At 39.4% G+C, this 120,142-nt stretch overlaps 2 protein-coding genes across 3 annotated transcripts; one reads left to right on the top strand and one right to left on the bottom strand.

The window, feature by feature from the left end:
* Positions 1 to 8,757: 8,757 nt before the first annotated feature.
* Positions 8,758 to 89,286, top strand: MAP3K15 (mitogen-activated protein kinase kinase kinase 15). The gene is made up of 29 exons (XM_066571646.1): positions 8,758 to 9,073; positions 33,462 to 33,601; positions 36,903 to 36,926; positions 46,517 to 46,710; positions 48,778 to 48,946; positions 50,197 to 50,303; positions 58,495 to 58,665; positions 59,518 to 59,630; positions 60,563 to 60,722; positions 61,333 to 61,483; positions 61,888 to 61,995; positions 63,331 to 63,380; positions 66,296 to 66,391; positions 67,819 to 67,906; positions 71,523 to 71,656; positions 72,270 to 72,397; positions 74,103 to 74,233; positions 74,522 to 74,627; positions 76,991 to 77,148; positions 80,294 to 80,477; positions 82,110 to 82,287; positions 82,955 to 83,129; positions 84,822 to 85,007; positions 85,416 to 85,521; positions 86,691 to 86,901; positions 87,734 to 87,846; positions 87,997 to 88,094; positions 88,196 to 88,272; positions 88,784 to 89,286. Exons 1-29 carry the CDS (start codon positions 8,758 to 8,760, stop codon positions 88,896 to 88,898), a joined length of 3,987 nt encoding a protein of 1,328 aa, XP_066427743.1. The 3' UTR covers positions 88,899 to 89,286.
* Positions 89,287 to 89,400: 114 nt separating this feature from the next.
* PDHA1 (pyruvate dehydrogenase E1 subunit alpha 1) lies at positions 89,401 to 101,963 on the bottom strand. Of its 2 annotated transcripts, XM_066545407.1 has the most exons (12): positions 101,786 to 101,963; positions 100,552 to 100,566; positions 99,100 to 99,168; positions 97,619 to 97,792; positions 96,530 to 96,656; positions 94,176 to 94,267; positions 93,713 to 93,805; positions 92,337 to 92,492; positions 92,080 to 92,151; positions 91,378 to 91,445; positions 90,434 to 90,542; positions 89,401 to 89,857 (listed from the first exon to the last, which is right to left on the bottom strand). In XM_066545407.1, exons 1-12 carry the CDS (start codon positions 101,849 to 101,851, stop codon positions 89,693 to 89,695), a joined length of 1,206 nt encoding a protein of 401 aa, XP_066401504.1. In that variant the 5' UTR covers positions 101,852 to 101,963; the 3' UTR covers positions 89,401 to 89,692. The 2 variants fall into 2 exon arrangements, with proteins under 2 accessions (XP_066401504.1, XP_066401505.1); XM_066545408.1 differs by lacking the exon at positions 100,552 to 100,566.
* Positions 101,964 to 120,142: the final 18,179 nt, after the last annotated feature.

Here is a 120,142-nt window from a genome sequence, read left to right as displayed (position 1 = left end):
TGGCTGGAGAAAGCTCACTCACTAATGTTTGGCATGTTTCTTGTGGGAGGTGCAGGTTGTTTGTGCCATGATTTCACAGTTGTGCCTGGTGTGTCACCGATCTCAGGGGAATGGAAAAATGATGTTCTAACCTGAAGAACCTGCTCACCTCAGAAATAAGCTCTGTAACCTCTGCTTGGGGAGCTCTTAACACAAGAAGGATGTCACATTACTGCAATAACTACAGGCTTCGATATTGGACTTGATCTAATTGAGATCTCTTAAATTCAATAAGGCTGACTCAGTCTAAGTGCTGATTCAGAACTCCCAGATGTCACCAGTGCTCTCTCCAGCTGGGTGCAAGTCTGGGGTGAGCCTGAATTCTCCTATCCCCATTTTCACTCACCTTCTGTGTGCTCTGACTCAGGCCTCATACTTCCTCAGCCTTCCCCTGCATAATTATAAAAAGGAGCAATCTCAGACTCTAAATTTCCTCTTGTCCCAAATCTGACACCTTCCTACTCTAGAAATGTCCCAGTACCCCAGTGATACAGAGAAGAGGAACTGCCCACTTAAGGACACGGCCCACAGCCTCTGCCTAAATGAAAGTGCTGATGCTGCTCAGGTAAGCTGGTTGCCTTTTGCAGGCTCTGGCTGGAGTAATTTTTTAGGCTGGACCAAGATGTGCTGGACCAAGATGTTGCTGTGCCTCTTTCTGTTAAATAGAAAGCAAATGTGACTCTCCTCAGGTTGGTTTCATGCTACAGCAGGGTGTGTGTCATAAGGAAATCTGCAACCTGTTGGTCTTTCCATTCAGGGATTTAAGAAAGAGTATCTGATGTTTGTCCTACGGGCCTGTGTGTGCCAAAGTACTAACCTGATTTTCTACTTTGTTGCTCTGTGAATAGCTGAGAACTCTCCAGTGCAATACTGAAATAATTCAGTTTACAACTGGATTTAAACTTCTAGAGGAAAAAAGTCTGCGCAGTAATAAAAAGGATACCTTTTAATACTGCTTCCAGAAATCTTACTGCTATCACCAACTCAGCTCTTTCCCTCAAACAGCCATTACTTGGAATTTCCCAAATAAAAAGAAGAGGTAGGTGCTTCTATTACAAGGTTATTAGCAAAGAATGTATTGGTTCCTACAGAAAGGTCAGGAATGCTCAGTGTTTTCTAGGTGTGTTGGATTAGAACAGGAAGCAGGTTATTATTTAAATTGCTTTTTACTGTGAAGTACAGGAAGAAACTCTTTGGCATTTTGACAGAAATGTGATTTGACACAGAGATGGGCTGAAGGTCTCGCTTATGGCACTATAAAATTTTCTGTAATGATTCCTATCATTCTGGCAGATAGATATCTAAAAAGGGACTGCATTTGAGTGACATTGTGTCTGGCCATTAAATTTTCTAACTGTACAGGAGTGACATGTTATTTGGCAGCAACTTTAATGGTCTCGAGCATGTGACACTGCTCTAGCAAAGAATAAATGTAATGCAAGTTGACAAAGCAGAGAAGTGTCTGGCATCACACAGAGGTCTCACTGAGTAACCAGGAGAGCTTCAGGACCTCACTGCTGACTGTTACACACATTTGGATTCCACCATTAAAAGTATTGAGAACTCCACCTAGCCATGGCCAAATATTAAAGTCCGACCCAATGCTAATGCCTTCACACCTTCAGAACATGAGCATCATGCATGCTGAGAAAATAGTTGCCAGAAATTTCAAGACAGGCTGATGTTGCTGTCTTGCTGGGTGCCTCAGCTGTGCTCCTGCATATAACTGCCTGCTTCTCCCATGACTTTTCACACTGCTACTTCATGAAGGTGAATTACTTAATAGTACTTTTTTAGAAAACAAAACAGCCCCTATTTTGGACATTGGTAAATTTCTCTCTTCACATATCAAGCTCGTATTTAATAATGTTGCAATTTCTTGACTGCCTTAACAAGGAGAAAAGCAGGTGCAACTGAAGAATTCTTACTGAAATTTTACTAAATGCTTAAATAGATGAAACTTTCATTAATACCTATTACAAAAGTGAGTATCAACATAACAGATACGTTTTTTATTTGTCAGTTTAAAGCAGCTCCTCAGGACTCCTTTGCTGTTCACAGTCCCAACTGGTAACCGCAAAACCCTTGTGATTACAAATATTTAAAATATTTTCAAACAGCACTGAGAGCTTTGCTTTTGCCAGGCTTCTAAACTCCATGTATCCTCATTTATCTGGCATCTACAGCAATATAAAAATCACCTAAATGTCAATACAAATGAACCACATATTCTAGTCCTCTCCATTGTTTTTACAATAGGAGTGTAACCAGGTTGTCTTTCCTGACACAATTTTGTTGGGCTTTCATTAATCAGTAGATACAATTGCTCGACTGGAATAAAAATTAATAGTCAGGTAGTTTTTACCATGAATGTTTCTTCAGTGAGAAACAACTTGAGAATGACTAAAAGTGACAATATTTTGTTAAAATGATATGAAAACCACTGAGCCATGGCACATTAAGAAGTCTAGATATTTTGATCAAGCTGAAAACAAGAAAACTTATCAGTCCTGGTAAGAATATTTAATCTTCTGCCCATGCAAAATTTTTAAACCAGACCTTTTGAAGTTGCTGCTTGTAAGCAGCTGCTCCTTTTTCCCTAGGGAAATGTGTATTTCTCACCCCCAGGGCCTGCTGGATTGGAAAGAACTGCAGAGGAGAAAACATCATGCCAAGATGCTGTATGAGTGGAGAAATCTAGGGTTTATATTATTATTTATGAACATCTAGTACTTGAATACAAATATTCAGAATTTTATAGACAGTCAGATGAAGACTCCATCCTCCTAAGTTGAAAGATTTCCTTTTCCCCAGGTTTTCTTGAGGTTTTCTCTAACATTAGTCATCTTAGTAAGGGTTCAGAAATTTCAGGGTCCAAGGGACCCTGAGTAGGGGCCTGTTTGGTTTTCTGCCATCTGAAATATAAAAACTAGAAGTTATTTGAAATGTGTTGTAAACTGGAGATAAGGGGGTTTCGGTTTGATTAATTGGTTAAAAACTGTATTTTAGAGAACTTGAGTTATCTTCTGGCTGTTTGTTCCTCAGTTCATGAACTGAGTAAGAAAGTCCAGAGAGCCATAGATACCTAAATCAGAATAAAGCTTTTAAGCAAATTTTATAAAAGCATGTGGCCAAGTCTTGTGTCATTGATATGATCTAGCTGTCTGATAGAAAGAAATGCCAGCTATCAGGCATACAGAAATTATGAGTTCTGCTTTGACAGAGATTCAGGAAAGGTTGAGTGGGCTTTTATTCCTTCACTTTGCTATGTTATTTAGTGGTGGTCTGTTGGTTTGGTTTATTTTATTATTTCAAATGCAGGCATTCCTCTGTAATTGAAATTCTGGTTTTATGGAAGTTATTGAGAATACCTGTACACTTTTTTCACTGCTACCTTGCATTCCTTAGTCATCCCTGCTCCCAAAGTCTTGACATATAACTAGTCAAAATCCGAAAGCAAGATTTTTTTGATTAGGGTGCCAGATGTACTGAAAAATAAGATTAGGAATTTGGAGTCAAAGCCAATTTTGAATTGATCACACTGCTCTGTGTGCATGTGAGCACACAAGGCATATCTATACAGTTGTTATTCTCCAAGGCAGGAAGAGAGCAAAGAAGGGGAAAGATCTCCCTTTGAGTAACCTTGTCTGTCACACAGGATGTCACTCTGTCCTTCATTTGCAAGGGGTGCTGAGGAGCAGATGCTCTGTGCAACAAATGTGCTTCTCTGTGCAAAAGAGTGGGTCTGAACAGAAAGCTGTGCTAGGGATTATATTCTTACACCCAGCAGTCACTTTCTTTGCCTTCATTCTTTATCAGGCCAAATGAGCTTGTGAGGTGTCACACTGCCCACTGAAGTAAAAGCAAGAGGAATCCCTGAGAACTTTGAATGCAGTTCCAGTGATGATCTGGTGGCCAAGGTGTTTTAACTTCACGTGACTGAGACATCCAAGTTACCCCCTTGCAAAAGAGATGTGCTTTTCTGCAAAGTCAACTTTTAAAGCATTATAGCATTTTTAAGTCATCTTCATTAAGATTTTCTTCAATAATTATACCTGTTGCTTAGATTTCATTTATACAGAGTTAGTATTTTTAATCTGACCTTTGAACAGATCCAAGCAGTTTATTAGGGAGAATTATTCATAGGGAGAATTAAAAAAATTTTTTGAATAGCTAGTAAGGTTTCTACATAATGACTTTGAAAATTAAAACATATTTTCTCTGGATTCATACTTCAGGAAAAAAAAATCCTGTTCAGTAAAGAAATCAATCCTTTTCCTTGTCATCATGTGACAGCAGTATCTGTAGGGTTACCTGGAGATCTGCTCACTGTAAATGAAAATAAATGGAGTAGCACACTAGTAGCAGTAACACCAAAAGATCCATTAACAAAATGTTTGTCTGGAATAGTTTAAACACCACAACTTGCATTATCCTGTGGAAAGTTGGTACAGTGGCTTGCCAGGAAACAATCTGGACATTCAAATATTTTCCCTAATGCCTGATATTCACAATACAGGAAAAAAACCTCACATCTAGGGTGTAGAATTCAGGCTTTTAGGCTGCATGTTCATGCAAGGCAGCTGTCACCCTGATGGAGCTCCTTGGGGAGGCTTGCCCAGGATGCTGCTGCTTGCCTGAGCTGTGGCTCTCTGCCTGGGACACAAGGGCAGGGGAGATGTGCCCATGGCTATGTCTGTGCCCAAAAGTGGGGTGGTCAGTGCCAAGTACCTGTGGGTGGATTCCCAGGCACCTCTGCAGCAGGTGTGATGGATGCCCAGAACACTGTGCTGGTGAGCATCCTTCAGCAAACACTGCCAGGGCGTGGCCAGGTGGCTTTGCACCTCAGCGGAACAGCTCAAATCTGCAGGATCCCCATGGACCCAGATGTCTTCTGGTTTATTTGCTACTTACCTGAGCCAAGAGAGCTTGGCTTTCCCTTACACTCCATAAAATGGGAGGAGCTTCTTTATAGGTGAAAATGTCAGAGAACAATGAAATTGCAGACTAACCTTTATGATTGTTCTAGTCTGTGCTTTCTTTTTTTAAAAAAGGGAGGCTGTAGCTGTATATGCATTAGGGAAAAGGTGGCATATTTGCCTGTGGAGTCAAACTTTATATAAATTTACAGTTTGAAATTTATATACCTTTACAGTTTGAACTGAAAGTTTTTAGCCCTGGAGAAAAAAAAAAGGAAGGAATCACTTCCCTTAGCTCAGTTATGCTACTCAGGGATTTGCAAAATGAAAAAAAAAAAAAAGGTGGTTTCAAGGACATCTATTTTCTTTGCAGAAGTGGTAATTAATATTCTGCACTAAGTGGATTTGACAGGTGCAAAGTGCTGACTGAGAAAATTGTACCATCATCTTTACAGTTCTGTACAAGAGTAAATGTTGACTTCACAAACTGGGCTTGGTTTTTTTAAGCTGGGTTCTATGTAAAGGCAGAAAGTCTTGGAAAGTGATATAGAAGCTGAATATTAACTTTTGCCCTGGCCTTTTAAATAGGCAACTCCAGGGGCAGAGTGGCTCTTTCTATAACCTCATTCTTGCACACTTTTCCAAAAAGAGTGAAAGAGTGACTCAGTTTTTTTTCCTTCTACATTTTACACTTTTTGATTTGCACAGAAACAGTTCAAATACCCCAAAGTCTGATCTCCTATTTATTCTCACTCAGGTGACTTGCAAGATCTGAAGATACTGTTGCTCACTGGAAATGTCAGGCACTGAGCCACAGTTTCTCATGACAGTCACAGCCTGTAAAATGAAGCTTCTTCATTTAAAAATGGTCCTTGTTTCTAGCTTGAAAGAAAGCATACAAACTCTGAACAAGTTGTACCAGGTTAAACTACTGAAAATCAATGATAGATTGTTAGGAAACATGTCCAAGGAATAGTGAGGATATTATTTGAAAGACAAATAAAATTAGGAAAAGGGGGAAATGCCCTTTTCTTATTTATCATCATGTAGAATATCTACTAAGAAACTATCACTCTGTTTCAAGACAAAGAGACAGACCTCTCCACAAGTAATTTAAAGAAGTAACAAATAATAAAAACTGCTAAATGAAACCTGAAGACATGTCTTAGATGTAGAACAACCCAAATTTTTATAACCTCTGGAAGGCACAAAAGGCTTATTTACCATGCCTCAGTGGCATCCCACTAAGCACTCCCAGCCTATTTGTTGAAAATTGACACTAAAACAATTTTCAAGATTACAGAAGCCACCACACCATGCATATATTGTTCTAAACACATTTAATTGCAATTTGGGTTTTTTGCATGTTAGTTGCCAAAAGCCCAAGAATGTTCTTGAAGAAGAGAACAGCTTTCCTGTGCAAATAACCCCTTAACTTTGACAGCACTGTACTTTCCAGTTTCTAATAGCAGCTGTTCAAACAAACTTTTTTATAATTCAAAAAGTACAAAGTAGGATTGGTGTTGGGGAGGATCATAAACTTATGTGCTAGTGCTTTTTATTGATGGAAGGCTCAATGTGCACACTGTCTATCTTCTAAATGCAGACTTCGATTTTTCTCCTGTTATATCAGGTAAGTGGTGCATTACTGGATCAAGGCTAATAGACTTGGTGTGTCATACAATAGCTCACTCCTGCCTAAAGAGGAAAGCTGCCAGGAATGGGGGGGATCTCTGATGGCCATGTCATTCCTCCAAAGTCTCATATTCTGGTGCTTCTGTCAAAAAAGTACATACACATCCCCAACCTGTGGACCAAGTTCAAAGGTTTATTTGCCCCAAACTTTCCAAAATGAGAAATAGGTTTGCCTGTTAAATTATTTATCCACATTGTCTCTAAAATCCTTATAAGCCACTAAGCAAACATGAATACTGTACAGCACTGTGCTATCCTCACGTTGGACTGTTTCTTAGAAATACTGGCTACTTTAATTCTTATTAACAATCCCTGGTGTCACAGAGATCAGACCCTGGGTTTGGGGCAGACTTGGTTTATTTTTGCTTAAGCTGCTGGACAGGGACTCTGAATAAAGAAATCCCCGTGCCTTCACACCCTCACAGTCTGTGCACAAGATCTTCATGTGCCCTATGTATGTCTCTTGATCCAACAAAAATTTATGGTCCAGGATCTTCCAACATCTCACTGGATTCTTTATCCATGTCCACATGGACAGGCCATTAACTGCTCTTATCTTGCAGCTTGGTGCAGCCTTGGGACCCTCCTTTGTGTTACTGGGTACCAAGGTCTCGGCCCTCATCTGGAAGTGTCTGGTCTTTCTCTGTTTCCTCCCCTGCTGAGCCAGCCATGCTGACAAAGGGAGCTCATTTCAAGTTAACCAATAGTGTTTTGTGCAGGGCCTATTCGTGTTAAGTTGTAAGCAAGTTACAATTAAACTTAAGCCTATGCATTTCTCATATTCTCTAAGTAAATCTATTCTAATCCCAAAGTGACAGACACCTTGAGAGGAAATACCATGCTGTAAGCCTTTGATTGTTGCTTTTGTTGTATAACTTCATTGAAAGGATGGTGAGGCATTGTAATAGGCTGCCCAGAGTAGTGGTTGAGTCACCATCCCTGGAGGTGTTCAGGCGTGGGTGTGGCACTTGGGGCTATGGTTAAGTGCTGAACATGGTGGTACTGGGTTAACAGTTGGACTCCATGGTGTTAGAGGTCTTTTCCAACCTCAACAGTTCCCAGTTTCCATGATTATAGCATGGGGTAAAATCATTGTCTCTGACTGCCACATAGTCTTCACACTGCAGCAAAAGGTGAAGACACTCTTTGTCTAAAACCTCATCTGTCACCATGAGAGGAAAATAAAATGAAAAACATTCCAGATAGGTTTACTACTTCAAACACAAATTTGCAGGCGGCCTGTGCTTTTCCACTGTTCCCTTGATCACCAGTTGCTTGTGGTCTCTGTAGGGTGACTTTTGACAGCTGGGGTACAAGGCTGAGATATTAAGTTATCCGGGCACATGCACCAGTGCCTGGACCAGTAGCAGTGCCGAACCCTAGGCTGCCATCACCAGTGCAGCTAATAAGAAAAACGGGTTAGAAAACAAAAAATAATTTTGTTCTTATAAAGAAGCCGGGAATTGCCACAGAGTTACGAGAAGCTGATTTTGTCATGATCGTGGGAGATGATTAAGAAAAGAGAAGGAAGTTAAGGATGAACTATTACCCAAACTTCTGACACAGTCTAAATGTGGTCAAAGTCGTGTAAACAACTGGATGGGGGATTCAGCAGGGGAGAAGTTGCGATGGAGCAGAGGGAAGACAAAGGGGTAGCAGCTGCCTCCGCTCCGCGGGCGGTGCGCGGGGGCGCTGCTGCCGGCGAGGGGCGGGCAGGGCAGGAGATAAACGGGGCGCGATCGCCCCGACGGCGCCGCTCCCTCTCAGAGCCGCCGAGGTCGCGGACGGGAGCGGGCGCATTGTCCCGGGAAGGCACGGCGGGGTGGAGCCGGACTCCGCGCTGGGCTGCCCGGGCTGTCTCGTTCGGGGAGGGCGGTGCCCAGCTGAGCCGAGCCCCGCTCCGTGCCGGCCGCCTTCAACGCGCCTCGTCCCGTCTCCGTGCCCGTCCGCCCGGGAGCGGAGAGAAGCGCGGGCAGAGGGGCCGGAACGAGGAGGGAGGGAGGGAGCCGCCTCGCCGGGGGTTTGCCCGGCTGCTCGCTATGGGACGCGGCCCCGCCTGAGCACCTCCCGGCAGCCCCCGCTCCCCTCAGCCCTCGACGCCGCTATGGAGAGCCCCGTGAGCGGCAGCGCGGCCGCGGAGCCGGCGCCCCCCGGCGCGGAGCCGGAGCTGGCGGCCGGGGGCCCGGCGGAGGCGGAGGCGGCGGAGGTGGGCTCGGCAGCCCCGCGGCCGCGCTGCCTGCGGGCCGTGTACGTGCTGAACGACCCGCCCAAGGCGGGCGCCGGGGCGAGGAGCCCCGAGGCCGGGGCGCGGCAGTGCCTGCTGCGAGCCTGCGAGGCCGAGGGAGCCCAGCTCAGCACCGTCAACTTCGGCGAGCTGGACTTCGGCGAGACGGCGGTGCTGGACGCCTTCTACGATGCGGGTGAGCGGGCTGGGCTGAGGCGGGACGCGGGGCGGGGGCTCAGGCTGGAGCCTGCCCTGCGCCGCCTCCCGGGTCGTGCAGGGACGCGGCCGGCGGGGACGGGAGCGCTCGGTGAAGGTGGTGCCGGGGGACAGGGAGAGCGGGGCTCTTGGGAAGGGGTGTGGGAACAGCGAGATGGGTGCGAAGGGATCCTCATGTAATGCGGCCAGCACAGGGAGCAGGAGAAGGTGAGAAAAAAGTTGAGGCTCTTACAGCAGCTCATTGAATCGCCACGGTGCGTTGTCCCAGCAGGACTGTGGATCCTACAGCACCAACCGAGTCTTAAAGAGTAGCCGAGCTCCTGCTGGGGTGGCTTGCTAAGAACCCTCTTCCAGGTCCCAGCCTGATGGGGAGCTTAGAGTGAGACACAGGACAAAGACACACCAGCCTCTGATCTGGCCTGGCCAGAGGCTTCATGTTCACCACTCTCACTCCAGCCTGGATGGTGAAATTGTCTGTGAGCAAAGTCTATGGCTCTGTATTGCTCTGAACAAGGGCCCTGAGGAAGACTTGTGGGTATTGCCCACCCCGTTCAGGTTCCAGCTGGTGACAGGTGTCTGTCAGTTCTAAAGAAAGCTGGTGTCCCTTCTCTACTCAAAAACACCTGGCTGATTTGGCACTATGGCACAGAACTGTGAGCTTTTTGAGCACACATTGGAAGCTTCTGAACCAATAGGTATTATAAACTAATCAAGGTCAGTATGTGGGCATTTTGCTGGCATGCAGACAAACGTTTTTCTCCTATCTGTATGAGCCAGCATAAGGAAATGCCGGAAATTGACAAACTCCAAAATGGAAAGTACTCTAAGTCCATCTTTCACAGTTCATCTTTCATAAGAACTTTGTTTTCCTCATGAGATGTGTTAAAGAATATTTCCTAAAACTTTAGCTGTATTTTAAATTCTCATGTGATTATGAGTCCATTTCATCTCAATAAGTCACCCAAATATTGAGGAACCTCACATCCTTTTTTGTTAGTGTTTTTCCCCAGTCAGAGTTTTTTTTATGTCTCTGCTAGCAAGGTTGACAAGTATGTACTACATTCTTTGTGCATCTTAGTACACAAACACAACCTAGCAATTTCTTTTATAGCCACTCTGAAGGTAAGAATAATGCACTCATCAACACAAAATTATTCCTCTGTTTCTGCTAATAGTGCTATTAATGTATTAGACAGACACCTGCTCTGTGTTGTACTGAGAGTCTGAAACAGCTATTTAAAAGGGGTTCTTAAATCACTGCATTCTGAAGTGAGTGCTTCTTCTCTAGGAATGTGCCCTAACTTTGCAGACTTTTGATTCAAGTCATCTTGTTGGACCAGGATCATTTTATCACTGATTAATACCACTTTGTAATAGTAAGGCCCCTGTTACTGGATACACCTTCAACACTCTTATATCCAGTTGTTTTTTTTTTTCAATTAAAAAGTAATTGAATAGTCCATAATCTGGAATTGTTCCAAAGGAGACTGTTAAAAATAGACTTTTTGTGGATTTCTTTCCTGTAGCAACAATTTGAGATCAGCCATGGGGACAACTTCTTAGGTTGTTAACTACTTAGTAATGCATGCCTAGGATTGCTGGCATCTCTTCAGTTCTTAAGAACACCGTTAAGAATAGGTGTTCATGTGAACACTCCTATGGCTCACAATGAACTTTGTGTTAGGAAGTTCCCATGTGTTTACTTTAAAAAGAAAACAATCTAAAGAAGTTTTATTGCTGCCTGGGTAAGATATTAAGCAGGTGTTTTCCACACTGAAGATATCTCTTACAGTGTATTTTTACTTAATGTAGCTGAGGGGCGGAACCTTGAAAAGCAATTCCCCCTGCTTTGTATCGAGTGATGGGCTCTCTAAGAGGTGCTGGCCTGTTGTCTTCCCTTGGTTTACTAGTGGAACCTTAACCATCTACTAATACTTAATGACTGAGCAGCAAAGACCAAAAGACCATCTCATTGTGAGTAGTATTGATGGCTGTTTGTTAAAAATGTTATCTATTAGCCTTTTTCCCTGACTGTGCCTGAAATTGTAGCCTGTACTCAGCCATTAGAAAACGCCCTCCAAAGTGGTTTATTGACCTTACTTAGTATGAATCTATAAGTACCTTTTGTGACAAAATCAGCAAACTTTAAGGACAGAGTGCCACAAAAAACTTCAACAGAAACCTCTTTCCTGTCTGCAGGCAGATTTTTTAGTAGATGATTTTTCAGTAGAACACTGAGAAAAGTGTTGCAAACCCACTTAAATTCTATAATCAGAGTATATGTGTTTTTTACCTTGAGTGTAGTCATTACTGACTTCCCATAATTTGAAATTTTATTGTGAATGGAAGCATGGCTTATGCCTTTAGTTAGATATTGCAGACCTGCAGGTAATGCAGGTGACCCTGATCTTAAGAAATCACTCAGCTTTCTAAGGTTTTGTTTTGCTAAAGGAGAACTACAGCACTTGTGAAAGCAAACTTAAAAGTCATGAGTTAAAAACTTGGTAAAAGAAAAAAATAAGATTTCTTTGCTCAGTGTGGGCTAGAAACAAGCTGTCAGCAAAGTAATTTATATTTTCCAAAAATGGGCAATGATACCTACCTAATAGAGGAGCAACAAGGATGCCTGCACACATTGACTGTATCTCTGGGAAGAAAAAAAGGTAATATTTTTAAACTAAAACTGGCAAGTAGTGTGAAGCTTTTTTTGCAGAAAATAAAAGAATAAAAGTAATTTTCCCTAGGAACAGTGAGCCTAGGAGCTAATTGAGAATTTTTAGAATTCTTCAGAATTATGCCATGAAGAAAATCAAACTATAGGCACTGTAGTGCATTCATAAACAACTTGAGAGACACAATGAAAAGGTGAGTGTGACTTGGATATAGTGATGTTACAGCTAGAATGATTAATAGCTGCAAAGGATCTTTCTGTTCTGAATGTACTAAGAAAGCAAACATGATGTCAAAGTCAAATGTCTCACCATCTGGAAGGGTGATGTTAGATAGAAAAAATGTAGCTTTTCCTTATCTACTCAAAACTTTATCAAGTCTTAGTGCCTGAAGTACCAGGCAATAGGGTTAAGCTACAGTGTTAAGGGAAGGAGTGTACTAAGTACAGTTATACAGGTTTTGAGTGTTCCCATTTTGGTTTATGAAATCCTGTCTCTGTAGCTGATCATACTTTTCCCTCATGAGGGATGTGCAGCAATCTGTTTTGAGGCTTGGAATATTTCTTTGACCATTTGGCCACAGCATTTAGAAATTATACAGTCAGCAGGATGAAACTCAGCTGAAAGGAAGACAGGCTAGAGAGTGAGTGGTGTACTGAGAAATAGAACTAAATGCTGATCTGAGTATTCCTCTGACAATCCAGGGAACTCTCAGGTAATTTGTGAATATAGGGGAATATTTTGAAGTCTGTTTCTGCTGTTTTGCTGTATGTGAATTTCTCTAATCGATATCTTGTGTTGTAAGGCAGCCCCAAAATGCATGGTGTGATACCTGTCTCTGCAGACTTGTCTTCATCCACAGCCAAGACTTGGGAGTGAGCCTAAACAGAGACTGAAACATGGGTCCTCCTTCCTTCTATACCATAGTTGAACCACTCTTAACCTGATTTTCTTGTCCCTGAAACCCTTTTTCTTTGTGTTACACTGTGAAAGGGGAAGGAGGAAATAAATTTTCTGGATCCTAATTTTCAGGCTCTGGCACCTGCTGGGGGAATCATTGCCTGTTCCTCAGCTGCCTGCCCTGAAACCCTCTAACCTCAGAAGGCCAGTGTCCCCACTTCAGAATTGGCAGGGATGCTTCAGCTTCTTCAGCCTGAGGGCTGAGTGCATCAGGTGCAGTAAACACTTGTCACTGCTTTAGGATAATATACAGCATGGTAACCCATGTAGCTTAGCTGTTGGCACAGCTTCCCTTGCTGACTCTGCTGCAGGGAGTGCAGTCTCTGACAGGAATGACAGGTGAGGGCAATAACTTCTAAACAAACTTCATCATACCTTCCTGCTGCAGTTTATCTTTGCCCCTGGGTGTGACAGGGAGCAGTGGTGGAGTTAAGGGTTAGTGCTATGATGCTTACTTCAGCAGGCAGGGTTTGCTTTTTCTCTGAGGAACACTTAAAATCTTTTCTTTCCTTTCTTTTTCCACAGAGGTCACTCAATGGCTAGGGGTGTATTTGCTTTCAATCTCAAGAGATATATATACCACAGAACACAAAAGTACCAAGAGAAGCAAACCAGCCATCTTTAGAACAGGAAGGTGGTGGATGAGAGGCTGTGCTGGATACTGTGCTGCTTCAGTAAAACAGCAGAGCTGTTGGGACCTGATCTTTTATCTCTGTGTGGTGCTGCGCACCTAGAGTGACTTCAGGTGTCTCCAGCAAAGCTCTGCATTGTGACATCAAACCAAATATTCTGGTAACAAAACCCTTTAATACACCAGTATTGTAGTCCTTTTATATCCAAGCGTGTGAGGCCGGTTTTAAATGACAGTAACAACCATCAGGTCTACATATTACTGTCATAAAACTGTTTAGGTTGGCAGGGACCTTAAAGGTCATCCAGTTTTAACCCCTCTGACATGGGGTTTCACTAAACTAAACACAGGTTTCACTAAACCTGTCCAGACTGCATTGAACACTTCCAGGGATAGGGTATCCACTCTCTGCATAATATGTTTCAGTGTCTTACTATCCTCACAGTCATCTAAATCAGCCCTCTTTCATCTTGAAGCCGTTCCCCTTGCCCTATCACTACAGGCCTTTGTAAAAGGTCCCTCTCCAATTCTCTTGAAGCCTCCTTTAGGTACTGCAAGGTGCTATGAGGTCTCCTCAGAGCCTTTTCTTCTCCAGGCAAAACAGCCCCAACCCCCTTCCTGGGAGATGTGTTCCAGCCCTCTGATCATCTCTTCACAGTCCTCCTGTTGAACCTCTCAAACAGGTCCCCACCCTTGTTTTGCTGGAAACCCCAGAGCTGGATGCAGCACTCCTGGTGGGGTCTCACAAAAGCAGAGTAGATGGGGAGAATCCCCTCCCTTGACTTGCCATCCATGCTGCTTTTGATGAAGTACAGGACACAATTGGACTGATGGTCTCAGAGGTCTTTTCCAACCTAGTTAATCAATTCTGTGATTGATTGATTCTGTGATTCATGCACCTTCATCTTCCTTAGATGGTTTCAAACCTTATATTCTGCATGATACACAACACAAATGGTGTGTTTGTGGTTTTTTTATAACTTACTCTGCAAGTAATATTTTTCACTGTGTGATTATAAGTCAAATTGAGTCTCACTAAATAGACTTAGAAGCTTTTACACCCATTACAAACATTACAAATTACTTCAAAAATTTGAACATGTAAGATTATTCTGAAAAAAGGAACAACTGCATCTATTGAACTGCCTTAGCTCTGAAGACCAATTATTGTCACATGGCTCTTGAAAACACTGCAGTAAAGTGGGTTTTGGTTGTTTGTTTTTAAGATTGTTTAATTTATTTTTTAAAAAATAAAACTCGCAGCATTTTCTGGAATTCTTCATATCAGTGAATGTTCTTCTGATAGAGTTTTTTTTTTCCTCTGATAGGAGGAAAGAACTGTGCTGGCTATTCATACTAGTCTGCAAATTCTAAAGGTCCTTTTATTTATTTATTTTTTTAAGAAGTATATGCAAACGTATTTTTCATGTAGTTTCTAATTTGCTCTGAAGGAATCTACTGTGCCATTTGACTGTGAGATGCTGACAAGCAGATCTCCAGTTCTGCCTTTTGCATTTCAAGTTGACTTTCAGTGACTCCCAGCCCCTCATATCCTTTGCAGTGATTGCATCCTTCCTCAGTCTTGCTGTGCTGTGTGTAGCATGTTCTTCATAGGTGTGAGAATTGTTTCTCTTAGACCTGCAGTCTCAAAATTAGGTTAAACAAAAATAAAGGAAGTGTTTGCTTATGTGGGTTAATTACATTGCTTTAATTTCCATCCTCCATAAAATAGGCAAACTATGGTAGATATGTGGTAGCTCATATTACATTCTGCAGTCATGCTCTTCCTTTATCAGTGTAATCATACATTGCTTTTTTAATTGTTAAATTAACCTTGCACGTCCTAGTTAAAAGGTAAGTAATTAAACACACTTGCACATGCTAGTTAAAAGGTAGCCTTTACAGGCTAGAAAAGGTAAGTTCCTGGTTTGCCTTGAGATAAAGATCTTCTGACTTGTAAGGACTTGTGCAAAACCTAGTTGAGAACTCAAGATATTTTAGTTTCTTCAAGATGGACTTGTGTCAGAGTAGTCAAGAGCTCTTGGCCAAGAACAAGAAGTAGGATACAATGATTATGTGCATGATTATTATTTATTGCTAATTTAATGTCTAAGTACTGTTGTAATTAGGCTGTAAAGCAATATGTAAATAACTATAATCTATTAAAACAGATAATAGTGCAATAGGGTCATGGTCTCTCCAGTTACAAGCTTCAGTGAGACCCCCTTACTTTCTAAACTCAGAGGAGTTTAGGTGTGGCTGGGTCCACTTAGTCTCAGATTTGGTCAACAGTTTATGTCTAAAGGCTTAAAATATAAGCAGGTTTGGCTGGAAAAGTACAGGTCAACAGTCTTTAGCCTTGGAGAGTTCACCATTCCAAAGCAACAAAGCACCTATGCATCTGCTTTTGGATTTTATCTCCACATGTGACTGGATCTTAGTGGTTTTCACTCACTATCAAAAAGTCAGTGTTTCCCATCTTCAGGCTGCAGGCTTCCATGCTGGGAGGAGGCTCCACCTGGAAGCTGCTTGCAGCACCAGGAGACCAGCTGGACCAGTCTCTGCCAGCATTTGATACCCTTCTGCAGGCCAGCGTGCACCAAAGGCATATCTTGAATATCTGAATATCTTGGCTCCCCCATCTCTGGAGTGCATTAATTATGCATTCAGACAGTTCCTCCTGCAATCCTCACCTGGTGTTCCAGTCCTAGGAACAAGCCTCATTGCCATCAGGGACTGCAGAAAGGGGACGGTGTGGGGCTGTGTGTGGAGGTCTCATGCAATGGCCCAACTATCTTCTGTCAGCATCACAAGCCTCAGATTCAAACTCTGACTGCAAACCTGTGTTCTGGAGATACTCAGGGCATGCTAGTGCTTCCATGCATGTCGAGGAGCAAGGGTGTTATGTGGCTAACATTAGACAGCTGAGGTGTGTGTGGGGTCTTTCTTAGGAGGGCTTCAATGTGGTTTGCCACTTGCAGGTGAACTCTGTGAACACAGTAGGCTCTGGTTGCCATGCACTTCAGGAGGGCTGTGAATTGCTTTAGCCTCAGGCTACCTTTGAACAGTAGCAAGGGTGCCTGAGGCTGAGCCAAGAGAGGCCTTGCAGCTGTTGCTTTGTCCTGCCCCCTGGCACAGGCTGGATATAAACAGCGTAGCTCCTGTGTCAGCTGAGGTAAGGGGCATTCAATGAGCAGCCAATGTGTCCAACGTGTCTCAAAGTGTGATTTCACCCCACCTGTCTTCCTTTATAAGTGCTGCACGTATCTTCACCTTTTCCTTGGAGGTTGGGCTGGTTAGAGAAATGTGCCAGGAGCAAAAATTGCATCACTGTTCTCTGCAAAGAGAAGACATGAATTCTGACACAAGTACTGGATCACTGTGTCATGGGAAGCCACTCATGCTTTTTTTATCCTTCGTAGTACTCAGCCTGATGAGGTCAATGATTCTGCTGTGTGTTTAAGGTGGTGGATTTGAAACTTCTCAGCTATTCTTTGGTAATATTTCAGAGCATTTAAAGTTTTGTCTAAGTCAGTAGTTCAACAGCTGTTATGTCTTGGAGTGCAAAGCCCAATGGGATTCACGACTTTAAAACGTGTACCCCAGCTTTTATTACATTGAAGGTAAATGATCCCAGCCTTGGTTAGCACAGTCTTTCTTTAACTGCAGTGGGCTCTGATGACAGGCAGAAATCTGAAATGTAATGAAACAGTAATGACACTGTTAGGACTACATCCCTAGCCTTTTGCTGATGTGGGATGGTACAGCTAAATCCAGCAGTAAGGGAAGTACTTCAGTTGATCACAGCATAACTTTTAGCTGTATCTATTCTAATATATACTGCTTTTATGCTTAAATTGTGTTTTAAAAATCTGCAATATCTCTTTAAAGCAAAACACAAGGAGAAGAATCTTGAAGTGCTTTTTTAACCCTGCTTCAGTATAATCTTATTTTATTTTGCATCATGTTATGGAGGGAGATGTGTCTGGATTCTTTGCATTTTGTGGGCTTTTATTCTGTTCAGTAAAACAACCCTTCATGCACAGAACTGTAGCTCAACCACAGGTGGTCGAGGGCCTCTCAACAATTTGCAAAGTGTTTATCATATGATAGATGTTTACCACATGATTTCTGAACCTTTTGAAGTGTATGCCAAAAATACACTAGTTCTGGAAAACAAACTTCCATCTAAATCAGCATGATAATGAGCTTTCTCTAAAATTCTTCACTTTTCTACTGGTGCTGGCAGTGCTTTCCATGAATAGTAGTACTTTGATGCCTCCAAGCAAGTCAAAAGCAGTGGTAGATTCTGTGAAACTGATTGCAGGGAAAATAACAGGGAAGTTACTTTTTTAAACTTGGGGTAGCGAATTATTTGCCACTTGATTGCTGTCCTTTCTCTCTCCTTCCCTTTAGAATTTTTACAACTATTTAGTAGGCTAGATCAGCCACAAGAAGTTGTGCTGAATCAAGTGTCTTTGCTTTAGTCAGAGAAAAGCTGCAGGATTTTTCTATTGCAGAAAAATATCTGCCCATAATAATTTCACTCAGCTGAAGATAGCTGCATTAACTCCACTGTTGCTGCCTTTCACTCAGAAGCTGAAGAAAGAAATTTCTTTCTGCTAATTTGTGTGTTGAGGGAGACATTCGTTGTTAGTTTTGCCTTTGCTTGGAGAGTGGCAAGGTGAAACTGAGGTTGGGAACTGGTAAATGAAAACAGTACAAGGCTGTATTCTGTCTGTGTGTTGCTTTCTAACAGTCATTGCTGTTGTGCTAATCTTAGTAGATAATAAAAATTTGCAGGAGAAAAGCTAATGTTTACAATTGTGTTACTGTTTGGTTCTGGGCTGCCTCACTTAGCAGAGCTTCTGTGTGCACAATCCTGTTTCACACAGTAACTGTCAGCTTTTATCAGCATCACCTCAGCCTTCTCTGGAACTGAGATATGTGTTTCAGTTATTTTCTTTGCCAATGGATGTTTGGTATGCTTCAGTCTTTTTAAGCCCAGTTTGAAAAGAGGACATGATTACCAAGCTCAAAGCCAGGCACTGTGCTTGTTTTTACTACTGCTTTTTATGGGGCTTAAGATAACTGACAAGTTTTGGGGTGTTGTCAGCTGGAGAAAGTATTCAAATCAGAATGAAGTCTGAAAATGGTTGAGATGGATTTCTTGATTTCATGATAATTAAATTGTGGAACTGATAAACTTAGCTTTTTGCTTATTATAGTAACAAACCCAGGTAAGTCTTCATGTTGTTTTGGAAAAACCAGAAACTGTCTTGACTTTCTGGCTTGTGATCAAGTCAAAAAATAATGGCTGGTTATTTTAAATTTTTTTTTAACCTTTAATGCCTCTTCAGATTCCTAGTTTTGCAGTAGTGACTCTGTGATGATATAGTACAAATTCAGAGGAGAATAACACATTAATTTCCATAAGCTTGGGTATTTTGGACAATTTTAAAGATGAATATTCAAAATTTTGCATCTTAAATCTAAACTTTCTTGCATCCTCTTACCATGACAAGGTACAGGTTAGCCTGGAGATGTTAGTGGATGAGAAACTTGACGTGGCCCAGCCCCCCAGAGAGCCAGCTGCATTCTGGGGTGCATGCAAAGTGGTGGGGCCAGCAGGGAAAGGAGGGAATTCTCTCCCTCTGCTATGATGAGAATCCCTGCAGCTCTGGGGGACCCAGCATAGGAGGGATGTGGACCTGTTGAAAAGAGTCCAGAGGAGGCTGTGAAGATGATCAGAGGGCTGGAGCACCTCTCCCATGAAGACAGACTGAGAGGGTTGGGGCTGTTTAGCCTGGAGAAGAGAGGGTTCTGGGGAGACCTTCTGGCACCTTGCAGTGCCTAAAGAGGGCTGCAAGAGAGCTGGAGAGGGACCTTTTACAGGCTTGTAGTTAGGCCAAGAGGGAATGGCTTCAACCTAAAATGGGGCAGGTTTAGATTTGATATAAGTAAGAAATTCTTTACTGTGAGGGTGGCAAGGCCCTGGCACAGGCTGCCCAGAGAAGATGTGGGTGCCCCATCCCTGGAAGTATTCAGGGCCAGGTTGGATGGAGCCTTGAGAAAGCAGGACTAGTGGAGGTGTCTCTGCCCATGCCAGAGGGGTTGAAACTGGATGACCTTTAAGGTCCCTTCCAGCCTAAACCATTCCATGTTTTTGAGGTGGAAAATGCTGGAGACCATGTTTGGAGGTGTGTTGCAAAGTCACAATTTCATGTGGAAGTACTAATATTTGGAAGTACTAATATTCCTCTGATTCTATAGAGATCTTAGGGAATAGGTTCATCTGCTTAATATTCTCTGTCTACATGCTGGAATTTATAGAATTATGTATGTGCTGTATTTATAGAATACTTAAAGACTAAGTAGATAATGGCTATGACTCTAGAAAGACCAGCTTCTACTAAAATTCTAGATTTTATTGATCTCTACATACTGTCTTGAAATTGATTTCTCTCATTTTTTTAATGGAAGCTTCCAATTTTTTAAATTACAGCATTGAGTGGTACATCAGGACTTTTTCAGTAGCACATGCAGTCTTTTAGACTGGCACGTAAAGCTTGTACTGTTTACAGGAAAGATAAAAATAGCAGAGAGGATCCACATCTGCCCAGCATCCGGAGTGTTATATCAAGGACTCAGTATCTGTATGTGAGTGCAAGTCTCTTGGCTCACAGATGATGCCCTGGCTTTATGCAAACTTTATCTGCATTTGCACTTTAATAATACTGCCTTTCCTCAATTAACTTTTTTTCTGTGCATAACTTACTGTGCTTTATGTGGGTCCTAAATGACAGTATGGGAGTCCATCAACATAAAGAAGAAATCTATGATATAGTTATGAGGTGGAATATCTCCCTTTGGTACGTAAAAATTCCCAGTGCTAATGATGGAGACATCTCTTGATATTTGTTTTTAAGAAACATGTTTGGGAAAAATAAGAGACTCAGACTAAGAAAGTTTCACTTTTTTAATTTGCTATATATTTAAATAAAGAAAGGAATGAGGTCTTAGTTTAACCCAGACTTATGAGCTTTAGTGTACTGAAACTTTTTTCTATTTGAGTTCCTTCTATTTTGTTTACTTTTCTTCTTATTATATTTCTTTGATAATAAGATAAAGATCAGCATAATTTTACTTCTCCATTTTTTTTAATATATGTTGTTGGCCAGTGTGTGACCTGTGGGAGATGTGCAGATTTAGCAGGTTTTTTATGTTCCCTAGCCAAGGTATTCAACATTAAATGATGAGTGATTCTCAAATGGTTTAGTTTGGATAAATGTCTGAAAGGTTGAAGCTTATCTAACCTGCTTGGCCTAAAAATTGATTTGACTGCAGCTGGGGAGAAAGGGACAATGTTCATTGTTGAATTTCATACTCCCTTTAATTTCACTTAGGCCAGGTTATCCAGTTATGTAACCGTTTTGTTTTCCTGTACTTCATTCCCTTTGATGACCCAGTGTAGGAAGTGCAGAGGCGCAGGAGAAGTTAAATAAAGTTCACCTTTCTCATTCCACATACCCACCTCCCCTCCAATTGCAGGCAAGGTTCAAATGAGGTTCAGGCTTGGGGTGTTTTTTCTGTGTGCTCTCTGGGGCTGCGTGGCTCCAGTCTAGAGCACTGCAGTGGAAATGGTTTCGTGTGAGCCTTGGCACACTGCTAGTGCGGCAGGCAAGTGTGAACTGCCTGCTTTTAATTTACTCTGCTGTTTCTTTTCTTCTCTGATACTAAATAGGGCAGAAAAATGTCCTGTAGAATTAGTAGGTTCTTTGGCTTGTGGAAAAAAAATTAGGAAAAAGTTATTCTTAATGACTTGGCATAGTGAAAAGTATGCATGATGTGAGACAGTTACTCATTATGTCAGTCTGACATCTATATCAAAATTTCTAATATACTGAGAGTATATAAACAGGGAGAATTATTGAACAGGTGTTTTCAGATCATCTGTGACTGATAAGTGTTTTTTTCAGTGTTCTGGATACACAGATTTAAAGCAAGAAATGAGCAACCTCTGGAATCTTCATTTGTCTTCATCCGTGAACAGAAAACTAAGGAGACAAATGTGGATTATTCAAATACTCTTTGAGAAGTTTAAAATGCCGCTTCTTTACTATTCATTTGTGTATAAAGGTTGAATGAAAAATGGAAATACCTGTCTTTTTGAGGTGTGAACCAGGCATACTGATTGTTCTGTAGATGCTTAGCTATTTTGCAGGTGGAAGACTGCAGATGTTGAATCAGAGACTATTCAAGTTCTAAGTCATACCAAGGTACAGTAGGATGATAGAAGTGAATTGCTTAGGTAAACTATTAGAAATTTTCTTCTCTCTGAAGGCATTTGGTTTGTTACCAAGTACATTTAAAATGAGGGCTCTGTTTTTCAAAATCACTGTTTCTGTTTCAGTGGGGTATTTTTTTTTCCTTCAAAAACTCAGAATCTTAATAAGTGCATGGTCAACAAGCCCCTCTCTGAAATCCCAGTTTAGGTGACTGGGCTAGCATCACACAGCAGCTGTGGGGTAGGAAGAAGCAGGTGTGGAATTCAGTTTCACAGGCAAGCATTCAGCTGCTTAAGCCATGGTAATGCCCTTTTTATTCCTGCAATGTTGTCAGCCTCTCTCATGGTGTTATTGCTTAAGTCAGCAGCCAGTGAGGCTGATGGGAACTGCTCTGTTCCTCACGTACCCTGCAGTCACTGGTGTGCCCTGAGCTTTTCTCATGGAGTAATCCCAGCAGGAGCTAAACACCACTCACTCAGCCACTTCCTCACCAGCAGGCTTGGAGAGAGAACTGGAAGAGTAAAAATGAAACAACTCGTGGGTTGAGAAAAGGACAGAAAAAGCAAAAGTTGCTTGTGTTGTGTTATTGGCACCAAGGCCAGTTCAAGCTGGGTCACTGCTGCACTTGCACTGCTTCTTGTAAGGCTTCTCCTCCAGTGGTTCCTGCTGTTGTAAGCATTTTTTATGACATGCAACTCATGGTTCCAGCCATGTAAAGATATGTCTATTAAAATCTGCACCCCTGTGGACCAGACCATAGGGTTTAAAATGGTGATGAAAAAAAGAAAAAGAAAATTTACTCTATCTCACCCAAGATCAGCACAGCTGTGTTTAAAGAAGTTTATTAGAATTTTAAGATTCTTCAGTGTATTTTAACAATAGTTAGGTAGCCAGCATCACTATCAGTCTGCAATAGAGTACTTCACAGTATATATAAAGGAAGGATTGTTTATCCTGAAACTTGTAGTGATTAATAGCTTTTGCTTTTCACACTATACATGGTCAAGTGATTGATGTCAACCTGAAATAGCAAATTGCTTTAATTTGTTTTTTTCCCATTTTACTTGTGATGGGTGCATGTTTACGAGGTTTAAATAACAGTAATTTTTAAATGTAAATACTTCATTTTGGCACTCATGAAATATGATTATAATTCAGTAGGAATGATTCTAAAAGATGTATACCATCTCAACCTAGAGAGACTATTTACAGAACTGGATTTTTAAGTTACAGATGCAAATGTCTTTTGTTACACAATATATAAAAAGTGAGTTGTCCTGAAATTAAGTGTTTGGCTGCTATTTCTTTCAATTGTTGTTAGTTTGCCAGTTTCTTCAAGTACTTTACCAGGACAATACTGTGAAGCTGGTAGCTGATACCACTCACAGGACTGATTAGCTACAGTGACAGAACTTCTGTCTGCTACTCAGTGCTAGCACTGAGTTAGCCAGAAATTTCCAAGTTAAAGATAGGTTGATGGATAAGAGGAGAACAGGACAATGAGAGAGAGACTCAGAGACAGTGGATCATGTGAAGGAGGTAGGAGTTGCAGGTAGCCATAAGCATTCATCTCTCTGAGCTACAAAGCCACTGAAAAGGCTGATGCAAGCAATGAGATCTCTCTCAGTTCCTAACCTGGGATCTTGAACAGTGTAGTTTTACAAGAAATGGTATAAATATTGATCTCTTGAGCATGTCACAACTCCTATAATGTATTTTTTACCAATTTGTAGATCTTGGCAGCATCCACCTGATATGATTGTGGTTTGTAACTAAAGATCTGTGACTGTGGTCCCAGAATGGGTACATTTCTGCAATCCTTCCTCCAGGAAGCGAGGCTGTGTAAGGAGGTCTGTGCTGTGAGTTTCCAGAGAGTGTGTGTGGACATTATCTTTTTGACTTCAACCTCTCACACTACTGTGAGTTAACTCCCTCAGACTTGAGGCTGTGTTGTTCCTGGGACCTCACAAGCTATGGTATGAAAGGAAAAAAAATTAAATAAATAGAAGGTTAAGTCTATTACTAGCTTTCATATTAATGACTTTGCCTTGCAGGCAAATGCAATGCTTATATTTGGCTTGAAGGTATTTTTGCTGAAAATTTAACTCATTTGTAAACTTCATCCACAGGCAGGGAGGTTATAGTCAATGCTTCAATGTAATTAAACAGGTTCTATGAGTAAGAGAAAGGACTCTGGGCTGAGATAGTACATGCACAAACACCTCTTAAAGAACAGTCATCCCCACAGTTGTATGACAGTGAGTGCCAAAACAAACAACATTGTAAACTGGGACTCACAAATGAGCTTCCAATTTATGGAAAACTCGAGGAAGAGTTAGGTGTTTGAGAGATCCCTGGAAATCTTAGGTGAGGATTTGAATAGTCACAGTCCTTCCTCTCTCACAGGTAGAGAGAGTGTGAGTAAGGTACTGATGAGAAAGATCTATAATCCTTCTCCACTGGCCATTTTGTTGGTTGACTGGTGGGAACACATCCAGGGGAGCATCTGCTAAGATGATATAATTCTTGTCTGGAATGCCTTAGTGGTTAATGAAATCCTTCAAAGCAGAGCTGTGAGGCTCTGTGGAAGGGGCAGTGAACACCTTCAGTGTGGGTGTCTGCAGTTGCTTGGCCTCCCCTCGTGGGCAGTGGAGAGAAACTGGCACTTCTGGGCTGCACTTCATCTCCTGAAGCTGGCTTCTGACAGATCAGGGGAATGGGGCTGGAAAAGTGCTTTTGCTCTCTCTGCGCTGACAATGGAGGCAGTGACAACAGGCTCATCTGAGACCAAACATCTCCCTTGTGACTCTGAGCAGAACTGCCCAGAACTTCGCTTTGGAACAAGCAGCATTTCATGAGGCTAAGAGGAGGTACTTCAAACAGCTTCACCCCTCTGACAAATTTCTGATTTGGTGTTTGAAGACTGCTTAATTTGGCATGAGAAGATGTTTAACAGTGGCCAGAAAAATAAGTTCTCCGATGCAGTCTCAAAATGACACGAGTTGGTTTTAATTAAATCTCTTAAAAGAAAAAAGAAAGAAACAAAACCCAACAACCTGAAGCAAAGACTGGTAAAGTTAAAAAGGACTGAAAGCCAAGCTTTGTCATGGAAAATATTAAGCAATTTGTAAGTCTAGGCATGTACTGTTTACAGTGAATTATATATTTCCTAACTTCTGAAATTCAACATTTCAAGAAGAGTTCTTTGAGGATTAGGTCTTTGTTTCCTTCTTTGCCTAAACTGCCAACTGTAAAAAACAAAGACCAAAAATTTCATAAGTTATGCTATCATCTGAGAGAGGTTATTTTCAGGTGTTTCCAATCATACAATATTTTTCTTCTTCATACTTTTGCAAAGCATTAAAAACACATTCTGAGCTTGGATGCCTCTGTATTACATTAACTGCATTACTTTTCTTCCCATGTCAGTTCTTGTGGGTGCTGGTTGTATTCTGATTTGGCAGAGTCTGAAAGACTCTCCCTGAAGATCTGTTAAAGAAATAATAAGCATAAGCATTCTGTTGGCACGATTTTTACTTTTCTGGATCAGTAGAATTGCCCTGTTCTTTTAATGCAGTGTCTTGCCCTGTTTGAAACTTAGTTTTGCTGTGAATTTATTAGTATTTAAGAAGTATCAAAAATGTTAAAGCTTTTGCTGTCAAAGGTTTTTGGAACAGTCCTTGTTTCCATGTAACAGAATAGTTCCTAAAATGCAATTTCAGGGCAAAAATTTGAAAAGCTTTAGATAATGTATCTAATGAATAAGAAAACCCCAAATCATAAAAATAAATGAGAGCTTGGGCTACAGATCAATTCCTAGAACTGGCAGTGTTGCTCACCTGCTGTAATTTGTTCTGTTCCTCTCAACTAAAGTGTAGTCTCTTGGGTGATGTAATTTTTGGAACCGACATTTAGCTATTAGGGAATGTGTATTAATTATAAATATGGCACAAATACTTTGTTGTGTTTTAGAAAAATGAGTTGTTTTAGATACTAGTTTCCCTGAGTTACAATAAATGCCACTGAAGCATGAGAAATATGTTCTAATTCTATTTTTAGTGTGTGTTCCGTGTACCAGAGGACAGATGAAAGATGCAGTATCTGTAAAGTAACACCACAGCACTAACATGATTTCTGGCTGCAATGTTCAGGTCTGAATGTAACCCTATTGTGGAGTTGTTTGTATGAAAGGGGGGTTTTGTACAGAATTACAAAAGCCAGAGACAAGCATTGGCCCCTCAGTCTTAGCTGTTCTGTTGTTTTGCATGGTTGTCTGATTTTCACAGTATCATCTGAGGGTTGATTTTGCTGGATAGGAATTGCCAGTGAATGTTATAATGTACATACTAAGATAGCCTAAGACTAAAATTTTCAAATGTTGCCAAAGCTAGAATTTGAAATCAAAAGGACAGAAGATTACAGGTGAGAACTGATCTCAAGGACAAGAAGTTTCTCTCCTAGTTATGATTCCACTAAATATTTAGTATAAATATAGGTTTTGTCTTCTTTATCTACATTAAAGTGCTGTCAGGCTCTGTGTACATGGTGCTGTACTGATTGAATTCATCACTAGTTTTGCTCCATGTGCTACATATGCCTCTGTTTTTGATAAACTGTATTATTCTGTTTTTTGCTTCTTTGCACTTCACATTTCACCACCTGCAGCACAGCTGTCCAAAAAGTATTTTTGGAGTACTGTGGAGTATTGTGCCATTTCAGGCCACTGGGGGTTCTTCCAGGGCTTTCACTGGAAGCTGAATGAGGCACTCCTGTTATCTGTACAGAAAAAGTGTTCCAGCTTTCTTACCTCCACTTTCAGACTGTTGGCACTACAGCTTTTCTTGGTAAGTTTTAACCATTCTGGTGCTTTAAAACCTGCATTATTTCAGCTTTTTGTGCCGGGAGTTGAGAGGATTGAGTTTGAGTATTCCAAAGTTTTCATGTGCACAGGCAGGAGGAGCTGCCTTGCTGGGCCACATGAAAGGACTTTCTAGCATCACACAAATGCTATGGTTAGAAGCACATTCAGTTGTCAGCTGTTTCTCCTCCTCCTCTTCCTCCTCCTCTACACGGATGTGTCTGCTTTCCACACAAAGCCCAGCTGGCCCACTTTGCTTACCACAGCTGTTCCCAGAATTGTCTCTGGAGGTGGGATGTTGCCAGTGTTGATGTGTTGTGTGTTAAGTGGAGCAAAGCAATCATTTGAATTGCTACAGTTAGTAATGCTTCTGGGTGGTGGAAAGGCTCATGTGAAAAATTTCAAGTTTTTTTTGTTTCCTAGTAATAGCAGAGCTCAGGATTTGCCTGGTCCTTTCAGGAAAGTTATTTAACAGCAGACTTTCCTTAGTCAAGAATGCTGCTGCTCAGCTAATATGTAGTTCATCTTCAGCACTCTGCATTCCCATTCATTGAGCAGAGCAGTTTCCCAGGGAAGGATGTGAAACTGGCTTCCAGAGCAAGATTTGACACATAAAAAGAGGAAATGCAAAGGAGAGGTATGACTTTCCCCTCTGTGCTTGTGGTTCTAAGACTGCTGGCTTTTATAATTGTTAGGTACTACATGGTTGCCTTCCATATTGCTTGGTGGGAGGAGAAGTGACACATTTTGGGATGTGCTGGCCTTTCTCTTTAGTAAATCACTTTATAACATAAAGCCTGTTGCAGATGTAATGCCACAAATAAGTAAAAATCAAATGACAGTCTCAGTCTGGGAACAAAAATTAGAGGTGTTGCTCTATTTTTTTAAAACAGCACAAGTCTGAAATTACCACTTTACAACACTTCTTGTGTTTTCCTGAGCAACCAGACAAACCATGGAAAAGCACCTTTCAGAAATTTTGCCCCTTGATGCCCAGGTTTTCAGAATTCCCAAAACACTTGACAAATCCATTAAAGCTGTGAAAAGTAAGATATAACTTTAAATTTAGATTTTGTTTCATTTTATAGTGTATGGATAATGTACTAGAACTGGAATTCTCTGTGTTATCTTCTCAAGATAACAATAAATTTAAAATAGTGAATTAAAAATTATTTGGCCAGTATTTAAGTTTTTTTTCCTCCAATTTGTGGTTGGTGTCATTAATAAAACCTGATAATGTCGCTTTTTTCCAGTGCTTACTATATGTGAACAGAAAGAAAACTTTTTTCCCACACTAATATGAGGAATCATACCTAATTTAATTCTTATTTTTCCTGTCCTTTGAAGCACTTCCTTTTGCCTGTGAACTAAACACCCTTTCAAAGGAAGTGCCCTCTGTGCATCAAAAGGTTTCAGACATCCAGTGTGCATGCTTGTGTTTCCTGTGCTAAGGTAGCAGTAGGCTGGAATTTGCAGTCAGGGCTCCAGCCACTCCAGGACTCTTTTGCAAAAGTTGCAGCTTATAAAACAATTTTCTTTTTAAAGGTGCTTTCTAAGCAATTTCTGAACTATTACAGTTAATTTTAATTTTAATTAATTAATTAATTAAAATTAAATTTAATTTTTTTTTGTTTTAATCTACAAGAAGCTAAGTGTAGCCTGAAATATATGAAGTTGTTTTTAAAATGCTGTTTAATGTGATTATAACATACACAAATCTATATTGCAGGACAAATCATTACTGATTTGTTGGTTTTTGTTTTTATTACCAATTCTGGCCCTGTAGCAAACCAGTAATGTTAGTAAAGTTCATGCTATAATATTGCAAACTTGAAAAGTTGAATTGAAATACCAGAAGTTCCTAAATTTAAAAATAGAGCTTTGTCTCCTGAGTCTTTCAGCTTCTAAGGCAATATCTGGGTTTTATTTGGTGCTGTAGATTGTAATTGGAACAATATTTTCTCTGAGAAAATTAAGCAAATTTTTACAGGATACCATGATTATAAAGCAGTAAGATTTAAATGAAACTTGATTCATTATGAGAGCCATAATATCATCAGAAATGTTGACAGTATTTTTACACTTACTTTGGCTTGTGCCTAGAATCTAATGGAGGGCACTGACACTTTGCTGGTACAACAAACTGTGCTGAAAAATCACCCCAACAGTTCTGTTAGTAGTTGCTACAAATGTGCTTTATTACCTTGAGCTTCCCAGTTTCTTCCCAGTTAATAGGGGGTATATTAAAGTTAGGAGTGGTGTGCATTTTGTTTTAGCTGAAGGGGAAGCTGCAAAGGGTTCATGGTTTTCAGATACACCAAGTTTTACAATAATTATTTCCCTGTGAAAACTTTGGTATTGTCTTCTTTAAAGAGCTGTGCAGAAATCAAAATCAATGGGTATCCTGAATTATGGATTTTAATTTCTTTTTCTTTAGGAGTATTGCTGTTCTTCTGAAGAATTTGGCAGTTTTCTTCACTGGTTTTCAAGGAATTACATAATTTTTTATTTATTAACTATGATGCAAGTAGCCAATCAACTGAAGCAATAATAATGTAAAGGTTCATAATTTGCAGGATGCTAGTGAATAGCAAAGGGCTGAATTCTGCATTTCCCTCCAATAAGATTTCTATTATCACATTGTTTGGGGGTGTATTTGAAATCTGTTATGTATAGAAAGGTTCCAAATGCTGAAAAATAATGAATCCAAAATAATGGAGTAAGGTTCTTGCTCTGCACATTGATAAGGCTGGATGGAGGTGAGTCTTAGATTAGAAGTTGAAAGCAGTGCAGACTTTTTCTTCTCTTAGGCTTCCCAGATTCTATTTAACTATCAGCATATTGCAGGCTATTTCTTCATTTTCTTCTGTTTATTACTTTTTAACTTACAGATCCCAAAATCTGACACCAAAATTGTCCTTTTGGTTTTGCTAACAACTCCATAAATCATAAAAAAGCCATGTGAAGACTTGTGATTTATTTAGATCATTAATTGTATGATGTCTTCGGGTGGATTTCCAAATAGAGAAATAAGTCCCCTGGTCTTAATCTGTTTAATAATGTTTTCCATGTTGAATTATTTATTAGTTTCATAGTCTCCTATTTTACCACAGTTAATGATCTCTAATCTTCATTTCAGTTGTCACAGTTATTTGTCTCTTCTCTGCTCTGGCAAGACACAATGAAGTATGTGCCATCTGCTGCAACAATGCAGAGATCTGATCAAGACTGTATAAGCAATAGTTCTGAATTACCTTAATGCTCTACAAATACATGCCATAATCATTTTACAGTGGAAACAAAAGCCTAGACAATTGAAATGCAATCACATAATAAATTGAGACCAGTTTTTGGGTTCATGACAAAAATTGACTACTTTCAGGATGAAAATAATTTCATGGGCAACTACTAGAGGATAAAATGAGTTGAAAATATATGCTATGCTTAAGAAGAAATGAGGGAGAACACATTTTTATGGGTATGCTCTTTTGAACACGAGTTGCTAATGCAGAAAAGAAGCCATAAGTTTAAATATTCTATTCCAGAATAATTTGAAATTGGTCATATGCAACATTAAGCACATCCCCACACCTCTACTGCATCTGTTACAGATTTTCACTTGGAAGCCTTCTGTCCTTCTAGAGAGGCTGTACCTTCTTCCCCTGCTCTCTTTCCTTCTGAGCATAGGAAACCCTCTCCATTGGTGGTTTAGACCTGTGTGAAATATTTCATTATCACATAACATTTCTCATGCGTGATAAGATTTGATAAAAATTGCCATTGGCTTTTGCTTCACCCATGTCTGTAATAGAGGTTGAACCTAAATTTGTCAAGGGAAGTCCAGAAGTACATTTGGCTGACCAGGCTCTTTTTTTATGGAGAATGGGTTGAGAATGAGCTCTTATTGACTTATGTTTCTATTCATAAATCAAGATTTGCAAAGTACATACTAGTGTTGAAGTTATTTCTTTTAATGTGTCTCTGGAAGTTTAAGGAAATTCTTATCTGTCTTATCAGCCATTCTAAATGCACGGTTAAAGTGCAGGGCCCCATGTCTTGTTTTTAAAGAACTGTAAATGAAGAATTTTAGTGTAAATCATGAGAAAAATGTAAGATAACTGAAACAGAAATATTTGTGGTGTCACATACTAGCTTTGTTCATTACATGATTCACAAAACTGCCTTACTCCAAGAGGAGATATGTACCCCTGAGAACAGTAGTTCTGGGGAATGTGCTTAACCCAGCCATAAGTGACACTGAGCTCTGCACTCTCAGCACCCCATGCACTGGGTGCATCCCAGGGATCCACTGCTTTTATAAGTCTTTACTGTGGGTCATATTTTCTCCACCCAAATTTGCATTAATTTCATGGGCCCTCTGTGCTCGTGCTGCATTTCACTAGCACATTAGTAAAACTGCTTTGCAAATAGATCTTTTTCCTCCCTGCTCCAAGGCTGCTGCTGTTACTCCTGGAGGAGGACTTGGAGAGCTCCAAAAGATTGCAGCTTCTCGTGTCTGCTCTAGCCCACAGCCAGGAGCACGTCAGATGCTCTGTCTCTGTCTGCTGTCATTGACTTCTGTGTCATTCCTTGACTCCCATGCTCAAACTGAATCCATTCAGGTATCTTCCTGAAGCTTTTTCTTAACTTGCATGCATATTTTTGTGATACATCTTCATCTCTGCTACTCTTCACTTTGATTTATTTTTATTTTATCTTACTCACACCTATGTTAGTGAGGTGTGAATAAGCAAGGAAAACCTGTTCTTATAAATCTTTTTATCATGTGTGAATTAATATCTAAGGGATGAATAACTACCCTTTTAAACTTATTTCTGTTCTTATGACCATTTCATGTATTTTTGATTCCACTTACATGGCTATGGAGCAGCAATCAACAGGAGACAAATTTGAGTTGTAGACCAGATGTGGCAATGAGCTATGTGCAGCCCTGTTTCAATGAACTCTGTTACAAATCATTGCTCACATAAATTGTAAAATGCAATGTCTGTACACTATAAAACTGCATTATCTGAGTTCCCTTACCAGGGTGATGATTTTTATTTCACAGTATGCTGATTCCCCAGAAACACTCTTGTGCAAGCAATAAAAACCATCCAAGCTCCTAATTTTTTTTCCTGGATGGTATTTGATTCTCAGTCTGCTTGTTAGTTTCTCTTAAATTTGTTCTGTAGATAATTTATGTTTTCCAAAAGGATTTGGAAATATGGGGGTAATCTTGATTCTGTTGAGTTTGTGGAGCTGGGGTTTATTTTTCAAGCTCTCTCAGTTTACATAACACTACAGTGTGCAATACACACTGTAGAATTTTATTCATGCTTCAGACAGCTGGCTAAACATTGGAACTGGAAAGATCATCTGTAGATGATGCAGGATTTGAGTTTTATATGAATAAGAGGATTTTCTTATGCCATGATTTTGTGCTGGGGTTTTGTTTTTTTGGTGGGGGAGGGAGGTGCATTTGGATTTTTTTGTGAGTTTTGTTGGGGTTTGGGATATTTTGGGGCTTGGGTTTTTTTATGTTTGCTTGGTTTTGCTCCTGAACAGTGATGTTTTGGTCTTAAAGCAGGTATTCAGACTCAAAATGTTCCTTGTGCTTTAACAGGAGTCTCATAGTAATCCAAGGGACTGGCTGACCTCTGTGTGGTGTGTCAGAATAGGCTGATGGAATTGTACAGGAGCATATATTCATGGCAGGTTTTTCCAAGAAACTGCCTACTAAGTATGGAGTATTCATTCTTGTGATGTGTAACCTTGGTGCAACCAAGGTTAACTGGCTGCTGCATTTGGGTCTCAGCCATCAGACCTGCTTTTAGATTTCTTGTTTACTGGTAGCTCACCCTTCTGTCTTTCCCTGTACATACCAGGCACTGTCTGTTACCCCTTCAGAGACACAGAATTTACTGCCCAGCTGCACTGAGTCTCTGGAATCTGTTCTGAACCTCAGACACCCCTGTGGTTTCAATGCTAAGGCTCTATTCTTATGAATACTTTGGATTTCAGTTCATCTATGTATCCCAAAGTGGTGAAAGCAGACAGACATATAGATAAAGACCTCTAAAAAACTTTAAAGCAAAATTTGCTTAGGCATATATCGGATATAAGGATCAAGAAATAAAAACTCACCAGTAAATGTCCTGTGTTCCAGTTACCCCTTCTTCCTGCACTGCTGTTTAGGTCTATATGAGAACAAAATGGTGAACTCAGAATCTTTTGTCTGTATCTCAGCTGTTCTGCATAGTATGGGATATTTCTCATTTACTCTCTGCATAGCTCTACTTGCACAGATGTAAATATTCTTACTTGTGTTTCTGACTTTCATTTCTGACTGGAACACTAAAGAAGAGCAGTGAAGTCTTGCTCTGGCTACTTGTGATTGAATTCCGTCATAGCTGTGTGCCCCATCTTGAAAATCTTGCCTGTAGCTTTTTAGAGTCAATTTTCAGAGTAATTTCTTTTTCTACTCTTTAGGAATTTCCCATTCTTCAAAGCTCAGCCTCTTAAAATAAACTTGGTCTCACAGTTTTCCCCGTTTTTCTAATTTACATTATTATTTTTAGTTGTTCCATCCTGAATATTTGAAACTTCTGTCCTATGGGTATTCATGCTGTCAGGCCTCAGGGAGCAAGTGCGAAATTGCTTTTTTTACCCAAGGCATTCCTGATGCTGTGATTTCAGAACCTTAAGCAAGATTGTCAACTCAGCCTCCCAGTTAATGTAACACTGTGATAATTTCATGAGTGGCTCTTTTATATGAAGGGTAAAATCTACTTCTCTCATAAGAAAATGATCCTTATTTGATCCAAAATGTTGACTTTGTCTGTCCAGTGTGTGTGGGATTTATTTCAGGATTTATTTTAAATTCCATGTAAGATTAAAATTGGTTTTAAGATTATTACTTTTTTAGCATTCTCTCTTCTTTTCCACTTCTCTCATTTCAGATGTTGCAGTTGTGGACATGAGTGATATTTCCAAGCAACCATCACTGTTCTACCACCTTGGTGTGCGTGAAAGCTTTGACATGGCCAATAATGTTATTCTTTACCATGACACTGATGCTGACACTGCTCAGTCTCTCAAAGTAAGGTTCTCACTTCACAATCTCCTTCATTGCAGAAATATCTTTATACCTGATCCTACAGATGTTTGTGGTTTTTTGAAACTTATATTTAATTTAATTCCTGATAGCTGCATAATTAAATCCTGCTAAGAAAAAGCAACTATTAGTAAAAACAGTAATAATAGAATGAATAAACGCTTTTTTTTGTAAGAAAAGAACCATAGTGTGGTACTGATTTTGCTTCAGGTAGTTAGACTTGGAATTGAGGGTACAGGTCTGATTTTTTTCCTTCCTTTCCCTTTTTTAATTAGAGTACATGTAAGAAAAAGTTATGTCCTGTATAATAATAACTTGAACAAGGGCTGTATTGCAGCCTGCTCCTATGTAAGCACTTCTGTCAGATGAGGTTTGTATTCCCTAGGTGCTGACTAGCTAAGACTACTAGAATCTCCTTTTTATTGCTGTTTGAAGATAGGAAAAGACATCCTCACCAAATCTTTTTGGAGGGCTGTTGTTCATTTTTATACTAGGATAATACATGCTATACATTTAAGTCCTGAAATTGCTGTTCTGGATGCAAGTCATATGTTTTGGATGTTTCTGCCTTTTTCAGTGCAGGTTCTCTTTATATTACATCACATTTAGACTTTTGTCCTCGGTATCATCTGTTGCTGCTTTTAATATAATCAATTTTCTTCTTATCTTCACTGAGAAAAGCATTGTTCATGCTTTGTTATTATTTCCTTATTTTGAGTTATTGCCCCTTGCTACTTTGCTTTTTTCCACACCATTAGTGTCCAAAAATCCTTTTTGGAGTTCTGCAACTTCTCTTGATTCTGTAAGAATTTTAAGTCTCCTTTTTTCTGAGAAAAGCTCTGTTCTGTCACAGCTTCTCATTTCTCTTCTCTGCTCTCAATGTCTTTGATTTTGTTCTCATGTGTCTATAACCCATACTTCCTTTCTTCATGTGGTGGTCCACATACACATTCCCATTCCAAGTGCCCTGGAGTCCCAAGAACTCAGAGCTGGAGCCTGTCACCCTTTGCTCAATGATATTATTTGTATGGATACACACTCAGGTATTACTGGCATGCCCTCCTTTCCTCCATCTAATCAGGGTGGGCAGGCATACAGCTTTTCATCCACTGTTGGTAATATACCTGACTGCCATGAAATACTTAATTTTTATTTTTCATTAATGCATTTTATCTTTCTCTATGCTGTCACTCAGATGTTCTGATCAACTTGGTTCTCCCAAGGATGTGCCCAAGTCTGGGAAGCACAACTAGTTGTTTTCTGTCTGTTGCTGCCCAATGAGGATATTGGTTTTGATTTCTGCACTTTGTGCCAAAGATCACACTCAAGCCCTGCTCCATAACTGGAGTGTTGAAGAATCTCCAGGATTGCATCCATCTGTGGTTAGATGTTCAGACTGGTTGTTGCCAGACCTTGCAAGTCTTTGCACTGTCAGTTCCTAAGCCTTTTTTTCTAATAGTGTAATTCTCAAGTCTAGGGACTGGGGAGCACCAGAATGTGACTAGGTCACTTAAGGCTAGAAAAACTATTATCTGCCTTCACCTTTCTTCTTCTAGAAGCTCTGTCAGTGGCACTGATATCTTACTCGTCCCTCAGTTGCTTGCATAACCCCCTCGGCCCATAGCATATCTTAGATGGGATCATAAAACTTGATTTAAGTTCCTGGAACCAGCTAGGAGAGATCCTGTGTATCAAATGGTTTAAACTGAACACTGAGACAGGGTTCAGTGTTCCTCTTGCTGTTTGTGTCTCTTCAGCAATCAAGCCCCAGGTGTCGGTGCTGGATAGCATTCAAATATGCTAATACACCTTTTTAAGGAGTACCTCAGAAGAGAGGCAGGGACTGTTCATGGGGTGTTTCAGCAAAGAACAGTTTGTGACACATTTCACGTCATAGATACTGGATGATTTCAGAATAGTTAATTTCTCCCTATTGAGAACTGCAGTAGATAAAGCTCTGTTGGAGATACTTGCTTAGCTAGATAGACATTAATTTCCAGATATGTAGTATTTCAGCTGTCTAAGCCTTCCATCACGTTTGTTATGAAGTATTTTATTTGGCTTAAGGAGTTTAGGCTAATTAGAAATTCCATTTAGGTTTTAGTACCTTTTTGACCCTCTGATGATGTTTCTTTATTCTGAAGTTTATGAGTAATTTGGTCAGGGTTTGTTCACTTCTACTCAGAATTGTATTACTTTACTTGGACCTTTTGTGCACACTCTTAAAAGTGGTGCCTTCTGCTGAAGATCTGTGAAGTTCTGGCAACCTAACTTTATACTATTTATCTTAGGAGCCATCCTGAAATTGTCCCAAGAGTTGTCTCTTCAGTTTCACCAACATTCTTTCAAAACAACCTAGTTCTATGTAACCTAGAATTACATATTCTCTCAAATTGAGAATATGTAATCTCATTTTCAAGAGGGTTGTATCTATAGAGCTGAACCTCTTAAATGCCCCCTGATATTTTTGCCTGTTGTTGAGGAAGTGGGTGCATGGTCATAATAATTTCTGTGCAGTAGTTGCCCAAGTGGATGTGAGATTTGAAGTTGCTCAAGCAGAATCATTTCAGGTTGTCAGAGCACATTTAATTCTATTATATTGAAAACTTTGATTAGAAACAAGTCTATGTCTAATATTTGTAGCATGGATTACCTGGAGACCTCTTTAGTTTGACTAAGCAGTGTTCATTGAACATGTAATCCATCACCCAAGAGAAGAGGTCACTTACCAGCAACTAGATGTTTCTGAGGTCTGGTTTGCATGCCTATTAGTTTATCATCTGCTTCATTGTTTCAGTCTGTCCTTAGATTTTGAAGTGGGAAGATTTAGGGTGTAGAAGGAATGTGTTGGTGTGTACCAATCTGGGTAATGAAGGGGCTTAGGTATGTGAAGGATACTCTTTCAGGGAGAAAAACCATCCAGCTTTGAATGCTTTTGTCTCACAAGTGCTCACTGTGACTGGGTGTGCCCAGTCCAAGAAACTCCAGTTACTGCTAAGTACAACTTTCTTTTTTTTCTGAATACTTTTTAAAGTAGGTTTCTTCACTGAATTGTTATTTTTTCCTAACCTGAGCTGCTGAGACTCTTCTTGATGTTGTTCTGTCCCTTTACTGAGAATTTACTGTGGCAGGAAATCTGGATTATGCTGTGAAGAACACATTTTTGTGTGTGTGTTTGTGTACATATTTATATACATATATGTATGTATAGCAGTGGTTTTTATTGGAAATAATAATTCCCAGTAAAAACAAATAAACATTTCTATTATCTTTTTTTCCCTCACAGGATATGGTATCTCAGAAAAACACAGTAAGTATTAAATCCACATTCATTTTTAAACACAAAATGAAGATCCTACATTTGAAGCAACTTAAATACCAAAGCTCCCAAGCATACATATGCTCTGTATGATTAAAAGCAGTTATTTTACCCATCTATAATTCAAAATTTTGGAAAACTTGCTGACACTCCGAACTAACACTAGATTTTAAAGCTACTTTTCCTTCTAAGTTCCTTTCTAAGCTGTAGAAAAGTGCCAGTACATATAAGTTTTATTTGTAGTTGACAGATCCAAATATAAACTCAGAAATTCAAAGTCTCTTTTTCCTTCTACCACTATCACCCAATTGTGCAAATGTAGATGTGATGCCTTAATAGGGTTTGCTTTTGTATCTCAAGCAGCTTTGGCTTCTGTATACCTGTCCCCTAACTTAAAAATTCACAGATTTACTTAGAAATGCTTATTTCTTAGAAAAGCTTATTTCCCAAAGTAAAAATATTTTTACATTTAATGCAAATAAAGCCAAACAGATAAGTTTGAAGCAAGATAAAATGTAGGAATTAAGGCTTTTTGAAATATGCCACAATATCATATATAGTTGTATATTTTGCCATAGTTCACACCATGTCAGTGTTTCATTAAATCCTCCACAGTTTTATTTTGATAATGACTAAATTTTCAAACCTCTTCCATTTATTCTTTCTGTTTCCTCCCATTCACCATATACTTTTATTTTCTTCTAAACAGTATTGAGCAGGATTAAAATAATAAAGTTGTATTAGAGTTTGATAGTAATTTTAAAGAGAACTGGAAAAAAAATGCATTAGTCATAGCAATTTATTTTGAGCTGCTGTTATGACTTGGCCACAGTGCTCCACATAGGCTAAAGATAGATCAGGTTTAGCACATGCAAATGCAGGTCATCCTTCCTGGCTGTCTCAGGCATCTTTGAACCAATTTGACCTGTGTGGTGGGAACTCCATTTACTGCTCTGTGGCTCTCTGAAGGGGGACTCAGAATGTGGCAGATTTGCTTGTGAATGCTACTATCCATCAACTGGTGGATGACCAAAATTTCAGGAGCATGAGTTCTCCCTTCCAGAGCAAGAGAGAGAATTGTGAATGAGCTGTATGGTGGTAAAACAGGCATGGAGTAAACAACAAAGGGGTGGGTGGCAAATTTTACCTAGTGCAATGAGATTAGCAGCCTACAGTCTTCTCTTTTGGCAGAATCTTTCTCCAGAAAGGGGGAGTATTTCCCTTCACACTGAAGAGGAGATTGAATTACAGAATATGCTGAGTTGGAAGGGACCCACCAGGATCATTGAGTCCAACTCCTGGCCCTGCACAGGACATTCCTAAGTCACACCATGTGCTGAGAACATTGTCCAAACACTTCTTGAGCTCTGTTAGGCTGTTGCTGTGACCACTTCCCTGGGGTGTCTGTTCCAGTGCCCAACCACCCTGTTGAACCTTTCCCTGATATCCAACCCAAACCTTTCCTGACTCAGCTCCATACCTTTGGTTCCAGTTACATGGCTTCTATGGTGGGGTCTGGTATTGGACCTGTAAACACCTTGTGGCTTGCAAAGGGGCAGGGAGACATTCCTAAGCTAGGATCCTGATTCCTCCTTTAAAAAGGAGGGATTGTCTAACCCACTTTCTTCAAGTGCTTAAATTATGAAAAAAATTGTGAGTAAAATACAGTGAGGTAAAAAATGAATGACTTTAAATACCAAGTATGGATTCTTCTTTCTGTTATTTGAAGTTGTTCATACATTCATTAGGTAAATGTGCTCCAATATTTCATTCTTTTATCAGTATTTTTTATTCAGAAATTAGAACAAACTCATGAGCAAGCTAAATAATTCACAGGTAAAACTATGGTTTTTTTAAGTCAAAGTTGACTTCAAATAACCAGTCGCCTTCCCCTCCTTTCAAATCCAGTGAGTTGTGATGAGAGGTTTGCAGTTTACCACTGATCCAATGTGGAGCCACTGCTTCATTGCTTGATTAAATATTTTACGATTGTATGGCAATGTCTTGTTTGAAGTGAATTGCTAATCAGGGTTGCTGTGCTTGTTAAGTAGGTACATAATTGGCATGAATTTGTTATATCCAGTCAAATATATAGTTAGATAACCATTTCAGTTTAATTGCTGAATATTAGATGCAATAATTAATTCCCCTATAGTAGAGCTTTGTGTTTTCTTTTCACTTGTCCTGAGTGAAAAACGTGGGTATGCCTCTGCTGTAACTGTGGAATAGCAGAGCTTAAATATGCTCTTTATCAGGGGCTGGAGGCAGGCTGGAAAGAGGAGAGATATCTCCTAAGCCTTCCTGCAGCCCAGTGGTAGCTACAGGAGTATAATTGCAGGAGAAGTCCTCTCCCTGTTTTACAGGCTCTGTGGCCATGCATCTGCAGGATATGTAAGGAAAGGGGAACAACTCAGATTGTTGCCAGGCGCAGCACACCTTTGTTCCAGCAGCAAGAGTGAAACTTTCTGGGCTGGATGTTGTAGCTTAGAGCTTTCTCTGAGGTTTCCCTGCTCTCACCTTTCCTATTTATCCTACAAATCTCACATCATCTACAAAGGTGCAGAAAAATCTTAGCAGAGAGCTATGGAGCCATGTTGAAGTTGCAGAGAAGGTGAATGTCTGGTGTGTCATCAGGATGATTTGGTTTGTGTATCACAAGAAAGCCTTGAAGAGAATGAATATTTTCCTTGTAGAGAAAGCATTATTCTAATTCAGCGTTGAGGAGGGGAGACAAGAGCAAGCAAACTGGACATGAAGCTGAAAACAATGTAAAGAAAAAAAGTCAGCAATTCAACTGAGAGTTGGCCTGAGTATAGCTGATCTAACAGTGCAATTATACAGCAGACAGCTGCAGTGGTGGGAGCCTGAGAGATCTAATAGTTTACTGTCTGGAAAAGGAGTGTGATTAGGAGAATTTCCTTCCTTCCTTCCACCATCCAGGAATGCAGATAAGAATGAAGAATGTGATTCAGTTCTACTTGACTTCCCCAAACAAGCAGCTAAAATTGTGTATTGGTAATTTATTGCATACTTGAATGTGAAAGGAAAGAATTATTACCTATGGGAGTTCAGTTCCCAAGGAAGAATTGCCCTGGCATGAAATGCAAGATCAAGATTCTGTGTCCCATCAGTTGGATTTCCTTCTGTAGAGCTCCTCTGAGCTTTAAGGACATTTCTGTTAGTTTTAATAAAGATTGCACAGCTTCCTAGTTTCTGTCAAAATTATAATCAATAAAATAAATTGCAAATATGCAGTCTTGCAGAGCAGGTGCCACTGTGGAATAATGGACTGAAGGAAAGAGGAAAAAAAATTACTTACGGAAGATGCTTGTGCTTTGGAGTTTCTTTAGATGTCAGCTAAACATCAGTTTACTGGAGAAGTGAAATTTCAAGGATTTTCAAAAGCAAAAAATGCTTTAAAAAAATAATCTTTCCCCAAACCAATGTAATAGACAAAATCCATTGGGAACTTTTTCTATTTTGTTTCAAAATTTTTTACCATCCTTGGCTTTTTTTTTTTTAAGAAAGGAAATTTCATCTGCTGCTATAGGATCTTAAGAAATTATGAATAAAAAAAGTTCAAGATTAAGTGAAGAAAAGAGTGAACAAGGTGCTTTAGAAAACTGCTGGAGTCAGGAAGCAAAATGTGCAATCCTTTGGGTGGTAGTCTAGGATTGGTTGCACATAGTTTGAGATGCATACTTTGATCCAGTTTTTTGAATGAGGCATTGAAAATACAAATTAGAACTTTTCACTATGGAAAAATTATTATACCAAGAACAGAACATAAGGAGAAAGACTAGTTATTTGTTCTTTAGTTTATAATATGCCCGAAGAAATTTTAATAACCCTGTTAATTGCATTCAGGGAAGGTGTTTAAAGGAAGGTGGGCTGACTATTAAACCAAAAGGTTTATATCATTGTATACTTAGGCCTGTGGGCCTGGTGAAGTATTTTTAGATATTTAAATGGTTATTTTTCATGACATCCTGTAGCAGCTCTTATATTAAGCAGTGAATAATGTCTGGGCCACGGAGGAGTCATTAGCAAAAACTCTTCTTGATCCAAAGGGAACTGGATTGCAATTTATCCCTGCCACAAGGAATTTTTATGTTGAAAAATCTTTTTTTATTGTAATTGGCAGAAAGTTTCTTCAGAGGTTTCAGTAGCTATTTAAATTAGACTGTATGTACTGTTTAAAGGCAATAAACATTTAAGAAAACTAAAAAGAAAGATTTTGGCACTTGGACTCATATTCTCCAGTTAAGTAGCCCCCATGGATTGTATTGAGAGCCAAGACTCTGAAATATGATTACATTATATGAATTTAATTGTCTAAAGAAATATTATTGCAGAGTTGTTCTCTATTTTTTATTTTCTGATTATTTTTACAATGTATAAAAGTTTATATGATCCAGTCTTTTAATGATATATTTCTAAAAAGGCCTGAGGTAGCAGAAGTGTCAAAAGGGATTGTAAAAGGGCACAGAATCAAAGAGCAGGACCTTCTTAAATTCAGTAATTTTTCTTTTTGAGTGGAAAATAGTACAAAGGCAATGGGTAACCACATAAATGCTACTTTTAATGCTTTTAATAATGAAATATGCCACTGTTACTTTAGATAATGTAAACGAGGGCTTTTAAAATTTTTGTGTGAAAGTCAATTTTTATGGAAATATTACCATCTCAAGCAATATGTAGTGGTTGGATTACAGTTAACTAATCAGATAATGAGTCTGACAGGTTCATCAAAATAAGACCTGAAAACATCTTAATGGTGACACAGGAGATGTATAGACATAAATCATATAAATAAGAGAAACCCAAAAGATAAGATAGGTAAGAGAAATTCCAACTGTTTGAACTGTTTTCTTTGCCTTGTAAATATAGTCCTGCTGCAAATATCTATATTCATTTTCTGTTGTTTCTTTCTTTAATTATTTCTTTTTTCATGTGTCATGTGTGTCTTTTTGTTTCTTATGGTGTTTTGTGGTGGTGTTTTCCTCTTTGTTGTTTTATTTCAATTTGGAGTAGGTTGCCAACCTCAAAGCTTTTCTTCGTGTTCAAGTACCTCCTGAATACCACAGTGGTAATCTAATAGGCAAAGTATGTATCACTTTAAATCTGCTTTCTGTTGAATAGATATGCCTTTCTTTCACTGTGTTTCTAGACATGTAAACATAGTAAGGATGATTTAAGAATAGTGCTTGGCAGGGTCTTTTCTTCAAGGTGATTGGAGTACTTGCTCCTTGCAAGCTAGATCCCAGAAATTTAAAGTGTTTGTCTTGTGATAATCTCTCTTCCCAGTCTTTACATAAAAAACACTGCATTTATTCAGATTTAGAAGAGGAAGTATTTTTTGGAAGTTTATAATATCTTAGTCTGTGTAGTGTGTTGACCATGGCCAGATGCCAGGCACCCACCAGAGCTACTCTCTCACTCCCCTCTGCAGCCAGACAGGAGAGAGAAAATAGAACAAAGGGTTCATGAGTTAAAGACTGGGAGAGGTCACTCACCAAATACAATTATGGGCAAATCAGGCTTGAATTAGAGATATTAATTGAATTTATTAGTAATAAAATCAGGGCAGGATAATAAGGAGTAAAATAAGACTTTAAAACACCTTACCCCCCCACTCTCTCCTTCCAAGCTCTACTTCCTATCCCAGCAATGCAGGGAGACGGGGAATGGGGGTTATGGTCAGTTGATCACAGGTTGTTTCTCCCACTGCTCAGGGAGAGGAGTCATTTCCCTGCTCCAGTGTGGGGTCCCTCCCACAGGAGGCAGTTCTCCATGAGCTTCACAGATGTGAGTCCTTCCCTCAAGCAGCAGTTCTCCACAAACTGCTGCAACGTGGCTCATTCTTCCATGGGTGCAGTCCTTCAGGCACAGCCTGCTCCAGTGTGAGTCCCTCATGGGGTCACAAGTCCTACCAGGAAACCTGCTCCAGTCTGGACTCCTCTCCCTACAGGTCTGCAGGTCCCTGCCAGGAGCCCACACCAGCCCAGGATTCAAATGGGGTCACAGCCTCCTCTTCCACATCCACCTGCTCTGATGTGGGGCTCCTCCCTGGCCTGCAGGTGGATCTCTGCATCCCTGTGATCCTCCATGGGCTGCAGAGGCACAGCTGCTTCACCATGGGCTGCACCATGGGCTGCAGGGGAATCTCAGCTCCAGCATCTGGGCATCTCCTGCCCCTCCTTCTCCACTGCCCTTGGTGTCTGCAGTGTTGTTCCTCTCATATAGTCTCACTCCACTCTTCTGTGACTGCAGCTACATCTGTGCAATAACTTTTTTCCTTCTTCTCAAATCTGTTATCGCAGAGGAGTTCCCATCATTTCTAGTTGGCCCAGCCTTGGCCAGCAGCACATCTGTCTTGGAGCTGGCTGGTATTGGCTCTGCTGGACATGGAGGAAGTTGCCAGCAGCTTCCCACAGAAGCCCCTCCTGTAGCCCCCAAGACCCTCCCGCTACCCAAACCTGGCCATGCAATCCAATACATGCCCATAGGGCAGGATGGATAGAAATGTGATGTCACAGAAAACCCTAACACTTGAGACAACAGTGAGTTAAACTCCCTGAACACTCAGGAGTTTGTGATCTCTTGGAGTCAATGCAGTTCCTTTTCTATTACTTTCTGTATTTTCCTTCTAACTGCTTAGTGAGGGGGAGTAGTTGAGTGAGTGACAAAATTAATAGCATGGCTCAAGTAAAATAATTGTGTTGTGCACCCTGTATTCTGCAGCTATTTTTGTTTTGTATGTATTTCTGGAAAACCCTCACAGAGACTGAGTTTTCTGGGTTTTAATTTTCCTAATGTCTGGAGCATGAAGTAGCACCGAGGGCCTCAGGTTTGTTTCCCCATAGCTTGGCAGGAATAATTCCCTCCCTGAAAGTGCAGATATTTTTACTCAATGTTACTTATCTGGGAGAAAACCTACCTTTAGTTCAAGTGTATCATCTCTGTCACAAAGTGACAGTTGCACCAGAATAACTTTACCGGTAAAATCTAAAAAACCTGCTTATATTAAGATCAAAAGTTTACTTTTAACAGCATTAAAAAAATATTTGGAAAATATTTTAAGACAAAACCACTCTACATTTGGCCTGGCTTGCCTAGAGCCTAAAAATGGCTTCTGTAGGCCTCACTCTTTCAGCCTCTCAGCAAAGGCATGGCTTTCTGCTTAATTCCTTTAACTATTTCACCTGAAGAACAGGTCCCTTTCTCAACTTATTTGCAATTATTTTCTAGTTTTTGGGGTTTTTTTCAGGTTCTTAAATTTGTGGTTTGTTCTGTGATTTTAAAATGTTGTGATTAAATACAAAACTTTCAGTGCTGGCATGCATTATATACTGGAAGATGAGCTGTTTGGAGTTTTGAGGATTTTTTCAGTCTGCTTGGCTGTAATTTTTAAGTTAAAATTTTGCAAAATCAGACAGTTAAAATATCCTAGCTTCTAATCCTGAAATTAACCAACTCATCATATAGTCTTGATAAGCTATGAAGTTGTAATTCTATTATAGTTAGATAAGTAATAGCTTATAGACTATATATGTATGTGTATACATATGCCGGTAGGGTTGCTGCATACATTACTTTACATATGCCTAAGCCATTTATTAATTATCTTTAAAAAGCAATAGTTGGTGTATGACAAGGCAGTAATTTTCAAAATTATTAGCTTTTGGTATCAAGAGACCAGCATCCTGAACAGAAGGTCGGAAGAAGCAAGGGTGATATATTCAGCCATCTCTAATTCTTGTTAGCAGAAGTAGATGGACTGTTTTTTACATTATAAAGATAGGAAAGACTTTCCTAGGCCACACAGTCTATATGAAAGGGTTTTATAATTTATTATATGTAAATATGGTACAGAAGAAGCTGGAAGACGGGAGCATTTAATTGCATAGATTTCACTATGCAAAAGGAGACAAGAAATCTAAGTCAAATAGATGATATGTTGGCTGGATAACAGTGCAGTGTTTGAGGATAAGATTAATACAGTATTTCCCATGTGTAAATAATTTTTTTTCTGAAAATTTCATTGCTTTTTCAATAGATAACTGCAGCTCTTTGCATCTCAAGATTCATTACCCTTTCAAATTGGATGGGCTTTTTTCATTGCAGGAATTGCTAATTTGCTGTTAAAGATTTAAGAATAGACTTAATAGACAAGCAGCTTTTGTGTTGCAGAGAACTTATTTATTTGAGTAAACCTGAGAAAAAAGTTTGCTAGCATATTGGTGGCTTGGGTTGCAGTTTATCTGAGTATTTTGTTGGGAAGTAAAGATAACAATCCAACAGATAACTATATTGTTACAACAGGGATAATTTAACTTAGGGTTTGTAAGGAAGGAATATGACTTGATCTTTATCTGCTAGAAATAATTTAAAATTCTAAATCCTCACTCAGATCAGCAAGAGGATGTACTGATACAGGTTTTTTTTATCTGTAATTTTAGTAACTGCATGCCCTACATTTTTAAGTTCCTGTGAAAAATCTGTTTCTCCTGTCTAGTTTACTAATACATTCAAAAATGTGCCATCTTCATATCCATTCTTTTCATGATCTCAGCATTCTCCCATTGTTCAAGGTGACTAAAAATGGCTGTGGCTTTTCTACATTTTTGGAGTATGTGAAAAAAGGACAGCTGTGATTTTGCTGTGCATGTTCAGTGCTATGATATCTCCAACACAGTGGTAGTTGATCATGGCAGGTGAATCATGTTGACCTCTGCCTCAGTGCTCCCATATAGTTACTCTCAAATATAAAGCTTACCTTCCTTTTAAACACTAAAGAATTGTCATAGCTGGAATAGGATACAGGTGCTTCTCCCAGCTGTTGAAACCTTCACAGTGGTCTGATTTCTGGGGTCTTGCTCAGAGGCTGAAAACTCTGAACTTGCTGGTTTTGGGCTCTGAAGGGCCATTTCTTGTGTCCTCACCCATTTCAGCACCTTGTTGAATTTACATATTTTATGTGGCATATTAAGTTTTTTTGGGTTTTACTTCTAGAATTTTATGTTGCGAGTCCTACAAAGTCTGTTACAAAACATTTCAAAGTTTGGGGTTTGGCTGGGTAAGCTTTTGATGGTAGCATGCAGCAGATGCTTTGTAGGCTCCTCTGGATTAAACATCCCTATAAAGTCCTTCCAGTGTCTATATTTCTGTATTTCTCTCATTGTGGGGAGCTCTGCATCATATCTTTCCTAGCACAGGGTGAGCTTAGAGGATGCAAGTACATCTCTGAAGCCAAAAATTTGGGAGCAGAACATCAGCTGTTAACTGTCAGACCCTACTAGGGTCCATGCATTACATTAAAAGGAAAAACTGAACAGTTTCTTTCTATTGTCACTTAATAGACCTGGACCCTTATTCATCAGCTTTGTTAATATTTGTAACTTTTCCACATAAATTTCCTTGAATTTAATGCTTGCAAATCTTGTGTTAAACAGTGCACTAAAACTTCTTACACACCAACACTACTCTAGCTGTTTTTTCTGTCAGCAGGATATTCTGTGTATACTCAAGTATATTTCCACTTCCATTTGTTTTCTAAACTCTTGCTGTTTTTATTTTAGGCTTCAAGTGGCAATTATTATTTTATTCCATACATTGTCACACCTTGTGCTGACTACTTTTGCTGTGAAAGTGATGCCCAACGAAGAGCCTCTGAGTACATGCAGCCCAGCTGGGACAATATCCTGGGGCCATTTTGTGTTCCACTGGTGGACAAGTTCCTCAGCCTTCTGAAGGATGTCCATGTTACATCATGGTAATGTTACAACACATACAGTTCCAGAACCTTTGATAGTCTCTTTTTTATATTATGAAAAAAGAAGGTACAGAATTTCTAGTTGAATTGATTATGAATTCTTTTCTTTTTTACTGCACTTAATATAGTGTTAAAAGAGGCTGCCAATTTTACTGCTTTTTGTATTCCTGGCCTGCAGTTGCAGTTATGCAGATTCTTCATAGAGTCCAAAGCCAAAAACTGTCCTTTTCTGTCATCAGATAAAATGTGTACATTGTAGCATGGGCATTCTGTTGTAATTCTCATTATTTGTTTTTGTTTATAAATATTAACCTTCTGGTACCACTTAATCAACATGATACTGATTAGCTATTTCTACAAGGGACTGTTGGAGTTTGGAGAATTGGGGCTGGAGAAGGAGGTCTTTCTTTCTCAGTTGCTCACCCTGTATTCTGCAGCTATTTCTGTTTTGTATGTATTTCTGGAAAACCCTCACAGAGACTGAGTTTCTGGTTTTTAATTTTCCTAATGTCTGAAGCATGAGGTAGCACCGAGGGCCCTGAGGCTTGTTTCCCCATTGCCATCCCACCCAAGTGAAAGGCTTGTCTAAAAAACTACTGTTCTTTTGTGGTCCTATCCTTGCAATCCCATGGATGACCCTCCTGTGACATCCTCCCCTGAAGGGCAAGGGAGCACCCAAGATTCCTAGATGCTTGTGGTTTAAAGGAATGACAAAAATCAGAGAGTCTGGAGAAGTTTGCAAAGTTTTATTAGTAACCTTCACAGTTGGCATGGAAATTGGTGTTTTAGTCTTTTGACCTCCTAGTGTAAGTTACAGCAGAGGGTTTTGGATGAAGAGTGTAGGGTGAAAGGGAAGAGAGAAAGAGAGAGATAAATTAAAGAGGGGCAGAGAGGAGGAAAGAAAGACAGATCACCCATCCTGGCTCCAGTGTCAGTCCAGCTGGGGTTTCCATGGTCTTGGGATGCATATGCAAGGCAAGCACCCTGGAATTTTTTTGGAATTTTTCTTTTTTTATAAATAAGTTTTCCCCACACTGGAGATCAGTTTCTCACTGTGTATGCAAATTAATTACGTGCAGTCTGTTCTTGGAGATCTTTCTGGAAATGGGTTTGAAGCCTTTGGGGGTTATTGGGTGGTCCTGATCCCACCTTGCAGTCCACGCCTGCTCTCAGCCTTGTTTCTGTGCTTGCACAGAAATGTATGAGGCTGTGCTTGCCAGTAGTGCTTGCTGTGGCCTTGTTGTTTTGCTTATAATGTGTATGAGACAGAACACTTAATTTTCTTTGCTTATGCTAAACCAGGTTTAATACTTTGAAAGACTCATTTGTAAACAAGAATGGACCTGTATGCACTGGAGTATCTGTCAGGTGGCATGTGCTAAGTTCCAAACTAGAGACTCCATAACCTGCTCCAGGATAAATTTACCCCTAAGTATCTGGTTGAGACCATTCATAATTATCATGCTGGCAATATATATATTATTTTTCAATTTACAAAAGAGCTGATGTTGGATTGTGCACTGGTATTAGTGTAAATAAGATGCACTTACTGGAGGCTTTTACAGAGATCCTGCCCACATTATCTATTATGTTCATCAAAGAGATTGCAACTAAATCAGCTTTTGTTGGCTTGTTTTTGTTTTAGTTTCTGTGTTGGAAAGTCTCCTTCCAACCTTCATGATAAAATAATATACCACCTCTTTACATCACACTGGTGTTTCTTCTCTGTGTCACTTTATTATCTCAGATGCAGCCTTTATAATACAAAGTGCCACATCTGTCAGGGTCAGTAATGGGGCAAAGAAATGCTCCAGTTTTCCTGTGTTGGTAAAATTGCCTCAGGATCCTGGTTGTAAGCCTATTGATACATAGCCCTACAGTCCGAGGTAGGGCAAGGTGGAATATTTGTAAGTAGTTATTGAAAAATACGGAAATATTTGATGTGAACCTCACTCTGAGAAGATTATACTTTTTATTAGAAATTATACTTTTTATTAGAAGCATAGCCATGTTTCATAAGAAATGTTTAACAGTTTTCTTTCCCTATGTCTAATTTCTATTTCTTAGTGCCTATTATAAAGAAACACTGCTAAATGACATCAGAAAAGCTAGAGAGAAGTACCAAGGAGATGAACTGGCTAAGGAGCTGGCCAGGATTAAACTGCGTATGGATAATACTGAAGTGCTGACTTCTGACATTGTCATAAACCTGCTTCTTTCCTACAGAGACATTCAGGTATGTGCTTAAAGACTAAGATGGATTATTTTACTGTGCAATTCTGGCTCTTGTTTGTTCTCCTGTGCTTCTTTGTTTGTTAAGTAGTGATGGGAGCAATTGTTACATTGTTTAAATTTGGATTGTCTTTTGGGCAGTTCAAGGGGATAGAGACTCTTACTTATTTTGCCTGTGAACAAGAGACTCAGATTAGGTGACTTCCCGAGGTCTCTCCCTTTGCTTTTAGTAATCTTTCACTTCCTTAAAAAAGCAAAAAACCCTACTGAATAAAGATGGTTGCCTTGCTCTCCTCTGCTCTACCTTTCCTCCCTCCCCCCATAAAATATATTAAATATATTTAGAAATTAGGAAAACACATTTGTTATGACCATTGTATTGGATAGAGATGCCCACATTGAGAACTATAATTCAATGAAACATTAATTTGCTTTTAAAATCTAACTGCACCCTTTTTTCTTGTTTTAGTTTTTTTAAAATAAATTCTGCTTTTGCTAAAGCAGCTGTTTTTCCAAATTGAGAGTCTGTGTGTTTAACATCCATTCTCAAATATAATTTCAACCATTCTATAGATTTTTTTTCTCATCAGCAACTAAGTTGGCTATTTCTTGTGTATAAATGGGTTGTGAGAGCAGTGGGTGACCGCATCATCCTTCATTACCAAATCTTCTAATCTGGAATGCATGTTTTCCTTACAGCACTTTGTCCAACTTCATTTGGACTGGCTCTGGTTCCCTTGAGAAATGTACTCATCTCAAAACATGTTTTGAACAAAAAGATTCAGTAACACAAGGCCCTTTGAAATGTCAGTAAACTGGCCTCTTCAGCACTGTAGATGTGGGTTACCCCTGAGAAACCCAAGTGAGTGCACAAGTGACTGATGTACTTCAGAGACAGCTGTGGTTGAGTCCACGGTGACCTGGTGAGGTGTCATTCACCAGAAGATCTTAATAAGACCTGAAAAAGCCAGACTTGTCATCTCTTTACTGGTGCTGGGAGAGTAATTGATCACACTGGCTATGGGGATTCAGTAGTTTGGGGATCATGGTGAAGAAGAGGCAAGCACTGACATGGGCAGACAAAATCCCTGTGTGTTCCCACTCAGCCTTCCTGGCTGTTTCTCTTAGGAGCAGTCCCCTGAGAAGCTGTGATACCATACATGTGATCATGATATGTTTTAGCTTAGTGATGCTTCCCTCCTTTCAGTTTATTGTACTTCAATCCTTTTTATTGTTTTTTTAATTTCATCCCAGGACTATGATGCTATGGTGAAGCTGGTAGAAACACTGGAAATGCTTCCTACCTGTGACCTGGCTGATCAACACAACATCAAGTTTCATTATGCTTTTGCATTGAATCGGTGAGGGTGATTGATTGAAGTTGTTTCACTTTAGTGCTGTTCCATAGGGGCTTATATGTAAATTTATAGTGCAGATAATATCAAATTCCCTTCCCTTTCTGCACACATGCATCACAGTCATCTCTCCTTAATACCATACTTACTGTGCACCAGGACAGTGTGTAACTTCTGAAATTGTCATTTTCCAACAACCATTGTTTTGTCAACAACTCGGAGACAGTGGATCTGTTCCAAAACCCACCTGACTAATTGCAGAAGACTCCAGTGATACCAAGGGGTTCTTGGTCAGTCTGAGATTGTTTAATCTAAGTTGCTGGTTGTTCTGAATGTCATCAAATGTTTAGGGTGATAGAGTTATGAATGATTTATTAAAGTAATAGGTAAAAAGCACTGCTTGATCCATGAATACACATTCATGATAAAGTTTCCTTGGAAGACTGGATGGTCATCAGGACCTGCAGGCATATAATTTCTTTAGGAAACACTGAAATATTATTGAACTCTTCTAGTTAGGTACAGACTTTTGTAGTACCTGTGTATAATAATTACTCCTTTTCTAAAGAATTTACATTAAGATTGTCAGAGAAAATAGATCTTATGCAAATGAAATCCCATGTAATAATAAAAGTAACTGGCTAGATGGAATCCACATACTAATTAAGGATTGGTACCTAGCTAACTAAAGCTAAACTAAATTAGCCTGCTGATTGTGAATTAGCTAACTAAAAATCAGCATTGGACAACATCAGGATGGCATAAATCAAAGAGATTAAGAACTTAATAATAGATCTGGAAATGCAGTTCCTATGGCATTTTCTGGAAAATAGTAATAAATTTGGTCCTATCTGACAGTTTAATCAGACACAAGAGAAAACACTAAACTGTTGCTCATAAAAATACTGCATATGGATTTAGCCCTATTTTTCAGAACTTTTAAAAATTATTTCAGCAATTTGACTCAAAATGTTTAAATTTGCCTGTAAGAATAATGCTAGAATCATGCTTTGTCCTTAGGAAATGTCCTAATATAATCAGTTTTTAAAACTTTTTCATTTAGATGTGCATAACAAAATTGGCAAGCTCCTTTACTGTCCTGGTCTTCAAATTCTTTGTATTTTGAGCAGCATGTGAAATCCCTGCCATTAAATCTTCTGTTTTGACAATGCCAATAGCACCCTGGTAAGACAAGATAAAATTAATTGCTCATGAACTTGCTTTGCCTGTCAACAGCTTTCATTGAAATGATTATTAGCCCCATCCAGCATGACGCTCCTTGTTTTCTTTTGGGAACTATTGAAGCATTTCTATAGAAAAGGTTTTTCAGAAATAAATGACTGGTTTTTCATTGGTAAGAATGCAGAATTTAGCTTCTACAGATGTTTTTGACTTCTTCAAACAAAATAATGGACAAAACTCAAAAGCTGAGACTTAAACATTTTTAACAAGTCCACTTAGTTCAAAATGACCCCTAAAATGTTGCATTTAGCATCTTACTTGCATGAAAATTTTGAATCCCTAATTTTGTCTGTTTTAAAAACAAATTATTTTTAGTGATTTCATCAGAAGCTACCTTTAAAATAAAGAACTGTATTTTCAGTTCATATTCTATTAATTTCAACACACAGAACACTATTAATGTTGATAAGTACAGCTGATTGAGCCCACCAGGAAAACAATACATCATATGCAGTACAGAATTAGCAGCTGTAAGAATATGTGACCCTGCAGAATGTTAATGTGTGCTTAATTTCATAAAAAAGTGTACTAGAACTGTGATCCAGAGAGAGTAATTAGTTTATTTCCTCTTGGACTCTCTAACTGAGTTCTCCTGGCCATTAGTGTCACTTGCATTGTCAAGTCAGAGTTACTCTGGTGCTGCACAGATCCAGCACCATGGCAGGAGGGGCTGCAGGGCTGGTTCTGGGCCCCCCAGTGCTCTGCTGCTTCAGCAGCTGGGCACAAGCCCAGCCTGAAGCCCAGCTGTGTGTAGCTCCAGGTTAACAAGTAGTGCTCAGGCAAGGGACAGCCATGTTTCACTTTAGGTTCTGTGCCATTCCAGCCTAGCTGCATGTCCTTTGCCCAGAGCCAGCCTGTGTCTGACTTGTCTTGGATCATAGCAAAGCAAGCCTGGGCCTCACTGATGGGTACTGAGCAGACAGGTACTGTCATCTGTAGGGCAGGCAGACACTTCCATGCTGATTTCTGGAGCCCTGATTCATGTAGCAGGTGTTTAAGCACAGCCCCTCTCCTAGATTGCTGTCTTCCTCTCTGGCTGCCTGAGAGCATCTTGGATTTGCCATCTCTCATGTCTGTTATCAGAGGCTAACAATGGCTGTTTGCAGTGGCAGGCTTGTGCTTGTTTCCAAGCCTGGGCAATCTGAATATATCACCATCCCTGGGTGATGGAGCAAAGGGCTATTGCTTCTCCAGTGTCTTAAGGTAAATAATTTGGATGTAACATAGGAACAGAGCAGACTCTGCTCCCTTCTGTACAGACACAGGCTGGTTTAAGACATTGTTCCTTGTTGCCTCCTAGCTGAGATGTAAGTCTAATTGTATCTTAATTTAGACCTCTTTAGATATAAGTTCAGTCCAAATGTGCAACATGAGTATTTTCAATATTTGTATTCACAGCTGGGGTATGAAGTAAGATGCTGTGCAATTGAGGGCTGGGTGTTCCAGATGTGGATGGCTGTTTGTTTCAGTCCATGGTACACCTTGCCTGGGAGGCAAGCACTGTGTAAGGAGTACTTAAGACCAATTAAATTTTCTAATTGGTCTTACTTACCAGAGCTGGAGTTATAATGTCCTGGAAACTTGCAAAGAGTCCCAAGGGTATGCCAAAATCTGTTCAAAACAGAGTAGACTTCAAAACCAAACCCAGTCTGGCATGAGGCCAGAACTGTGAAAATTTTAGTCTCTTTCCAGAGCACTTCTATCTTCCTTTATATTAAAGATGAGGACAGCTGCAGTCACTATTATTTAACTCAGCATGCTGTGTTTTAACGAGCAACATATTCCAGTACCATAATAAAAGAGGGCAATTAACAAGTGAAGGATGTAATAGGGTGCAAGTAGAAAATCACTAGTAATTGTGAATAATACTAGTAATTGTGAATAATAGTAGCCACTGAAAATTGTTCCCATTGTTAAGCACTAGGGTATTTAAAATGTTCTGTTCTGTGATTACTCAAATTTAGTAAAAAAACATGTTCTGGGCCTCCTCCTTTTACATGCCTGGCTTTCATGAAGTACCTGGGGTGTATATGAGGGAGGGAAAAAAGCTAGTTTTTTTCTTTGTCATATCTGTTTGGAGGCTTGCAAATTTAGTTCTTGTCAAAGCCTAATTTGGGGTCTTGTTTTCCTCATTCACTGTTTCAAATATTGAAGATTCTACAAGCAAATTACATCCTCAGTGAAATGTATCTTAACTCAAAAAATTAGTTTCTGGTTTTAAATGAGAATGCAAGTGTACTAACTCTTTAAAGTGAGTTCTCATACTTCTTAATAATTAAGATTTTTTTAAAAGTTTTTGCTGTCATTAAGACATGGAATGAAAAGGAAAGCAAATGTTTATTCCTTTGAGAAAATACTTTCCATTAATACAAGAGTTTTTTGTCATATATAGTCTTCTCCATCTAGCTAGATTGAAATAAACCATACAGGGGAAGATGTGAACACAAAGCTGAGAAAAATAATTACACTACCTGTTACCAACAGAGTGAGCTAATTCTTGTCCCAGTGAAAAACACACTGTTCCTGTTGACTTTTTTGGGCAAAGGCCTGGTTCACTGAGTGTATTTCTGGCTCTGTAACCATGCCAATTCTTTAAAGCTGGTAAAACCAGTTTCTGAAGCAGGAAGATTTTTTTTTTTTGGTTTAGGAGTATTTAAAACTAGGTCTCCTTATAAAGACTAGAGTGTAGAGAAAGATTCACCGTCAAGAAGATGGATTTGGAGAGCAAGAAAGGAGCTATGATATCAAAGAGAAAGGAAAAAACCTACCCTTTTTTATTTTTTTTAACTGTGTGTTCCAGGTGAGATGCTGTGATAGGAGTTTGTTGCCCTACAGAATAATTCAGGGAGGTAAAGGAGGAGTAGATAGTTGGATAAGACAGGGAGACAGATGCAAGAGGCTTGTGTAGACCAGGGAGGTGAGAAGATTGCTTCTGTTATTGAAGAAGCATGGTAGGGTCTGCAGACAGATGAACCACGAGGCAGAACTGCAGTGAGCAAGCTGGCAAACTGGCAAGTGCATCAGCCAGCAGTTTCTGGAGGATTTGGTTTTGCTGTCAGACAAAACCAAACTGGCAGCAGAACACTGACACGAATTCTGAGGAAGTGATTAGAGGCTATAAAGGTACCCAGCAGGACAGCTTTTGTTTTAAGAAAAAAAATTCCTATGTAGGAATTTTTCTGTCAGAAAAACCTTAGTTTGTTGAAGATTCAGAAACAATTCTGTATCATTTCTTCATGCAGAAACAATTCTGTATCATTGATCATTCCCTCAATTTGAATTTTTTCCCCTAATCCTAATAGTTCAGTTTCCTTTTTAAATAAAGCTTAAAACTGTGCACAGTACTGACAATTAATGTGCTGGGTATTTGTAAAAGACATCATGATTTTTTGTTTTTAATTTTTATTCCTTGATCATTTCCTTTTAATTCCTAGCATTGTGCTTGGGGAGACTTGGCAGTGTTTTATTGAGCACTAGGATATTTTCATAATTGCCCTAGTTTTTGGAAGTAACTTGCAGATCTCTTTCTTAACTGGCTGCAATTTCTGCTGCTGTCATGTTCAGATAATGTAGATTCATTTTCTCTGGTTTCTCTGCAAGTTCTCACAAGGTAACAATTGCAGTAAGAGGATTAAAATGTGCTAACAAAGAAACCAGTAAGAAAAAAAAAGGAGTTGTATGAAACACTTCCCAAGACCTGTGGGGTTTTTTAATATAGTTTCTCAATAAATTGTAGTAGTACTCCTTTTTCTTACCTCATTGACCATTAAAACTATATTTTGAAAGAATTTTCAGATTGTGAGTAGTGATTCTAAAAACTATGCCCCCTAAAACCCTAAAAATATGAAAAGTAGCCTATATTTTCACTGAGTATGTATGCAGATTTCTTTAAGGTAGGACATATCTTCTTCCAGATGTGAAGAGTTTAACAGATTGTGTGTTGAAGAGCACCATTGAAAAATGCCAATTTCAAAATTCTATTTCATTCCTAAAGTTGACTTGTTTGTGTGATACCATGAGGGACATTTGTGTTTCAGTGCAAGATGGCCTGGAAGCACCAAGGAGCAGTAAAATGACCTGGTAGGGTCATTTTTGTAGCTGCCTACTAAGATTCTCCTCTGGCTTATAAAACTTCATATTCAGGGGATGTACTTTGCAAGTCTTACCTGGTGTACCAAGTTAATCCATAAAGAGAACATTTTCTGCCTTCCTTCTCATGCCTGTGCATCATCATACACAGTATTTTGGCTTTCCCTGTTCAGAGGGGCTGTGGCATCTCCATCCTTGGAGGTTTAATAGATTTAGCTTTTCAGACACAGCCAGGCCTGCCATGATCTAGTGCTGGGCCATGGACCTGCTGAGAGAGGAGGATTCTATTAGATGACCTCCAGCAGTCCTTTATGACATGTTTTTTTGTGATTTTTTCTAGTGTGGCTTTAAATGGGGTGTGGGGAGCATGGGGAAGCTAACATAGTTGAGATTGGTTTAAAAAAAATAGAAGTCAGTGCTAAGCCTTAATGGCTTAAGGTAATCTCTTCTACTCTATTGATAACACCACAGATCTCTGTCAAGGCAACTTGAAACAAATTATGAGCTGTCAGGCATGCAGACCTGACAAAGTGTGGGGTCTGAAATAAGAAATGAAAACCTATCTTGGTCAAGCATAACAGTTTCTGCATATTATCCAATAGAATATTTTCATACTGACTTCAGAAAACTTGCTTGGAGCTTATGTGATCTTTCAGGTTGTTTGGGTGTTTTTCTTTGTTTTCCCCCTCTTTTTGGGGATTTAGAAGCTGATAACTTCCTAAATTTGTAAATTATTATAATTGGTGTATGGGTTTTGTATTATCCAATGGGCATTGAATTCTGCTGCAGTGAAAAACAGGGTCTAATATAAAGATACCTAAACTGATTATTATTTAATTATATCCTGTTAGATGAGTGCATACTTGTCATGTGCTAAATTTTGTTGTGTTTAATTATTTTTAACAATATTTTTTTCTGTATAAGAGAGAGAGATCTTTCATTTTAAGGTCTTTAGTACAGTGTTTATTTAGAGCTTGGTCCTTTGTAACAATCTCCTAGTATTGTATTTGGTGTGTACAGTTTCATCCTTTGATGACCAGGGATGTTAATCTGCACAATGTCCCATTTTAAGCAGTGTCTTGCTTTGTTCATTGTATTTCTTCTTTGATTATGCTTTTCTTAAATAGTACCTAACACCTCTTTATATCAACATTAATAAATAACCTATTTCACAGAAGGCAGACTTGAGAAAGCAGTGATTTTTAGATTTTCTGTTTCCATACTGAAGGGGAACGTAAGGTTTTAGTTGTGCATTTCTTGTGTTTTCAGGAAGAGCACAGAACACATGCCAACTTTTGTGATCACTATATACAAGACCAGGGAACTACTGGACTTTAATATCAGGGCTTAATTTTGTTCTAAGCTCTGTTTACTCAATTTTCTGTGCTTTAGTGTTAACAACAGTGAAACTTGGGTACTCCTAGTGAAAGAATCTGGTTTGTCCAGAAGAGGTTTGGTTAGAGCATGCTGACCTGGGCAATGGATTTACAGTTTTTACCTCCTGTTTATTTCTTGTAAAACTGAAGAAAGAGACCAAATTTCTCCTTGTGTGCTTATTAGAGAAGACCAATATTTATTTCAGAGCAGTTAATCTGAAGAAAAAATGCTTTAAAAATATTCAAGTACTTGCTGTGAAAATTTATGCTCTGCGAGTGACTTCAAAGGCAGGATAAAGCCTTAACAACCAGCTACAAAGCTGTTTAATCTTATTAGATGTTCTCCATCACCTAACATGCACAGAAGCCTGAATTTTGCTACAGATGTGCTGTTACTGGTCTTATTGCATCAGCTGGTTACCTAAGGAACAGAGCCCCTTTACAATAAATATTAATCATTTTGGGGCATGCAAGTAATACATTTACCAGAAACCATTATCTGCTACTGGTATTGCTGACAAAGTACTGATAGTCCTTGTAGGCCTGTTCATGGATACCTAGGTGGGGATTGGAAAATTGTAAACAGTTCTAAAAAGGGGTTGGTAAATATTTTAACTCTCTCTGGTGATGGAAAAAAGTGTTGAAAAGGCTATTAAACTCTTCAGCTGTGTTTGCATTACTCTTGCAAATAGACATTGTTGTTTGTTCTAAGTGACTTTTTGCAGTGAATATTGAGTTCTGAACTTAGAAAAACAGCAAGGTAAATGGAGGCCAAAATTCTGACTGTTTAATAATAATAAGGAATGGAAATGTTATTTAATCACTATTTTCTTATTAACACAGTTCTTAAATGTTTGTCAAAACATGCTGTATCACAGCTGTTTGTTTTCCAAATCCTTTTGCAATCTGAAGAATTTTAATTAAGAAATACAGTTCAATTTCACCCTTCTATTCTTGTTGGAGTTCAAAGGCTCCATATTGAGCTCTCTCATTCTCTTGGATAAGATTGGATTGGCCTGGCTTCTCCTGCAATTAGTTGGTATTTGCTGGTATTGTTTCTGGATTCTCTGGATTCAAGATTACAAATCTTGGACATAGCTGAATGATCTGTCACACTGAATGCTGAAAATGGCCATTTTTGTTAAGTGTTGTCAGGAATGAGCGCTAAACAGGCACTTTCACTTTTTTCTAATTGCAGGATGTTCAGGGTGTGCTTGTGTACACAGGAAGGAATCAAATTAGATGGCAGATTTTTGTCAAAGAGGAGTTCTGGGTTTGCTTCAGTTCTTATGTGAGCTACACATAGAGACCAATGACAGGAGAGTGAATTTGGATTTTCAGTCAACCAACAATCATGCATCAGTCTAAATAAAGTCAAGTGTGTGTATGATGGATGGATTGTGGGATAGATGAGGGATACTGTTCTCCCATCTTGCAGGTACTGTTTCAGGTCTGAACTCATTTATATTATTCTCTGTATTTGATTTCAGAAGAAATAATGCAGGTGACAGAGAGAAGGCCCTACAAGTTATGCTTCAAGTCCTGCAGACGTGTGACCACCCTGCTCCAGACATGTTTTGCTTATGTGGGAGGATCTACAAGGATATGTTTCTTGATTCTGACTGTAAAGATACCAACAGTCGAGATCATTCCATTGAATGGTAACAGAAAAAAACAAAAAACAAAAACACCAAAAAAATCTGTTTAAAAGCATTTTTAGACCTTTAACTTCTGGATATGAAAAGCAGGGCTGTAATAATTAGAAGATCAGTTTTTCTACTTATCTCTGTTTTTCAGGGTCCTGTTTGAATTAGTGGTTTACTGAGCATCAGATCTTTGTATATGTATTTCCTTGCTTCTCTTTATAAACAATCCTGGAAATTGAATGATGCACCTTATTGGGAGGGATGTTGACTAACCTGTGTCTTTATTGAGGAAATATATAATTGATGTGTCTTAAGGCCAAAATGAAGTACAAATGAGATCATGGGGTTATGTTAGTCCTCTGTGCAAGGATGGTTTCCATACTGGATCCCCAGGAAATGCAATGGTCTACTGGTGATAAACAGTGTTATAAATTTTCTTAAGACATTAATGCATGCATATGCACGCAGGCTCTCACTGACATACTGTTCATATAGGTGTGTTTGTATAATCATACTGCTGAGTACAATAATAATTTAGCAATGTGGGTTTGAACTGTAATTGTGCAATATTCTCTCCCACCCCCTCTTTTCCCCACCATGCAACATGGGTGGGGAGCAGTGAACTTGCAAGCTTCAGGTGGATCTCTTGATCCTGCACCAGCTACTGGCAGGCACTCAGCCTGTGTCAGCTGTGTCTCAGTTACCTTTAATGAATATGAAGCTTTAAAACAAAGGGTTTGGGGCCATTGGTGCCAGCTAGCCATATAATCCTTACAGTAAATCAATACCTTAAAATACCTGCCAAAACTTTGCAATATTTCAGTTCTTCTAAACAATGAGATTTGAGTTCTTGACTCTTCTCTGCAGGTATCGCAAAGGATTTGAACTCCAGCCAACTCTCTATTCTGGAATTAACCTTGCAGTTTTGCTGCTTGTTGCAGGACAACAGTTTGAAAGCTCAATGGAACTGAGAAAAATAGGTAAATAGCCACACAGTGCCACAGACAGGTTTTCAGCCTCTCTCCCTATGAAGAAAACAAAGTACTTACAGTGATGGGTTGCATAGACACGAGGGTGGTTCAGGCTTTTTTGTGGAGGGTCCTGGATGGCAGCCTTAAAGCACAGGGATCTCAAAAGCACATTTTCCTTCTGGCTGCCTTGGAGCAGCTTTCTGGTATCATGGCCCATCTAAAGGGACCCAGAGATTGGAGAACAACAAAGAACCAACTTCAGCACCATCTGTAAACTGCCTTTACTGCACCACAGAGATTATCCCATTGCAAAACCAACAGGGCACAAAAACAGGAAGAGACAGTGTGGCCCAGTTCTCCTCAGGAATGCCAGGACAGGGTTTCTGTTGTCACTGAGTTGAGAGATCCACAAGAATTATTGCCTGGAAGGACCTACCAGGAGAGTTACTTGTCTACCTAGAGATATGCAGATCTTCCTAGGGAGATGATAGCTGAACATTATATTTGGAATCTGGTCTTGCCTGAAATGCATATTTGAGCCTTAAATGTTGAGTGCAAACGTGGCTTTAAGTTATTTCTCTGACCCTGCTCTGGGGTGGACTTGTGTGAACCTCTAGCCATGGATCTCTTGCAGTAAATGCAGATGAGGACACAGATTTGTGCATCTTACACTGAGAATCAAGAGGCAGATAGCCCAGACAGGAGGTAAAAGAGGTTTTTCAGCCCTGTGTCATGGGGGTTCTTCACTGGAGGTGTGATTTGCAGATCCTTCCTCTGTATTGTGCAATGTTATTTTCTGGGGAAAACTTACTCCTCTTTATTTTCATCAGTAATGCTTAATCAAGTCTTGAATTAGTCTTTTACTGATCAACTTACCAGTAAAAAACACAAAAGAGTGTTTTAGTGATAGAAAATTGTGGTTTCCAATTGAAATTTTACAGGTGTACGGTTAAACAGTTTATTGGGAAGAAAAGGAAGCCTAGAAAAAATGAACAATTACTGGGATGTGGGACAGTTCTTCAGCGTGAGCATGCTGGCAAATGATGTTGGTAAAGCAGTACAAGCAGCAGAGAAGCTTTTTAAGCTGAAACCTCCAGTGTGGTATGTGGTAGAAGGCTGTTGCTCAAGCACTTAACTATGGGGAAATACACAAATTTAAAAAATCTTGCAGTCACATGGATAACTTGACTGGATTTTTCCATCTTAGATTGTTTGCAACTCTTAGTTTATGCTATGTTCTTTTATTATGAGAAGGAAGGGGGAAGGTGAAAAATTAGGTTATCCAACATTGTCAGTTATATCCCATTGAAGCATGTATTTTATAAGAAAGCACTTGGCTATTAGTAATGACTCCTTGTGAAGTAATTGTGAAAAATTGTGAAACCATTGTTTTCAGAGTTAAGATAGCTGCTGCTTCCCTCCACCATCTTCTAGTTCATCATATCCTGTCTAATCCCCATGTAACTACTTGTGTAACCATACCCATTTGCAAAAAGCTATTGTTCATGAACATTCATGTGAGCTTGTGACTCAAGGCTTTGTCTAAACTTGCTATTCTTTCCAGAAATCTGTAAAAATCCTACACTACCATTTCCATTGTGGTAACTTTTAAAACACATTTCATTTTGGATGTCTAAGTCAGTGAAGTGGTTTTAGAATCTGGTTGAATTTTGTTTTCTCTCTGTTAACTCACTAATTCAATACATTCTAGGTACTTGAAATCATTAGTTCAGAATCTGATGTTAATTCAGCGTTTCAAGAAACTCACCATAGAACATTCTCCTAAACAAGAAAGGTTGACTTTCTGGCTAGATATAATTTTTGAGGCAACGAAAGAAACAACTAATGGACTGAGATTTCCAGTAAGATGTTATGTCCAAACAAGTTTTGTATGTTTTATGTTTCTGGATAGGATATTACAAGAATTGGAAGACTCTAAACATAATACTTAAAAATGTAACTGCCTGTTGTTTCACTGCATGAACCAAACCCCTGTACTTTCTTAATATTTATGCTATAAAAAATTAACCCAGCAACCTAAAAGCATTCTAAGAAATACTTGTAAGTCTCCTATAACAAATTGTGATACTGCTATTCTGTTTTTCATAAGAACACAGAGTATTCCTGCCTTGCCTTGGCCTCCTGTCTCCCTTGAAAATTTTTTAGGTCTTACTTCAAAATTACCTTTTGTCTATATCTGAGCATCTGAAGATACTGTAGTGTATTAGCTACTGGTTTCTTAAGGAAAAATGCTCTCTGTCTTCAGGTTTTGGTGATAGAACCAACTAAAGTCTACCAGCCTGCCTATGTTTCAATCAACAGTGAAGCAGATGAGAGCTCTCTGTCTTTGTGGCATGTCTCTCCCCCTGAAATGGTAAAAGTGTCAGCAAGTTTGTTAAATGTACTGATTAATTTTACATAAAGTAGTTGTTTACATGTAGACTTTGGAGCACTTTACAATAATTTAAAATTTGCTACATTTCCGTGAAGCCCAAGCCTCAGCATCTCTTGTGCAGATACAAAAGTTGACATTTTACAGAGAAAATAAAAGGAGTGACTATGATTAGAAATCAAATGGTTCTGATGTCACTCAGATTTAACTTTTCTTGACCATGTCTCTTAGAAGTGTTATTTGGTCTGCTCATAATATTTCTCATTCGAATTCTGTGAGTTTAGTTAAAATGCAGGTCAAAGATTAAAAGTAAAGATAAAGCCCAGAATTGTGTTCAATGTTTTAGGCATTTTAAACTTTTACAACTGTAATATTTGAAACTAGAAAAAATGGCCTGTGACAAGTAAGTCTCAAGAAATAAAATATTTGGTGTCTTGGATTATTGGATAGGGCACAGGGGATTAAGAAAGGAGTAGGCACAGTTATGGACAGTGTCAGCTCTTAAAATGAGAAATAATTTGAGTTTCACATTGAAAGACTTGAAATCTGCAATGTATTTTGCTACACTTTGTTCGTATTAGAGCAACATAGATGGAGAATAGACCAAAAGCATAGAGACAAAGTGTGGAAAAGAAGCATGTTGGAGCAGGACAAGACCACATAATTACCTGGATCTCTGAACAGTTTTTCCTGTATATTTTTCTACTTCACTGTTTCAGGTGAATGTGTCTGACACAACTTTGCTTTGTGGAACAAATTTCTGGTGTATATCTGACATTGCTAAACAAAATCCAGCTCATAGCTATAATTAGATTTATGGAGGGCTGCAGTCCTAGAGACAGGCTGTCCTTCCTCTGTTTTGCCTCCAGTGTGTTCCCTGGGCCAAAGCTGTTGGCTCAAAACCTCTTAGGGAGACTGGTGAATTTGCCTTTCCTTGGAGTCTAGATAAGAGTGGCACATAGTCTGCTCCATGTTTAATGTGAAATGTAGATGTATTGCATCAAAACATAATGTTTGGTAAATTGTGCTGCGCAACTTATTCTTCAGGTTGAATTTACATGAGGAAATGTGGCCTTTGCTTCTACCCTGTGCCATTTATATTCATTTTTTCCTCAAAATGAAGTAAAATAGCAATGTATTTACCCAGGTATTAATCTTATTGCAAAATACGGGAGCGAGGGGGAAAAAAGAAAGAGAGAGAAAGAAGGAAAGAGAGAGACATGTTGGAAAACCTTTATTTTCCTTACCGTGCTGTGACTTTGTTTTCAGTATTAAGTCATTAAACTGTGGTTGATTTTATCTATTTGTTCTTTACAGAAACAGATTCATGAATGGAATTTTACAGCTTCTTCCATTAGGGGAATAAGGTTGGTACGTTAGTAAACAGTTCAGTGTCTTTTTGTGTGTCTTTTATATTTCCCATAAGTGCAAAATCTGGATTCTACCTTAAATCTCTCTCTTTCAATGGCCTGTTATAAAAGCTTGTTCTGTCCAGCCTGCCTTGAAATGTCACAGAGGAGTTTTCCTTTCCATGCATGGGCAGATCTGTACATTTCTCATAGGAACACTCAAATCTGAGAGGGTTATTGGGTGTCTGTATTCTCTGGTAGACTTTCGTTTTCCATTTTGTAACTGATTTTTGTAGATTTTTCTAAATGTTTCACTGAAGTTATTGCCATCTCTGCATTTAAAAACATGGAGGGCAGAAGGAAAGAAGAGCCCTTAGTGCTTCTTGCTTCCTTCCATAAGTGAAAGAAGACTTTGTTTTCCTTTAAGTAAATGAACCCATAGTATCTGTTTTCTGTTTGGAATTCAGAAATGCTGCTGATATGGCTTTATTTAAATACCTGCTAGCTAAAACTTGAATTATTAGAGAACTAATAAATGAGGCATAGATGTAGTTTTTGCTAAGGACAGAAAATAATTCTTAAGCTGTAAGTAGACTACTAGGGGAGTTTCTCAAGGACTTAGAGCAATGAAAACACTAGTCATAAGTAAATGGGTCAAAACATTAGTTCCAAAAAAGAACAGAATATTATATAGAAAGAACAGGATTGTTCTGAAAACTGAAAGGATAGAAAATATTCACATTTGGTGTTAATAATTGCAAAATGCAAGACTACATTTAGAAAGTAGATTATGTATGTTAAGTTGGGCTGCTTTGCTGCCGAAAGGGTGAGACAGAACACCAGGAGAGGAAAAAAAATTAAACCTATCTCTTCTCTGAATTATGCAGACTGCAGCTAAGAACCAGAGAAACTGGTAGTTCAGGGAACAGTACAGGGAACACCAGGTGGGCTTTTGCCTTCTCTCTGAGCTCCTGAGTCTCTACACTGTGGATCTGGCCTTTCTAGGGACATCAATGGCTGTTGTCTGGGGCCACTTGTGTGACTGCATAAGCTTGAGTGACAAACCTTCTGATTCAAGAACAAGAAGAAATTCAGATACCTAGTGAGTTTTGTAGTTTTGAAAGGAGAGGACTTCTTTGGTCTTGACTAAGAGTGCCTCAAGTTTTAGGTCCCAGGTTTGCCTTCCCTGAACTTGCATAATTTGCCTAAGCAAGTAAGCTCAGTGAAGAAGTATTTCTCTGAGTAATATGAGAGGTGGTTGAAAACCTAAAACTGTGAATTTGAACATAAATTCTATCACAACTTCAGTCTTTTCTTCTAAAGAAAAAAAGAGCAGGCTTTGGTTTAAATGCATTTTACATGGTATTTTATTCTGTTACTCCAATGCAATGTGAATTACTGAAGTCTGTGGAACTGATTGAGAATAATTCAGCATAAAGTTTCTGTACCACATTAATTACCTTCAGTCAACACAATGCACAGAAATTAATCTTTAAGAAAGATAACTTTAATCAAAAGGAAGCAAGCAATTAATTTCATTTGCTTTGATTTTTATTCACTGCAGAGTGATTAAAAATTCACTGTATTACAAAGCTCAAAGAGGCAATCTTTTTTAAATTTATTAGAGTTATATGTTTGCTTTGTATGTGACAACTTCAAATTACTATACTTTTGAAATTGTGTTCCTTAAAAAAAATTGTGGTCTCAGTTAAAATACACTCGATCAAAACTCTTAAACTGTATTCATACTAACCAGTTCATCTTATATACCCCATACATGACAATGTTTATAATGCAGTATTGTTACTTAGATACTGCCTTGGCTGTCCTATATTTGCCCCTGGAAGAGTCACCTTGCTTTGCAAGTCTGATATGTGCTTGTCTGACTTGTTAGACTGGAAATTGCTATATTAAATGAAACTGAAGAATGGCATAGTTATTACTTTCACATATTTCTAGAAAAGTTTTCAGGCAAAATTCGGATTTTTTTGAACATTTTTGAGGTAGCCCTTAATGGTGCTTCAACAGGCAACATCAATTGGTCATGTAACATGGGGCAACTTTGCTGTGTGCTGTCATGTATTTTAAGTAACTGGCTCAGCAGAAGATATGCAAAATAGAAGAGTTTGATTGAACAGATCAGGCAAGAATCTAAGAAATTTTGTTAACTTAATGCACAAAAATACCTTAAGAAGCCTAACAACTTGGGATTATGTAGCAAAATACTTCAGTGCAAATGGTTAGTGTAAGAGGTTAATTCTTAGATTTATTTTCATATTGTTACTGTGTTTTATGGCATTTCACTTTGTGCTTCAGTGCATTTATATGGGATATATATGACACTGACATAACACAATATGCAATAAATAATCCCTTTTTCAGAATTATTACTGCAATTTGGAGTAAATACTGGTCATCCCAAAACTAGTTTATCAGTTTTAAGGCCATAAAAAGCATAGACTGAGAAGGATCTGTTACACTGTTAGTATTTCCCAGTTCAGTTTTTTTGTAGAAGCAATGGAATTATAAAAATACTTTTCAATCTTTAAGGAAAGGTTATCTTTTAAAAGCTAAATTAGTGTCAGAACAATTCACTTTCCATTGAGGTGTCATCAAGTACCAAGGAATCTGATGGAATTGTGCAAAAGCAGAAGTGGAGATGAACAACAAACCAACCTCAACACAAGTCAGTATTTTACCAAAGTAAGCAGCAGCTTATTTATCACAATGAAGGTAGGATTATAGAATCTATAAATAAGCTGAAAACCACTAGTTATAAGGAGAATATATATAATTTCATACTGCTTCTCTGAGGTAATTAACTGTGAAAATATATTTCTTAAGTGTTCATCATTAAAAAAAAACCTCCTCATTGCTCTATTTCTTACAATAGTTATATTCAAAATAATGTTTTCCTAATGTGAATTTTACAGCATTTCCAAGTTCGATGAACGATGCTGTTTTCTTTATGTCCATGATAACTATGATGACTTTCAAATCTACTTTTCTACAGAAAACCAATGTAGTAGGTAAGTTCAGTTTGTGTGGGTGTTGCATGCCTCATCTGTATCCTCAATAAAATCGATTTCGTAAAGATTGAAAACCAATATTTTTGCTTGAGAAACAGATGGTTTATGTCTTCATTTATTTTTTCTTGATGAAGAAGCAATGTAAACTCAGTGATGCTTAAGGTGATTAGAGCACTCATTATACTTCCTGTATGATTCTGGTTAGTTTATCTCCAAATCATTATGTCTGAAAAAGGCTTAACCAGTTTAATCTAAATTACAGCTATTATCTTATTTTTCCTTATCTTGGCCATGTCATGTAAAGTGTTCCATTGTTTCTTATTCCTTTTTGTGTCTGTTCAGTTTGATTTAAATAAGAATATCTAAGTGTAACAAGAAATTCTAACTTACACTGTGTCCGAGATCCGTGTTACCGATTGTACCTGTAGTTAAATGTTTTCTGATGATCTGTTGTCTCTAAGAAGTAAGCAGGCTAACTGAATTTTAGGCCTAAATCTTTACAGACTAAATTCTACCTTAGGACTGGTAGTTGCAAATACACCTTCTGAATGGTGTAGGAGGGAGTTGTTAATACACTTAGGTTTTGGAGCATAATGGTACATTCACTATTTCTTGCAATAATTACTACTTATGTATTACATGGAATAAACTCAGGTTAAAAAAAATTACTAGCTTTGCAATGTGCATTGCATAAAAGGTAGGAAATACTAAAATTAATGTTACCTCCTCAGCCCTAATTTGGCAGTGCAGTTTGTGTCTCATGAAACATGGCCACATTTTTCATGCCAGATTCAGTGTGCTACAGGAGTCAGATCAGGAGATGTCTCTGTTATTTAATGAATTAGATGTATGAAATGAAATTATTAATATTTTTTAAAAAATTAAGTAATTGTTAACAATTTCTTATAGAATTTGGAAAAAAATGAGTGGCTCAGGCAGGGAACTACAGGAAAAAATATTATTGGATTTAAGTATCTCCACCCCAGAGAACTAGAAATTAGTTAAAACTCTGTTCTTCTAGCTACATTACTACTTTTATACTTTTGGCTTTCTGAATGCCTGACAAAAAGCTACAACATCTGATTTTCTGAAACTGAGTAATCACACTTGCAGCCAAACATGTACTGAAAAAGTATTTGAGTTGAATCTACCAAGATTTTACTATGCAATTGCAAAAACAAGCAACTGTCAGGTTCTGCTACAGCAAACATAATAATTTTATAAATAATGAGGCTTTTCAGTTGTGTTTGATGTTCTTCATCATTTAAAATGGGGTAAATATGGAGAAAGTCAGTAATGAAAGCAAGCTGTGAACATGCTAGTCAGTTTATTAGCTTGAAAGCAATGCCCAGCTTGCAAGAATCTGTTTAATCTGCTTCCAAAAGGGTATTCTTCTTTGATCCTGTCCTTTGTATTTCTTTTTTTAGATTCTGTGGTTTAGTGAAAGAAATTTTGTCTGATGCAGTTGGTAGTACTTTGGAACTAGAAGGAGAAATAGATGGAGACACGTTAGAGGTATGTCAAGGATAAAAGATCTGAGAACTCTGAAACTTTTTCTCAGTCTTCCCTGCACTTTCATATTGGTAAAATAGAAAGATAAACAGCATTTTAACTCCTTAATTGTATATGCCATTTAAATTCTTTCAAAATTATTTGTACATGAGATTTGCGTTCATTTGAAAAAACACTTTTTTTATGAAGTGGTTCTGTTACTACTGTAAACTGCATAAATCCTTAATGAAATACGTTACTGTGCTTGTATTCTCTTGTAAACAATGTATAGATAAGACTCAACTGTTATCAGCTGGCTCAAGTGGATAAAAAAGATAAAATATTAAATAAATGATAAAAAAAGCCATTACAAAGGTACTTTAGTTTTTCTGCCTGGTACTTGATACCATTACTACTCCAAGTAATTTTATTTGACAGACTTCTGTCCCAGAGATATTGCAGGTATTTAGGATCAGGTTAATACACTGTACTTTTTTCTTATCACTGTAACATCCACGTCAGGAATCCAGTAGCTGTAGACTTTCTTTCTAATTAGTACAGAGAGGAAAAAAGGAAAAGCAACTAACTTGGAAAGGGTTATTCACATGTCATGTGGCCTCAGGTTGGGATAGGTGAATCCATGTCTTCATAAGAGAAAGTGACTCATAGCAGATGTCCACATTAAATACATAACCCTGTATTTAATATTCTCCTTTTTATTTGTTTTGAAATTTGAAAAGCCACCGTAGAAGGTAGGTTGTAAGTTTTATTTGTGGAGAAGCAAATTTAATCAATCAATTAATGAGCATGGAAACCCTCCTGTGGCTTGTTTGAGCTGGGCATCTTTCTGATTGTGTCTCATTCCAGCAATTCTCTTAGACCAACCATTCAGAGCAGCTGTTCATGGTAGTGAGCTTTGTAGGACTTGAGACTTCAGGGGACAAAAAAGAAAATATAGAACTCTCTGCTGTACTTGCTAAATATAGTTTCATAAAGTGGGAAAGATGAGTTTTTGCACTGGGGTTTGTTTGGCCACAGAATTCTTTCCTCGAGCGGAAAGGACAAATCTGCACATCTGTTAAGCCCAGTTTAATACATCCATCTGTGGTCCTGACACAGCTTCAGGGCTCTGCCTTGGTACAGACAGGGTATTAACCATAGCTGCAGATCTTTATATTACATAATTATGCACTCAGCTAATAGCAGGGCTATCTCCATACAACACAGTCTGTTCAGCTGTGTAACAGTCTCTCAGAGGATGTGAGCTCATCATGGCTTGAGCCTTTTAAAAACTAAACTGAAAAAATCACTTGACAATGCATAGCAGGAAGCAATCCTGCATGAATGAATGACACATGGAGATGTGACTACAGAAATTAATTTTAAATCTTTATATCATACTACCTATCTTGAAGTTTTGACAGTTGTCACCTTGTACTTATTGTCTTAGTTTATGACAGTGAAACAGAAATCAAGACTTCTGAAGGGGAGAAATAATTAGTTTAGTGTGTAAATGAAGAAAGACACTTAATGCCTTTCTGCAGCTTGAGATTTTGCATTTAAGAAGTGACAATGATGAGAATGCAGCTTTATGTGGTCTTGATGGGCTCTACTAATACAGAGAAAACAGTTCTTACTGTTAATAAAAATTGTTTATATCTGGGGAAGAGGAAGAAATAACCTCCTGCAAAGTCTGGGGCAAGAAAATCTAATTTCAGTCAGAATCCTTAAGAGCATGTTGTCTTTAGGAGTTGTATATTTTATGTATAAACTGCAGTCTAATTTTACAGCTAGCAAGTATTTTGAAGGAGTGTGAATGTTGCAGTTCCTTCAGCCTTGGGGTATTCACTTCCATATATTGATAAGAAGTTCCTATCACTTTAAGAATACCTGCTCTACCCCAGTTGGATAATCTAGAGAACACTCTGCCTTACAGAAGGTCAGATATGAACACTTGTTTACTTGTACCTACTGGTTGGATTTCACAGCCAGTGGATCACTTATTCACATTTTTGGCAACCAACAGTGGTTTATTCAATATTTGTAGCTGTTGGGATGAGAAGAGGCAAATGTAAAGTGACATCAAGTATATACAAGTCTATTAAACTGTCTACTAACTAGCACTGAACTCTAAATACCAACAATTTTCATGTATCATGGGAGCCAGACTGGAGAACATAGATTTCTCCACGGTAATTAAAGGGTTGGCTTAGGACCAGTATGTTGCAGATGGGGTTGCTGTCAATCCTAAATTCTGCAATGTGACTGCTGTCTTTTTTTTTGCACAGTTTTATGTCATATGATAGCTGTGAAAGCTGGATGTGCTCCTACCAAAGAACCTGGCAACTTTTGCATATGGCGTTTTGGGTCAGTTATGCCTATCGTGTAACGAGATTATGTTGTGAACCGTGAAGTGCTGAAATGTGGTAAATGGAGCTGTGCTAAAGCTGTGCTTGCTCCACTTTAGTTCCACTGAGCAGAATATGCTGTTAGGATAAGTGACAGACGAGTTTCCTTTAGCACATTCCATACAGCAGCATGAAACTTGCCATCTTTGCCGAGGTGAAGAGGGGGAGTGTGGATACTGCGGCAGCAGAGCTGAGACGTGAACTGGGAAGGCACATCAAAGAAATTCTCCAAGGCTGCATTCTGTGTCAGAGAGTTACATTGGACAATGCAGAAAAAGTAGTCATTGACAGAAAAGTCAGTAGTTATGGCCATTGTAAAAAGTTTTGCTGTTTGTTTTTTTAACAGGGAAATCACATAAGGCCACAGAGAATAGCCTGCAGTTTTCCCATATGGGACATCCTCTTGGATGTGGGAAGATTCTAGGGGAGATCTGTGTACTCCTGACAATATCTGAGACTATGAAATTGTCTAGTTCTTTTCATCCTTTATAAGTTCCCTGATTTGAATCATGGATGTGCTGTTGAACCCAGCTTCCATAAGAAATTTGGTTTTACATAGTGTCTGGGGTACACTTCCATTAAGCATCATTCACTCCTTTAGAGTAGGAGAGTTCTGTCACAAGGCACTATATGATGTGGTGTAAATTAGTATAACTTTACTGAAGTCAGTAAACCAGCATTGAGTTGTTCAGCTGGAAATATGACCCAGCACATTTCAGCAGCAGTGGAAACCACCATTATATTTAATAATTTGTTGACAAGATGAACATTTTTTCTGCCCTTTGGAAAAATCTCATTGTGAGAGGGGATGTCCTGGGGTGACTATATGGTTCAGTTACTTTTATCGATTTATTAAACCACTGGTTTCAAAATTTTATATTTTGTTCCATATATTTAGATGTTCTGAAGGCTCTGTCAGCAGTTCTTAGAGACAATACATGAATGGGTTCTTTTGACAGCAATGTTTCATTGAATTTGTTTTATTGGTATGTTCCCTGTTTGGATGAATGCATCTTTCTCAAAGCTGGTTAGGGAAGATTGTATTACAAAGCAAGTAAGGTGGAAATTTTACAAGTTGTGTAAAGCACAGGGCTGGTGGGTAACCTGCTGTCCTCCAGCTGCACTGCAGCAACACCTTTGTGCTGTGCTAAACTGGCATTAAGGCTCTCTGTAATGTCAAATGTTAGTGATAACAATTTCTGTGCTGCTTTGTTTATCTTTTCTGCTTGCAGTATGAATATGATTATGATGAGAATGGTGAAAGGGTAGTTCTAGGGAAAGGTACTTATGGAATAGTTTATGCTGGAAGAGACCTTAGCAACCAGGTCCGAATAGCCATCAAAGAAATACCTGAGAGAGACAGCAGGTAAGACCTAGTTCATTGTTATATACACGCTGTGAACAAAAATGCAGTTGTTTTTTGAAAATTTGGCTCTTCTTGGCATGTATTTCTGTGTGGTTAGTTTATAAAATGCCAGTATACTGAAATTCAATTAATATTTACTCCTACTGTCCAAAAGTACCTTTTTGAGAGTAAAGATATTGTATTTTTGGGGAAAATATATGATACATATCATAAATATGACAGTTTAATAATCTGTATGTGTATCTTACATTCCAGGAGACATTGGTTTTAGGTTGCAGTTGTATGTCATTTGTATTCTTTTTGGGGAGGGTGAAAAGCATGAGAGGAGCTCTGGAGTCAAAGACAGTGCTATGTATTGATACAGAAAATACACATATAAATTCTTGGGGGGCATGTTTCTTCACCAGAGTTCCTTTGAGGTCTGTCTCTGTACCTTTTTGGGATAGGCAGTGAATGATGCTGCATTTTAAAATTGTGGACAAAATGTTTGCTGAGAATTGGAGTGGTATCCCTAAGATCCATTCTGTTGTCAAACTAGCATTTAAGCATAGCCTAGAACTTTTCCTGCATGATGAAATAATCCTTGGTTTTGGTGTTTTTTTTTTTTTAATAGGTATTCTCAACCTCTTCATGAAGAGATAGCATTGCACAAATATTTAAAACATCGTAACATTGTCCAGTATCTTGGATCTGTTTCAGAAAATGGGTACATTAAGATTTTTATGGAGCAGGTGCCAGGAGGTTTGTATCATGCTGAGTTTGGCCTGCCAAAGTAAAAGCATTTGGTACTCCAAGCCTACTGAAAGTCAATAGATAAGCACTTAATGTGTTTGTGCACTCTGTATGGCTTTTCTGTTGGGACGTTAACTGGATAAGTCCTTTTTCTCATAGAAAGAGTAAATTTGAAGAGTACAGGTCCTAGTACCCTCTCCCCTTTCTATAATGATGCTAAACCCAGAGAGAAGTGATTAAAAGTATTTGGTTTCAAATACTCATGTGTTAAAAAATAGTGGAGTTAGAGCTGTATAGTCCATTGGGCTCAAGTGTCTGAATGATGACTGGAGCTTTCAGTTTCTCTTTGAGCAGTAGCACTGATAGAACAATTAAGTACTGTTTGTTAACTGCTGTGTACAAAGGACTGCTATTCCCTAGGTAGATTAGAGATTAAAGTGAGATGTGTTCCTTGCTCATAATTTCCAGTTTCACTCCTCGAGCCTTCTCTGCTGGAGGAAGAGGATGTGAAATCTCTTTGTAACCTCTGTACCTTGTTTCCATCTCCATTTTGCCATTTACTCTTCAGTGTCAAGGATATGTCAGAATAAGTGTTAGATTTTGCATTATTTTAATTTGCAAAGTAAAAACAGAAATAAGAAAAATGGGGGGAAAGGTTCAGATTTTCTAAGAAAGGTCCAGACAAACATTCAAAGTGTAATTAAATGCATCCAAGGCATTTAGGGATGTAGGAAAACTACTTCGTTTTTGAATGTTTGTGACCTTCTCACCTAACAGCTGAGACACTTTGACCTGCGTGACTCATGCAGATGTGATGAAATTATACCAACACTTCCACTTGTTTTCCCACACTTGTTCACAGTGTCAGCTGGTGTTGTTTCCTGTTCATATATGCACAGTAAAGTGGGCTGTGATTAGTTGCTAATGGCAAGATATTACTGAACCAATTTAGATATTTTAAACTCTGTAGCCAGTCTTAAAAAGGAACCAGCTATTCAGATTATATGAGATACTTTGAGGAAACTTTACTTTAGAAAGCCAGAATTTTTCTGGCCTTAAGTAGACCTACTGTACTTAGTTTATTTTATGCTGAATAAGTAAAACTGTTCTTTATTTTGCCCCATGATTTAAATATTTGTGTTCTTTAAAGATTAGTTTTATTAGAATTGGGGATGTGTAGATGGCCCATCTCCTACTCTGAATATCCATTCAGGGTTTTTTTCAGGAGCTTTCTTTCCTGTCTCTGAATATTGCCAGAAGTTGATGCCATATTTGTAAAGAGGAGGCTCTCTCTGATATAGATTCTACCCTCCCTTCCTCAGGAAAATCAGCTTGTCTTTGCCCATACCTGTGGTTCATGAATGTAGAACATGGTAGAGTGTTACCTTTAGTCCTTGTTTCATTATGGGCTACATGGCTGCTAGTTGTAGTCTCATCATTTGTTACAGTGAAGTGAGGGGGATGGATCCAGCTCTGTCAGAACATTTATTCTTGTTGTGGGAGTAGAGTCTGACCTGGCAAATAAACAATAATCAGTCCAGAGCAGCAGCAAATTATTTGCTATGAGTGATCTAGCAAGAATTTGGCTTAATCATGGGTACTGCTTTTCCTTTATTATTAGGATGTTGAGCAAAGGCCTTGTCCAGACTTACATGTTTCATGTTCATTTGGGGAATTTGCTATCTTGATACACTTTCTTCTTAAACTCCTGTAGGCAGCCTCTCTGCTCTCTTAAGATCTAAGTGGGGCCCAATGAAAGAACCTACAATTAAATTTTACACCAAGCAGATTCTGGAAGGCCTCAAGTATCTCCATGAGAACCAGATTGTACACAGAGATATAAAGGTAACTTTTTCTTTTGTGTGTCTTGTTTGATTTGCTTTTTATCTTCAGTTAGTTTTGCTTTAATCTGAAGTAGGATTTTTACTTAGGATTTCATGGAAGCTGAAAACAAAAGGAAGGCATAAACCACGTCCTTCTCCTGGTGCTCTGGGGATATTGCTTTGTAGAAAGGTGTATCACAAAGATAAGTGCAAACTTGAAGGAGTATTGAGATTAAGAATCTGTACTTTTGTCTCCCCCTCCCTGTTTGCTGCCTCCCTCTCCTCCTTCCCTCTCCTACCCAAACCATAGGGGGACAATGTTCTGGTGAACACCTACAGTGGCGTGGTGAAGATATCAGATTTTGGTACTTCCAAACGGCTGGCAGGAATCAATCCATGCACTGAAACCTTTACAGGTAAGATTAATTTGGCAGGGTGTATAAGGGTTTTCATGACAGCTTTAGCATTCGAGCCAAGAGGCTCTTTGGCTTAGTGAAGAAAACGCTGTTGGGTCTCTGTTTGCAGAGCAGAGTAAATGAGAGTGTGATCACCATAAACATAGGCTTGATAGCTTTATTGATTTTTTTTTTTAAATTTAACTCTATTCCATTTTACTTTTTGGGGGTAAAAGTTTTTCTTTAAGGTGTTCCTTAAGTAGCAATTGATTGTTGTAATTAGATCTGGAAACACTTGAATTTAGCAACTTTTTAATCTAATAATCTTGGTATTAGTAACTTAAACTTGCACGCTTTCTAGATGTAGGTTTAAAAGTGCAGAAAACCAAACTCAAACTTATGAACACTTTCAGTTTTGAGGTATTAATTATAAAACCCAACCAACTGGCTAACAATAAAAAGAAGTTTACAGGAAAATTTTAGGCTGATGTGTTACAGAACAGCTTTCAATACAACAACATTTTAAAGACTTGTAATATTCAGGGAAAACAAAAATTGCTGAGCAAGAGGGGAAACTCCACATTAAAAAAAGAATACGTGGTCACATAGTTTCTGTGATCAGTGGATGTGGGTAACGTGGTTTGGCTTGTTATATGGCCTTATCCAAAGGCTGATAGCACAAGCCTCTTACTTGCCTGCAGTTTAAGTAAATGGTACACAGACAAAGCCACTGGTCATGGACAGCTTCAGAGTGGAAGACAAGAGATAACAAACTTCACTTAAGTGAAAATCAAGACTTCCCTTTACCTCTCTGATGGTATGTCTGCAACTCCTCCAGCTTTCTTACAAAGCAAGCCGTGCAAATAAAATTAAGGTTCTGAACTAACTTACCTTTCTCAGTTATTTTTACTTATTATCTCATTATTACTCATTATCATTCTCTTTGCCTGTATTTTGCATGCTCCTCAGTGACTTTTTTAGCAACTGATTGTCAGTAGGGATGATATATGGAGAAATGATATCTTAAGAAAAGTCACCATACTGTAATAAAAGGAGGTAGCTCTTTCCTTGTGCCCTTCTTCTTTCTTCTCTTGCAAATTTTCAGCCCTGTTTGTGCCTTTGAGATGTAATTTGCCGTATGAATAAATGCTTAAAGTTATCATTTTGGATTTAAATCAGTAAGCAAGTAGCTATACCCCAGTGGACCTTAAAAGGTCTCAAGAAATTTGTTTTGTTCTGTAATGCAGTACATAAACCCTAGATTTTAGGCATTATGTAATAAAATCACGTGGTTTGAAGATCAAGATTTCTGATGGTTTAAACATGACATCCCTCCATTCAGTGCACACAGCCTGAGGGCAAAGCTGTGGCTTGAACTTCCATTCTGCAGCAGTCACATTCAATGAGCATATGATACCCTTGTATCTTCACCATATGTCCATTACTTGATGGTTCACAGCTCTATGGCAGTATAGTTTTATTGCATTCCTAAGAAGAAAAATAATTCAATTTAAAGATGTTACAAAAGAGCTGATAGAAATTCAGGTGGAGAAAGAACTGTGGTGTTCAAAACAGTCTGAGCTTACAGAGGTTTCTGCTGGTGGTGGTGTGGACTCTTCTAAAGACCTCATTAGTTGTGTTAGGGAATGGTTCAATAACAGTGATACCAAATTGACCATATTTTATTTAATTTTTCAATGTACTGTTCTTTATCAGTATTATTACTTGTATTACACTCAGGTTGTCTACAAGCAGGATCTTATTTTGCCAATCTGTATAACTTCAGAAATTCTAACCAGTTGGTTTGTTGGGTTGGATTTTTGTTTAGTTGGTTTTTTGAGTTTTTTTGTTTTTTTTTTTTTTTTTTGCTAACCTAAGATAATCCCAAGCGCATCCAAGGCATCCTGGAATTCTAGACTAAATATGATGAGTTGCTTTAGTTATATCCCTGTATTTGCAAAACTAGACTTTTTTCAAACTGTTTGAAATTCCCTGTCACTAGTGTTCTCATTATTGGGGTAAAATATGGAGAATTATTCCCATGAAGGCTGTCACTTCTCAGATTTTGCCATCTCTTACATGCATAATGTTTAAAAGTTGGTGTCTGCAAAAATTTCATATAATTTTATTTTCTGGGGAAGCTATTGGATTATGTGGTGTATAGACTTTCAGCATTTGAAACCTTGTGTTAGAAAGGACGGGCAAAAAGAGAGTTTTTTAAAAAGATGCTATAACATAAGTTTTTTTTAGTTTTCAGTGCTGATATGGGAGATAAGGTATTTGGCTATACAGGTTGCATTTCACAATTTTTGGCTTGCTGAGTGTTAATCCTCCTTAATAAGAATGAAGAATGTACACTTGACAGCTCTTTTTGTCCTGACCAGGAACCTTGCAGTACATGGCTCCAGAAATCATTGATAAAGGACCACGAGGATATGGTGCTCCTGCTGACATCTGGTCCCTGGGCTGTACCATTATTGAGATGGCAACAGGCAAACCTCCTTTTCATGAACTAGGGGAGCCTCAAGCTGCAATGTTTAAAGTAAATACAGCTTTTTTGCTTTGGAGTTGATGAATTGTCAATTATAGCTTAATTTCATAATATTAATTGATAATAACATTGTCTTACATGGGTTGTTTTGCACAAAGCCATAGTCTGACCTGTGTTTTTAACTCTTGCTGAGAGATCCTTCCCTTCTCTAAGCTGTGTTGCTCTAGGGGGTGATCAGTTATTTTTGTGCTGGAAATAGGTCATGACTCAGAGCAGCAATCTGAAAAATGAGTGAAGGCTTATGAAAACTAATATCCCCTGTGTTACTTTTTTCATCTCCTGCTCTTGGCTTATGATTTCCTTCTTGTAACCAGTCTCCCCAATAATGACAAACAAGTTATTTCTGCTTCTTTAGGTAATTTTTGTAAGCCTCCTTCCCAAAGGAAAATGTTTTAAAGGCCCAGTCTCTGCAACAGGGATGCAGGAAGATGTGGTGGAAAAGGGCAGGGGATTAGCTCTCCCACATGTATTAAAGGAGTAAATTACTCTGTATTTTGCATTCCAAGTCCTTCAGGTCATAGCTTCCTCCTCAGTTAGCTGTTTTCTCTGTTACATTGTTTCCCTGTGTATCTGTTTTCAAATGCAAAAATTAACACTTGAGAATCCTTCAGATAGTTTTGATAATAAAAGTTTTTTAAAAGTTACTTGTTCTATCTCTGTAACTAACTGGAGTGTAACAACTATGATGTTTCAAATAAGTAGACTGAAAATTTTTGGTTCTTCCATTGGCTTGCAGTAGATCTTTCGTAAAGCACTAAATTTTTCAGTTATGCTTGAGAATTCTCATTCTTATAGTGGGGAAAATATCCCATCCATAATTCAGCAAACTGCTTTAAATTACCAATGCTGTAATTTTTTCATGTATCTTGTTGAAAGCCACTATGTGAGCTTAGTATCATCATTAATGCAACCATGGTGGCAGAATCAAGTCTTTATCAATAGGTACAGAAAGCTGGGCTGCAGTTCAGCATGACATGTCATGTCACACATCCTACTAGGCCTATGAGTTGTCCCATGAACCACTGCTAAAAGGCACAAAAGGGATGATTATGGGATTTCATACACTTATTTTAGTGGTATAATAGGTCACCTTGGAGCTGTCAACTTGTGGCATACCTCAAAAGAAGCTGCCTGGTGAACATGATTTGGTGCACTAAGGGAGCCATGGAAAGAGACTGTTTTCCACATCACTGTAAATGTCAGATACAATTCTGTTGGCAGATGCCTTTTAATCTTACATACCTGGCATGTAGTTGTGACTGCTCAGTGAGTTGCACATCTTATTTTCAGCACTGTTCAATGGAAGTTTTTAGCATTCTTACTGCAGACTGCATTAATGTACTACAGGCAGACATTTGGTTTTGTTTCCTGTTTCTTGCCTCTGCTGGGACCTGTTTGAAATTGTGTCTTGCTAGGCACCATAGGTTACAAACCATGTTTTCTTTTTCTGTGTAATGCAAGTAAGCAAGCTGGAAACTGGATTTGAAACAGGCTGGCTGGGCAAACATGTAAAAAGAAGTCTGGAAAACTTGGAATATTGAACTTTTGAGGTCCCCACCTCCACACATGAATGCTCTGTTGTGCTTAGGGCAGGTGAGGAGAGGGAAGGTTTAAGTCTCCCTGTGTAGTCACTTTAAAAATTGCAAATGACCAAAGAGTTGGGCAAAGTAGAGAAAAGGGGCTAGTAAACCAAGAACTGGCTATGTCCTGGCTGGGTGTGCACTGTGAGGTATTTATTCTGTGAGCACAGAATGTGTGCATCTGTGTCTGTGTGAAAAGAGTGCAAACAAATGGCATTCAGTGGAGACCAAGTACACTAGTGTTACCATAGAATTTGCAGGTGGTTGTGACAAAACTTAGTCCCCCTGAGCAACAGAGATTAAGACAAGATCAGAGACTTGCTTTCAGACTTCTTGGCCCTGGTTTAAAATTTTCCTCGATTTTTTCTTAGTGCACAAGAGTGAAACCTGGCACCAGAGTGCTGCCAGTTTGTGACGCTGAGTCTTGAATGTGCTCAGGTCATGGTCTGGAAGGCCTTAAAGCCCTGTGAGCATTTTATTACTGCACTGTCATTCAAACAGGAGCAGGACTGCTCAGCATTTTTCCCTTCAGCTTGTATTCAAGCTGAACCAGTATTGTGAGCACTTAATAGTGCCACAGTTAATGCAGCTCTGTAATGAGATTATGTGAAAGCAGATGGCACTTCACTGCTGGGCTGCTGTGTCCCTTGTGGACACTACCTTTGTGCTTGTTCTCCAGGATGTGTTTTGTGTAAAGATGCTGAGACTACAAACCATAATCTCTCCAGACATGTGCATTCAGTGCACAAAGGTTATACAGCTCTGGCTTCCAAACAGTTCTGCCAGATTGACATTAAAGAATAAAAAGGCAGCAAGGAGCTGGAAAAATCACTGGGGAGCAACCTGTAGAAGCACATTTTTCATTACTTAAAGACAGAGTCTTGAAAGAGACTCATTTAAGTAATGACTTAAAATAAGAGTCATTACTTAAAGAATGGATTAACAAGGATCTTGCTAAAGCTTTGGACATCATGTGAATTTTAATTAAATAACACTGAAAGACTTGGGAAGACATCTGGCCTGGGAGGGGGGATGGTGACAAGGTCTGGCAAGGTCAGCGGGCTTATTTGTGCAAGGAAATTTGTCAATGGCAGGAGCAGAAAAGGTGTAACTCCAAGCTGTTGGTGATAGAGGAGGAAATTATTGCTGTTCTTGGGCATGAATGTGCTAGAGGAGTCAGCAACTGAGGGACACAGCTCTGAGCAGGGGTGATGGGAAACCTGTGCAATAGCTGGAGGGGTTAGTGGCTGATCAGAGGAGGAGTATTTGAAGCACTTGGTGTCAATAATGCCCAGATACCAAGATTGCCTGAAAGCAATCTTGGTTATATACATCCATAGCTTGACATTTATGTAATATCACATGGATATTTACACTATGTTTGGCCATGAAATAAAACAGGATTAGAACCTTGTTGTCACTCCACTGCTTTACGTGGGCCCTGGATCACTCCAAGAGTCAGGAGAAGTGTGAGCAACTGTATTATAAGAGCTTTGGCCCGTGGTCTGCTTGAAGTTGTTTCATAAAAATAATTAGTATTTGTGTTTTACTTGCAGGTTGGGATGTTTAAGATTCATCCTGAAATTCCAGAATCAGTGTCTGCTGAAACAAAGGCCTTCATTTTGCTCTGTTTTGAACCTGATCCTAGTAAACGTGTTACAGCATCTGATTTGCTCAGAGATTCTTTCCTGAAGCAAGTGAACAAGGGCAAGAAAAGCAAAATTGCATTCAAGCCTTCAGGTAAGGAATTATCAGCCAAATCCAAGTCAACATCATCATTAAGTGTTATATAAAAGATTGGAATCATTAAGAACTTTCTTTGGCAAAGGACATTTATTGTGCCAGGAAACAGCAGGAACTCAGCTATTAAAAATGTCCGTGATTTTTGATTATACATATTTAAATTTAATAATTCCCAGAAAATGAAGGGCCTTGCTTATTTTGTATTTTGCTTGCTAAAACCTCCCAAGGTAATTTTTCCTCTCCTCAGAAATAAATGCCTCATTTGTAGTAAATTAAAATTAGAAGAGTGACATTTGACAAAGACTTTCCAAACCAGTTCTGCATTTTAGATTTGCAATTATATACACTTCAGAGATCTGAATTTCATAGAGTTTGACACCTGAAAATGTAGGTCTATAAGGTGTTTGGGTCAGCATTCTCAAATTTGATATATAACATTGAAATTTGGCACAAAGGTGCTGAAGTAGCTGTCTAATGGGTTGTTTTGTTTTATCTGCATTGCATGATTCTTCTTCCCTCCCCCCCAAATATATCAGCCATTTCTCAGTGATAAGATAAGGAAGCTTAATATAGACCTGCCAAATAAATCATATGAAGGAACTGTCTGTTTCAAAACAGGGAAAGCCATTGGTCTTGCTGCTTCTTTCACCTATCTGCACACACACACGCAATCCCAATGCAAATTGAAGTTCTTCCTATTTTTCAGCCCTTTCTCTTGGGACAGCAGCTCTCAATTTTCTGTCCTACTGAGATGCCTTGCACCAGGTTTCATGAGGTGACATGCATTGTTTCATTTCTGTGACTGTTTAACCTCAGCCATCTGAACACCAGTCATGTGCCATGGAGTATTTCAGAACTTTCTGAACAACTTTCAACTTCTAGCTCTCTTCCTTCCCTCACCTCCAAGAATTTGTAGTGACAAGCATCAAAAGCTTTTGTCATGTTTTAGCTCCATGGGTATGTTCACCTTGGGTTGAGAGAGCTTCTTTACCTTTTCTGCCATACAGCTGCAAACTGGCAATCAGGATTACAGTAAACTCTCAACCTCTGGGTTGGTTTGGTTTTTTGTTTCGTTTTGTTTTTAATTTTTCTTACTTTTAAGATTATTTGGAAAAGGAGAGGAGATTTCCTTCAAGCCAGTGCTGAGAGGGAGGGTCCTTGCTAAGGGCAGGGGCACGTGTGTGTGAGGCAGATATCTCAGGTATGGAGAGGGCAATTTGATGCCCATTAAAGGTGAGGAGGGCACGTAATAGAGTGGTCTCTGCTTAGAGAGACATGGCTGTGGTGGAGCCAATTCAGGCTCTTCAAACTGCTCCTATCTATTTGAGCCACTTTGTGGGGCCAGCACCAAGGGGGGTTGTGTGTATGTGTGAGAGACATAACAAAACAGCATTTCCTGTGAGTATCTGTGCTGTCTTTGGGTTTAGCAGTTAACTTGTTAAAACCTTTTATTGCTTGTTCATGCAATGATTTTGAATTGTGTTTCTGCTTTTTATCAACAAGGTTACTTCTCCCTCAGCCATTCTGCAGAATGAGGTCTTGAAGTCAGTGAAGATGATCACAGCTGTTTAAAGCATGTTGCCCTTTTTGGCCTAGTTCTGTCACCCATTTTACCATGTCTGTTCCTAGATTATACTCGGAACACATCCCTGCCACTGCCCATCCATGGGGAGCAGGCTGGCAGTAGCAGCAGTGAGCACGGCTCTGTTTCACCAGACTCTGATGTACAGCATGAGGTGTTTTTTGAAAGGCCAAAGAGATCCATTTCAGAGATTCAGACAAAGCATCCCATTTCTCATTTACTAAGGTAAAATATTTGCTTCTCACTTGACACCCTTGAGGGATTCTGTGGATATAATTCACATTTTATTTTATCTGATGGCAATTTTTTCACATAATGGTTAGGTAAACACATGTTAATCAGGAAGTTTAGATAGATAGATTACCAGTTAATGTAAATATTGTCTATGTTTAATAATGAACAATCATTCCTCTCCTTTAAGGTTTCCATGTACTTTTACACTTTTCTTCCTCCAGTGAGTAAATGTCAGTGGTGTTATTGATTGAGTTGATACAGATTTAGGAGTTAAATGAGGATTTGACCCTTCCATGTACTCATGACAAAATGGGAAGCAGAAATGCAGTTCTCCTTCTCCCAAAGTACAAAGCAATACTTTCAAATGAGTGTGTTACAGTATGGGTCCAGAAAAAAATGAGTAGTTTCAGCTTTCCTCCCCAAAGCTGACATTAATGCCAGCTTCTTAGCAGGGGGAAATCAGCCACGTGGGTTTTGAGTCAGCAGAGGATCTGAACCGTCTTCTGTCTCAAAATTAGCATTTACCAGTCTGATCAATCTGCTGCTGTAGTTTGAACTGAGTTTTCAACCCCAGAAGTGTCCTTGCTCCCTTCTGGCAGTCCTGGTGCTTTGCTAATGCTGAGGTCTCTCTTGTGCCTGTGCTGGGTGGCTGCCACAGCGTCCCTGACGAGGGCTCGGCCTCGGAGGACAGGAGCGCCTCGCCCTCCGTGGAGGACAAGGATTCCGGGCTGTTCCTGCTGCGCAAGGACAGCGAGCGCCGAGCAATCCTCTATAAAATCCTTAAGGAAGAGCAGGACAAAGTTGCTTCCAATTTGCAGGAGTGTATTGCACAGGTAATTTCACTTCAGCTCACCTCTTCCCGTGTCAAAGGGAAAATAATGAGCCAAGTCATATTATTCCTTTTCTGAAAATGAACAAATGAAGGTGTTTGGATTGTTCCTTCTGGGTATCTTTAATCTCTGAGACCTGTAACTGTGTGAACTGTTTGCTGTTGTGTGAATGGGTAGCAAACACCACCTTTTGGCTGCTGATGGGCTCTTGGGGTTATATGAGGGAGAGGTTTGGGTATTTGATGTGGGATTGTGGAGAGCTGAGGTTGGTGGGTTGGGTGGTTTTCATGTTGTCTTTTCTTTGGGCTTTTAAGGACATGGAGCTAAAACACCACATGGTGTTAGGTATGTTCTGCTTTAAAGGTAGAGACCTGATTAACAATTTTTAAGAAAATGTTTGTTAACTAGGTGCCAGGATCACAGTATGTGAATCTTAAAAAAGCTAAGGTAGATTTTCTGAAGAGCGGAAGGTGGGGTGGGAAGGTTTAGTTACTGTGAAGAGGAGCAAGAAAAAAAATCATAGAATGGTTAATGCACACCCAGGCATTGCCACACACCTGTAACAGCCTTTCCTTCTTAATGTCTGCTTGTGATGAGCCTCTCTGGTGAATCTGACTTTTGCTCATACCCTTGTCAGTGATTTTTGGGCAATCTCCAGCACACTTGTTCGTGACACTGTCCCATATTTATTTTTACTAAAGCTCTGTTTTTTCACCTGGACCCATAAAGGGGAGTGTGCTGACTCTCGGTGTGGTGTCCCCAGCCAGCTGTTGACATTTGTGGCTCAGCTGTCAAGCCCTGCTGCTCCAAGGTCAGCTCTGCACAGCCCAGGGTTTGCTCCTTCCTGTGCTCCCTTCCACAGCAAACTGCACCACAGGGGCTCCTGTAGGGCTCTACAGACCACAAACTCAGGCTGGGGAAGCAACTGGGATACATTTCTGCTCTAAGCTTAAACTGCAAAACAGCTGATAGCCTTACAAACAATTAAAATTCAGAGTCAGAAATAATCAGGGCTCCCAGCATTTTCCACAATGAAGGATTATTTAGTAGCAGCAAGTGCTGGTTCGGTCTCCAGCTGTTTTGTAGCACTGCTGTAATAATCTCTTTTCCATAATTTATGTACTAGTCCCTCTACCTTTTAATTACAGAGGTTGTTCTTACAGACATTTGGATGGCTTTAACTGTAGGGGTTATGGACTGAAAATCATAAAATAAACACTGGTGAATCACTGTGTCATTTTAGACCTTTTTTTGACTTGAGATAAATGCATATATAAGCATACTTTTATTCCTAAAGAAATCAAATATCTGCATGATTAGAGAGAAATCCAGATTGAGAAAGGATAGTATCTAAAAAAATCGGGTATCTTAGTGACTCATTTTGCTGTTTTTATGGAGGAGAGCTGCCCTCTGCAGTACATTACAGGAATGCCTAGATATCATTTGGAACCTCTTCCCTTTATGACAACCACAGTAGCAGTAGGTTTACAAGGGTTTTTTGAAAACAGAAATTACTTTTTTTTTTTAAAGAAATGATAAAAACTAGAGACTTTGCAGAAAAAAAAATTCTATGATTCAGTTCATCAATGTGAAATATACAGAAGAACTATGTAACCCTAAGAATATTAATGCTACTAAATAGATGTTTAATGACTCTGGGATTCATTTGATATACATTCATTATCTTTTCTCCAGAGTTCTGAAGTACTGCAACTTTCAGTGGACCACATCAAGCAGATTATTGGGATTTTAAGGGACTTCATACACTCTCCTGAGCAGAGAGTGATGGCTTCTACAATATCCAAGTTGAAAATGGATTTGGACTTTGACAGCACTTCCATCAATCAGATTCATCTGGTGCTGTTTGGATTCCAGGATGCGGTGAGTTCCTTTTCTGGTGTAGGGGCAGAGGAATTCTTTGAGGTATCACAGAATGCTTTAGGTTGGAAGAAATCTTAAAGATCATCTATTTCCAACCCCCCTTCCATGGGCAGAGGCACTTTCCACTACATCAGGTTGCTCCTGAACAAAGCTCATGCCAGGGGTTTGCAGCTTCTCCACCGTTCCTCTCCCTCCTTGTACTGTAGAAGAGTTTGAATGTCACAGTCTGGTTTGAAATGGTTTGAAAGCTGTAGCCTAAAACTGTCAAATCTGTTGATTAGACTTGAAAGGTGGGAGGTTTTTAGTGCTGCATGCAGTTTTTACCTTATAAAGCTTATTATGACTACTGGAAAATAAGATTCTCTTTCCTAAGGTGTGAGCAAATGGTGTTTGCTGCTACTTTTTCAGGTGAACAAAGTGTTAAGAAATCACTTAATAAGGCCCCATTGGATGTTTGCAATGGATAACATCATCCGCCGTGCAGTCCAAGCAGCAGTCACTATTCTTATTCCAGGTAAATCAAAGCAGCTGAAAAGAATCCTTTTATTAAAAAAAAGATGTTCTGCATATCAAAGAGCTGTAGCAAATGGAGCAGTTCAGATGTTTACTCTTTCAGCATGCATTAACTGCACCCCATGTGCTACTCATCAAAAGACATGGGGTCAGAGTGTTGCAGAGAAAGAAGTGTTGATCTGGAGGATTAATGCTGTACTTGCAGTACAAAAGCACATAATGGGGAAATAACCAGTAGTTCTGCACCCCAGTGTGGTCCAAACATGACCAAAAAAAGGCAAATTAAATTCAGTCCAAGCTGGAGATTTTCTAGTAAGAAAGAAAATTATTCTGTATACATTAATGACATCCAGCATGGTTAAGACTGCACAAGTCTGGTTATGTGTTCTGAAAAATTATTAATGAGCTTAAAAATTATTAATGGAGCAGATGTGTAGAAGGGAGTGCATCAGTATGAGGAAGAGGATGATTCTGGCCCATAGATGGACAATAGGGAAAACCACCAGGAAGATAAATGTCTAAGTACTGTCTAGGAATGAGTTAAGTTGGAAATACTTAAGTAGTTTTGTAACTGTTTAAAATGCTGAGCACCCCGTCCAGTATAGGAATGTTCTGAGTGACTTAGTAACAGTGAGCCCTTTCAGTCCAAAGTTGCCATGGCTTTTAAAGCCAAATTGGCCAAATTTTTTAGGACTTTGTACAAGAAAAATCACAGCTGTTCTTTGGTAATAAGGGTGGCCACCTGCAGCAAGTTCTGAGAAGTGGGGCTAGAAATTCTCCCTGGAGAAGAGGAATGCTTCCTCTTTGGCCCAGGGCATTAGGGAAAATTACTATTTTTTTTTTCTCTTACTATTTAGGAAAAATGGAAGCTTTCAGGGGTTTCTCCTTAACATATTTTACTGACTGTTTTATTACTCATCTCATGATATTTGTCCCCACTACGACTATGACCTACAGCTCTACCTTTGCTGGTGCATTGCTCATTCCAGAACCAATGCCAGAGAACCTGTGCTCCAGCTCACAAAGGCTTCACTACCCCCCTGCTCAGTGCTGCAATAAAGCACATTATGCAAAGTCTTCCCCACCCACAGTAGTGAAGAAAAAACTGCACAACCTCTGAAGACACAATTACCAAAAGAACCTTGTTCTTCCCCTCATTCTTTTTACCAGAGCTTCACACTCACTTTGAGCCAGCATCAGAAACTGAAGGTGGGGACAAGGACACTGATGAAGTGGAGCAGAGTTTCCAGCCCTCTGAACAGAACGGGGCTGAGGACGCTGCCATCACATCGGGGGTCAGCAGCCTCAGTTCTGAGGTGTCACACAAGGCTCAGCAGCAGCTCAGCCAGGAGCTGGGCAGACTTAAACATGACACCTTAAGGTAAATCTCCTCTAAAGACTCTGGATGTAGTTTCAGGCAGTCTTTGAAAAGCTACACTGATGGGTACATATTTACCCATAGTACTGCTCACCTATTGCCTTGCAATAAAGCCTTCCAGGAACACAGGTGGATTTGGAATACAGTGGCAGTACAGTATTGCAACTGAACATCATTCAGTACAGCTTTTCTTTCTGTGTAATTATTCTGTTAATTGCAGAATGTCACATTGGATTTCTACAGGGAAGTAATTAGATTTGTGTAACTGTGCCCATTTCCTTCCTGCTCCTTGGATGCCCCCTGACTTGGTGTCAGTGCCTCAAAGCTGTTCCTGCAAGGAAAGGCCACAGCAGCTCTGTCCTGGCTCACGGGACAGGCTGGCCACTCATTAGCACCAGCAGAGCTCAGCAGAGCCCTGCCCTGTTTCTCATGGGTTACATGTGTAGGGTGCTGCCAGCATGTTAACAGCTGAACTTCCCATTCTTCTTCATGCATGTGATGTAAATCTGTGATCAGAAAGTCCCTGGTAAAACGTCAGTGTTACATTGTTCAGTAGTAAATTACAGTATAAAGGCAGCAACTCTGCCCAGGGAGGCTGCAAAACAGTAGGAACAGAATTTATGAGCTATTTACTAAATTCTGCAGGTGAAAGCCTTCAAGTGGCACCCCTGAGTCTCAGACAACCAAAATGAAATCTCTAAGCCATTAGAGATGTTATTTATGACAGTACCCCTCACAAATGCCTCTGTCCTGTGGTACTCATTAAAAATGATCTTTTTTTCCATTAGTTTTATACTCAGTGTGGTTGCATTTAATCTTTCTTATATTCTACAAGGCTTTTGGAAAATCTCATTCAGAAGGAGAAAGAGTATCAGACCCTCTTACGACAATCTTTGGAGCAGAAGACTCAGGAATTACAATTGCTTCAATTAAAACTTAAACCCAAAGGTATGAGGAGACATTGCAGTTACACAAAAACATATGAAATCATGTGTTTGTTGAAAGGATGCAAAACCATACAGCTTAAGCTTCAGTTACCTGAAAACAATCACTTTTGCCCTAGTTGTGAGGTGTATTAACCTTTGTTTTCTGTTAAAGATTCCCAGCGGTCTGCAGCAACTTTCAGAGAGAATGCAGACCCTGAGCTCATGAACTGGCTGAAACAACAAGGAGCAGACTTGGATACCATTAAGAGGGTAAAAATAAATCACATTAAAAAAACCTCATCATTTTAGTCATAATTAGCAGTTTGATTTCAAATAAGGAGTATTTATTTATGAATAAATTTGCCTTTTAGTTTGCTGAAGAAGATTACACATTAAGTGCTGTCCTTAATGATATCACCAAAGATGACTTGTGGTATCTTCAGCTGCGGTAAGAAAATACTCTTTTGTTTACTGTTAAGAGCTTAATTAATGTATTTTGTTAAAAACCTTTTAAAGTTTGGTTATTTAAATAGGTCAGTGACAGTTCAGGGGCAACTGCCATCAGTTTCCTCTCAGATTTTCTGATAAAAGTTTTTACAACTGACACAACTACACCAAGGATACTTTGAGCCATCTGCTTTGGCATTTCTCCAGGTTGGGACCTTTTTTTGCACCCTTCACAATGAAATAATATGAAAATAATTAATATGTAATCATGTGAAAAACAGGCATAAAGAATTTATTTTTTCTACCCATTGATTCAGGTCCTTTTCTCATCATTCTGTTAACGCCTGGCTGACCTGAAAGAAGTTTTAGCTATAACCTTAACAGTGTAGTTTGTTATGTACTGTCATAACCAGTCTATCCTGGGGATTTCTCTGGTTTACTTCTTGCTCAGTTTAAGGCAGTGGAGATGAGGGAGCTCTCCCTAACTGATCTCTCCATTTCCCTTCATGCAGGGGGGGTCTTCGCTGCAGAATCTGGAATGCAATCCTGAACCACCGACAAGCATCCGGCAAGACCTCAGTGCAGGTCAATGCTTTGGAAGAACACAAAAAGGGAATAAGCAAATGAAATACATTCCCAGCACTTAAACTGTTAGGTGTATATATTTGTATGTACAGTGGCCTTGCAGGTTTTGCACAGTTATGTAGCTTGTTTGACCATCAGTGTAATGCACAGTGAACAGTAACAGCTTTTTAGACAGTGTCAGTGCATGTAAGTTATTTATGACAAGACTAAAGCATACGATGCCTGTAGGTGGAATACAAGACATTAGGAGAGAAAAAAACCCACCTGAATTGGCTTCAGCACTGTGAAAACTGTGAACTTTAAAATGTGTTACTTCTGCTGGCTGATGGTTTGAGCAGGGGGGGGGATATGCTAGAGCATGCCACCTCATTGTAGATGGATTTATACAGCTTTTTGTATTAAAGCTACTCTCACTGAACTACTGAGAAAAGCCTGGTGTGATGTTTTCAATTAGTGACTTTTCTGCAGCACAACCAGAGCATGTAAATTGTATTTTTGGTGGGGTTTCTGGGAAAGAGTTCATGAAACAAAACAGACCGTTAGATAAAGGTTGGTAAAGTTCAATTTTTATTTTTCTTTTTACACTGTACTTAACACATACAGCGATCCAAAGAAAGTCAGTAAAGCAAATATATAGCACTTTAAATAAACCACTTTCTCTCGACTTAGCTTCTTCTGAAACATTCAGCACGTTTAAGAAATTCCATACGCAGATGGATTTCCTTACACATTTCCTCTTTTGAAAGAGCTCTTAAATAAGCTTAAGAGTTGTTTATTATAGTTCCTGTAAATGCATTCACTTATTCATAAGAATAAGTTACACCAATAAAAAGCCTTTAGCTGACAGACTTGTACTTTATCCACTGGTTTGGGCCACGCACTTCAAAGGGTGGCTCATTGAAGTAGATGTGGTGACCCAGTTCTTCCAGGGGAGGCTCTGGGTCAGTGGTAGCAAACTGAGCAGCTTCCTCTATCTCCTTCCTTACTGCCACATCAATTTCCTAAACCAGAAATGCATGCTTATTAGACGACAGCTCAGAAAAAGCATCATGATTTTGAATGTAAAGGCCATGATAACGTATCAGTCAGAATCAGTTAACAATTACTAGAACTATAAAATCAAAAACGTTTTAAAACTCCTTCCCTACTAAACTGCATAATTTTGGGTAGTACTGGTACCTTACTGACCAAGGAACATGACCCCACTGAGCCTAGGGGGCTCCTCAGGGTTAGAGAGTTCCTCACTCCTTCACTAGGATTCTTCACATTTGGTCATTTCCCTTTCCAAGACTCACCCCCTTCCTGGGGAGTCAAGAAAGCCCAGGTAATTTTGATTTCTATCTGTTAGCAAATTACACCCTCCAGCCTTACTTAGCACCCAAAAGCAAAAGGCCTTTCCAGCAGAACACAACTTCAGGAGCTGGTCTGCAACAAAACTTCACCTATAAAAGTTATGTTAAAGCAAACCTTAAAGAGCTTTAAAGAAAAGCATGGCATACTGCCCAGTGCTCTGCTTTCTGGAGATCATCAGTGTGTGACTGCTCAAGAGCTTCCTTACATAGCAACTCAAACCATACCTTTAGTTCTTCAACACTAGCAAGGTTGTTGTTGACCATTCTGTCCTTCAGCAAAGTAATGGGATCACTTTTGCTTCTCACTTCTTGAATTTCTTCTCTAGTACGATAGCTAAGAACGAGACAGGCAAAGACATGAGTGCTGGAGCAGAGTGAGGTCTGGACACAGCTCACTTCTAGAAAAAGAGTCCAAAGAGGTGGCAGGGATGCAGTGACAACACAGAACATTCATCACCCAAAGGATGGCGCAGCAAGAGCCAGAGGTCTCCAGAGAGAGATCTGTAAATACCAATTGAGCAGAAGTAGCTCCAGACTCAAGGAAAAGGGGAGCAAACCCAGCCTGAAACAGTTATCCTGAAGGGCCTTATTTCCTCCTAACCCTTCCCCCCTATGGAGGGGGCTGCATGACATGCACAGGCTGCCAAGTCACTGCAAGTTTCCAGTGAAGAGCTGGGATACACCTCTACTTCATGCAGACACATGCAGCTTGATCAGTTAGAGCAATGCCCAAATCTCTCTAGCACCTGGATGTTTGTACTTTTAGGATGTGTTCTACTTGTCTGGGCAGTCCAAACTGTTCCTGTAATTTGACCTTACAGGATTTTAATCTTTTTAAAACCCCAGAAAAGCATGATGCTATTCAACCAAACCTTCATTAGGACACAGTGTAAGCAGAATTCATTAATAGAGAGCACAGAAGTTTTACTGACTTTGTGCTTGTTCTAAACCCACATCTTTTAATTCTGCATTAAAACGTGTGTTACATGGCTACGGATTATCAGCTGAGCAATGAGATGAGTGAGCAGGCTACTCATAGCAATTTCATTCTAACCTTTAAATGCATCTGACATCTGATTTAAACACTGAATTTCACAGTTTAATCTCTTAGAATTTGACCATCAGTACTTATTTTCAGTGAAAAGAAAGAAGAAAGAATGTGACAGTACCTTATTCCAGGGTCACTCATACTGTGGCCATGGTAACGATACGTCTGTAACTCCATCACAAGAGGACCCTTGAAATCAATAGAAATACTGAGTGTTGCCACCACGAGTGACCAACTTGTTACAGCAGCAACTATTTGCTTGAGCTGAATTGCACCAGTGATCAATTAGTTTTATTCAACAGGTTTTTCTCAGTTTAATTTACATTAGCACATCTAGTTTCACAGAGTAAAATGAAACCTAATTCTTCTTAAATGGAAAGCATGTGCTGATATTGTAAGCATTTATTTTCATGTTCTCATTGAGCAGCTTTACAATTTCCTTCCTTCCACCATTACTCAAAATATTTTAAATTACCTCACAGAACCTTCATTACTTCAAGTATTGAAAGTTTTCAAAACCAGTGTTACTGTACTTGGGTAACAGACACTAACATCGACTCACAAAACCTTTATTTCACTTTCCATTTCTTGTAAATATAGAATAATTATTACCTTCCTTGATGCTTCCCCTAACTAAACACAGAAATCACAACTGCCTGACAGTCATAACACCTTTCACAACAGAAAGTAATTGTGGTAGAAATGGGAAAAAATGACAGTATAAATAATAAGTGTTTGGTTAATACAAATTGAGGAACTACTTATGCAGGAATAGCTTGCAAGAATTCTACCCATGGGGAAAGAATGCCAATTACAGACTTACCTTTCCAGATCTGCAGTACTCAGCTGCAAACTTTACTGCTTCTCGGACACAGAGCACATCCATGCCATCCACCTGGTAATGAGAAAAGACACATTAAGGCAAAAAGATCCCAGCCTCCAAACTTCCACTCTCAGTACTTCCACAAGTGGAACAGAATTCAGCTTCAAGTAAATATATATAGAAATAAAAGAAATACCTCTGTCTGTGTTGTGTAGGTATGTGCACACACATTCCCCCTCAAAAAAAGCTGTACTCACCCTGAGACCTGGAATGAAGTATCCTCTTTTGTAGTAGTCAGTGCTGGCTGCAGCTCTTTCAACTGATGTTCCCATTCCATACCGATTGTTCTCACAGACAAAAATACAAGGCAACTTCCATAAGGCAGCCATGTTGTATGTTTCAAATATCTGGCCCTGAAAGAAAATTAAGTTACATCTCATCAGGGAGCTCAGCCTTCAAGCATTAGGCTCTACTGAAAATCCTTCAGTTGCAGAGGTCTAGAAATTGTAATACTAAAAGTGATCTGAAACCAGCCATTTGCTACAGGTAAGAAGGAATAAAAAAGAAGCTACATTATATAAGGCAATTTTCAACTCAACCAGTAGTTTACAGAAGTTAATTTTTAAGCCTGAATCAGTATCTGTGTTAGGGTACCACAAAACCTTCCACTTTAACTTAACTCAGGTATTTCAGCAACAGTCATAAAAATACTTGACAATTGATTTACCTGGCAGGATGCTGCTACAGCAAAGTTAAGTTTGACTGCAGTCAACTTTGATTGCTCTGAGTCAAATTCAGGGAAAACCATGAACTGACATCTCCACCTTTTGAAAGTGTGAAACTATCAGTGGTACACACAAATCACCAACTGCTTATCTGGCTTATTGTCTCAGCTGATAACATGAAGAGTCTGGCTGGAATATCTTGGCTGGAATATCAATAGTAACTGGCTCTGCCAGAATGCTCTGTCCTCTTCTCAGTCTTCAGAAACATGATTTACACATCTCTCTCTCCCTATCCAGCAGCACTGTCATCTTCACTGCCATCCTTCAGAGCTCTCCTTACAGCACAGACAGTTCAGGGTGCCACACTTAGGTGAGCTGTGCACAACTGGAAAGAGGGTAAAGAGTAACTGGAAATCCCTCCTCTCAAGACTCGAGTACCATTCACATAATTAACCATTAGCCTCATTCACTCTCTGTGTTCCAGAACAGAAGGAGCCAAAAACCTTTCCCTCCACTACAGCTACAAGGGCCAAACTCAAAACAGGGGTGGGGAAGGACAGATGTTTACACAGATCCAAAAAATGATAAAACACTGCAGGCACATGGAACATTCCTGATATATAAAGAGTACCTAGCAATTAACTTCTAAACTGTTCACCTGAATCACCCCTCTGAGGACTCCAAAGTTGTTGGAACACATCCCTGCTCAAACACCTAAGACAACTCAAATAAGAGGTGGCCATGTCCAAAATCTGCAACATGCCTGGCCACCTCCACGGAGTTCATCAACGCTGCCTGGGTTGCAGGTACACAGGGAGGGCAAAATGTGCTCTTCCACCCCTTGGAGTAAAGGCAGAGCTCACAGAGCACAGAAGGAAAATGGATTCCCCCCAGCCACGCTGCTTTACCTGATTGGCTGCACCATCCCCATACAAGGCCACGCAGATTTCATTTTTAGCAAAGTATTTACAGGCCAGAGCAATCCCAGCTCCAAGAGGAACCTGCCACAGAGTACAGGACAAAACATTTTAGACCAACATTTAAAAGAGTTGAAGATAGGCAGCCTGAGATCTTGAAGGAGACATTTAGGCTGTTAGAGACCTGCTCAACAAACAAGCTGTTACCCACCCGCTTCCCTTTGTTACAAATGTTATTGCAGCCAAAATATAAACATGAGCGGTATTCTCAATTTGAATTATTTTTGCTACAGTTTACAAAACAGTGAGAACACCAGAATAAGACATACCAGCCACAGAGCAATGGTATCTGCATACAAGCTCACAGAGCACAAAAACTGAGAGGAAACACTGAGAGGCAACAGGACACGAGCTAAATTGAGCTTGTGCTTTAAAACAGAAGTAATGTACATACCTGAGCACCAACAATACCATTGCCACCGTAGAAGTTTTTGGTATACATATGCATTGAACCTCCTTTTCCCTTTGCACATCCTCCTTTTCGACCTGAAACATGAATAACAAGCATCTTCTGTTTTGGAGGAAAAATACTGTAAAAATGGAAACATCTAATTCAGTTCCCAAAGGTAATAACACTAAGACCATGATCTGTGTGGAGTTAGGACATGATGGCCGCTCTCATGTTTAAGTTTACACTTAAACATCTCAGAAAACAAATAAGGGGGGAAAAGAGAACAATAACAAAAGCATAATTCTGGAAATATGGATGAGATTACAGTATTTCAAAACCAACCAAAAGTTTCAGTGTCCTACTATACAAAAGCACTTTCAGATAAATATGAGGTGTTTTTTTATAGACAACAAGTATATAATTACTTTTGGCTTCTGCAAGAAAAGTAAGAATAATGTTCCAAATTAGTTGCAATAATTTAGACTTGTTCTCCCTTTGACAATAACCACATGTAAAAATTACCAACAGGACACTAAAAAAAACCCCAACCACTACCAGCTCCCCATTCCACCCCAATACAAACATTAGTCACCCAACCCAGCTTTATTCAAGGTGTAGTTTGAAGACAACAAGTGATCCATGAAGCATTACAACAAACCCTATTTAAATGAGCCCATCTAAGAACACAGAATTTCTCATCAGCCCATTCCATTTCCTACTCTTTTCTGTCTTGTTACTATTCATAGAAGATTTTATTTTATTTCTAATACGCACAGCTTGTCTGGTTGGTTTTCTTACATTAGCCTTCGTGTTTATTTTAGAAGTGAGTCTCTTTCTGAAATTTGTACTTCTCTTTCTTACTTTGTAGTGGATCATTTTTATTATTGATATTTCTCATACCTTTCCTATGTTTATGGATTGGTTAATTGGCTTTGTGGGAGCTGTTACAGATTTTGCCAGCTAGGACCAAAGGAAAAAAAGTCTAATTCTAAGAAAAATAGTTTTACGAATAAGTGTAACTTACCTTTATCAAGCTCCCTCCACTTTTTGTACACTCCCTTCTTGCATGTTAGAATGTATTTAAAAATTCCTGATTAGCCAATGTTACTTTTTGCTACATTTTCTACTTTTCTTAGAACACAAACTCATTTCTCATGTAATTGTCAATTCTCCTGAAAAGTCCTTTTCTATAGCTTGTTGCCCCTAGGATCTTATCTACTGGTTTTATTTTGGGTCACTCTGCTTCCTTCTCCTTCAAAGATCTTTTAATTCTGTCATTGTAACTCATGCTGTCTTATAGTTTGGCATTTGTAGTTAAGATCCTTTTTTGCAAGAATGGGCTCTAGCAGCGGCTCTAAGAATTTTCCCCAAGTGTCATTTTCTGGAATAACTGTCTCTTTACCACAGCCACTCCTTCCCAACTGAAAGAGCCCCAGTAAAGTCAAGTATAATGTTAAAGAAAGCTATGTGTCATGAAATGTAAAAAAATCCCACTACATTATGACTCATATTTGTAGTTTCGGGGTCCATAGTTGGCTTCAGTCATGACAATCTTCCCATTTACTTTTTGACTTACCGGTATCCAGTGACACTTGGCAAATCAGTCACCACTGGATTCTGCAGATTGTGCACATTACAGATATGCATTCTTAGCACACACAGTTCTTAGTTTACAAAATCATACCACTTATCTAAGCCCCAAACAGGCTTTCCTATACTAACATGTCAAGCATGCAGATTCTTAGATCAAGTCTTTATTATACCAGTGATGCAAAAAGGCCTTCAAGCTCCTTGCATCCATTCACAGATCTCATAAGAGTTCATCAGGCTGATCTTCTCTTCCCTGCTCCAACCTCAACCCTATTCTTTTGCATCTCTCCTTTCTGAAAAATCTCTGCCTTGATTATTGCTTAATATACTTGTTACAGTCAAATTTTGCCAAATCATTCAGTTTATCATTACAGGCAAAGTTTACCAGTCTTCCTAAGACTTCATCAGCATAATTCTGAAAATCCAGGTCTTTCTCCTAGGAAGGATAGTGCCCTGTCCCACTGAGAGCAGATGCCTACCATCAGCAAGTTCAAACCTGCTGCAGCACAAAGAATCCAGCATATGGTATCCAGAAAAATCTTATGAATTTGTTCTTTAGAAGTACCAGCACTTAAATATTCCTGATTAGCTAATTTTCACAGTAAAAATCACTGATTCATAAAACTGAAACAACTGATCCATTCTGCTATGTCACTAAACTGCTTCTGAAGGCCCAGTAGACTTTGTGCATTGACATCACTTTGAATTTGAGAGAAGAATTCTGACACAAGCACAGTAGATGTGACCTCACTCTGCTGAGCACAAACCTGTAAGTTCTGCGAGAATCTCCCGGACAGGCACTCCCCGGGTGTAGGTGAAGCCGTGGGCTCTGTATGCTGTTATCACATGGTCTGTGGGCTTTATGGCAGCCTCAATCCCCACACAGCAGGCCTCCTGTTACACAGGACAGGCAAGGTTAGCAAGGAAGAAAAACACAGCTCCCACAGTCAGCACTGTGGCACACTGCTGATCCCACACACACCAAATGGTGGCAGGTCACAGGAGGAGCACAGATACAGGAGACTGACTTAAATCCCAAGGGTTGGTAACAGGCCTGGAGCTACAACAGCCTTCGGCTCTAAATTCCAACCTGACTGACTAGCAAAGGCACATGGGAGAGGAACCAGAATCTGCAAATATCTGAAGAATTTCCCCCCCCAATGAAGTATCTCAACAATCACAATTCAAAAACATCAGGGGATAATGGACAGACAGCAAAGTTTCAGTAAGTCCATGAAGGACTAGCAGAGGGGAGGAGATTTGGTCAATGGATGTTCAGGGGGTTAGGCCTTTGTTTGGGCAGTATGTTGGTGTAAGTCATTGGAGGCTGATGGTGGCGATTAGTAGGCTGTATAGTGTAATGTTAGCTCATAGGTGTTTGTGTGAGGAGAGGAGGGTTAAGGGGAGGAGTACTGCAGTTGGGGGGATAATTTTTAGCATTGTAGGAGGTTGAAGTTGTGTGGGTGGTCAGGGCCATGGGTTTGGGTGGAGGTTACTTGTAGGGCTGGCTAGCCCTGTGCCTGCTTTGCAGATGGAGAATCTTAGCATGAGGATAGCTTCTCCTGGCTGTTGCTTTTTAGTGGGCACATGATCCATGAGATACCAAAACAAAAGCCATCAATGAAACTTGGGGGGGGAAATGCAGGCCTTCAAGTGTGCTCATTCCTCACATTCAGCTGATCTTCAGCTGCACTGTGCCCTTCCCTGTCTTAGTGTCTCTCCTCCTCCCTCCTCTCATCCCTCTCCTTCTCTCACAATGGATACAGATAAACCAGTTCTACATTCTCCACTGTATTAAAAACCCTACATTAAATAAGCTAAGACAATATAAAAACCTCCTGGCCAAGAGTTCCTACCTGACCATCATATAAGTGGCAGAAGCCACGAATGATCTTCTGCTTGTAGAGCTGGTCAGACTTGAGCTCCATGCGGCGGATGGTCTGCATGGTCTTGTAGTACTGGAGCCCCTCCTCCCGAGTCATCACCGCCGTGGTGCCCGGCCCCTCCTCCAGCCGGTGGAGGTCACATTGCTGCACGTTAAACAAGTCATCATGTCCTCAAAATCATTCATCCTACTTAGGAATATTACTTAATTTTTTAATGATCTGCCATTTTAAAATTCAGAGTGTAAGAGGTCAGGACAACTGCGCACTGTTTCAAAACTCAGGGAAATAAAACCCTTACTTTTAATAAAGACAGATTTCTTCTCAGAAAATAAAGCCTCATTATTCCTAGAAGCAGAAGATGAACTAAAGTCCTCCAGCAATATGGCAAAAAGCACATTTCCATGGTTGTTGCACACTAAATACTAGGTAAGAGCTACAGAGGCTTAGTGAAAAGATAAGAAAGATCAAGAGTTTCCTCTGTTAAACAGTTTGTAAGATCTGGCCCTAAGAATGGCCATCACCTCTGCTACCTCTGCGATAAACAGTAAGTTCAGTGGAAGAGACTAAACAAATTACTGTGTCAATGCAGATTAAATGGCCAAAATACTTATATATAGGTTAAAGACAGTTTCTATCAAATCAAAAATCACTCCAGAGCAAATCCACTGACACCCAGATGAACTGGATATAACACCTGGGCACACTACTCAAGACAGCTCTGCTTCAAAGTTCACAGAACAACAGAAACTCTGGAGTCTTGTTATCAACACAGGATCAAATATTAAACCTTGTATCTACTCAAAAAAGAATTTTCATATAAACATATATTCCTTCCCTTCCACCTGAAAAAATGTTCATGCTTCACAGGCACAGCCAAACAGGGAGAGGGTGGAAAACAACACAAGTTATTTCCTTCAGATTTTCCTTCATCGATTCCTGAATGAAACACCAGCCCAGAAGCTACTGCCAATAGAAACATCACTTTTTCCTGAGACTCAGCCAGAGTGGAAAGCTGACAGAATATAACACACATTTTCTGAGCAGCACCAAGTCAAACATTGAAAAGATGCCATATTTTTTCCTCAAAAACCCACACAGACTTCAACCAGCTGCATCTTTGGGATAGACTGCAAACAACTAATTGTTTGAAAAGCATTAAGGAAACAGAAAGGTTCTTTAGCTCCTTTCTAACTCTGTTCTCACAGCTGCATTGTAATATAACAGCTGCAAAAAATCACAACCTCACATTCTTAAGAAACAAGTAACATTACCACACACTGCCAACACTGTACTTCCAGCTGCACTTAGTAACAGGTCAGATAGTGAGGGGTTTGGTTCTGGAAATTCAAACCATATTTTCTAACTGAAAAGAGATTTGGGGACCAGTCCATCAGGTTAAGATCTCTAACAAATGCTTACAAAGAATGCCAGTATTAAGTGTTCTTCTTCACCTTAATCTCAAATGTAGCTTCACTTGCGAAGTCTCCATAGTTACGGGATGCTACCATCACTCGAGAGGCCTTAAAAAAAGACAAAACCAAAGCATGAGCAGTGTTTAATGTAATTATCAAGTAAAAGTATGTGACTTTTCAGGTAATTTCTAAGAGTACTCCCAAACTGAGATAACTTATAAATTTATAAGACACAGCAGTTGCATATCCCATAAGACCTGGGAACTTTTATTCTGTATGCCAAAGTCTTTTAAAACCCATTATTTAAAATTAGGATTAGAAAAAGAGAATTTAAGATGGTAGCACCCTTGATTATCTAAAATAAACCCAGTAAGTTTCAAAACTTTTGACAATGAAGAGCATCAAAACCATAAAAATAATTGTTTATCCCTTCACATGCCAGGCCGATAATATAAGGAGAGACAGCCAATGCAGACTTTGATTGCTGACTCTCTGTGCTGATTGGAATTTTGATTAGATAGAACAAAAAAAACCAATCCAAAACCAACCAAACAAAAGGAATCCAGCAGATATCTGAAATATAAACTACTCACACTTTTTCTTTTTAATAGGAAGAGAAACTGGGGGAATTCAAAGCCATAACAATGGAGAGAGAGAGAATCATTTTAGTAACAGCATGGCCACTACTGTGGCCACTCTAAAAATGTGGAAACACAGAAGGTGCCTGAGGACACAAGAAACACAGAACAATAGAAAGGGTGGCACGGTAGGGGAGAGATAGGAAAGATGTTTAAGAATACATTACTGGTCCCTCTTAAAGAAGGAGCACAGGGTATTGACCAGTGAATGGTGGTGATTTTAGATGAGGAGCAAGTTTCTGTGCAGCATCAGACAGGATGGGCCCATGTCCATGCATGCACTGCGGCCACAGCGTAAGGAGCACTACATCTTTCATGGCAAGACTGTGCTGCTAATTAAGTTACACAAAAACTTCAGCAGCTCCTTCAGCCAGGGAATCCACATACATTTAGATGAAGGTAGATTCCACCAAAATTTTGAGAATGTTCAGGTCACCATCTCCAAAGAAGTTCTGACTGACATGTGTGAAGCTTGGGAGAAAATTCTCAACCCATGCTGGTTACCTCCTCTGTTGCATATCGATCAGATTTATCAGTAACACTGTTCCCATTCACCCTGCCCTGTTATCAGATTAAATATTTAGAAGTTTTAATTTAAACCCAGTTTCTAAACTATTTACCACAATGCATCAGTATTATCAGTGAAGAAAAGCTGTTTTACTCCTAGAGCTGGAAGTAAATCCACAGTTTGGATTCACAGTATCACAGAATGGCCAGGGTTGGGAAGGATCTCTTTAGCCCACCTGGTTAAACTCCCTGCTCTGTTCAGATTGAGGAGTCTGGACAAAAGTCCTGATATGTGGGCAGTACACCTATCAAAAGTAAACCTAGACCAGACTGACTGAGGCCTTACCTCGCTAACAGCTCCCTAGGTTAGCAGCGTTTGGAAGGAAAAAAAAATGAAGAAGAGTTAAGTAGCTGTATCAAATAATGAGGGGAGGAGAAGTCAGCAAATTATTATCCAGCTAGAACAGAACACTGCAAGTGGTAGTTTCTATACATGGAAATCCATCTGTACACTCTGGAGAATGCTCAAAGCACGTATGAGATACTGCTTTATGGATTAAGTCTACCTCTATTTATTTGGTAATTTATGCCTTCACTACAGAGACATAGGAACAATTAAAGACAAATATTTACATATTTGGTAAGCAGTTATTGAAATATCTGAACCAGATTTACTTTGGCATTCCAGTAGAACACAGCATCTCCAGAGCAGGCCAAGTACCTGTAGTAAGGGACAAATTTTAGGCACCCATATCTGCAGAATTTAATCTAGAGATTCTATTTGTGAAGTAGGAAATACTCCTAGATATGCAGCCCAAAGACAGATAGCAAGAGCTTCCAGTAAATTTTCTGCCCTGTGTTTTTCTGACGGATCCAGTCATCCACAAGCAGTGAATGCCTGGGTGAGAGATCTGCCTCAGAATGGGGGTGCAGCAGCACATCTGCTCTCCATAGCAAAAAGGCACCTGATTTCCAGTTACCTAAAAGTACCTTTTAACTCTGGTCTTGCCAACAAGTTTTCTTCAGCAGGGTTAATTTTTCTCATGGCCACAGTCATTACAGCGGAATAAGCAGCATGAAGTGGTAAAAGCACGATTTTTCACACAGTAAAGGTAAAATACAACAAATGACTCACACTAGTAACAAAAAAAATAACAAACTTTGAAACAAAATTCATGCAGAAGTTGAAAGGGGCTAAGCCAAGGGAGGTCGAGCAGTTCAGTCAGACGCTGAACTCCACTCGGGCCGAGCAGATGCCTCAGAGGGACCTGTGCAGTCCAAGTGTGTAGGAACAAGATCGATCAAAGCCCTGCGCCATAAAGGGCTTAAAAAGCGAGACGACCATTTTACTGTCACTTGGGATCGTCACGCAGAGTGGGGGAAGGAAAAACCAAGGTGGTGTTGTTTTTTTTTTTCTTCAATTTTTCATCAGTTTTTCTCCTTTGCAGCCGGAGCCACATTCCCAGGCAGCTCCCGCCGTCCCTCCCGGGCTGTTCCTGGAGCTGCGCCCCGCGCGCCCCTCCTACCCCGCACCACTCCCGGCCGGGCCGGCACCGGCCGCGCTCGGCGGCCGCACTCACCGTCCTCCCGGCGGCCGCCGGGCCCTGCAGCAATCGGGAGAGCGCGGCCAGCAGCATCTTGCGCATGGAGCGGGAAGGGAGGGCAGCGCCTGCCGCGGGGCCCGTCCGCGGCTCTCCTTCAGCCGCTGCCGCTGCCGCCGCCTCGGCCGCGACCGCCGCCTGTCCTGCGTCCCCGCGCCCTGCGCATGCGCGGGCCTGCGCTGCGGCGGCCCGGGCAGCGCCCCCTGCTGGGCGCCAGAGCCGAAATGTCATTAAAGGTCATTAAAGGTCAGCCATGAGGAACAGCTCGGATTGCCCCTCAGAGCGCGCAGGGCGGCCAGCAAGCACGGGCCCCTGCGTTAGGAAGAATTTTGGATCCTCTGAGGAATTTCTTCTCAGAAGAGGCGTGTTTCTTCTCAGAATTCTGAAAAGAATTTCTTTTCAGAAAGCGCGGTTAGGCACTGAAATGGGCTGCCCTGGGGGCTGGTGGGGTCACCGTCCCTGGAGGTGTTTAAGGAAAGAGTGGACGTGGCACTCAGTGCCGTGGTCCGGCTGACGTGGTGGGGTCGGGCCATGGGCTGGGCTCGATGGTATCAGAGGTCCTTTCCAGCCTCATTGATTCTGTGCTCAGGTTTGAGTGCTTAATGTGCTGCTCTGTGTGAGCACATTCCCTGGTTTTTAAATGCACTAAGTGTTGAAATGTTTTCCCTTTAAACGTCACAGGCATCCCTCCCTTGGGAAATACGCAGCAAAGTTAAGATTTAACTTCATGCCGCAGGGCCCTCCCACCGTGTGACACCTGCTGATCTCTCCAGCCAACCTCCTTTCTCCTGCCGCTGGCTCCAGGGCACACGAGGGGGGACAGCGGGACACGGGACAGACACGGCTGATGGGCTCTGCACTGCTCCCCTGTTCCTCCCCAAAAAACCCAGAGAGTAAATCTTGTTCGCCTGTTGGCAGCACAGGTGCTTGTGTCTGCTGAGTCCTGCAGGTTGCAAAAGCTCGAGTGATTGTTAAAGGCATAATTTCCAGTGAAAATGCGTCTCTCAAACTACACCTCACCTCCATCAGAGAGGACTGAAGGTGCCATCTGTTTCCAAAATACAGCCTCATCTGGATCCCCACTGTACTGTCCACCTTCTTCCTTGGCTTCCCCCATTCCATTAATAAGGACACTCGAGGCTAATGTGATTTTTCCCTCACTTTGTCGGTAGCACAGAGTAGGAAGGGAGCTAGCCATCTCTCATCTCATAAAGATGCTGTGAAGAAGCCTAACTTTTCATATATTTGGTTAGTTCTTACTCAGAAAAACAAACACAGGGTTGGTATCAGCTTGCTGGAGGACTGAAAATTAACCAAACTTTCTTCAGCTTCAAGAGCTGGTGACAGTGCAGGGCACTGGCAGTGCTCAGCATCTACCTTTGTGCTGCTGCCCTGCATGTTCCTTGACATATGCTTTGCCTTTAGATAGGCTGGGATGTATAAAAGAAGCAAAATAATACTACTGGTTTTCACATCTTAAAAAAAAGTCTGAAAATATTATCACTTTTGCAATTATAAAATCCGTCTGGGAGTAGCTGGATAGTGCTGTTTCCAGTGTCCCAAGGGATAAAGCAGTTCTTGCTAACACATTGGTAAAAGGCAAGTCTCTACTTGGAGCCTATTGTGGAATATTTATTGGCACGTAACATGTTGGAAATTTGAATTTTGCAAGTCATTTCTACACTACTAAGCAGATTTAGGCTTCCTTCATGAGGCAACAACATCAGCAACAGCAACTGACCTCCAGGAAAATAAAGGGCAAAATGAAAATATTGATCAGTTGTTTCAAAAGGCATTTTTCCTAGGGTGCCTTTAGTCTGTAGCAGTTTAGTGCTTGGAAAGCAAGTACTTGTCAGTCTCCAGCAGACTTGCTGGAGATGTTGTTCTGCAGGCAGGCAGTGGCTCTGCTGCTAAAGACAACATTATCCTGAAGGACTGTGTGTGATTCTCCCTGGGGCTTCCAAGGTGCTGTGACACCCCCAGAGGTTCCAGGACACTTTTGAATAGTGTAGACATCTGTCTGGAAATGTGCAGCCTGCATTTTTATCAGTCAGCCTGCACATTCCTGGAGAGATTGCTGATGGATTCATGCACATCAATGCTGTTCATACGCACACCAGTTACATCTGAGAGGCTCATGAAGCAGGCATAAGACTGTCCTGCCCAACTCAGGTTTATAGCAAGGCCAAGGAGCACCTGGGCTGGGCTGACTTGCTCATGGGAGGATGCTGAGGCTGTCAGAATTTCCTGGAGTGCATGGCAAAACAAGGATTCACCTTCTGCTTTTAATAGTTTTCACATTCTCCAAATGAGGTTCATCAAAAGAATGAAGTGTACTGGCATCTGTATATGACATAGGAAGCTTCTGGTAAACTCACATGCCAACTTCACCAAGCAACAGTATGAAATAATGGATTCAAGAGACCACTGAACAATTGTTAACTGGACAATTGCTCCCGCTCAAAAGAAAATTATTATTATTACTATTATTATTATTACAAAATAATCCATTCAATTCAATTTCAAGTTCAGTGTCATTACCTGTTCCTTCTCCTAATGAAAGAAAAAAAAGCAGAGCAATTTTTATAGTTACACAATTATAGACAGATGTTATCAACACTTCTAATGGTCATTGGAAATAGTTATTTATATAGAAAATGATACATTTTTGTCTTCGCTGGAAATACAGCAAAGCATTGGTTTATATCACCTCTGCCAATTTTTTACTTTTCATGGTATTTTATTAATATTCTTTTTTTTTCTTCATTAAAAGCTCTTAAAACATCCTGAAATTATTAAATTGTCCCACAGAAAACTAATGCAGAAAGCTAATTCATGAATGAGGTAAACATGAAGAGGAAAACAAAATAAAATCATAAGCAGAGAATGACACTAGAAAATAATTTCATGAAAGATGATTATGTAAGATTTCATAATGGAGTACCTTGCCATGTGTGACTTTAGTATTACATCAAGGGTGTGTTGTGTGGCTGTTGGCCAAAATTCATCATGTTCTATTGTTCTGGGTGTGATCCTAAAATGTTATTTTTCGGGTTGCAGCTGCTGTTACAAATGTCTGCCCTGGGATTGAAAGCAGAGGGGAGCATCCAGGACTCCCCGCAGCTCTCTGTCTGCATCCAGGTGAAAGCAATCCCCACCTCATTCCAGGAGCCAGAAGTTTGCTGCATGATTTTTCTTGCTCCTGTGCCACCATAGCTCGAAGTCAGCAGGGAGCCAGGGTGGCTGCCAGGGGACAACTGGTGGCCACATTGCTTCAGCCTCATTTCCTCCGTGGGAGGATCCATGCTGGGACACACTTCCCCAGGTCCCCTGGGTGGCACCATATGGTGGCCCCTTAAATTGTAATCTCTGTTCTTAATGTTCATTTAATTCAAAATGTTTGAAATAAAGTGAGGGCTGGTAGCAGCCCTTCTGAGTGGCATTGGAATGGCAGTACAGGGGGACTCTGCTGCGTGCTCAGTGGTGTGAGAATCGCTGTGGTGGATGCTGAGCTGCCTCTGTTCATTTTGGAGGACAGGCTGGGGAGGATGGTGCCTTACTCCTATCTGTGCTGGTCACACAGCAGCCTCCAGGGCCCTGCTCTGACTTCTTCCTTATGGGAACCAGTCAATTAACTCCCAGTGAGAGCACACAAGTGGATGAACATACTCAGATGTCAATGACAAGGGACCAGATCCTGGGACTGGGCTGAAGAAATTAAGTTATCTGTTAGAAAGTCTATTTTCCCAGCCCGCCGCTTATAGAAGGAGTCAGAGCTCTTCAGTTCTTGGTCTCAAGGTTGTTTATTGTTCTTTATCTATAAAATTTTTTCTCCTGTCCAGCTGAGGTCCATTCAGCAAGACAGTCCAGGCACTCTGCCTGCCCCTGGGGTGGTGTTATATCTTTATACTAAAAACTACATATACAATGTTTACAATTACTTTCCAATACCTATCACCTATGTTAGACAGTGAGCTTCTACTCTAAACCAGTCAAAAAGTGCCAACATCACAGCAGAAGATGGAGGCCATGAAGAAGAAGGAGAAAGGCTGGACATGCCCAGATCCCTCCATCTTGCCACCTGAACCTCCATTCTAAAATACCCCAACATCTACTTTTTCACCCCATGATAAATTCACTATTACTTATTCTACTTAACTGTTGTGGCCTGAAGATCTTCATCTAAGGTTGGTAATTTGCTCCACGGGTCATAATCAAAACCTTTTGGGCTCTGTGCCAGGGTCTCTGATCCCCCTGGCAGGGGTCTTGGCTGCTCAGGACAGACAGAGGGATGTCCTGGGTTCCGACAGTTATCAAATAGAACAGAAGTAGTCTTAGTTCCTTTTTCATATTTAAAATCTAAACCACCAGCTTCACTCCAGATGCATCCTCCCATTCTAAATACTAATAAATACACTATACTCTGTTTTAAACTCATCAGCAGGAACAATTTTTTCTCTCATTATTCTTTGTTTTGCGTTTCCATTTATTTATCTTCTCCCATTTTTCCTCCTGTACTCCCACTCTCATTCTATTTTCTTATCCAAGCATTTTTAATCAGTATTCCTCTCTTCCTTTTCTCAGGTCCACATTGCTCCTCTGCATTTCTCACTGAAAATGTCTCTATTTTCATCTATGTCTCCCATCCCTTCTGACTACTTCCCATTCAGTTCTAGTAGTTTCAGCTTGAGACAGCAACATAGATGGGGGAATTAGAAACTTAATTGTACTGTCAAAATCCTTCAGATGATTTGTTTTCTTTGGAGTCACTGGAGCTTGGAAGAGAGGCAGTTTTCTAGGATCTTCCAGATGTTTTGCTTCTAGTAGGGATAGCAAATGGATTAAGAAATTGTATTTTCTGTTCTTCATTCTGATTGCTTTTCAGCATTATTATTTGGGAAACACCAATATCTTGAAGGAGAAGGATAATAATGAAGTTATAATGTAATTTTTCATGCTTGAATTTTTTATCCTTTTATGCCTCTGTGCTTCTCATTATGTTAACTGTCTTGGGTTTTTAGTCCCAGGAACAATTAGAATTACAACATACAGACATGCTGTAGAAAAGGTTCTACCCATTTACATACTAAAGTCCATGGAAAAGAGATGCTACTTTACTCTTCTGTGTAAGCTCAGCTACTGTAGAGTTATTTGAATGTAACATTGATCAGCTTGTAAACTGAGAGCAAAAGAAATCAGACATATTTTCTGTTGTTGCTGGATCTCACTGAATAGTTATGTTTGAGGCTCAGTTCAGTCCTTCTGGATGTTGATATTTTCATATATGTCTTTCAGGTATATACAAATGTATAGTTTTATTCAAAATTGAGATCTTAGGCTTTGTATCTAGAAGGTTCAGGCAAATGCTTAAAACAAACATTTGTGAAACCCAAAGTCATGGAAAGCTTTGTAAAGAAACCAACTGTTTCTACTTAATCTTTTTTACACAGGCATCCTTCTTCTGCTGTGTTGTATTTCCCAGCACCTTAGAGATAACATTTCTGTTGATAAAGCTCTATGTAACACCCTCCTTTTCACAGTGCCAGAATATTTTTGAACACTCCCTTATGAGCCACCATAGTGCAAATTCCTTCCTGCAGGATTTTTGTCAGCTCCATTGCTCACTGCCTGCCTTTTCTTTGCTGGGTTCTGCTCTCTGCTGCTAGCTGTAAACCACTGATTTACATCCTGGCTTTCAGACCACAATTTTACAAATAACTGAGTTCTGGTCCTCTGCCCCTTGTGGTTTGTGTCTCTCCAGAACTAAAAGGGAGATTCTGTGCTTCCGTATTTCTCCTAAAAATACAATTGAATAGAACAGGCACAATTTTTCAGAATGGTGTTACCAGCATTATCATAGATTTGATTATGCCCTTGTTGGTGTTTTAGAGGGTGGAATGAGAGCTGTGTGCAGAAGTGCCGTGTGGCGGCAGTGTAGCCCAGGCATGGAAGTGCATCCGTGCTTTTCTCCTGGGGTGGAAGCGCCTGTGCACTTTCCCCTGCAGTCAGTAGCAAACCATTTCAGCAGGGGGCCACTGGAGCTTGCCTCGTTACTTGGAAAAGTTATGTTAGGATAACATTAAGGGAACAAACTGAAAATAAACTGGTTACTCCAGAATGGGTGTGACCACTTGGTATTGCTTCTCCAGTTGTGTCTGTGGTGTTTATTTCCTTTCCCTGAGCACAAGGAAGGGGATGTCTCAGTACCTGATCTGTTGCTATTGCCTTCAGTACCCTTGCTCCCTCAGGGGCAGGAATGCCTAGTTTAGATTTGTCCTTTCATAATTTCAATGTTTATCTGATTTGAATGAAGCTCATACATCTGAGTGCAATCAAATCTACACCACCCTCCTCCCTGCACCAGAGAAACACAGCAGCCCTGGTTGCAGAGTTTTTTTTTAACCTCTGCAAAATCCAAGCCAGTGCTAAGGTGTACAGAAAGGGTCTTGTACCACAAGACTCCCACCCTGAGGGATGTGTCATGGCCATTCTATACCAAACTCTTACAATATAAAGCCATTTTGCACTAAGCTGCATTGATCCTGACAGCCCTTAGCGGATTGTGATTCACCCCTGCCTTCCTCTAGTTTGGGATGACATGATGCTGCTTGCTTTAGCATGTGTGCATCTGGATCCATGTGCAGAAACCCTGCAAATAATTATAGGAGAGAACACTTATGAAAGCAGATCAATCAAATTACAGAATCGAGGACATTCTTTAATTTGGCTTCCTGAGCTTTGATAATAAAATATTTTCTTACCCCTTTGTGGAAGACTGTGGATTAAGACTTATCTCTCTAATCTCACACTTTCAGAAATTCTTTTCTTCCATGTGATTAAGGGTGTTCAAAATTATCTTTAATTATGCAACTAAGACTGCTCTAAATGCATTCAAATAGAATGGGGAATAGAATTTTTTTAAAAAAACCAACCTTCAGAGAGTGAAGAGTTGTCCCCTCAGCCTGACAGCCTTCCATCCAGGTTTTTTCTTTTCTTGAGGAAAGTGGAAAAATGTTTAAATATAAATATTTGTTAAGGAAACAGCAGCAGCAACCAGCAGGACTTTCCAGGGATCTTTCCAGGCAACATAAGCAGTAGGGCCATCATAATTTTAAAAAATAAAATAAAATAATTTTAAAAATCAATCAAGTCTGTTTTCTGTTTGAGGCAAACCCCAGCTTTGCCCGTGGTTCTGGCTGACCCTGCCCAGAGATGATTTTTATTCCAGCTGTCTATCTCCTTGATGTGTTTATCTTGCCTGCAAAACCTGGGAGTCTTTACTCTGGGCCAAGGTGTGCTGCGAACATAGAGGTGCTTGCAAAAATATTTGCAGAAGAGTAATTCACTGTAAAGCCACAGGAGAGGGAAGAAGAGAGGAATGTCTCTCCAGAAAGCAGCTGGGGGAGGCTAGGAAGGATGTTCTGTGTAATCTACCATCTTGATGAGAACAAGATTTAGCATCCTGGTTTTCAGATCACTGATCTTCTCCAGACTCAATCAAAATCAATCAGAAGTTTTCTATTGCTTCTGTATGTTTACAGTCAACCCCACTGTTTATTAGCTTTCAAATATATCAATATATGAATATTTGCAGTCAAAAATACAAGCCTATAATACTTAGAAAGAAAACAGAAAAATCATTAAAATATCTGAAGATTGTGTATCCTATGTTCAGAATTTGGAAACATGATTAACTTCAGCTGCATTTAAACAATGAGTAAGCGTGAGGGAAAGTTCATGTTTGGAACTATTTTTAAGTGTTCATTAATTTTAGTCTCTGCCAAATAAGGCAGAATTTATTTACTTTTGTCTGACTAACTTCAACTGCTTTAGAGTCCCATGAACTTCATACAACAATTATGACTTGGATCTTTTTACTCTGTGATACCACCTCCCTTTGCTCTCTTTTAATCATCTCTCTCCTGTTTCATATGACAAGCAGTGTTCTCCCAATCCCTCACCAGCTAGAATCCAGTATTCTCTAGATGATGCTATATAATGCAATTAACAGCAAATTTTCTTTTCCATTACAAACCTCAAGAGTCAAAACTCAAGTTCTGTTTTTTTGGGATGTTTCCTTTTGTTTTTGTAGGTGGCTATTTTTTTTTTTGATCTTCAAACAAAGCTGATACATCAAGTCAACTATTTCAATGTATATATTAGGCAATTAAAGCAAACCAGTAAAATTCTGCCTGCCCATTTACCTGAAGCAAGTACATTTTGCTGAGGAAAGGCACGGTGTAAGTTGGATGTAATGGGTACAGATAAGGAAAATTCATGTGCTAAATTTTTATACTGCCATTTAACAGTAATTTTCAGCAAGATTCATAGCAATTTGTTTTAGTTTCCTGTGAAGTGTGTTCTCTTTTTGCATTAATTTTTCATTTTTTCAGTAGACACCCAGACTGAGTACCTGGCTTCCACAAAGGCTTGAATAGACATTTTTAAGATTGCAGGATGGCTGGATAGATTTTACTTGTTTTTTATATATAACTTATATGGATTTTTCTTCTTCAGAATTTAACTCCTAAAGGATTTTAAGCCATTCTAATTGCAACATATAGTGAGCTATTAAGATATCCAGCTTGATCAATGCTTTAAAGAACCTGAAGATCTATGCTGGAAAAAAGAATTAGGGAAGCCCATTTCAGAACCATTATGACTGCACATCAATTTCCAGTACTAATATTTATCCAGAGAGAATTTTAAGAGGGAAACTCAGTGATGGTAGTCATGGGACTTGTGAGGAGTAGACAGCCATGAAACCAAGGGATGCACAATATTAGAATCTTATTTTTACCTTTTTTCACTTGGACAGCAGAAGAAAAGGCCTGGAAAGATGGACAAACAGAATTTGTGAGAGAACATTTCTCAATGGCTGGAAAAGTGTTTGAGACAAGTGACCCAGCTGGCTGACCCAAAGTGGTATGAATGTTGTAGATTTCCAGAGTGGATTTTTTTATAGCTCTTCTAGGAGAAGTTTAGTGGAAGGAACACATCAGAAAATAGAAGCAAATGAAATTTGAGCCAGTGTGAGTTTTCCTGTTATTTTTCCAAACTTTTTTGAACACGTACATTCAGTCAGCTAAAGAACTCCCTCATTTGCCCTGCACATTTCTTTCCACTTCTTCCACAGCAGAGGAAAGGCCAGAGTTTGAAATATAAAATGGTGGTGCTTCAGGCAGCTGAATTCAACTGATTTTCTTTCTGTTTTACTTTAATATGGTGCTGATTTTAGTAACTAGATTATGCACTCAGCCTACCCATAACTGAAATATTTATAAAGTCTTATGTAGTCTGAAGCCTTTTGTTAGCTATATGTTAAAGAATGTTCAAGAGCATAAATGGAAAGAAATGGAATAAAAAACTTAACAAATTGCTTCTGGATTGACTTTTCCTGAACAGTAGATAGGAATAACTTCTTCATTTCTCCCAGTACATGTAGTTTGGACTCAGCCATGCTTCTGTTGCAGGTTGCCCATGCCAGCAAAAGATGTATCACTAGGAAGACCAAAAAAATTTCAGGGAACAGTATGCCTTGGGACAAATGAAATGTTTGACATTAAAGGTAGCATCTTGCCCTTATAGGAGTAATGAATTTTCTTGTTAATATATTAGAATTAATGTAAGTCCCACAATGACACTGAAATAAGCACTTGAGCTGTTTTTACTGAGCACTTGAGCTATTGTAGTATTTTATTTTTAAGAACTGATTATATTTTTAAAAAAAATAAAATATTGGCCCCATGAAAACTGGAACGACAATGTCACCTTCTGAGGCTCACTGACACTTAGATCAGGCCTTCTTAACAGTACAGATGGACAGATGCCACTTTTGGGCACATCTGTGTCCATTTGTGCTGCTCTCTCAATTCAGATGGAATTATTGCTGATCAAAGAAAGGGCCCAAGCATTTGCAACCACAGTAGAAGAAGTTTGAACCATCAGAGGCTGAGTACAATCATCCCACAGGCTGCCAGCTGCTTTCTCTGATCTGGACTGTTACTCTGGTACTATTTCTTACCAGACCTCATTTCTGCAAGGCTGTTATTCCTTCCATAGCTGGAAAACTGCTGTAACTGAGTGGAAGAGGAAAGATTCTTGTTAACCAGACTATCATTCAGCATTAGGAAAGTTGCAGTTAGTTGTAACCCTCTGTAGTACCAGATCACCAATATTAGAATATAACGAATCTCAAGGACCTCAACATGAGAGTTTCTGACAATATTTATATGCAGGCCCTTGTTACAAGGACATTAATTCTAAAAACAATCCTCTTGTTGCATGCAAAAGCTGCATTGTTATCTGTGGGATGTTTGTATGCAAAAAAAAAAAGCTGTGGATCTGTCAGCTTGCCCTGAAGTCTTCTTGAAAAATATCTAGGCAGCCAGTTGATTAGGTTCTTAATGAATTTGAACATTTAATGTTGTCAAACTGAAATTTGACAGAATTAAAAGCAATTTTAAAAGTGACCATGCATGTCTTGGAAAGCCATAATCAGGTAGTAACATTGGTGCAAACAGCCCCATTGCAATTACGGCCATAATGATGCTGATTTGACCTGTTCTAGGAGAAATGAGTACCTGGGGAAGTAAAAGCAGCATAACCAAATCCACATATTTCAGAGAGTGGGGAGAAACTCAGATCTTAATGAAAACTGATTTTTTTAGATGTTCTTTCTTTTAGTGGTGTCACATCTGTCAAATTTCATTCAGGGGAATGCTTTTGGACATTTGCTGGTGGGAATAAGTGTTTTGAAATTTTATGCAGGTAATGCTGGCATGTCTTGATTTATATTGTTCCTTCAAATGGAGATGCATTAAGAATAATTTAGAAAATCCATATTTTGAATAGATTTTTAAAAAAAGATCTTCTGTCATGGAAAAGCAGCATCATGCAGAGATGCTGAGCTAGAGTTATATCGAGTTGTCTACACTCCAGAAGAAATTCAGATGTGATAAAATGGTTCTCTGCCTTGCTTGTTTGAGTTAGCCTAGGCATTTTTGCATAGCAGCTGTGCTTTATTTGTCTGTACAAGTGTGTGCACATAAAATGGTTCACAAACAGTATAAACCTCCCTCTAACAAATTAAGTTTGAAGGTGTCATTATGTTATTAATTAAATAATGATGACTTTCCAACTTTTGTAAACAAATTTTCTCAAAGAAGTATCCAATGCAGACAAAAACAGAAAAAGGAAGGAAGAACAGGGTTCCATCCAGACAGAGCAGAAAGTAAGAGCAAAGGCACAGGGAGAACAGGTTTCTATTACATGTTAGTCCTGCAAAACAGAAAGGATGCCAGTGTTAGAAACACCTACAAAATATTCCTCAAGAGAAACATGCACAGGAGATGCTGCACTGCCAGACAGCAGCGTACAGTGCATGAAATCAGAGAACAACTCCAAGGACAAAAGGTTAACAGTGATGATATGTTTTTTCTTGGGGGTCATTCTGTGACCACAGCCATCCACTGTGGACAGTAAAAGCCTGTGATGAGCAGAAGCTCATCCTAGAATGAATATTTAAATGGGAGTGAAACATAAAATAAATTCAAAATAACTTACAGACAATAATTTAAGAATAGGAACAAAAGGCATGCAAATGAGAAATCAGAATAATAAGGTCAAATGAAAGGATTCAGAGGTTTACCTGAAAAATGGGGAGGGTCATCTTTCATAGTTTCCTTTATAATAGGTGAGACACACAAGTGAGTCATATTGTCTGAACTCATTAGTTAGATTTCACAGCCACTGAAGAGAGGTAAACAATCCTACAGAATTATAACTAGTAAAATAAATGGACCTATGGACTGTCTTTGAATATGTACTTATTCTGAAACAGTCACATGTAGGTGAGAAGAATCACATGTAAGAATGATCATGACAGACAAGAAAGGCAGGTGTTAAATGTTAGTTTGTACTATGTAGAACAAAACCAGCAAATATTAGAGAGACCTTCTCAACCACAAAAACAAATATCTTCAAAGCAATGCATGCCTGTGATGCATCTAGGATTACATGCAAGTTCAGAGCAAAGAAAGTTTAGTTGGGGGGAATCACAGAATTATGGAATGGTTTGGGTTTAAAGGGACCTTCAAGTTCATCTAGTTCCAAATCCTTGCCATGGGCAGGGAGCCTTCCAGTAGACCAGGTTGCTCAAAGTCCATCCAACCTGGCCTTGAACACTTTCAAGGATGTAGCATTCCTTCACCATTTCTTTGGGCAACCTGTCCCAGTGCTTCCCCACCCTCAGTTCATTGGTGCATTTGAACCCATCAGAGTATCAGAGTATATTACATTTTTTGCTGTCAATTTCTTTTTCATTTAAGGAGAAACAGAAGCAGAAAACAAATCCACAAATTTGGTGATACTGATCTTTAACCTCTTCTGACGGTTCCTGAAATCTCATTTTCATTTCCTTTTCCATAGCTCCTATCAAACAAGCAAAACCCACTATAACTTTTCAACTGCACTCCAAATGGATTGAAGAGATTATTTTTCTTTGGTGTGGCCAGTGCTGAAATAATGCAGATACCTCCAGTGGATTTTTTGAAATGCATACTAAAAAGGAGGGGAATTTTGCCATCTCTTCCTGCTCTGACCCTGCCAAATGCTACACAGGCTGAAATTTGCACAGGAGTTTGATTTAGTTTTTAGAAATCTTGTTTATTCTTTATTATAATTAAAATAACTATAATATGGAAATCTTGTTCATTCTTTATTATAATTAAAAATATTACTGCAACTTTCCTCCATATCCAACCCATAATGGAAAATAGATCTATGGAAGGCTGACCTAAGGTAATCTTGGTTCCCTGTACTTATGTGCACTGTTTTTGAAACAGTCTCTTTTCCATGTAGCCCAGGGCAAGAGTCTATATTTATCTCCAACTTGTTGCTTTTATTTTGCACTTTGCAGTAGAGATATTCTTGAAGTACATTTTACAACCCGTAGGTTTCCCTCTCCAAAATAAATACATTGGATCACAGTTATTCTGGTAACTCTCCTGTTTGGAATCTGGATCTGACTCCTTAGGCTTGTACTTTGTGAAATAAAGTAATTCCAACCACAGAGGGCCAGTAAGCAAGAGAGCAGGATATGTCTGGTTCATGACTTTCCAATTTGATGAAGCTATGCTACCAGCATTTTTTTAACTGAGGATTAAAAATGACATAAAAATCTTGATGTTTCCAGCCTCTAGTAGATAAGAAGTATAAAAGAAATCAGAGCAAAGTTTTCTATTTGCCAGTCAAACTGGGTTCAATGCTGCAAATACTTTTGCAGTAGTTAAGCTTTACATGCAGCAAAGCAGACCCCATTACAGGCCTGGTCATTTTAGCAAAACCAAGTATAAGTCTGGTGAGTGCACAGTGGCAGAGAAGGAGAGAGGCAGGATGAAAGGAAATCCTAAATTGGTTCAGTCCCCTTCAGTGTGTAATTTACAAATTGGGTTGGAGGGAACTTTTCATATGTCATATGGTCTAATTTGCAACAGGATTAATTTCTTCAACACCTTTAAGAAATTCTGTTCGTTCTACATGTGTGGATTGGCACAAGGTAACTTTCTTTAAGGAACTCCTGGCATTTGGTGTTCTTACCTGAAAAAATAAGTTGTGTACAATTGGAGAGCTCCCATCTAGTTATGATACAGTGTTTACTTTCTGATACACAGAAGAGCCAGTTGTCCTTTTGAACAGGGAACATCCTGCCTTTTGTAAGAGAAAATTCAGAAACTGGTACAGAATGGACTCAAGCATCATCTTGGATGACTGAGCAGAACTGTGGGAGTATCTGGTATTAAGTAGCTTGTCCAGACAAAGCTTTGAATCCAGATTTTGAAACCACTTCCTAGAAGCGAAGAAATGTGCAAAGCTAATGTCAAGTCTTGGAACTACTGTTAATGTATTAGAAAATTGTGTTAGTGTTAGAAGATTGTTACTCTTGCAAATTTCATACTTTGGGGAGTGACCTTGAAGTCTTGAGTGAGGTTTCATTCATTAAAGTGGAAATACAGGTAAGTATTATGAAATACTTACAATAATTCATGCTTGTATAAAATGGGAAGTAGTGTGAAGAATCAGGAAAATGATTTTATCTTTGTTTATAGTGTAGATACTGGAGTACTGTGTACTGTTCTGAAACTCTTTTGTAGAAAGTGAAAACACAAGTATCTCAAAATGGTTACAATAAAGTCATAAAGACTACAACCTTTTTATATACACAAAATAAGCTTTTCATACATAAAATATCATCTTTGATACTTTCACCCCAAGAAATCTCACCAAAAAAAACATTGACAAGAACAATGGCCAGAAAATTTGAGCTACAAGAAAAATATCACATAGGCTTAATAGTGATAATGATTCCCAAAATTACCAAGAGAAGTAGGGGGCTCTTTGTCTTTTAACTGAAATTGTCTGAAGTGATTCCAGAGCTGAGCACAAGTTGTTAAACTCCATATATGAATTGCTGGATACTGTTCCCCAGGTGACATTATGCAGGAAACTAGGCTGGTGGTGTAATAATTTTACTAATCTATGAATCTACAAGATTTTACCAGCCTAACTCTGCTGTTCCTGTGTGCCTCCATGCAGATTTCAATACCATTATTAATATTTATCAAAGTGACAGGAATAAATTACAAAATATTTTCTACTCTTTAGCATTATGTATTGTCTGTTGTAAGAGAGAAGGCAAAGTGATCACTGCATTTCATGTTCTGAGCAAGTGTTCTACTTGTGAGTGTTGATGAATCATAGTTTGTTAGGGTGGCCCCTGTAAGTCTGCTTGAAAATATTAATGAGATTTCTGTGGTGGCAATTGACCCATTAGAAATAGGATAAAAATAAGCTTCACAGCTGTCAAGATTCTCATTTGTATGTGAAAATATATTTGGGGAGAAGGGAGGGCACCAGAAAATAAGATCAAGCAGTTACTTCAAACTGAGAACAAAAATATATCCTGACCAATTTATTTCTAACTCTGATATCTCACATAAACCTTTAGTAAGCCTCACTGTTAAAGGAACAAATGTATTTTGGCATTTGGGTTTATTATAAGGAAGTTACAGCTTAATTTTAAGACATCTATAATAAATGTTTTTAAGGAAACATTGAAAGAAAGTAACATTAAATCATATTACAGAAAGGAATTCCAAAAAGAAAGATTTACTAAATTGCTGATAATGAATGTGTTGTATTTACTAGGACAAATGTGACAGGTTACATTTGGGTTACCAGCCTGTGGGTGGAGTTCTAGAAAAATGTTTTTTAAAGCAGATGACATAATAGCTATGACATAAAGTGAGCTCTCATTCTGTTCTCAGGGAAAAAATGCCCAAAGCAGCTTTGACTGCACAGAGAATTACACTAGTGAAAAAAGAATCCACTCTTAGGTTTTCTCTTGTTGCTGATTTATGAACCTGGACAATGCATTATTGCTTTAAAACAAAAATCTAAAATTCATGCAACTCTCTTCACAGACTGGTAACCTCAAATGCATCTTATTAAATGTGCTGGTTTAATAATTTACTTAATTTTAATCATTACTGTGCTTTGCTGTTTGGAATATAATTTGAATTTAATTTTCATCGAATTTGCCTTTATAATTAATGATTTGACACATAGTTCTCCCCTGAAAAATCACATGACAAAATATATTTGATTCTTTATTAATCAAAGTCTACTGTTTTTCATACAACATGAACAGAAGCAGCTTATCCAGTGAAAAGTTTTGGCAGCAGTAAAATTCTCAGTGCAATCAGAATTTCTCTGCTGCTGGTTTTATATTGGCTGAAGGAGATGCACTTCACACAGTAGGTATTATTCCATTATACATATCAGTGAATTTCAACGTTTTATGAGTTGTTGACCTTCAATAATTTTCCAAGGGAAAGACAGATCCTGGGATAGTGAATTGAAATTATAATGCCAGTAGTGTTGTGTTTTATAGTCCCACTAGAAAGATCTGTCAGAAGCAGTCAGCAAATCCCCAGGGGTCTGTGGGACACAGTTGGAAATCACCACACCAAAGGAAATATTTGCCAGCCTCCACTGTGAGTGATAGGGATCTGTGTCTGTGTGTCCTGCAGGGCACTATACAGCTCAGCTTCAGCTCCCTGCTCCCCATTGCTGCAGTCACACTGAAAGAGCAGGATTCCCAATCCACCACAAAGCATAACTAAAGTACTTATAATTAGAAATACATGGAAGACAGAAAAAATCCGTTTTCAGACAGTGCCTTATTCCCAGTCTGAGCACAGCACACCATTTTAGAGCCCATGTCCAGAGCAGTGTGCTTTCTCTCCAGTGCTTTCTCTCCAGTGCAGGCATTGACTCATGGTAAGGAATGTATTCCATTACAGCTTTGCTGGCTTGCACTGTAACTTCATGGAGAACCAGTTAGTTGCTGTGGTGACAGAAGCCAACAAACAGAAAAAAAATCATGAACTCTTTCAGAACAGCTTACTGACAGCATCCATGCTTAAAAGTGTAAAACTTCCTTGTTTTGCACTCATTTAAAAAAAGATTTAAAGTGTAATATCGTCCTAAGGCCATTTATGTTTCCTCCTCTGATATTAATTTTTTGAAGCTATAGAGACTGTAATCTGTAGCCATTCTTTCAAGAAAATCTGGAGTTTATCTCCCTAATAACAAGCTGATCCACAGCTAAACTTGGTAAAATCCCAGTGTCTTTTGGAGAGATATGTGAAGACAGAATCTGAGCTTTTTGGGGTGGATAATATTCATCTAGTGCTGAAATTTGTACAATACTTTCATTACCTGAAATTTACTATAATACCCAATGGGGATGTTTGAAAAATAATGTAGGATAAATATAGCATTGCAATATGTTCAGAGAGACATAAACTCACTGAAAATTCACAAAAAAATGAAAGTCATAACTATCTCTATTATTGCTCTAATATTTGATTTTATTAACAGTTTCAAGCAAGGCATAGTATGGGATGCTGTCTATGAAAAGTGCAGATTTATTATTTCAAAGAGTAAAAAATATTTTACAAGTCCATTATTCAGTTTTGACCTTGGTAATATTTAGATTTGCAAATACCATCCAGTGACAATGAGATGGGTATAAAGTTACTGCAAGGATGCTGAGTTGTTACATGCTCTGTGTCAAAGGAAATGGAGCTTGGGGCACAAGGTGATTTAGGGCTCTTATAGAAAAGGAGGAGTTTGTGTATCAGGAGGAGATTATTGTGTTCTCTTCCCTCAGATTACCTTGTTTAGTTTGAGGAATGAAGAACCAAGGGAAAGATCTCACTAGAGGTGAGTTTGGCCTTTTTGTTCAATCCACTCACCAACTTCAGGGACTGCTAAAATCTGGGAATGTGGTTTTGCCCATTGCACTGTGGCAGAACAGAGTTTCTCTTCTTCTCCTAATGTGTTTTGGTTTAGAAAAGTGTTGTAGTTAAAGCTGTTCATGAAAAATTCTTTCTGGCTGTGGCACTCTCAGATCTCCTGGAAGCGTCAGGACAACTCAAGCAGGTTTCCAGCTAAACTACAGAACCACAGCACAGCCCTGGCTAAAAAGGATCTTGAAAGATCATCTGGCCCAGTCTTCCATGGGAGAGGGAGCCTGGATGATGTTATCTCGCACCCTGTCCAATTGCATGTTAAAACCCTCCATTTATGGGTACTTCATCTTGTCCCTGGGGAGGCTGTCCCAGTGGTTGATAGTTCTCACCATAAAAAGTTGGGTTTTTTCTTAATTGAAGAAGGAACCTGTGCTGGAACAACTTGTGTGTCCCACCCCTTCCCCCCAAGCCCATCTTCTCCATGTATCTCCTTGTGAAGTGAGAGGCACTGTCCTGTTTCCAACAGGAAAATGTTCAGCCTCAAGTGGTGCAATTCCCTTTTTTCATCAACCCAGTACTGAAGCATTCAGAGAGGCTCTTTGGTTCCTGCCTCCCTGCAGGAGCACCTGTGGAGGGAGTGACCCCACCAGAGCAGCCAGCAAGGTGTGGTCACCTCTGAATGTCCTGCCATGTCACTGCCAGCCCCACAGAGATGGCAGAGGGCTCCTCCTGTGCCACTCTGCTCCATCTGCAAGGATATCTGGGATTAGTGGGCCACCTGAGCTCAGACAGAGGTGGGACAGAACACAAAAATGGGAATGTGGGGTACCTTTATGCAGGTACTCACTGAGAGTTAGTGGGTGCCTGGGCTCCGTCACCTGAGAGCAGAGTGGCTGTTAGCATGTGGGCACTTTTATGGCTGTGCATTGATCTGGCACTATTCATCCATGTTGTTATTCTCATTCATTGCCATTTTAATGGCCTAACTGTCAGATCCATCTGCCATGAAAAACTGTGC

This window comes from Molothrus aeneus, chromosome 2 (genome assembly GCF_037042795.1).
Source record: "Molothrus aeneus isolate 106 chromosome 2, BPBGC_Maene_1.0, whole genome shotgun sequence".
Taxonomy (NCBI): domain Eukaryota; kingdom Metazoa; phylum Chordata; class Aves; order Passeriformes; family Icteridae; genus Molothrus; species Molothrus aeneus.
This window is presented reverse-complemented; position numbering and strand designations above follow the sequence as displayed.

Bases quoted from the DNA above. Each gene is read 5' to 3' on its own strand.
- MAP3K15 (XM_066571646.1), top strand. From the start codon at position 8,758: ATGGAGAGCCCCGTGAGCGGCAGCGCGGCCGCGGAGCCGGCGCCCCCC. The intron at 67,907-71,522 runs GTATGTCAAGGA...TTCTGCTTGCAG, and splicing joins TAGATGGAGACACGTTAGAG to TATGAATATGATTATGATGA. The intron at 74,628-76,990 runs GTAAGATTAATT...TGTCCTGACCAG, and splicing joins ATGCACTGAAACCTTTACAG to GAACCTTGCAGTACATGGCT.
- PDHA1 (XM_066545407.1), bottom strand. From the start codon at position 101,851: ATGCGCAAGATGCTGCTGGCCGCGCTCTCCCGATTGCTGCAGGGCCCG. The intron at 92,493-93,712 runs GTAAAGCAGCGT...ATTTTCTTTCAG, and splicing joins GGGATGGTGCAGCCAATCAG to GGCCAGATATTTGAAACATA. The intron at 90,543-91,377 runs GTACTGTCACAT...TCTCGTTCTTAG, and splicing joins ATGAGTGACCCTGGAATAAG to CTATCGTACTAGAGAAGAAA.